General features: G+C 38.0%; 1 long non-coding RNA gene across 1 annotated transcript; it reads right to left on the bottom strand.

The window, feature by feature from the left end:
- Positions 1 to 32,188: 32,188 nt before the first annotated feature.
- LOC104661854 lies at positions 32,189 to 133,398 on the bottom strand. Its single transcript, XR_004058462.1, has 3 exons — positions 133,136 to 133,398; positions 37,971 to 38,098; positions 32,189 to 32,888 (listed from the first exon to the last, which is right to left on the bottom strand). It is a non-coding gene; the product is annotated as an uncharacterized LOC104661854 (long non-coding RNA).
- Positions 133,399 to 144,179: the final 10,781 nt, after the last annotated feature.

Here is a 144,179-nt window from a genome sequence, read left to right as displayed (position 1 = left end):
TTTTTAATCTCAGTGGAGAACACCAAGCCTCTGATAGATGCAGGAGGCATATAAGGGGAGGGTCCCCAGGGAATCTCTGACCTCCCTGCGTACTGGGATAATGGGGTGGAGCTACAGGAAGTTTGTGCTGTGTGCAGTGTGGGGAGGATCCTGGACTCTTCAGTTCCTATGTGTTGCCTAGAATTAATCTGTGAGGTAGAGGGCTGGTTAGCAGGAGTCCCTCTTGCTTTGCTGGGAGTTTTGCTTTTTTTCCCTTCTTTTCCTTTTTTGCCCAATAAATTCTGTCCCCCTCACCCTTCAATGTGTCTGCATTCCTAATTCTTCCTGGTGATGTGAGAAGAACCCAGTTTTAGCTGAGCTAAAGAGCAAAGTTCTACATCACCTCTACACCCTCATAGCTCTTGTATTCTTCTATCCAGCAGAATTAAAACCACGTATACACGAATGCTGCCAAGACCTAGACCTTGCATCCTTTGGAGAAATGACCCAAGTTGTTCCCGGAGTCATGTAAGTGAGGACTAAACTCTGATTTTTTTTTTTTTTTAATCTTGCCCAAACTCCTTTCTAAGTGGTCTGGGGAGTCATGCCCTACAAATCGTAAATTCTCATCAGATGGGTTTTATTTAACCCTGTATATCATTATTTACTTTCTAATCTAACTCTGGCATACAAGAGAAAAAAATCAATATGTTTTATCCCCAAATATATTTTCTTGCCATACCCTGGAATTTCCCTGCAAAGTCTCTTGTGGGAAAAATTTACATTCTATAGAGAATCCCCTTCCCCTTTATTTTCCTTCTTTCCTTTCCTGATCCAGAAGATAATCAACTAAGAGCCAGGCACCCTTTTAAGTCCGATAAGAAACATTTTACAACCTGCTCTCTCTGAAGTCTGCTGAGAGCTTCCTCTGCATGATAAAACTTGGTCTCCACAATTCTTTATCTTAACCTGAACATTTTCTTTCATCCCAGGTCTTCAGATAAACTCAACCAATTGTCAACCAGAAAATGTTTAAATTTACTTTTACCCTGGAAGCCCCTGCTTTGAGTTGTCCCGCCTTTCTGAACCAAACCAATGTACTTCTTAAATGTACTTGATTGATGTCTTATGCCTCCCTACAATATATAAAACCAAGCTGTACCCCAAACACCATGGACATATGTTCTCAGGGCCTCCTGAGGGCTGTGTCATGGGCCATGGTCATAATAAATTTGGCTCATAATAAATTTCTTCAAATATTTTACAGAATTTGACTCTTTTTGTCAATGTAAACCACAGCTGTTCCAGTTAGTGTGGCCAAAATGTGGGGAGCAGAGTTTCAAGGCAGCACAGGGCACTAGCATCTCAATTTGTTCCTTGAAACAGTTTGGTCCTACTAGGCCTCTGGGCCTTCCATGGGAGACGCAACCTCAAAGATTTCTGAAATAACTCTAGGGCCTTTCCTTCATTGTTTTGAGCATTAACACTTAAGTTCCTTTTATCTTTGTTAATCTCTTTAGCAAGTGGTTGCACTGTCACAACCTTGGATTACTCTCCTGAAAATTCTTTTTCATTTTCTACCACATGTCCAGGCTTGGAATATGCCAAATCCTAATAAATTATAACTTTAGATTATGCCTGTGCTCCTAAATCTTAACTATTTGAAGTTAAAAATAAAAAATCAGCTGTCTGAATGATTTTCTGCTTAGAAATTTGTTCTGCCAAATATTCATCACTCTTAAATTGGCCTTCCACCAAGTCCTAGGCCATGGATAATGCAGCCAAGTTCTTTGGTAAGGTATAAAAAGTGTGACTTTTGCTCAGGTGTCCAATAATTTTCTCCTTATTTCCATTTGAGTCCTTGTCAAAATGGCTTTCACTGTCTATACTCCTAACAGCATTTTGGTCACATTCCCTTAATAATTATCTAAGAAGTCCCAGTTCATCTTCTAAGCCCCTAACAGAATCTCCATTAGTGCTCTATTCACTGCAATATAGGATTTTTCCACCCTGCTCTTCCAAATTCATTCAGCTACTACTTGTCACTCAATCCAAAGCCACTTCCACATTTTCAGATATCTGTGTAGGTATACTCCACTCCTCAGTACTAGCTTTCGTATTCCACTTTGTGTTGCTGTCACAGACTAGTTAGTTAGGGTGGGATATTTTATAAGAAAAAAAGGTTTATTTGGCTCACAATTCTGGTAGCTGAAAAGTCCAAGATTGTGCAGCTGCATCTTTCTTGGTCAGGGCCTCAGACTGCTTTCCTTCATGACAGAAAACAGAACAGGAGCAGATGTATGCAAAGGGATCACATGGTGAAAGAGCAAAGAATAGAATTAGGGAGCCATATTCTTTTAATTCCCATTCTTTTGGGAATTAAACCATTTCTGTGAGAGGAAGAACTTAACCCCACAGAAGGATATTGATCTATTCATGTGGAATCTGCCCCCATGACTCAAACTTCTCTCACTAGGTCTCACTTCCCAACACTGCCATATTGGAGATTGAAATCCAGAATAATTTTTGGTGAGGGGAAACCATATCTAAACCATATCAATTCCTAAGTAAGTTTTTTTTTTTTTTTTTTCTTTTCCAAATGAGAATGGAATTGCTCTGGTAGCCTTTTTTTTGGATTCTTTATTGTTAATGTAAAGAAATTCCACTGACATTTGTTTAATGATTTTATAGCCTGCAACTCTGCTGATTTGGTAAATGAATTCTGACACATTTTATGTGTGCCCACAACCTTTAGAGTGTTCTACTGAATTCTGACAGATTTTATGTGTGTTCACAACTGTTACAGTGTTCTACAAATAAGATTTGTTATTCATTAAAAGAGATCATGTTACCTCTTTTTTATATATAAGATGATTTGTTATGTCTAATTGCTCTTACTAGAATTTTCAAAGCTTTGTTAGAAGTGGCAAAAGCAAGCATCTTTGTCTTATTTCTGATCTCAAAGAAGAAACTATTTTTTAAATTTTACCATTAAGTATAATGTTAGCTGTGGGGTTTTCCTATTTGAATTTTATTATTTTGAGGTAGTTTTCTTCTATTCTTAGTTTGTTGAGTGCTTTTATCATGAAATGGTTTTGAATTTTGTCAAATGTTTTTCTACACTGATTGAGGTAATCACGTGTTTCTTTTCTTTTAACACTATCCATGTGGATAGTGAGCATTAACACTTAAGTTCCTTTTATCTTTGTTAATCTCTTTAGCAAGTGGTTGTACTGTCACAACCTTGGATTACTCTCCTGAAAATTCTCTTTCATTTTCATTCTTTTTAACATTTTCTAATGTTAAAAGTGACTAAGATTCTATTTTGCGATTTTTTATTGTTTAACAATTTTTGCATCCCAGAAATAAATACCAATTAATCATGCTGCATATATTTTCCATATGCTGCTGAATTAGGTTTGTTAGTATTTTGTTGAGGATTTCTGTATCAACATTTATAAAGACTATTAGTCTGGAGATTTTTATCTTGTAGTATTTTTATCTTACTTTGCTGTGAGAGCAATCCTGGCTTCCTAGAATGAGTTAGAAAATGTTGCCTCCTCTTCACATTGTTGAAAGAGTTTGAGAAAGATTGATGTTATTTCTTTAAACATCAAATAGAATTGACCAGTAAAGACATCTGGTTCAAGAATTTTCCTTGGTGGAACTTTTTTTTTTTTTTTTTTTTTTTTTTTTTTGAGACAGAGTCTTGCTCTGTCACCCAGGCTGGAATGGAGTGGCACGATCTCGGCTCACTGCAATTTCCGGCTCCCGGGTTCATGCCATTCTCCTGTCTCAGCCTCCCGAATAGCTGGGACTACAGGCACCCGCTACCACGCCCAGCTACTTTTTTTGTATTTTTAATAGAGACAGAGTTTCACTGCGTTAGACAGGATGGTCTCGATCGCATGACCTCGTGATCCGTCCACCTTGGCCTCCCAAAGTGCTGGGATTACAGGCATGAGCCACTGCACCTGGCCCCTTGGTGGAGTTTTAAATAAATAATTCAATCTCTATTGGTTATAGGTCTATTAAGATTTCCGATTTTTTCTAAGTTAGCTAATGTAATTTGTGTGCTTCTAGGAATTTGTCCATTTCATTTAGATTATCCAGTTTATTGCTGGACAATTCTTCATAGTGATACCTTATAATCCTTTATATTCCTGTAAAATTGGTTATAAAGTCTCCCCCTTCATCTATGATTCTAGCAGTTTTATTCCTCTCCACATTTTCTTCATTTTCTTAATCTAGCTAAAGATCTGTCAAGTTTGTTATCTTTTGGAAGAATGAACTTTTGGTTTCATTGATTTTTCTCTATTGCTTTTTCATTCTTGATTTTAATTTCCTCTGCTTTAGTATTTATTATTTCCATCCTACTAGCTTTCAATTTAGTTTGTTTTATTTCTTATTTGCTTAACATGTACATTTGGACTATAGATTGGAGATCTTTTTTCTTTTTAAATGTGTTTACAGCTAAAAATTTTCTTCTAATACAGTTTCACCAATGCACCACAATGTAGCAGTCTCTTGTTCTGAGCTATCACCTGAAGTTTTTTGTCTCAGGACCAAGAGAGTTAAGGATTGTGGACACAAAGTGTAAGGTTGGAGCAAAAGTTTAATAAGCTAAAGGAAAAAGCTCTCTGCTGCAGAGAGGACCCAGAAGAGGGTTGTCATTCTTACAGCTGAATGCAAAGACTTTTATAAGAAACCAATGAGGGTTGGGCATCTCATTTGCATAAGGTGCAAATTTCTGGTAGCTCTACCCCATCCTCCTAGTGCATATGCAGGCCCTCAGCTTGAGTTACTCCATACTGCTTTTTTCCCATTACTGAGCATGTGTTAGGGAACAAAATTTTCCATTGTGGGCATGTCTGACCAAGTCACCTGTGTAGCCTTTCTTATCTGTGCAGCTGTGGACATGTCTTAGACAAGACTCCCTGTGCAAGTTCTCTCATCTGTGCCTGCAGGCTGTTCTTTTGTTTGAAAGAATTCAACCAAAGACCCACCCTAACTGCCTTCCTAACTGGTTTCTTCCTTTCTCCTATCTCATTAACACTTTTGCCACTTTATCTTATATTTGTGTCTTTTTAGTTTTATCCATTTCAAGGTATTTTAAAATTTCCCTTGAAATTTCTTCTTTGGCACATTGCTAGTTTCAAAGTGTATTCCTCATATATGTGACTTTTCCAGTTTTTCTTCTGCTATTGATTTCTAGTTTCATTACATTGTCATCAGGAAAGATAATTTGCATTATTTCAATATTTTAAAATATATTAAGACTTTTCATGTGGCCTAACATAATTTATCCCAAAGAATGTTTTATGTGCACTTGAGAAAAATATGTTTTCTGTAGTAAAGTGAAGCATTTTCTGTATGTCCTTTAGGTTTAATTGGTTCATAATGTTATTTAAGTCTTGCATTTTCTCATGGTTCTTCTTTCAGGTTTTTCTATCCATTATTGCAAGTGAGATGCTGGAGAGTCTTGCTACTGTTGTAGAGCTCTCTACTTTGCCCTTTGATTCTGTCTCTTTTTGCTTCATACATTTTTGGAGCTTTGATGTTTTGTGCATGTATATGTCTAATTGTTTTACCACCAATATATAATGCCCTTATTTGTGTCCTATAACATATGTTGACTAAGATTCTGTTTTGCCTGACATTAGTATAACCAATCCTGTTCTCCTTAGGTAACTATTTGCATGAAATATTCTTATTCATTCTTTCACTTTTAACCTATGTATGTCCTTACTACTAAAGTGAGTCTCATGTAGACAACATGAGATAGCTAGATCAAGTGTTTTTAAAAGCCCATTTATAATCTCTGAAACTTTTAAATATTTAATTGTTATATATTTGTACATATTTATGGGACACATGTAATATTCTGGTACACACATAAAGTGAGCAATTATCAAGTCAGGGTATTTAGAATATTATTTCACCTCAACTGTTTGTCATTTCTATGTTTTGGAAACATTTCAAGTTTTTTTCTTACAACTATTTTAAGAGATACAGTACATTGCTATTAATTATAGTTGTGCTAATCTGCTATCAAACATTAAGATTTATTCCATCTATCCAACTCTATTTACCCATTAACCAAACTCTTTACATATCCCCCTCAAATACAGCAATCCCAGCCTCTGGTAATAATCATTTCCTCTAACTCCATGAGGTCAACTTTTGTAGCTCCCACATATGAGTGAGTATGTGTGATTTTTTTTTTTTTTTTTCCCTCTGCCTGGCTTATTTCACTTCACATAATGACTTCCAATTCAATCCATGTTGCTGCAAATGACAGAATTTTATTCTTTGTTATGCACAAATAGTATTACATAGTGTATACATAGTATATTTTCTTTATCCATTTATCTGTGAATGGACCCAGATTGATTTCTTATCTTTGTTGTTGTAAATAGTGCTACAATAATCATAGAAGTGATAATATCTCTTGATGTACTGATTTATTTTCCTTTGGAAAACTACTCAGTAGTAGGATTGCTAGATTATATGGTAGCTCAATTTTTACTTGTTTGAGAAATATCCAAACTCTTTGCCATATTGGCTGTACTAATTTACTTTCCTACCAACAGTGTACAAGGATTCCCCTTTCTTGGGTTGGGCGCAGTGGCTCACGCCTGTAATCCCAGAGCTTTGGGAGACTGAGGTGGGTGGATCACGAGGTCAGGAGATCGAGACCATCCTGGCTAACATGGTGAAATCCCATCTCTACTAAAAATACAAAATATTAGCCAGGCTTTGTGGCGTGCATCTGTGGTCCCAGCTACTCAGGAGGCTGAGACAGCAGAATTGCTTGAACCCGGGAGGTAGAGGTTGCAGTGAGCCGAGATTGAGCCACTGCATTCTAGCCTGGGTGACAGAGTGAGACTCCATCAAAAAAAAAATAAAAATAAAAATAAAAATTCCCCTTTCTCTGCATCTTTAGCAGCGTCTGTTATTTTATTTTATTTTTATTTTTGACACGGAGTCTCGCTCTATCACCCAGGCTGGAGTGCAGTGGTGCGATCTTGGCTCACTGCAAGCTCCGCCTCCTGGGTTCACACCATTCTCCTGCCTCAGCCTCCCGAGTAGCCTGGACTACAGGCACCCGCCACCATGCCCGGCTAATTTTTTTTTTTTTTTTTTTTTTTTTTTTTTTTTGCATTTTTAGTAGAGACTGGGTTTTGCCGTGCTAGCCAGGATTGTCGTGATCTCCTGACCTCGTGATCTGCCCGCCTCAGCTTCCGAAAGTGCTGGGATTACAGGCATGAGCCACTGCGCCTGGCCTTGCAGCATCTGTTATTTTTATTTTTATAGTAGCCATTATAATTGGGATAAGATGATATCTCATTCCGGTTTTGCTATGCATTTTTCTGCTGATTAGTGATGTTGAGCATTTTTCCAGTATCTGGAAGTGGCCAGACTTTCTAATGAGTTTATTTGATTTCTTGCGTTGAGTTGTTCCTTGTGTATTCTGGATATTAGTCCCTTGTCAGATAAATAAATTTCAAATATTTTCTTCCACTTATCAGGTTATCTGTTAACTCTCTTGTTTTCTTAGTTGTACAAAGTTTTTCAGTTTAGTTCAATTTTCTATTTGCATTTTTTGTTGCTGGTGCTTTTGCAGTCTAAGCTATAAAATCTTTATGTGGATTCATGTTCTAGTGTGTTTTCCCTGTGTTCTTTTTAGTAGTTTTATAATCATAAGTTTTATGTTTAAGTCTTGAATGCATTTTGAATAGTTTTTTTTAACATAATGAGAGATGGGGTCTGCCAGGCCTCTGAGTCCAAGCCAAGCCATCGTATCCCCGGTGACTTGCACGTATATGCCCAGATGGCCTGAAGTAACTGAAGAATCACAAAAGAAGTGCAAATGCCCTGCCTCGTCTTAACCGATGACATTCCACCACAAAAGAAGTGAAAATGGCCGGTCCTTGCCTTAAGCGATGATATTATCTTGTGAAATTCCTTTTCCTGGCCCATCCTAGCTCAAAAAGCTTCCGCACTGAGCACCTTGTGACCCCCACTCCTGCTCGCCAGAGAACAATCCCCCTTTGACTGTAATTTTCCTTTACCTACCCAAATCCTATAAAACGGCCCCACCCTTTTCTCCCTTCACTGACTCTCTTTTCGGACTCAGCCCGCCTGCACCCAGGTGAAATAAACAGCCATGTTGCTCACACAAAGCCTGTTTGGTGGTCTCTTCACACGGACACGTGTGACATTTTGGTGCTGTGACTCGGATCAGGGGACCTCCCTTGGGAGATCAATCCCCTGTCCTCCTGCTCTTTGCTCAGTGAGAAAGATCCACCTACGACCTCGGGTTCTCAGACCCACCAGCCCAAGGAACATCTCACCAATTTAAAGCGGGTAAGCGGCCCCATTTTTACTCTCTTCTCCAACCTCTCTCACTATTCCTCAACCTCTTTCTCCTTTTAATCTTGGCACCACCCTTCAATCTCTCCTTTCTCTTAATTTCAATTCCTTTCATTTTCTGGTAGAGACAAAGGAGACACGTTTTATCTGTGGACCCAAAATGCTGGCGCCGGTCACGGACTGGGGAAGGCAGCCTTCCCTTGGTGTTTAATCATTGCAGGGACGCCTGTCTGATCACTCATCCACGTTTCAGGGGTGTCTGACCACACTGCAGGGACGCCTGCCTTGGTCTTTCACCCTAAGCTGCAAGTCCCGCTTTTCTGCGGGAGGGGCAAGCACCCCAACCCCTACCCTCCCTGTCTCGACCCCTTCTCTGCTTTTCTCTTATTTTTGTGCCCTCTCTTATTTTTGTGCCCTGATCTCTTATTTTTGCACCCCAATACCTTAGTTCCACGCCGCAACCCCTTTCCTGCTTTTCTGGAGGGCAAGAACCCCCGAACTCCTTATCTCTGTGTCTCTACTCTCTCTTTTCTCTGGGCTTGCCTCCTTCACTATGGGCAACCTTCCGAAACCCTCCATTCTTCCTTCTCTGTAGCCTGTGTTCTCAAGAACTTAAAACCTCTTCAACTCACACCTGATCTAAAACCTAAATGCCTTATTTTCTTCTACAATGCCGCTTGACCCCAAAACAAACTCAACAGTATTTCCAAATAGCCAGAAAATGGCACTTTTGATTTTTCCATCCTACAAAATCTAAATAATTCTTGTTGTAAAATGGGCAAACGGTCTGAGGTGTCTTTTACACATCGGTCCCTCCCTAGTCTCTGTTCCCAATGCAACTCATCTCAAATCTTCCTTCTTTCCCTCCCGCCTATCCCCTCAGTCCCAACCCCAAGTGTCGCTGAGTCTTTCCAGTCTTCCTTTTCTACAGACCCATCTGACCTCTCCCGTCCTCGCCAGGCCAAGCTAGGTCCCAATTCTTCCTCAGCCTCTGCTCCCCTACCCTATAATCCTTTTATCAGCTCCCCTCCTCACACCCAGTCTGGCTTACAGTTTTGTTCTGTGACTAGCCCTCCCCCACCTGCCCAGCAATTTCCTTTGGCTAGAGCTAAAGGCATAGTCAAGGTTAATGTTCCTTTTTCTTTATCTGATTTCTCCCAAATCAGTTAGTGTTAGGCACCTTTTCATCAAATATGAAAAACCCAGCCCAGTTCATGGCCTATTTAGCAGCAACCCTGAGATGCTTTTCAACCCTAGACCATGAAAGGTCAGAAGGCCATCTTATTCTTAAGTTGCATTTTATTTTATTACCTAATCTGCTCCCGACATTAGATAAAGCTCCAAAAATTAAATTCTGGCCCTCAAACCCCACAACAGGACTTAATGAACCTTGCCTTCAAGGTGAACAATAATAGAGTAGAGGCAGACAAGCAGCAACTAAATTTCTGAGTTGCAATTCCTTGCCTCCACTGTGAGAAAAACCCCAGCCACATCTCCAGCACACAACTCCAAACTCCTGAACCACAGCTGCCAGGGGTTCCTCCAGAACTTCCTCCCCCAGGAGCTTGCTACAAGTGCCGGAAATCTGGCCACCAGGCCAAGGAATGCCCGCAGCCCGGGATTCCTCCTAAGCCGCGTCCCATCTGTGCGGGACCCCACTGGAAATCGGAATTTCCAACCACCCCACCCCCCGCCCCCCCCCACTGGCAGCCACTCCCAGAGCCCCTGGAGCTCTGGCCCAAGGCTCTCTGACTGACTTCTTCCCAGATCTTCTTCTCGGCTTAGCGGCTGAAGATTGACGCTGCCCCATCACCTCAGAAGCCTCCTGGACCATCACAGATGCTTTGGGTAACTCTTACAGTGGAGGGTAAGTCTGACCCCTTCTTAATCAATACGGAGGCTACACACTCCACATTACCTTCTTTTCAAGGGCCTGTTTCCCTTGCCTCCATAACTGTTGTGGGTATTGACAGCCAAGCTTCTAAAACCTCTTAAAACTTCTCAACTCTGGTGCCAACTTGGAAAACATTCTTTTATGCACTCCTTTTTAGTTATCCCCACCTGGCCAGTTCCCTTATTAGGCCAAGACATTTTAACTAAATTATCTGCTTCCCTGACTATTTCTAGGCTACAGCCACATCTCATTGCTGCCTTTTCCCCCAGTTCAAAGCCTCCTTTGCATCCTTCTCCCCTCTTACCCCCCCGACCTTAACCCACAAGTATAGGATACCTCTACCTCTCCTTGGCGACTGATCAGTCACCCCTTACCATCTCATTAAACCCAATCACCCTTACCCCACTTAATGCCAATATCCCATCCCACAGCATGGTTTAAAAGGATTAAAGCTTGTTATCACTTGCCTACTACAGCATGGGCTTTTAAAACCTATAAACTCTCCTTACAATTCCCCCATTTTACCTGTCCTAAAACCAGACAAGGCTTACAAGTTTATTCAAGATCTGTACCTTATCAACCAAATTGTCTTGCCTATCCACCCTGTAGTGCCAAACCCATATACTCTCCTATCCTCAATACCTCCCTCCACAACCCATTATTCTGTTCTGGATCTCAAACATACTTTCTTTACTATTCCTTTACACCCTTCATCCCAGCCTCTCTTTTGCTTTCACTTAGACTGACCCTAACACCCATCAGGCTCAGCAAATTACCTAGGCTCTACTGCCACAAGGCTTCACAGACAGCCCCCATTACTTCAGTCAAGCCGAAATTTCTTCCTCATTTGCTCTCCCTGCTGATCATGTTCAGCTGGCTAATCTCCCAAACCCCAATCCCTTCTACAAAACAACAACTCCTTTCCTTTCTAAGCATGTTTAGTGCAGTCAGAATTCTTTCACAAGAGCTGGGACTGCGTCCTATAGCCTTTCTGTCCAAATGACCTTACTGTTTTAGCCGATCCCTCATGTCGTCTGCATGCAGCGGCTGCCACTGCTTTAATACTTTTAGAGGCCCTAAAAATCACAAACAATGCTCAACTCTCTACAGTTCTCATAACTTCTGAAATCTATTTTCTTCCCCCAACCACCACTCAGGACAATGCTTATGCTGATAAGTTAGCTAAAAAAGCAGTTAGCATTCCAACTTCTATCCCTCACGGCAGTTTTCCTCCTTCACATCAGCCACTCCCACCTACTCCCCGACTAAAACTTCCACCTATCAATCTCTTCACACACAAGGCAAATGGTTCTTAGACCAAGGAAAATGTCTCCTTCCAGCCTCACATGCCCATTCTATTCTGTCGTCATTTCATAACCTCTTCCATGTAGGTTACAAGCCGCTAGCCTGCCTCTTAGAACTCTCATTTCCTTTCCATCCTAGAAATCTATCCTCAAGATCACTTCTTAGTGTTCCATCTGCTATTCTACTGCCCCTCAGGGATTGTTCAGCGCCCCTCCCTTTCCTATACATCAAGCTCGGGGATTTGCCCCTGGCCAGGACTGGCAATTTGACTTTACTTAGGTGTCAGAAAACTAAAATACCTCTTGGTCTAGGTAGACACTTTCACTGAATAAGTAGAGGCCATTCCCACAGGGTCTGAGAAGGCCACCACGGTCATTTCTTCCCTTCTGTCAGACACAATTCCTCAGTTTAGCCTTCCTACCTCTATACAGTCTGATAACAGACCAGCCTTTAATAGCCAAATGACCCGAGCTTTCTTAGGCTCTTAGTGTTCAGTGAAACCTTTATATCCTTTACCATCCTCAATCTTCAGGAAAGGTAGAACAGACTAGTAGTCTTTTAAAAACACACCAAGCTCAGTCACTGGCTTAAAAAGGACTAGACAATACTTTTACCACTTTCGTTTCTCAGAATTCAGGCCTGTCCTCAGAATGCTACAGGTTACAGCCCATTTGAGCTCCTGTGTGGACACTCCTTTTTGTTAGGTCCCAGTCTCATTCCAGACACCAGACCAACTTATACTGCACCCCAGAAAACTTTCATCCCTACTGTCTTCTGTAGTCATACTCCTATTCACTGTTCTCAACTACTCATAAATGCTCTACTCGTGTTTACACTGCTAGTTTATACTGTTTCTCCAAGCCATCACAGCTGATATCTCCTAGTGCTATCCCAAACCGCCACTCTAAATTCCCTCTTAAAGTAAATAAATAATCTTTGCTAGCAAGGCTATGCTGAGCCTCCTTAAGCATTCTCTAATTAGATGTCCTAGGTCCTCCCAATTCTTAGTCCTTCAATACCTGTTTTTTCTCCTTCTCTTACTTTGTGTCTTCCGTTTAGTTTTTCAATTCATACAAAACCGCATCCAGGCCATCACCAATCATTCGATATGACAAATGTTTCTTCTAATGACCCCACAATATCACCCCCTACCACAAAATCTTCCTTCAGCTTAATTTCTCCCACTCTAGGTTCCCACGCCACCCCTAATCCCACTTGAAGCAGCCCTGAGAAACATCGCCCATTCTCTCTCCATACTACCCCCCCAAAATTTTTGTTGCCCCAACACTTGAACACTTTTGTTTTATTTTTCTTATTAATATAAGAAGGCAGGAATGTCAGGCCTCTGAGCCCAAGCCAAGCCATCGCATCCCCAGTGACTTACACGTATATGCCCAGATGGCCTGAAGTAACTGAAGAATCACAAAAGAAGTGCAAATGCTCTGCCTTGCCTTAACTGATGACATTCCACCACAAAAGAAGTGAAAATGGCCGGTCCTTGCCTTAAGCGATGATATTATCTTGTGAAATTTCTTTTCCTGGTTCATCCTGGCTCATCCTGGCTCAAAAAGCTCCCTCACTGAGCACCTTGTGACCCTCACTCCAGCCTGCCAGAGAACAACAAACCCCCTTTGACTGTAATTTTCCTTTACCTCCCCAAATCCTATAAAATGGCCCCACCCTTATCTCCCTTCACTGACTCTCTTTTCAGACTCAGCCCGCCTGCACCTAGGTGAAATAAACAGCCATGTTGTTCACACAAAGCCTGTTTGGTAGTCTCTTCACAGGGACACATATGACAGGGTCTAGTTTCATTCTTCTGCATATGGACATCCAGTTTCTTCAGCACAGTTTACTGAAAAGGGTGTTCTTTCCTTAGTTTTGGTTCTTGGCACCTTCTTCAAAAGTTAGTTGGCTGTATATACATAGATGCATTTCTGGGTCATCTATTCTGATCCACTGGTCAATATGTCTGTTTTTATACCAATACCATGGTGTTTAAGTACTATAACTGTTTTAGGTTGTGCTGCTATAAAGGAGTGTCTGAGGCTGGATGGTTTCTAAAGCAAATAGGTTTATTTAGCAGAGGTCTGTGGGTTACACACTAAACATAGAGTCAGCATTTGCTTCTGTTAAGAGCCTCAGGCTGCTTCCACTTGAGGTGGAAAGCAAAAAAAGAGCCAGTGTGTGGAGATCAAATGATGACAAAGAAGGAAAGAGAGAGTGGGGGGAGGTGCCATGCTCTTTTTAACAAACAGTTCTTGGGAGAACTCTTTAGAAAGCAAGAACATTCTCATTACAGTGAGTATAAAACCAAATCCTTCATGAGGCATATACCCTCATTATCCAAACACCTTCAATTAGGCACCATCTCCAACATTTGGGATTAATTTTCAACCTGATATGTGGATGGATCAAATATCCAAACCACAGAAATAGCCTTGTCATATATTTGAAGTCAGGCAGTGTGACTTCTTCAGCTTTGCTCCTTTTTTTCAAGATTGCTTTGGCTATTCTAGCTCTTTTTCTTATTACATATACATTTAAAAATTTAAAAATAAATTAAAAAATTTTTCTTTTTCTGTGACAAACGTCATCAGTATTTTGATGAGAATTGCATTGAATCTGAAGACTGCTTTAAGAAATATGGCTATTTAACAATATTACTTATTCTGATCCATGAGGATGGGATGGCTTTCTAATCATTTGTGTTCTCTTCCATTTTTTAAATCACTGTTCCATAGTTTTTGCTGTAGGGGAATTTTACCTCCTTGAATAAATTTATTCCCGAGTACTATAACAAACAAAAAAATTATTCAAAGCTCCCCATCCAACTGAATGGACCCCTTCTCTAAGCCAAAGTCTTTCTCAGGTAAACCTGAAACACTAGCCATAATAAGAATGGGTGGTCAGACATGCCTTATACTTTCCTCCCTTTTTTAATTTAGGCACAGCTGACCGACATTCACATTAAAACAGAGATCTTAAGACCGCCATAACAGACTCTTTAAGTCTGACAAGAAACATTTACAATCTATTGTCTCTGAAGCCTGCTACCTGGAGGCTTCATTTGCATAATAAGCTCTTTGGACTCCACCACTTCTTATCTTAACCAAGACATTACCTTCTACTGATTCTATGTCTTTAGATAAACTCTTTCAACCTATTGCCAATCAGAAAATCTTTGAATCCACCTATGACTTGGAAACCCCAACTTTGAGTAGTTCCACATTTGGAGACCAAACCAATGTCTATCTTTATGTATTGATTGATGTCTTACGTCTCCATAAAATATATAAAACCAAGCTGTAGCTTGACCACCTTGGGCACATATTTTCCTGAGACTGTGTCATAAGCATGTCCTTAACCTTGGCAAAATAGTTGTCTAAATTGATTGAGACTGGTCTTGGATGCTTTTTATTTTACAGTACGTATTTTGTAGCTATTGAAAATGGTATCATCTTCTTGATTTCCTTTTTATAGCTAGTTCATTATTGGTGTATAAAAACACTACTGTTTTTTATATGATGATTTTTATTCTGAAATTTTACTAAATTTATTAATCAGATCAAAGTGTTTTTTATGAAGTCTTTAGGTTTTTCTAAATATAACATTTTGTCATCTACAGAGAGGGACAGTTTAACCTCATCTTTTACAATTGGGAAGGCTTTTATTTCTCTTGCCTGACTGCTTGGGTATAATTGTAGTACTGTGTTGAATAGAATTGGTAAAGTGGGCCTTCTATACCGAGTTTGTTGGGAGTTTTTATCATGAAGGGATGGTTAATTCATTCAAATATTTTTTGTACCTATTGAGATGATTAAATGTTATTTGTCATTCATTCTGTTGAGGTAATTTACCACATTTATTAATTTGTATCATAAACCATCCTTGCCCACCTGAAATAAATTTTATTGGATCATGATGTGTTATCTTTCTAATGTGCTGTTGAATTCCCTTTGCTTGTATTTTGTTGAGGATTTTTTTTTCTATATTTATCAGAGATATTGGCCTATACTTTTTTTTTGTTTATATCTAGTTTTAGTATAAAAGTAATTCTGGCTTCATAGAATCAGTTATGAAGAAACTGCTAATATTTAACTTTTTTTTTTTTTTTTGAGACAGTCTCACTCTGTCCCCAGGCTGGAGTGCAGTGGCGTGATCTCTTCTCACTGCAAACTCTGACTCCATGGTTTATGCCATTCTCCTGCCTCAGCCTTCCGAATAGCTGGGACTACAGGCGTCTGCCACCATGCCCAGCTAATTTTCTGTATTTTTAGTAGAGATGGGGTTTCACCATGTTAGCCAGGATGGTCTCGATCTCCTCATCTCATGAACTGCCTGCCTTGGCCTCCCAAAATGCTGGGATTACAGTTGTGAGCCACTGAGCCTGGCCAATATTTAACATTTTTTAATAATTTGAGGAAAATTGGTGAAATTGGTGTTAGTTTTTTTTTTTTTTTTTTTTTTTTTGATGGAGTCTCCCTCTTGTGCTCTTGTCACCCAGGCTGGAGTGCAGTGGCATGTTCTCGGCCCACTGCAACCTCCGCCTCCCGGGCTCAAGTGAGCCTCCTGAGTAGCTGGGATTGTAGGTGCCCACGACCAAGCCTGGCTAATTTTTGTACTTTTTTTTCTTTTCCTTTCCTTTTTTTTTTTTTTTTTTTTTTTTTAGTAGAGACTGGGTTTCGCCACGTCGGCCAGGCTGATCTCGAACTCCTGACCTCAGGTGATCCACTCGCCTCAGCCTCTCAAAGTGTTAGTATTACAGGCATGAGTCACCATGCCTGGCCATTTATTTTTTATGAGTGTGGTAGAATTTGGCATCAAAGCCATACAGTCCAGGGCTTTTCTTTATTGAAAGTCTTTCTAATACTGATTCAAACTTGTGACTCACCATTTGTCTGTTCACATTTTCTATTTTTTCCTCATTCAGTCTTGTGGATTGTATCTCTCCAGGAATTTACACGTTTTCTGTTTGTTATTATGTAGTTGTTCATAATAGTCTCCAGTGCTGATGAAAAGAGCCAAATTTTGTAAAACATTTAAACAGATTTATTCTGTTTTAAATGGCCCATGATATAGTCTTTAGGAGATCCTGAGAACGTGTGCCCAAGGCAGTTGGGGTGCAGCTTGATTTTATACATTTTAGGGAGACATGAAACTTCAATCAAATACATTTAAGAATGTATTTATTGGTATGTATTTATTGGTTAGGTCCAGAAAGGCAGGACAACTAAAAGTGGGGACTTCCATGTTATAGGTGGATTTAAACTTTTTCTAATTAGCCATTGATTGAAAGAATTATCAATAGAAAGGGATGTCTGGATTGCAATAAGATATTGTAGAGACCAAAAGTTTAGCCTGTAGATAAAGCTTCCAGCTAGCAGGCTTCAGAGAGAATAGATTGTAAATGTTACTTATCAGACTTAAGATCTGTGTTGATGTTAATGAGGGAGAGGTATAATGAGGCAGGTCTGACCCCCACTTCCTGTCATGGCTTGAACCAGTGTTTCATGGTAGAGTGCCCTAGCCAAGGAAGAAGACTATTTAGATGGTTGGGAGGGGGAGTTCAGAATTTTATTTTTGTTTACACTGATGATATTTCATATGTTGTGACATCAATTGTGATTTATGGTTTTATTTGGTGATTTTCTCTTTCTTGGTTGGTGTAGGCAGTGATTTGTCAATTTGATTTATTTTATTTTTTTTTCCAAAAAAGCAGCTATTCATTTCATTGAATCTTTATATTGTATTTTTAGTTTCTACCTTCAATTAGTCTGCTCTGATTTTATTTCTTTCCTTCTACTAATTTGGGGTTGGGTCTGTTCGTTCTTTTCTAGCTCCTTGAGTTACATGATGAAATTGTTTATTTGAAATTATTCAATTTTTATGAAATAGGCATTTCTTGCTATAAGCTTTTCTCTTAGCACTGGTTTTTCCGTATCCTTTAGGTTTGGTATGTTGTATTTGCATTTTTATTTGTTTCGAACATCTTTTTGATTTCTGTCTTAGTTTGTTCATTGACCCAATAGTCATTCAGGAGTATAGTGTTTAATTTCCAAAGTTCTTGTTGTAATTGATTTCTAGTTTTAATTCATTCTCATCTGTAAAAATACCTTTTATGACTGAATTTACAAATTTGTTGAGATATGTTTTTTGACCTAATATATGTTCTATCTTGGAGAATGTTCCATGTGTCAAAATAAACAGCAACAGGTGCTGCCGTTGAATAAAATATTCTCTAAATATCAGTTAGTTCTACTTGGCCTAAAGTGTACTTTGAATGCAAAGCATTTTGTTAATTTTCTGTCTAATATGTCTAATGCTGAGAGTGGGGTGGTAAAGTCTCTGACTACTATTTGAGTCTCTATCTCTGCTTAGATATAGTAATATCTGCTTTATGTATCTTGCTGCTCTAGTGTTAGGTGCATATATATACATATAATTGTTATATACTCTTGCAAAATTGTATAAAGACTTTCTTTGTCTCTTTTTACTATTTTGACTTAAAGTCTGCTTTATTTAACATGAAGATAGCTACTACTACTTCCTTTTGGCTTCCATTTGTGTGGAATTTATTTTTCAATTCCTGTACTTTCAGTCTATATGTGTTTTTACAGGTGAAGTGCCTTTCCTATAGGTACTATATAGTTGGGTTATATATATATATATTTCTCAGCCAATATATATCCTTTAATTAAAATTAAATCAATTTAAATTCAAGGTTATTATTGATATAGGTGGACTTATTCTTGTCATTTTGTTAATTGGTTTTTTTCTTTTGAATGACCTTTTTCTCTTAATTTCTCTCTTGTTGTTTATGATTTTGGTTTGGTGGTTTTTGGTAAGTGCTAACATTTGAGTCCTTCCTTTTCTTTATTTGCATGTGCTCTACCAGTGTGTTTTATACTTCAGTGTGTTTTCATGATGATAGATATCCTTTTGCTGCCAGGTGTGGGATTTCATTAAGCATTTCATGTAGGGCCAGTGTAGTGGTAATGAATTCCCTTAATTTTTGCTTGTCTTGGAAGTAATTTATTTCTTCTGAATTTATGAAGGCTTATGAGCCTACTACTCTTGACTAGAAGATTTTTCTTTTCTTTTTCTTTCAGCACTTTATATATGCCATCTCATTTGTTCTTGACCTGCATGGGTTTCTCCTGAAAAATTCACAGTGTATCTGATGAGGATTCCTTTGTATGAGAGTAGATGCATTTATCTTGCTGTTTTTAGAAATCTATATCTTTCACTTTTGATAGTTTGACTATAATGTGACTTGGAAAAAAACTTCTTGAGGTATATCTATTTGGGGATCTCTGAGCTTCCTATATATGGATGTATAAATCTCTTTCTAGACTTAAGAAGTTTTGAGGTATTATTATTTTTTTTTCTTTTTTTTTATTATACTTTAAGTTCTAGGGTACATGTGCATAACGTGCAGGTTTGTTACATATGTATATTAGTGCCATGTTGGTGTGCTGCACCCATCAACTCGTCAGCACCCATCAATTCATCATTTATATCATGTATAACTCCCCAATGCAATCCCTCCCCCCTCCCCCCTCCCCATGATAGGCCCCAGTGTGTGATGTTCCCCTTCCCGAGTCCAAGTGATATCATTGTTCAGTTCCCACCTATGAGTGAGAACATGCGGTGTCTGGTGTTCTCTTCTTGTGACAGTTTGCTAAGAATGATGGTTTCCAGCTGCATCCATGTCCCTACAAAGGACGCAAACTCATCCTTTTTTATGGCTGCATAGTATTCCATGGTGTATATGTGCCACATTTTCTTCATCCAGTCTGTCAGAGATGGACATTTGGGTTGATTCCAAGTCTTTGCTATAGTGAATAGTGCTGCAATAAACATACGTGTGCATGTGTCTTTGTAGTAGAATAATTTATAATCCTTTGGGTATATACCCAGTAGTGGGATGGCTGGGTCATATGGTACATCTAGTTCTAGATCCTTGAGGAATTGCCATACTGTTTTCCATAATGATTGAATTAGTTTACAATCCCACCAACAGTGTAAAAGTGTTCCTATTTCTCCACATCCTCTCCAACAACTGTTGTTTCCTGATATTTTAATGATTGCCATTCTAACTGGTGTGAGATGGTATCTCATTGTGGTTTTGATTTGCATTTCTCTGATGGCGAGTGATGATGAGCATTTTTTCATGTGTCTGTTGGCTGTACGAATGTCTTCTTTTGAGAAATGTCTGTTCATATCCTTTGCCCACTTTTTGATGGGGTTGTTTTTTTTCTTGTATATTTGTTTGAGTTCTTTGTAGATTCTGGATATTAGCCCTTTGTCAGATGAGTAGATTGCAAAAATTTTCTCCCATTCTGTAGGTGGCCTGTTCACTTTGATGGTAGTTTCTTTTGCTGTACAGAAGCTCTTTAGCTTAATTAGATCCCATTTGTCAATTTTTGCTTTTGCTGCTGTTGCTTTTGGTGTTTTAGACATGAAGTCCTTGCCCATGCCTATGTCCTGAATGGTACAACCTAGATTTTCTTCTAGGGTTTTTATGGTATTAGGTCTAACATTTAAGTCTCTAATCCATCTTGAATTAACTTTCATATAAGGAGTAAGGAAAGGATCCAGTTTCAGCTTTCTACTTATGGCTAGCCAATTTTGCCAGCACCATTTATTAAATAGGGAATCCTTTCCCCATTTCTTGTTTCTCGGAGGTTTGTCAAAGATCAGATGGCTGTAGATGTGTGGTATTATTTCTGAGGACTCTGTTCTGTTCCATTGGTCTATATCTCTGTTTTGGTACCAGTACCATGCTGTTTTGGTTACTGTAGCCTTGTAGTATAGTTTGAAGTCAGGTAGGGTGACGCCTCCAGCTTTATCCTTTTGACTTAGGATTGTCTTGGCAATGCGGGCTCCTTTTTGGTTCCATATGAACTTTAAAGCAGTTTTTTCCAATTCTGTGAAGAAACTCATTGGTAGCTTGATGGGGATGGCATTGAATCTATAAATTAACTTGGGCAGTATGGCCATTTTCACGATATTGATTCTTCCTATCCATGAGCATGGTATGTTCTTCCATTTGTTTGTGTCCTCTTTTATTTCACTGAGCAGTGGTTTGTAGTTGTCCTTGAAGAGGTCCTTTACATCACTTGTAAGTTGGATTCCTAGGTATTTTATTCTCTTTGAAGCAATTGTGAATGGAATTTCATTCCTGATTTGGCTCTCTGCTTGTCTGTTATTGGTGTATAAGAATGCTTGTGATTTTTGCACATTAATTTTGTATCCTGAGAGTTTGCTGAAGTTGCTTATCAGCTTAAGGAGCTTCTGGGCTGAGACGATGGGGTTTTCTAAATATACAATCATGTCATCTGCAAACAGGGACAATTTGACTTCTTCTTTTCCTAACTGGATACCCTTGATTTCTTTCTCTTGCCTGATTGCCCTAGCCAGAATTCCAACACTATGTTGAATAGGAGTGGTGAGAGAGGGCATCCCTGTCTTGTACCAGTTTTCAAAGGGAATTTTTCCAGTTTTTGCCCATTCAGTATGATATTAGCTGTGGGTTTGTCATAAATAGCTCTTATTATTTTGAGGGACGTTCCATCAATACCGAATTTATTGAGCGTTTTAGGCATGAAGGGCTGTTGAATTTTGTCAAAAGCCTTTTCTGCATCTATTGAGAGAATCATGTGGTTCTTGACTTTGGTTCTGTTTATATGCTGGATTACGTTTATTGATTTGCGAATGTTGAACCAGCCTTGCATCCCAGGGATGAAGCCAACTTGATCATGGTGGATAAGCTTTTTGATGTGCTGCTGAATCCGGTTTGCCAGTATTTTTTGAGGATTTTTGCATGGATGTTCATCAGGGATATTGGTCTAAAATTCTCTTTTTTTGTTGTGTCTCTGCCAGGCTTTGGTATCAGGATGATGTTGGCCTCATAAAATGAGTTAGGGAGGATTCCCTCTTTTTCTATTGATTGGAATAGTTTCAGAAGGAATGGTACCAGCTCCTCCTTGTACCTCTGGTAGAATTCAGCTGTGAATCCATCTGGTCCTGGACTTTTTTTGGTGGGTAGGCTATTAATTGTTGCCTCAATTTCAGAGCCTGCTATTGGTCTATTCAGGGATTCAACTTCTTCCTGGTTTAGTCTTGGGAGAGTGTAAGTGTCCAGGAAATGATCCATTTCTTCTAGATTTTCTAGTTGATTTGTGTAGAGGTGTTTATAGTATTCTCTAATGGTAGTTTGTATTTCTGTGGGGTCGGTGGTGATATCCCCTTTATCATTTTTTATGGCATTTATTTGATTCCTCTCTCTTTTATTCTTTATTAGTCTTGCTAGTAGTCTGTCAATTTTGTTGATCTTTTCAAAAAACCAACTCCTGGATTCATTGATTTTTTTGGAGTGTTTTTTGTGTCTCTATCTCCTTCAGTTCTGCTCTGATCTTAGTTATTTCTTGCTTTCTGCTAGCTTTTGAATGTGTTTGCTCTTGCCTCTCTAGTTCTTTTAATTGTGATGTTAGAGTGTCCATTTTAGATCTTTCCTGCTTTCTCTTGTGGGCATTTAGTGCTATAAATTTCCCTCTACACACTGCTTTAAATGTGTCCCAGAGATACTGGTATGTTGTATCTTTGTTCTCATTGGTTTCAAAGAACATCTTTATTTCTACCTTCATTTCGTTATGTACCCAGTAGTCATTCAGGAGCAGGTTGTTCAGTTTCCATGTAGTTGAGCGGTTTTGATTGTGTTTCTTAGTCCTGAGTTCTAGTTTGATTGAACGGTGGTCTGAGAGACAGTTTGTTATAATTTCTGTTCTTTTACATTTGCTGAGGAGTGCTTTACTTCCAATTATGTGGTCAATTTTGGAATAAGTGCGATGTGGTGCTGAGAAGAATGTATATTCTGTTGATTTGGGGTGGAGAGTTCTATAGATGTCTATTAGGTCCGCTTGGTGCAGAGATGAGTTCAATTCCTGGATATCCTTGTTAACTTTCTCTCTCGTTGATCTGTCTAATGTTGACAGTGGAGTGTTGAAGTCTCCCATTATTATTGTATGGGAGTCTAAGTCTCCTTGTAAGTCTCTAAGGACTTGCTTTATGAATCTGGGTGCTCCTGTATTGGGTGCATATATATTTAGGAGAGTTAGCTCTTCCTGTTGAATTGATCCCTTTACCATTATGTAATGGCCTTCTTTGTCTCTTTTGATCTTTGATGGTTTAAAGTCTGTTTTATCAGAGACTAGGATTGCAACCCCTGCTTTTTTTGTTCTCCATTTGCTTGGTAGATCTTCCTCCATCCCTTTATTTTGAGTCTATATATGTCTCTGCATGTGAGATAGGTCTCCTGAATACAGCAGACTGATGGGTCTTGACTCTTTATCCAGTTTGCCAGTCTGTGTCTTTTAATTGGAGCATTTAGTCCATTTACATTTAAGGTTAATATTGTTATGTGTGAACTTGATCCTGCCATTATGATATTAACTGGTTATTTTGCTTGTTAGTTGCTGCAGTTTCTTCCTAGCCTCGATGGTCTTTACATTTTGGCATGTTTTTGCAATGGCTGTTACCGGTTGTTCCTTTCCATGTTTAGGGCTTCCTTCAGGGTCTCTTGTAAGGCAGGCCTGGTGGTGACAAAATCTCTAAGCATTTGCTTCTCTGTAAAGGATTTTATTTCTCCTTCACTTATGAAACTTAGTTTGGCTGGATATGAAATTCTGGGTTGAAAATTCTTTTCTTTAAGAACGTTGAATATTGGCCCCCACTCTCTTCTGGCTTGTACAGTTTCTGCCGAGAGATCTGCTGTTAGTCTGATGGGCTTCCCTTTGTGGGTAACCCAACCTTTCTCTCTGGCTGCCCATAAGAGTTTTTTCTTCATTTCAACTTTGGTGAATCTGGCAATTATGTGTCTTGGAGTTGCTCTTCTTGAGGAGTATCTTTGTGGTGTTCTCTGTATTTCCTGAATTTGAATGTTGGCCTGCCCTACTAGGTTGGGGAAGTTCTCCTGGATGATATCCTGAAGAGTGTTTTCCAACTTGGTTCCATTTTCCCCCTTACTTTCAGGCACCCGAATCAGACGTAGATTTGTTCTTTTTACATAATCCCATACTTCTTGCAGGCTTTGTTCATTTCTTTTTCTTCTTTTTTCTTTTGGTTTCTCTTCTCGCTTCATTTCATTCATTTGATCCTCAATCGCTGATACTCTTTCTTCCAGTTGATCGAGTCGGTTACTGAAGCTTGTGCATTTGTCACGTATTTCTCGTGTCATGGTTTTCATCTCTGTCATTTCGTTTATGAACTTCTCTGCATTAATTAGTCTAGCTGTCAGTTCTTCCACTCTTTTTTCAAGATTTTTAGTTTCTTTGCGCTGGGTACATAATTCCTCCTTTAGCTCTGAGAAGTTTGATAGACTGAAGCCTTCTTCTCTCATCTCGTCAAAGTCATTCTCTGACCAGCTTCAATCCGTTGCTGGCGATGGGCTGTGCTCCTTTGCAGGGGGAGATGCGCTCTTATTTTTTGAATTTCCAGCTTTTCTGCCCTGCTTCTTCCCCATCTTTGTGGTTTTATCTGTCTCTGGTCTTTGATGATGGTGACGTACTGATGGCATTTTGGTATAGGTGTCCTTCCTGTTTGATAGTTTTCCTTCTGACAGTCAGGACCCTCAGCTGTAGGTCTGTTGGAGATTGCTTGAGGTCCACTCCAGACCCTGTTTGCCTGGGTATCAGCAGCAGAGGTTGCAGAAGATAGAATATTGCCGAACAGCGAGTGTACCTGTCTGATTCTTACTTTGGAAGCTTCCTCTCAGGGGTGTACTCCACCGTGTGAGGTGTGGGGTGTCAGTCTGCCCCTAGTGGGGGATGTCTCCCAGTTAGGCTACTCAGGGGTCAGTGACCCACTTGAGCAGGCAGTCTGTCCCTTCTCAGATCTCAACCTCCGTGTTGGGAGATCCGCTGCTCTCTTCAAAGCTGTCAGACAGTGTCGTTAGCATCTGCTTGGGCCTCTCCTGCTTCCCCTGTTGTTTTTTTAGCTGAGCCCTGCCCCCAGAGGTGGAGTCTATAGAGATAGGCAGGTTTCCTTGAGCTGCTGTGAGCTCCACCCAGTTCGAGCTTCCCAGCGGCTTTGTTTACCTACTTATGCCTCAGCAATGGTAGGCGCCCCTCCCCCAGCCTCTGCTGCTGCCTGGCAGTTAGTTCGCTGCAGACTGCTGTGTTAACAATGAGGGAGGCTCCGTGGGCGTGGGACCCTCCCGGCCAGGTGAGGGATATATTCTTCTGGTGTGACTGTTTGCTTAAAGCGCGGTATTGGGGTGGGAGTTACCCGATTTTCCAGTTGTTGTGTGTCTCAGTTCCCCTGGCTAGGAAAAGGGATTCCCTTCCCCCTTGCACTTCCCAGGTGAGGCGATGCCTCTCCCTGCTTCAGCTCTCGCTGGTCAGGCTGCAGCAGCTGACCAGCACCGATTGTCCGGCACTCCCTAGTGAGATGTCCCCAATACCTCAGTTGAAAATGCAGAAATCACCGGTCTTCTGTGTCACTCGCGCTGGGAATTGGAGACTGGAGCTGTTCCTATTCAGCCATCTTGCTCCGCCCCTATTGAGGTATTATTTTGTTAAACAGACTTTCTATGCCTTTGATTTTCTCGTCACCTGTGGAACACTCAAAATTTGCATATTTGATTACTTTATGGTGCTCCATATGTCAAATATGGTATTTTCAAATTATTATTTTTATTCATTTTTTTTTCGTTTGTTTGTGTGTAATTTCAAAAGATCTGTCTTCAGGTTCTATAATTCATTCTTCTGGTTGATTTAGTCTAATTTTGAATCCATCAAATGTATATTTTGCTTTTACTGAATTCTTTAATTCCAGGGTTTCTGTTTACTTATTTTAAATTTATAATATTTATCCCTTTGTTGAATTTCGCGTTCATATCCTGAATTGATTTTCAATTTTTTGTATTGTTAATACGTCTTCTCTTTTATCTCACTGAGCTTTTAAATATCATTTTGAATTATTTTGACATTTCATAAATTTCTTTTTTTACTGAAACTTGTTATTCCAGAATTAATTCTCTCAAAAGTGTCATGAGTTTGAATTTTTATTAGAGAGTTGAATCATTTGACATTTAAAGAAGTGTTAATTTGCTATTTGTTTCTTGTATGTCTTATGCTTTTTGCTTAATTTTCTATTGCAGCCTTCTTTCTTGTTAATAAAATTTTGTAGTGATGTCTTGATTCCTTTTTAATTTTTTTATAAATATTCTGTCTATATATTTGTCATAGGAATTACATATAATATCTTAATGTTATAACAATCCTCTTAAATTAATATAAACTAATTACATATAAAAACTCTTCTCTTTAACAGCTCCTTACTCTTCCTGGTTTATGTTTTAGATGTCAACAAATTACATACTTATGTATAGTGTACCTATCAATGCATTAATAATTTTCTGCATGTTTCTTTTAAATTTCTACCAAAAAAGTGGGGTCCAACCCAAAATTACAATACTACATAGATAAATGGATATTAGTTATATATCCTATATATAGACTTTATGAATATAATGTGTATGTTACATATGTGTTTGCACATGCACATTTGCCCATGTATTTGCCTTTACAAAGCTATATCCTCATATATATTTTAGTTACTCTCTAGCATCTTTTAATTAGAACCTGAAGAATTCTGTTTAGAATTTCTTGTAGGACACCTCTAGTGGCTCTTTCTTGGTTTTGTTTGTTTGAAAATATCTCATGTCTTTCTCAGTTTATATAGATTTCTTTCTCCAATTTTATTCATCAGTGTTTTATAGTTTTGAGTATACAAATATTTCACAGCTTTTGTAAAATTTATTCCTAAGTATTTTATTTTTATGCTAATATAAATGATATTGTATTCTTTTTTTTTTTTTTTCTTTTTTTTCCCTTCAGATGGAGTTTCGCTCTTGTTGCCCAGGCTGGAGTTCAATGGTGTGATCTTGGCTCACCACAACCTCTGCCTCCGGAGTAGCTGGGATTACAGGCATGCACCACCATGCCCGCTAATTTTGTATTTTTGGTAGAGACCAGGTTTCTCCATGTTGACTAGGTTGGTCTTGAGCTCCCGACCTCAGATGACTGGCCCGCCTCGGCCTGCCAAAGTGCTGGAATTACAGGTGTGAGCCACTGCACCTGGCTTAGAATTGTATTCTTAACTTCCTTTTCAGATTCTTTTTTTTTTTTTTATTTTTTTTATTTTTTTGAGGCAGAGTCTCACTCTGTCGCCGGGGCTGGAGTGCAGTGGCCGGATCTCGGCTCACTGCAAGCTCCGCCTCCCGGGTTTACGCCATTCTCCTGCCCCAGCCTCCCGAGTAGCTGGGACTACAGGCGCCCGCCACTTCGCCCGGCTAGTTTTTGTATTTTTAGTAGAGACGGGGTTTCACCGTGTTAGCCAGGATGGTCTCGATCTCCTGACCTCGTGATCCGCCCATCTCGGCCTCCCAAAGTGCTGGGATTACAGGCTTGAGCCACCGCGCCCGGCCCCTTTTCAGATTCTTAATCATCACTGTATGAAAATGCTACAGGCCAGGTGTGGTGGCTCTCACCTGTAATCTGAGCACTTTGGGAGGCAGTCGCAGGCAGTTCATGAGGTCAAGAAATCGAGACCATCCTGGCCAACATGGTGAAACCCCATCTCTACTAAAAATACAAAAATTAGCTGGGTGTGGTGGTGCGTGCCTATAGTCCCAGGTACTCGGGAGGCTGAGGCAGTAGAATCCCTTGAACCTGGGAGGTGGAGGTTGCAGTGAGCTGAGATCCTGCCACTGCACTCCAGCCTGGCAACAGAGCGAGACTCCAGTCTCAAAAAATAAAAAAAAAAGCTATGGATTTTGCATGCTGATTTGTATCCTGTAAATTTACTCAATCTGTTTATTATTTCCAATGGATTTTTGATGGAGCCTTTAGGATTTTCTCTCTCTATAATCATGTCATCAGCAAACAAGGAAAATTTAACTTTGTCCTTACCAATTTTGATGCCTTTTATTCATTTATTTTGCCTAACTGCTCTGGCTAGTACTTCAACTACTATTGTAAATAGAAGTACTGTAGAAGTGCTGATTAGATTTCCTTGTCCTGTTCCTGATTTTAAGAAAAACTCAACTTTTCATTATTGAGTATGATGTTAGCTGTGGGTTGTCATATATGGCCTTTATTGCGTTGAGTTACATTCATTCTGTACCTAATTTGTTGAGAAGTCTTATTATGAAAAGATGTAAAATTTTGTCAACATTCTGTAAATGACTGCTAAGTCCATTTGCTCTAAAACAGTTCAAGTACAGTGGCTCCTTTTTCATTTTGTGTTTCAGTAATCTACCTATTGTTACAAGTGTGATATTCAACTATCCTACGATTATTGCGTTGCAATTTCTCTCTCCCTTCAGATCTACTAATATTTGCTTTACATATTTATGTGCTGTGAAATCGGTTGCATCTGTATTAAAAGTTGTTACATCACCTTGATTGACTTTTTATTTATATTGACCTTTTTACGTTTTTACAGTTATTTACTTAAAGCGTATTTTGTCTGATATAAGTAGCTAACACTACTCTCTTTGGTTTCAAAGTCCATGAAATGTATTTTTTCATCACTTAACTTGTAGTCTGTGTGTGCCCTTAAACCTCTTGTAAGCAACATATAGTTGGGTGTTTTATTGTTTAATCCATTCAGGCCATGGGAAAATTTATTTATATTCAAGGTAATTATTGATAGTAAGAACTTACTGCTGCCATTCTATTCTTTTCTGGCTGTTTTGTAGATCCTTTGTTTCCTATTTCCTCTCTTAATGTCTTCCTTTGTGATTTGATGGTTTTCTGTAATATTATGCTTTAATTCCTTTATCTTTTTCTCTTGTATGTCTAATATACATTTTTGCTTTGTAGCTACCACGAAGGTGATGTAAAACATCTTATAACAAGATTGGCTATACTTATATCAGACCTTAGTATTGTCACTTGAATGATCCTTGTTGGCAAGACCTGTGGGAGATCTTCAGTGTCTGTGAGGGGTGTCAGTAAACTCATCTGTGGCTTTCTGCCCAATAACCAGGCTCTAGCGCTGGCAATCATGAAGGCTGTAGCCAATGATGTGTTTCAGGGCAGAAGCTAGTTGTAATCATGAGTGTTCTAGCACAGGCCACCTAGTGGTGAGGGCTGGGTTCAGAGGTATGAGTTGAGGCTGAGTAAGAGTGCACATGTGGCAGTGCTTGCTGTCAGCTTGCACATGAATGATTGTATGGCCATCTGAGGTTCAGCGGTAAGATGAAGTCATCTGTGTATGCATGGGCAGCTCAGGAATAAGCTGTAAGTGTGCACACATGTGCAGCTGCAGAAGCCAGCTGTGTGTGTAGGCAGTATTTTGGAGGCAGGAGACAAGAGGCATGGCAAGGTGCTTGTTCAAGCCCAACTGTGGGGCTGGGCTGGCAGTGTGCAACAGCCCAGCTTCAGTGGCCAGTCTTGGGTGTGCAAGATGGTGGGGCTAGAGCCTTCAGCAGGGGCCCTGGGACTATTTGTGGGCACAAGCACAGTAGCTGCACTGGGTCTCTGAGACAAAGCACCTGCAGAGGCAGCAGCTGGGGTGACTACACAAAGGAAGTCATGGTTTAGTCTCCTGGAAAATGCCAATGGATACTGTAGTGAGTCACCTAGTTGGGTTAACTACTGTGAGAGCAGCTCAGGTGGTTCTACAGAGAGGAGAAGAGGGAAGAGAAAGAAAGAGAGAGAGAGAGAGAGAGAGAACATCATCTGGTCAGGTATCTGGTGACTGTCAATGTTGCTTGATGAGTCCCTGGGCCCAGGTGTCTGCAGCAGCAGCAGTTGTGACTCTGGGTGACTCCAGGAATAGGGAGTGTCTAAGGTACATGGAGATTGTGAAGAAAAAATACTGCAGGGCCTTTGGTGGCAAAAACTACAGAGGGTTTTCTGCTCTCTTGTTGGCAGTTTTCCTCAGTGGTGAAAGCCACTAGGCTCCTCTGTAGAGCAAGTCAATGATGTTAGTAATCAAGAACATGCAGTAGTTCTGGGCAATGGAGTAGTTCTGCAGGGGCTACACATCCATCAGGAGAGTTGTTGAGGTCCTCAGTGGAGATGTCTGCTAGAATCCTGTGCTGAGCAGACCACTAGGGTTCGCTCTGAGACTATTCACACGGCTGATACTGATTGAGCCTGTCCCCCTTCTTTTTCTCTGCCATCTCCAGGTGTCTCAGCCATACCAGTTCTCCCACTGATCTGTGTAGAATGAAACTAAAGCTGGTCATTTGGGCAACATTCCAAAAGCCTGAGGAAGCTGGTTGTATATCCTCCTCTTATTTTCCATGCAAGGTGGGCAGGCATGCCAGAGAGGTCCCACTCCATGCTGAGAAGTGCCAGCTTGAGGAATGGGTTAATGCAGGTGAAATAATTCTTTTTATACTTTTTGTGGTTCTTTTTTTGTGTGTGGTTTTTTTTTTTTTTTTTTTTTTTTACTGTATTTCAGAGGCTCCTAAGTGTACCCCTAAGCTATTCCATTTAGTTTTATTCACAACAAATTGTTGCTCTTTGTGGGAACAGTAAGGCTTGATCGCAGATTCCACCATATGATGATGTAATTATTTTCATAAATTTTTAATTACAAAAAAGATATAATTTTTTTGAACATAAACTCTGATATGCCATCTGCAATGGAAATATTTAGTCTGCCTTTAAGAGGCTTTCATGTATTCAATGATTGACATAAGTCAATAGGCAATTACAATACAAATGTGAGTATACAGTGCTATGCAAACACATGAAAGGGACATTTATCATATTCCAATGGATAAGAAAAGGCTTACCTTAAGAAATGACATCTAACCTGTGAGTAAATGGGAAATGAAGGAAAATCGTTTAGGCAGAAAGAGCACCATGTTTCAAGATCCCTAAGACCAAATGTGGTAAGACCATGGGGATTTCCAGGAATTGAAGTAGTTAAGGATTGTTTTGAGAAGTAAGACTAGATAAGTACCTCTTAATCAGATAGTGAAAGGCCTTGGCTAGAATTTTAGAATTTGGAATTTATTCTGACAGTGATGGGAGCTCATTGATAGGTTTTAAACAATTAGACACAAATATTTATTGAGCACATACAATATGTAAGTATTATAATAATTGCTGTGTGAGAATGCAAAGGAACTCTATTATCAAGTAAGTTAAAGATAAAAGAGAAACATGGAAAATAACAAGTAGGTGCTAAAATGTGTGTCTTGTTGCTAACCATAAGTGCAAAAGAAGCTTAAAAAAAAAAAAGTCATCACTGGGGCCAGTATCAGTCAAAATTTTATTTTTATTTTTATTTTTAGAGACGGAGTCTGGCTCTGTCGCCCAGGCTGGAGTACAGTGGCGTGATCTTGGCTCACTGCAACCTCCACCTCCTGGATTCACACCATTCTCCTGCCTCAGCCTCTCGAGTACCTGGGACTACAGGTGCCCACCACCACGCCCGACTAATTTTTTTTTTTTTTTTTTTTTGTATTTTTAGTAGAAACGGGGTTTCACCGTGTTCGCCAGGATGGTCTCGATCTCCTGACCTTGTGATCTGCCCGCCTCGGCCTCCCAAAGTGCTGGGATTACAGGCGTGAGCCACCGTGCCCGGCCTAGTCAAAATTTTATAACTGTCTTTTTTTTTTCTAACCTAGTGAACTTTTTGGGAAACATTATTTTCATAGATTTTTAGGCTTACGGTCTGACAATCAGTCATCCACAGAGTCTTTCATGATTAGGTACTTCACCACAAGGTGGGAATCTCAAAGGCTTCTTTTATACAGCCAGGGGCTTGGCCTTGGGGCTCTTTTGGAAAAACAGTCATAATGATCTCTCATGATTTATGACTACTACGTGTATTTATTTATTTATTTTTTTTGAGACGGAGTCTTGCTCTGTCACCCAGGCTGGAGTTCTGTGGCCGGATCTCAGCTCACTGCAAGCTCCGCCTCCCGGCTTCACGCCATTCTCCTGCCTCAGCCTCCCGGGTAGCTGGGACTACAGGCGCTGCCACCTCGCCCGGCTAGTTTTTTTTTTTTTTTTTTGTAGTTTTTAGTAGAGACAGGGTTTCACCGTGTTAGCCAGCATGGTCTCGATCTCCTGACCTCGTGATCCGCCCGTCTCGGCCTCCCAAAGTGCTGGGATTACAGGCTTGAGCCACCGCGCCCGGCCTACTATGTGTATTTTTTTATGCAGACTTTGGTATTTCATCCTTGTACTAGGTAGAAAATCTTAAATTTTTCCAATTGCCTTTATGTTTATTGGTAACAATCAGTATGATCTACTATACTATGGTGTACTAAACTCACATTCCTGGGAGTCCATATTTTGAAGATCATTTTTTCCTGTTCAAGTTCCATGGGATAAAACACAAATGTATGTCCTTCAATAAAATAATTTTACTTTAAGATATTTATATTGAAGTAAAACTTTTGCACAGGTGCAAAAAGAAATATATTCTAAAATGCTTATTGAATACTGTTTGTGGTAGCACAAAATGACAAAAACTAAAGTAAAATGGATTAAATAATTATTTTCATAAAATGGAATATTTATACCTCAGTCAGAATTGAATAAAGTAGTTTGATCTGTTAGAATGAAAGGGAGAAAAGAACAGAACAGAAGCAGCTCAATGGCAACACAGATTTATTGGGAGAAAGACCTGCGGAGAGAGGGTACCAGCTAGTGCCAGAGCCCCCTTCCCACTTACAGGCTGGACCAGTTATAGGTCCGGGCAGGAGAGGTCTGGGATTGTTGTGAAAATGGGGTGGGGGCGGTGTGTTTGGATGCTGATAATGAAGGAATTTAGTGCAGTCAGGGGTTAGGCCTGGGACCTCTCTGACAGGATGTTTCTCACAGCTCAGGCCCTGGTGGAATTTTCCACTCTGACCAGTTTGTAAAATGGTGGGGGTCTGCAAAATAGTGCAGCTTGGGCTAACATTCTTATTTCTTACTTTAGTATAAAAAGGAAAAAGGGCGTCGTTGATCATCTGGCTGCTTCCTGCTGGATAGGGGCACCGTGATTAGGGCCTGGGTTCTGGAGCTTCCGAATGGCTTCCTTGTAGGCTCTGGTATTAGATGTAGCAAAGGTGAAGGATATTATCAATGTGTTTTTGCATGCTTGCCTGAATAAAAGAATTCAGTCTTTGGGAAATGAAGCGGGATACAAGGTTAAATATGCATGACCCAATCATTAGTAACAGGAAGAGGAAGATCAGGGGTTCTAGGAAGGGGGCAACCCAGGGTACCCATCTTGGAAGGGATGATCCTTGCCACCAGGAGTAAGCGACGACGTCAAAGCTCTGCAGCCCTGTCACGAAACCTGTGAACTGCGATATGAACAACGCCAGATTCATTAACACAGAAAGAGCATTCTTCCTGGAAGTATATGCAAGTACCCCCTTTCTCAGTGGTTAGTAGGTCCAGGGCTCTCCAGTTTTGAAGGATGACTCCCACGAGGAAGTCTAATTGTCGTTGGAGACTGATAATGGAAGTGTGCATATCTTCTAGGGTGTTAGAAAGGGTTGTGAATAGCATTTGGTATGAGGTGATTGAGGTGGTTATGCCTGCTATTCCAGTGCCAAGTGCAGCAGTGATGCCTAATCCTGTTAGCAGGGTGATGAGGTGTAGAGCCCATTTATTTCTTATGGGTGAAAAGGAGATAGAGGCTTCTAAAGAAATTAGAACACTTTTGTTAGGGGGTAGGATGTTGATGGTTGGAGCTTGAAAGACCAGGGTGCAAGTTCCTGACCAGTTGGCTGGTAGGCAAAGATATCAGTTTGTATCATACAAAAAGAAGAGATGGGGTGGACAGGCAGAAGTTGTAGGTGAAGGTAGGTAGCCATGAAAAGGTGTTTTCGTTCTGCCAAATTGAGTAACTGCCAGTCAGAGCGGCACCTGTAAGGGCCTGATAGGGAGCCTTGGCTGGGGAGTTGATGAAGGCTGTTTGGTTTTGGAGAGAGAAAGAAATTGTCTTTGTCAACCGCTAGCCATTGCTGCCCTGGTGTGGTGGCTGTAAGGTACCAGTTGCAGGTGAGGGAATTGTTAAATTTTTTTTCCAGGGGGCACCTTTAAACTGGAGACATAGAGAGCAGAGTTGACAGGGGGGAAGCCGGGAATTGGACGGTAGGAAAGAAGAGAGGATCCAGTGGTGAGGTGCAGGGATGTGTGGATGGTAGGTGAGCCAGAAAAGCATAACACCTTCTGCCAGGCAGAGGTGGACCTGATTTTGTAATTAGGGTGTAGAATTGATGGTCTACAGGGAGTGCAATGGTAAGAATAAGACCACATAGGGACTGGGGAACCTGTCCCATCATTGTGGCATGGGCTGGATTAGGGTAGGTTCGGCTGAGACATAAGGCGGGTGGGGATATGAAGGAAGTTTGAGTAGAAATGGTACCCTCACATTGGTGGTTTAGATGATGTTGTGTTGGTTTGTGTGGATGTTAGTCCAGAAACTATTAGGTGAAGGAGGGCAACAGCCCTACCTGAAACCATGCTGAGAGAGCTGAGTTTGGAGGAAAGGTGTTCAGTTGAGTTTCCAGGTTATGAACTGGCTTCAGGGATGAATCAGCCAAGAATGGTATAGCCGAGTAAAAAATGTGTAAGCTCATGTTGGTCTGTGTCCACGTAAATAGGTCGGCCGGAAGAGCCGTGAATCACTGGGTGTGTGTAGAAAGACAAATCCAACATTTAGAGGAGAGGGGAGATTGTGACTGACTTAACAGGTGGTGTGTGAGGCTGATGAAGGGGGCCCAGCTCTCAGTGACTGGGGGTGGGGACTCAGAATATCCCATAAGCAGAGAAGGCAAAAGGAGAAAAAGGAGATTTGTGTAGGTGTGAAATCCTGGAAGGTGCCTTGCAGCCATAGCTCCTCAATTAGCATGAGGAATTGAGATGGATTATCTAAGGGCGTGGGGAAGGGGTACCAGGAGAGATCTGAGACAAGGTATGAAGTAAAAGATTTAAGATTGGAAGTAGAGAGTGTCATGGGCCAGTGCCTTTTGGATGGGTGACCTCTGGAATTCTTGTTAGGCACGGCGAGGTTGGTCCTGTGGGAAAGGAAGAATATTTCTGGGGTGAGGAGACTTCGGGGTGGGTAGGGTGCCTTTTTAAATTTGGAATGGTGTAGACAATAGGGAAAGGATGTTAACTTTGCAGCAGCGGGGATGGTGAATATAACCTGACAGGGACCCTTCCATTTTGTTGGAGAGGGGAGGAGAGGTCTGCTACCCAGACCCAGTCTCCTGGCTGTAAGGGTAAGAAAGTGAGTTGGGAAGAATCCTCAGGTTTGGGGAGGTGAGTGTCAGCATACTGTTGGACTAAGTGTTGAGTGAGGTGCAGTGCTGGCCAGGTGTCCTATAAGGGAGGGGATGGAGCAAAGTTCTGTAGGATGAAAGAATGTCCATATGTAAGTTCAAAAGGACTTAGATTTAGAGGTTTTTGGGGGAGGGCCCTGAGGCACATGAGGGCCAAGAGAAGAAGTGATAATTAGTTTTCATTTTGATCTCTAGGAAAAGTTTCGTTAACTGTTGTTTTAAGAGGGCATTCGCCTGTTCAAATTTACCTGAGGATTGGGGGTGATGGAGACTGTGAAAAACCCATATGATGTTTAAAGCCTTAGAAACCTGTTGAGTGACTTGGGAAATAAATGCTGGTCAATCATCCAATTGTATAGAGGGGAGGCTGAATCAAGGGATGATGTGTGTGATGAAGGTATAGGCCTTTTCAGTGGTAGTAAGAAAGGCTTCTATCCACCTGAAAAGGTATCTACCATAGTGAGGAGATATCAGACTTTCTTTATGGGGTAGCATATGAGTGAAGTCAATTTGCTAATCCTGTCCCAGCAACTGGCCTTTGGGTCTGAAGGGAGGGAAAAGGAGGTGGTCTAAGGGTCCCTGAGGAGTAGTCTGACTGCAGGCAGAGCAACGTTTAGTGAGGCGATCCAAGCTGACGGCCATCGTAAGGGAATGTATACAGGTTTTTAGAAATTGGGCAAGGGGAGATAACCCACATGGAATTGTTTATGGATGTGGGTGAGAACAGAAAGTTTTTGGGTCTTGGGTAGGATGAGTTTGTAGTCTAAGTAAAATCAGCTTTCCTTATGAACAGCCCTGGAGCCAGCAAGGCACCTTTTTCTTCTTGGGTGTATTCTAGGGAAAATGGGCAATAACAATGGTGTTCTAAGGGCTGACTTCCAGGCTGCCGCATCTGCTAAAAAGTTTCCCTTGGTTATGGCATCTGTAGCCTTTTAGTGTCCCTTGCAATGGATAATGGCAGTCTCTAGTGGCAGTTTAGCTGCCTCCATCAGCTTGTGTATGAGTTTGCCATTTATTATGGCGGTTCTTTTGGTAGTTAGAAAATCCCCTTTCCGGGCAGATTACAGCGTGAGACTGTAGGATGTGGTATGCATATTTGGAATTAGTGTAAATGTTGACCCTCTTTCCCTTTGCTAGAGTGAGGGTCCTGGTTAGGGCAAGTAGTTCCGCTTATTGTGAGGTGATATGGGGTGAGAGAGCAATGGATTCTAGCAGTTTGTTTTCGGCAATGATGGCATAGCCGGCTGCAAGATATGGTTCCTTAAAAGAGCTTCTGTCCATGAACCATGTGGGTTCCTTCCACAAAGGGGCTTCTGAAATGTGCTGGAAAGGGGAGAAGAGGGAGGCTAAGAGGTCCAGGCAAGAGTGGGGGATTCAGAATTGGAAGTACTTATAGGGAGGAGGGTGGTTGGATTTAGAATTTTACATCTCTGGAAGGTGTTAGAGGGTTGTTGTAAGCTGGATGGCGGGAGGAAAAGAAGAGATCGATGGCTCATGAGGTCCCATAAGTTATGGGAAGATGTAATAGTGATGTGCTAGTAGAGGGTGAGTTTTTGTGCGTCTGAGGACAGCAATGTAGCTGCACCCAGAACTTTCAAGCATGGAGGCCAGCCTTGGATGACAGAGTCCAGTTATTTTCAGAAGTATGCAATGGCTTGTGGAGTGTTGCCATGGGTTTGGCAGAGAAGTCCACGGGCAAGGCCTTAATTACAATGAACATATAGGGTAAAGAGTTTAGTGGGGTTGGGCAGTCCTAGTGCTGGGACATTAAAAGGACATCTTTCAGTTTTTACAAGTGGGAGTTAATGGGCAAGCTGAGTCCAAATGTTCTAGGATGGACCCACATGATGCCATGCAGAGTGGTTTGGTCAACTGGCCAAAGTTAATGATCCGTAGCTGGAAGTACCCCACAAGGCCCTAAAAGGAAGGGTCCTTCTTGGTGTGGTGAAGGGGCATATCCTGTATTAGTTCCTTCCATTGGGATAGCATGGCTCAAGAATTAGGGGTTAGGGTGAGTCCAAGGTAAGTGACTTGGGTTTGGGCTACTTGAACCTTTGTAGGTAAAACCTGATATCCCTGGCCATGGAGGAAATTTAGAAGTTGGGTGATGTGTTGATGGATAGATCAAAGGAGGGACAACATAGAAAGAGGTCATCAATGTATTGAAGGAGGTTGCTAGGAGCAAGGGGAAGCTCAGTTAGATCCTCAGTGAGAGCCTGCTCAAATAGGAGGGGGCTATCCCAGAAATACTGTGGGAGTACGAACTGTTGGTTAGGTAGATGTGTGAGTATCTGGGTCTGACTAGGTGAAAGCAAAAAGACTTTGGGAAGCCAGAGCCAAGGGAATAGTTAAAAAAAAAAAAAAAAAAAAAAAAAAAAAGTCCCTTAGATCCAATACAGAGAAGTGTGTGGTAGATGGGGGCATATGGGAGAGTAGAGTATAGGGGTTGTGGACCACTGGATAGGTTGGTACCTCCACTTGGTAAATGACATGGAGATCCTGGACCAAGTGGCAAAATCTGTCTGTTTTTTTGACAGCCAAAACAAGGGTGTTGTGGGGAGAGCTAACAGGTTTGAGAATCTGAGCTTGTAAAAGCTTACAGATAACAGGATTGAGGCCCCTGAGGCTGGCTGGGCAAAGGGGATATTGAGGCTGATGAAGGAAAATGGAGGAGTCTTGGTAGGTTATTTTGACTGGGATGTGATGTGTGGCTATTGTGGGTTTAGAAACGTTCCACACTTCAGGATTGACAGAAGGTAACATATGGATAGCGAAGATGAGGGGGAGGAGAGGGAAGCATCTGGGCAGCAGAGTAAAGCAAAAGGGGTAGAATTGGAGGAGGCTAGTTGTATGGAGGCTTGGAATTTACTCAGTATGTTCCACCCCAAGATAGGGGTAGGACACTAAGGGATAACTAGGAAGGAGTGGATGAAGGGGGTATTGAATAGGTTGCATAATAGGGGACCAATCTGTGCCTAGAGGGGATTCCATTGACTCTCACAATAGAGATAGAAGAACTGAGGAGGGGTCAAGAATATTCTGATAAAACTGAGTAACTAGTTCCCAGATCTAAAAGGAAGAGCATGGGCTTACCAGAGACTGACAGCGTTACCCTGGGTTCTGAGGTGGTGAAGGCGGTGGGGGCAGCAGACCCTGGACCCCGTCAGTCTTCAGCAGCCAGGTCTAGAATGCTTGCCAGACTGGAACCTGGGTTGTGGGACCTGTTTGCGCAAGCAGGGTGAAGAGTCTTGTTGAGCGCAATCTGACTTCCACTGTCCTTTGATATCACAGATGGGGCAAGGTTTTGAGGGCAGTATGAGATTGGGGCAGACTCTTGCCCAGGGACCCTGTTGGCTACACTTAAAACAGGCTCCTGATGGGGACTGTCATGAGGTTAAGGATTTTTGTATGCATTGGGGAATCCTGTTGTATGGCAGCTGCCAGCATCTGGTATTTAGCCTGGTCTCTTTTAAACTTTGGGGTTTTATTTCTTCCTCTCTATTAAAGACCTTGAAGGCTACTGTGATTAAGTCTTTTTGGGAGGTTTGAGGTTTGAGAAACTCCAGTCTTCGGAGTTTCTTTTGGATGTCGGGGGCTGACTGGGAAATGAAGTGTAAGTGGAGGTAGATTCTGTCCTCAACAGTGTCAGGGCTTAAGGTGGTATATTTAATCATGGTCTCTGAAAGGTGGAAGAAAAAAGGAGCAGGGTTTTTGTCAGGGGCGTTGAGTGATTTCTTTATCTTTTCATACATGATAGCCTTAAGGGCAGTTTTATTCATGCCAGTTAGGAGGCATGTTATCATATGGCCTAGTTTCTGTCTGTCTGCAGAAGCCACCTGATAATCCCAATTGGGGTCAGCTCTGGGAATAGCTAGGGTCGTGATTGGGTTATAGGCAGCATCTTGTCAGTGGAGGGTGTCTGCTTGGGCCTGATCCAGAATTGTTCCCTGTTCTTCAGGGTGAGGGAGGAGGAGAGGATGACATAAATGTCATGCTAGGTAAGGTTGTAAGATTGAGTGATATACAGAAATTCCTTGTGGAAGGATGTGGGGTCTGTGGAAAAGGAGCAAAGTTTCTTTTCAATCTGAGAGACATCAGCTACGGAGAAGGGAACATGAACTCAGACTATGCCTTCAGTCTCCATAACTTCTCACAAGAGGAGGACGTTAGAGGGCCTCTGGGCCTGTGCCTGATTTTCAGCAGCAGAAGGAGGCTGGGAATGAGATCAGTTATGGTGGGGAAAGGGTAGAGATGAGAGATAGGAATAAGTGGGTGGTGGAGCCGAAGAGGAAGGAGGAGGAGATGGTGGTGGGAGTGGGGCTGGGGGGCAGGTAGGGATTCGTCAGCTGGATAAAAATCGGAGGAGGAGGAGGAGGGCTTGTCTGGAAGGGGAGGCATTTTGGCAGATTTCTTGTTTAAGAGCAGCAGCTGGTAAGGTGAACAGGGCTGACAGAGGGAACTGGCAAAAACCTGGATATAGGGCATCTCGGACCACTTGCCATTGTTCTGGAGGAAATTTTCTAAATCATGTTGAATTTGAAAGTCAAAAGTCCCATTTGGTCCAGCAGCCATCATTGTCCAGCTTATACTGGGGCCAGGCCACATTACAAAGGAAAATAAGGCATTAGTTTTAATGGAGTCTGCCAATCCCAGTGTTCAGAGGTTCCAGATGAGACATCTGACAGGGGTGTCTTGAGGGGATTTCCAGGAGCCCTGTCCCATGTGAGTGGCTGGGACGGTGAAAAATCTGAAGTAGGGGAGTGAGTATCCCAATTCCAACCATGAGAAGGGATGGAGAAGAGCCAGGGTGCCCCTCGCAGCTCTTCATGTTCCCCCAGAAACCAGAGTGGTCAGACCATGAGCATTCTGAGGGTATCCCCTGAGAAGGCAGGCCAGAGTCACCCAGCGGTGACCGGGGAATCCTCTTACCTGGCACTGGGGTTTTCTAGCTAACAGGTAGAAATAAGAGAGGAATCCAGAGGGTGGAAAAGGAAACTCACCCACCATTGGAGGCTGGTGTTGGATGCAATGGGAGTGGTCCTTGCCAGTGCCACAGAGAGGAAAGAGGGGGAAGGAGAAAGCGGTGGGAAGATGGGGCCAAGAGAAAAGATTCCTCCATAGAAAGACAAAAATGGACAGGGCTTGGAACCGGAGGCCAATCAGGATTTGGGGATTAGCCCAATGCGAGCTGCCGCTGCCTCTTCCTTCCCAGGTTGCAAGGAAGTACCTCTCCGTTGTGGGATCCAGACCCCATCCCAGGTTTTGGCACCAAATGTTAGAACGACAGGGAGAAAGGAATGGAGTAGAGGCGGCTCAAGGGCAACACAGGTTTATTGGGAGAAAGGCCTGCAGCCAGCATCGGAGCCCCAGTCCTTCTTACAGGTTGGGGCAGTTCTAGGCCTGGGCAGGAGAGGTTGGGGATGGTTGAGAAAATGGGGCGGGGGCGGTGTGTTCGGCTGTTGATAAAGGAAGGAATTTACTGCAGTCAGGGTTAGACGTGGAACCTGACAGGATGAATTTATTGCCGTCAGGGTTTAGGTCTGGGACCTTTCCAACAGGATGTTTCTCACAGCTCAGGCCCCGGTGGAATTTTCCACTCTGACCGGAGTTGTAAAATGGTGGCAGTCTGCAAAATGGTGTGATAGGCTAACACGATCAACATGCATCAATTTCACAGACAAAATATTGGGCGGAACACCCCAGGATAATATAAAAAATGAAATTGTTTTGGTAAATACTGAAAACTTCAAAACAACATAAATGTTATTTTTATATACTAAAATATGTACTAGGATCTTAATAATATACATGGAAAGATAAACATAAGAAGGAGAGGGAAATGGGATCACATTATAGCACAAAACATGTTTTAATTTCATTTGTAATGAATTATTTGTTTAAAGAGAAGCTAAAGCAAGTATAAAAATGTTAGAATTTAATAGTTGGATGGTATGCATTTAGGAATTTATGTTAATCCCTTTACTATTGTGCCTGTTTGAAATATTTCATTATTAATGTTAAATATTATTTTGCAAAGATAAAAAGGTGTATTAATAAATTAATAGTGATATAAATACATAAATATGATAAATAATCAATTATAGTAAAATGTTAATCTTAGAAGGTTGGTTGTGAATATTTGGATGTTCAAAACCTAATTCTTTCAATATTTCTGAACATTTAAATATTTTATAATAAAATGTTTGAGTAAAATAATAACGGATCAATTTCTGAAATGAAATGAGCAAATGATACAACAAAGTGAATATTTATTTCTAACAACCCAGCAGTTGTCTGTGTTATCTATAAATCAATGGTAGGGTGAAATAAAACCTCTCGGATTGGAAGAACAAATATGTGTGGTAAAATTTTGACACTAGCTTGCAATTCATTTAAATGAAAAAGAAACAAGGAAAATATTTATCCCAATGTTGCCAATACAAAGAAATAAAAATGAAAAATAATTAAAAATTGGACAAGCACTAAAAGCAGTATTTCAAAAAGTCTATTTTAAAAACAATATAGAAGATGAGTCTAAGAAATATACACATACTTTATTTTCCTCAAGATTAATGACTAGAGGTTTTTCCAACATGCCTAATCCATTTAGACGAGCAAAAATAGCGGTTCTTCTCTGAAAATTATACAACAAGGAACACATCAGTTAAGCAGAAAAATGAAAAAAAAATTCTGAATCTGGGAAACAGAAGGAGGGCATGAAGTTCTCTTGGCTGGGACCAGCTAAATACTGGGTACGAATCCCCAGTATGGGAGAGCATGAATGAATGGTTCTCTGCAGTCCACTTTTCCACTGGGGAATGGTGAAATCCAGGCCACAGGAGAGCACCTTAACTCTGAATCCCTAGCTCTAACTTGGGTAATGGCTGGGAGACTAAAAGAAGGAACTTCTCTGGAAAGTGTTCCATGTACTTCTCCAGACTTGGGTACCTAAAGAAAAATGACAGTCTAGATTTTAGCTCTTAGTAAGCTCTGTGGGGTCAAGGGAGCTTGCAGCAGTGGCAGTCTTTGGCATTACCGAGATTTTCACTGGGGCATGGACAACTAGGGCTGAAAGGGGAGGAGCTCCCACAGTCAGAACAGAGATAGGAGTGTAGTGTGGACTCCAGCTACTGGTACCAGAACTGAGTTTCTCTTCTAAGACCAGAGCAGGAGGAGAATTGCCTGGGAGGCATGGTATTGACCAAGTCAGTGACTTCTAATACTAGGGATTTTGTTGGAAAGTAGAAGCAAATTGCAGTGACTAGCCAAATATCCAAACTGCCTACCACAATTGGTACAGGAGAGTGAATGATGTCAGGTCTGGGGTGTGAGGGGGAAACACATTTCACTTCCACTGGCTAAGAATGTGCTTTAATCCACCATTGAGGAAAATAAGTGTAGGCTTCCCATGCCTGGTTCCACTTAGTTTCAACTCCAACCCAAGGCATAACATGAGATTCATGCCCCTGAACATTCCATAGTATAATGCACCACCTGGGCCACTTGAGCAATTTTCTCAGATAAAGAGGTTGGGCATAAACACTTCTGCTACCACTTTAGCTGGCTCTAACCTGCAGGCACCAACTACTGGCATGCAGGTGAACCTGCACAGCCCATTACAATAACAGCTGACATAAGAGCACAACACTCAGGAATGACAAAATGTTTTTATGACCACTGCTACCTGCATAAGCCATGCCACCCCAGCTGTTCAGTTCAGGAAATCATGAACGCATTCACCCATTTAGTATACCTGACATTTGAGAAAGATTGTATTAAGGGTATTTATAAGCAAGGAAATAATACGATCTTTGCCACTGCACACAGCCAAACAGCCTTACACAACATACACCAAAGTCACATCAAGAATAGCCTTCTCCATGAAAGTAAATTCGAAAATAATAAAAGACTGATACTCCAGATATGCAGAGATCAATGTAAAGATACAAGGATCATGAAAAATCAAGGTATTATGACACTTTCAAAGGATCACAATAATTCTCTAGCAATAGATTCTAACAAAAAATCCTCAAAATGCCAAATATGTAAGTCAGAATATTGATTTTTAAAAAGCTCAATGAAATGCAAGAAAATATCTGAAACCAATACAAAGAAATACAAAATCAATTCAGAATATAAACAATCAACTTATCAAGAATATAAAAATCTTTAAGAAATCATGCCAAATTTTTCAACAATGTATCAGAACAAGCAAAATAAAGAATCTCAGAACTTGAAGACATGTGTGTTGAAATAGTCCATGAAGACAAATACTTTTAAAAAGAATAAAACAGAATGAGAAAGGCCTTCAAGACTCATAGGACTAAGAGCTACCAAACTTTCAAATTGTTTGTATTCCCAAAAAGGAATAAAAAATTTTTAAATGATAGAAAACCTATTTAAAGAAATAATTGATGAAAGCTTCCAGATTATGCAAAGAAATGTAGACATACACATACGGGGGGACCAACAATCTCTTGGAAAATACATTATAAAAAGGAATTAGCATACGCTCATCAGACTGTCTAAAAAAGTGTGAAAAAAGAATTGTAAAATTATCAAGAGAAAAGTGTCTACTGACCCACAAGGAAACCCTATCAGACTAAGTGAAGACATACTAGCAGAAAACTTAAAAGTCAGAACAGAATGGGATAGTATTATCAAATGCTTAAGAAAAAGCTGCAATCAACAATTTTATATCCAGTTAGATTAAGCTTCAAAGAAGGAGAAATAATTTCCAGAGAAGCAAATGCTGAAGAAATTCATCACCACTGCACTAACTTACGAGAAATGTCCAAAGGAATCCTAAACATGGAAATTAAAAGTCAATATTCACCATCACAAAAACACCCAGAAAAACATACCTCACAGGTATTATAAAACCATCACACAAAGGATGAAGAGAAATAAATCAAATGGTGATTCAATAGAATATCACCAAAGACTAATAGAGAAAAATAAATAATTTATAAAACAGCTGGATAATACTTTTATACATTTTTATTTTTTAACAATATGACAGTAACTAAATGTAACATATCATTATTAACCCTAAATATAAATGGATTCAATGCTCCACTTAAAAGACAGATTAACAAAATGGATTTAGAAAATCATGATCCAACCATATCAAGCTTACAAGAAACTCAGTTTACCTGTAAAGATACATTTAGACTGAAAGTAAGGTGTGAAAAAATATTATGTGCAAATAGAAACAGAAAGCAGGAGTCACTATATTTATATCAGATAAAACAGTCTTTAAATCAGAAACAGTAAAAAAAGACAATCATATTACAAAAGATATGACCAAGTAATCAATTCAGTAAGAGGATATAACAATTCTAAATTTATAAGCACCCAACACCAAAGCTCCCACATTCATAAACAAATATTAGTAGACCTAAAGAAAAGATATACAGCAATTCATTAATAATGGGGGACTTCAGTGTCCCACTTACCGCACTAGACCGATCAATGAGACAAAAAATATCAACAAGGAAACTTTGGATTTATGTTGAATTTTAGACCAAATGGACCTAACAGGCATTTATACAAAATTCTACCCAACAACTGCAGAATATACATTCATTCTTCTCATTGCACATGGAACTTTCTCCAAGACAGGTCATATGTTAGGCCACAAAACAAGTCTTAACACATTTTTAAAAACTGTAATCATATCAAGTATCTCCTCAGATCACAGTGGAAAAAACAGAAATACCGAGAGGAAACACTGAAAATATACAAATGCATGGGAATTAAACAACACACTACTGAATATTTAGGTCAATAAAGTTAAGAGAGAAATTTAAGAAAATCTTTGAAATGAATAAATATGGAAATATATACCAGAACTTCTGGGATATAGCAAAGCCAGTGCTATGAAGAAAGTTTATAGCAGTAAATGCCTACATCAACGAAGTAGAACAATCAAAAAATAACAACCTAATGTCACACCTCAAGGAACCACCAATCCAAGAACAAACCCAAAATTAGCAGAAGAAAATAAACAAACAAACAAATAAATAAATAAATAAATCAGGGCAGAACTAAATAAACTACATCAAAAACCAAACCAATACAAAGGAATCAATAAAACAAAAAACTGGTTCTTCAAAACAAAAAAGGAACTGATAAACCACTAGCTAGATTAACTACTACAATTCATAACACACACATAAAAATGATCATCAGATACTATTTTGAACAACAAATGCTCACAAACTTAACAACCTAAAGACAATAGATACATTTTGGGACACAACAAACCTCACAGAAACTGTAACAGAAATTAATAGAAATCCAGAACAGACCAACAATGAAGAAGGAGATTGGAACAGTAATAATAACAAAAAAAAAAAAAAAAAAACTCAAAACAAAAAAATCCATACCCATACAGATTCACAACTGAATTCTACCAAACCTACAAAGAAGAATTAATACCAATACTCCTGAAATTGTTCCAAAAATGTGAGGAGGAGAGAAGTTCCCTTACTTAAATCTATGAAGCCAGTATCATCCTGATATAAAAACCAAACAAGGACACAGAAAATAGAAACCAGAAAAAGTACAGACCAATAACACTGATGAACACTGAAGCAAAAATCTTCAACAAAATACTAGTGAACCAAATCCAACATCACAGCACAGAGATACTACACAATGATCAAGTGGGTTTTATAACATAGATGAAAGGATGGTTCAATATACAAACATCAATGCATGTGATACATTATATAAAAATAATTGAGACTAAAAATCATATGATCATCTCAATATACACAGAGAAAACTTTTCATAAAATTCAGCATCCCTTCATGATAAAATCCTCAATAAACTATAAAAAGAACATAACTCAAAATGACAAAGACCATATACAAGAACTGCAAAACCAACATCATAGTCAATAGAGAAAAGTTGAAAGCTTTTCCTCTAAGAACTTAAATAAGTCAAGAATGCAACTTTCACCACTCATATGAAATATAGAACTAAAAGTCCTAGCCAGATCATTCAGGAAAGAGAAAGAACTCAAAGCCATCTAAGTTGGACAAGAGGAAGTAATATTATTGCTATTTGCAGATGTTATGCTTATATATCTATAAAATCCTAAAGATTCAAACAAAAATCTCCTAGACTTGATATATGAGTTCAATACAGATTTAGGATACAAAAGAAAGGTATAAAAATCAGTATCCTATTTATACAACAATAATCTTAGCTGAGAACCAACTCAAGAAGGAAATTCCATTCACAATATCTACAATAAATACTCAGGAATATATTTAACCAAGAAGGTGAAAGAAAAACTGCAAAACACTGACAAAATAAATTATAGATAATACAAATGGAAAAACATCTCATGCTCATGAATTGGAAAAAATAATATAGTTAAAATGACCATACTGACCCAAACAATCTAGAGATTAAATCCAATCATGTCAAAATATAAATGTTATTCTTTCACAGAATTAGTAAAACAATAGTGAAATTCACACAAAACCAGAAAAGTGTGTAAATGGCCAAAGGAATCCTAAGTGAAAAGAACAAAGGTGGAAGCATCACATTGCCTGACTTTAAATTATGCTACAAGGCTATAGTAACCAAACAGCATGAAACTGGTATGGAAATAGACACATATGTTAATGGATCAGAATAGAGGACCCAGAAATAAAGCCACATGTCTATAGCCAACTGATCTCTGACAAAGTTGACAAGAACATACATTGAAGAATGACACTCCTTTCAATCAATGGTGATGGAAGAATTAGATTGTCATATTTAGATGAATGAAACTGGAGTCCAATCTCTCACTATATACAAAAATCAACTCAGGGTGGATTAAATACTTAAATATAATTGGGTGCAGTGGTTCATGCCTGTAATCCTAGCACTTTGGGAGGCTGAGGGGAGAAGATTGCTTGAGTCCAGGAGTTTGAGACCAGCCTGGGCAACATGGCAAAACTCCATTTCTACCAAAAAGATACAAACATTAGCCAGGCATGTTGGTGCACGCCTGTAGTCCTAGTTACTTGGGAGGCTGGGGTGGGAGGATTACATAAGTCCATGATGTCAAGGTTGCAGTGAGCCAAAATTGCTGCACTCCAGCATGGGCAACAGACTGAGACTCTGTCTCAAAAAAAAAAAAAAAAAAAAAAAAAAAGACTTAAATATGAGACATGAATGAAACGATTAAATACTAGAAGGGAATCCAGGAAAATCTCTTCTGGATATTAGTTTAGGCAAATGATTAATGATTAAGACATCAATAGGATGGGCAACAAAATCAGAAAGAGACAAATGGCACTTAAACTAAAAAGCTTCTGCACAGGTTTCCTTGCCCTGCCAGTGTGCAGGAGTGCAGTATGACCCCCTCCACTCACCAAACACCATTGTAAATAGAGCCTTGGCAGACACAGAGCCAGCCACTCCCACCCCTGCCAGTAACTTACTCTTGCACTAACATTGAACAGAAAACAGTGGATACTTCCCTGCCCTGAGCAGCCACTCCTGATTGTGGAGCACTGAGAAGGCACCCAGACTTGTGCCTGCCAGAAGCCCACCCTTGAGCCAGCACCATCTCTAGCATGACCACGTGCCCCATGAACTAACATCTGAGCCAACAACATTGCCAGCATGACCACGGCCACCATCAGGCGCTGCCTGTACCTCCCTCCCACCCTGCGTTGCCTTCACCACTGTGGTAAATATTTGCAGGGAGGCAGGCACCCTGGGACCACCTTACCACACTGCTGCAGCTGCTGCTACTGCTGCTGCTGGCATGTGTGAATGAGGAAGAATCTGGCTGTAAACATACTATAAAAAGGTTTGGCTGACACTACCCATTGGAGTGTAGTGAACAGCAGTCTAGGAGCACGTTGGCCCTCATTATGCAGTAAATTCCTAAATTCAAGGAGGCAGGGAACAAAGTTGAGAATGAATACAAGTTCCCCACAGTTAGAGAATGCAGTCCAAAAGTTGGGAGGTAAGCGCTGGCCACCTAAAATCTTTCAGAAATGAAGCCAGTTGGCTGTAAGGACTAAGATCTGGTTTTTTTCTTAATCTTGTCCAAATTCCTATGTAAGGGATCTGAGGAGTCATACCCTACATAAATTATCATCTGATGGGCTTTATTTAACCCTATATATCGTGACTTACTTTCCAATCTGACTCTCACATAACCTTATGTGACAAAGAAGAAAATCAGAATATTTTACCCCAAAATGCTTCTTTGTCATATTTTGAAATGGCCCTTCAAAGCCATCCTTTATGGTGGAAATTTGAATATGTAAAAACTCTCTAATAATACAGCTAGATCTTTTTCTTCCAGGCCCTCCCAATCCTGAAGATATTAACTGAGATTCTAGCACCTTTTAAAGATCTGAATAGGGAATATTTGTCATCTATTGTCTCTAAGGGCAGCCACTATGAGACTTCAGAAACCCTGTTCTCCATAATCTTTTATCTTAACCTGAACATTTCCTTTCTACTAATCCCAGGTCTTTACACAAACTCGACCAATAGTAAACAAGAAAATGTTTAAATTTACCTATAGCCTGGAAGCCCCTTCTTCGAATTTTCCTGTCTTTCTTGACCAAACCACAGTATTTCTCAAATGTATTTGATTGATGTTTCATGCCTCCCTAAAATGTATAAAACCAAGCTGCACCCCAACCACCTTGGACACATGTTCTCAGGACCTCCTGAGAGCTGTATCACAGGCCATGGTCACTCATATTGGGCTCAGGACAAATCTCTTCAAATATTTTATGGAGTTTGACTCTTTTAATCAACAGCTGCATCCAACTTATACCACAATCAAGCCCTCAAAGTAATTAGATAGGATAAAATAAAGAGAGCAACAGCAAAGATTGTAGGAAGATAAGCACAGAAAGAAGAGAAAGAATCAACCCAAGAATCCTGACAACTCAAAAAGCCTGGGTACCTTCTGTCCTCCAAATGACCACATCACCTCTCCTGCAAGAATTCTGAACCAGGTTGAGATGGCTGAAAGGGCAAAAATATAATTCAGAATATGAATAGGAATGAAGATCATTGAGCTACAGGAGTACACTGAAACCCAATCCAAGGAAGCTAAAGATCATAATAAAACAATTAAGAAGTTGACAGACAAAATAGCCAGTATAGGAAATAACATTACTGTCCTGATAGAGCTGAAAAACACATTATGAGAACTTCACAATGCAATCATAAGTATCAGTGGCAGAATAGACCAAGTGGAAAGAAAGAATCTCAGAGCATGAAGCCTATCTTTTTGGAATAAGACAGGCAAACAAGAACATACAAATATAGAATGCAAAGGAATGAACAAAACCTTTGGGAAGTATGGGATTACGTAAAGAGACCAAATCTATGATGCAATGAAAGAGATAGGGAGAATGGAATCACTTGGAAAACATATTTCAGGATATCATCCATAAGAACTTCCTTAACCTAGATAGAAAGACAAACATTTAAATTCAGGAAATGCAGAGAACCAGTTAGATACTTTACAAGAAGATCATCCCCAAGAAACATAATCATTGAATTCTCCAAGGTCAAAAAAAAAAAAAAAATGTTAATGGCAGCTAGAGAGAAAGGTCAGGTCACCTACAAAAAGAAGTCTATTAGACTAACAGCAGACTTCTCAGCAGAAACCCTACAAACAAGAAGAGATTGAGGACCAATATTCAACATTCTTAAAAAAAATTCCAAACCCAGAATTTCATATCCATCCAAACTATGCTTCATAAGTGAAGGAGAAATAAAATCCTTTTCAGACAAGCAAATGCAGAGGGAGTTTGTTATCAGCCGACCTGCCTTATAAGAGCTCCTGAAGGAAGCACTAAATGTAGAAAAGAAAATCAGTTACCAGTCACAAAAAAAAGACACTGATGTAAAAACACACCAGTGACACTATAAGCAAGTGACACATAAATAAGTCTGCAAAATAACCAGCTAATATTATGATGACAGAATCAAATCCACACATGAATACTAACTTTGAATGTAAATATGCTAAATGCCCCAATTAAAAGTCACAGAGTGGCAAGGTAAATAAAGAAACAAGACCTAAGACTATGCTGTCTTCAAGAGGCCCAGGAAGTAAGACACAGGAAGACAGACACCTCATGTTCTCACTTATAAGCAGGAGATAAATGACATGTAAACACGGACTTAGAGTGTAGAATAATACACAGTGTACACTCAAGGTTGGGGATTTAGAAGATGAAACATTAATTAATGGATAAAATGTACATTATTCTGGTGATGGATATACTAAAAGCCCTGACTTCACCAGTATACAACATATCCATGTAATATTATTACACTGGTACCCCATAAGTTTATACAAATAAAATAAAATGAATGCAGTCATACAGCCTACTGGTATGCATGTACAATGTGAAATATATTAGAGTATATTATTTTTCTCTTTTCTATTATTGATATGTAACATAGATTTTACTATTTTAAAATGTGAACTTCAGCAGTTTTCAGTATATTCACAATGTTGTGCAACTATTACCACAATCTAATTAGAGAATATTTCCATACTCTCATGTTCATTAACATATACTCTCAATAATCTTCATCTCTAAGTCGTTGGCAAACATTTATCTACTTTCTGTCTCCATGAAATTGCCTACTCTTGACATCCTTTTTCTTCCAGGGAGCATCTTTTCAACATTCATCCATTTTGGAGCACATAGCAGTAATTAATTTAATTTTATGGCCCAATATATTATTGTTTTGCTATATCACATTTTGTTTAACCATTGATAGACATATTTTTTGTGTACAAGATTTTGTTTGAACATATGGTTTCAATTCTTATGGTTATAGAGTTAGGATTAGAATTGATAGGTCACATTGGCATCCTACAGTGAATTATTTTATAAACTGTGAAAGTATTTTCCATAGCAGCTGCACTATTTTACATTCCCTCCTTCAATATATGAGGATTCAAATTTTGCCAAATCACCAATGCCATTTATTTCCTTATTAAAATATTTCTAGCCATCCCAATAGATATAAGAGCATCTTATTGGTTTGCATTTCCCTATATGATTAATGATGTTGAACATATTTTTGTGTGTTCATTTGTCTCATATATATATGTCTTCTTTGGAGAAGCATCTATTCAAATAATTTGGTTATTCTTTAATTGACTAAATTATTTTTGTTTTTCTCTTTTTATTGTTGTTTTAAGTGTTCATTATATGTTATGTTCACTAGACTCTAATCAGATATATTGATGGTTTGAAAATATTTTCTCTAATTCTGTGGATTGTCTTTTCATGATAGTGTCCTTCAATGTACAAAATAAATTTTTAAGTCAAAGTTATCTATTTTGTCATTTCTTGCTTGATCTTTGTGTCATACTTTAAAAAGGTGCCTAGGGTACATGTGCACAACGTGCAGGTTTGTTACATATGTATCCATGTGTCATGTTGGTGTGTTGCAACCATTAACTCATCATTTACATTAGGTATATCTCCTAATGCTATCCCTCCCCCCTCCCCCCATCCCACAACAGGCCCCGGTGTGTGATATTCCCCTTCCTGTATCCAAGTGTTCTCATTGTTCAATTCCCACCTATGAGTGACATAAAATATAATTTAAAAAAATAAAAAAAATATATTTTTTCCTATACTACCTCCACCTTAAAAAAAAGTTAATGTAAGTTATTTCGCTTTTGGGAATCTTTTATAAATTTTTATAAATGGAAATACAAACAGTTTGATGTGTATCATTGTTCATCAAAACACTATGATAGGAAAATTTTCAAAAATTTCTAAATGCCCAATAATAGGGAAATGATTAAATAATTTATATTAAGAGGAAGGACTAGTATACTGTCATTAAAATAATATTTTAAAATAATATTTAATGGTAGGACAAAATGATTACTGCATAATTGAAAATAACATAGTTTAGAAAAAAATGTGCCTAATCAAATGTCATTAAAATTTTCACTTTTAATCTAAAAATTTTATACTTTTATTTCTCACATTCAAGTCTTTGATCTACTTTTAGTTAATTTCTATACATTTGAAATATGAGTGCAACTCCATTATTTTTTATGTGCATATCCATTTGATCCAGGACTATTTGTTGAAAAGGCTATTCCTTCCCCATTAAATGGTCCTGGCAAATCCTTTCTAAGATCAATTGAACATTAATGTATGGGTTAATTTCTGGACTCTGAATTCTATTATATTACCTTATATAGGTCTACCCTTATGACAGTAGCACTTTGTATTAATTACTATAGCTTTGTAGTAATTTGTGAAAACAGGAAGTGTGGTTCTCCAAATTTCCTCTGCTCTGTCTAGATTGTTTTGGCAATACTGAGCCCCACTTTTCCAATTTTATGATCAGCTTCCATGTTTCTGCAAAGAAAAGACTGTTGTGGTTTTGAAAGGGATTTCAGAGAAACTTAGAGGAAAAGAAAAACTTTTTTTCCCTCTATGCTCACCTAACACAGCACAGAACACTGCACATCTACTATTAATAGGTGAGGATTATTTCTGCACACACCAAGCAATTCTTCAGTGGACACAAACTGGGTATTCTATTATTCAATTCAATTCTGAGAGTATTTAGTTGGGCTAGATAGTGTCAGATCTTATGAGATAGCACAAGATCATATCTCACAAGATCTAGTGTGCTAAATCTTGTGAGATGGAGCCCTCACAGGTTGAGGCCTCTATCTCACAGGAATCTCCCTGCTTTAACCTGTACTTCTGAGTGTCCAGCTATGTATCAGAATTCTCATAGCTCCCAACTTAGGTTTAATTGGGCAGGACAGCTTGTGGAACTCAGGAAACATGTACATTTACTAATATAGTATTTTTTTTTAATGGAATGGATTTTTACTTTCTAGAATTTTTTAAAATTATACTTTAAGTTCTAGGGTACATGTGCACAACGTGCAGGTTTGTTACATATGTATACATGTGCCATATTGGTGTGCTGCACCCATTAACTCATTTACATCAGGTATATCTCCTAATGCTATCCCTCCCCCCGCCCCCCACCCCATGACAGGCCACGGTGTGTGATGTTCCCCTTCCCGTGTCCAAGTATTCTCATCGTTCAATCCCCACCTATGAGTGAGAACATGCGGTGTTTGGTTTTTTGTCCTTGCGATAGTTTGCTGAGAATGATGGTTTCCAGCTTCATACATGTCCCCACAAAGGACATGAACTCATCCCTTTTTATGGCTGCATAGTATTCCATGGTGTATATGTGCCACATTTTCTTAAACCAGTCTATCATTGATGGACACTTGGGCTGGTTCCAAGTCTTTGCTATTGTGAATAGTGACGCAATAAACATACATGTGCATGTGTCTTTATAGCAGCATGATTTATAATCCTTTGGGTATATGCCCAGTAATGGGATGGCTGGGCCAAATGCTATTTCTAGTTCTAGATCCTTGAGGAATCGCCACACTGTCTTCCACAATGGTTGAACTAGTTTACGGTTCCATCAACAGTGTAAAAGTGTTCCTATTTCTCCACATCCTCTGCAGCACCTGTTGATTCCTGACTCTTTAATGATTGCCATTCTAACTGGTGTGAGATGGTATCTCATTGTGGTTTTGATTTGCATTTCTCTGATGTCTAGTGATGATGAGCATTTTTTCATGTGTCTGTTGGCTGCAAAAATGTCTTCTTTTGAGAAGTGTCTGTTCAAATCCTTCACCTACATTTTGATCGGGTTGTTTTTTTCTTGTAAATTTGTTTGAATTATTTGTAGAATCTGGATATTAGCCCTTTGTCAGATAAGTAGATTACAAAACTTTTCTCCCATTCTGTAGGTTGACTGTTCAGTCTGATGGTAGTTTCTTTTGCCATACAGAAGCTCTTTAGTTTAATTAGATCCCATTTGTCAATTTCAGCTTTTGTTGACATTGCTTTTGGTGTTAAATATGAAGCCCTTGCCCATGCCTATGTTCTGAATGGTATTACCTAGGTTTTCTTCTAGGGTTTTTATGGTTTTAGGTCTAACATTTAAGTCTCTAATCCATCTTGAATTAATTTTTGTATAAGGTGTAAGGAAGGGATCCAGATTCAGTTTTCTACATATGGCTAGCCAGTTGTCCCATCACCACTTGTTAAATAGTTAATCCTTTCCCTATTTCTTGTTTTTGTCAGGTTTGTCACAGATCAGATGGTTGTAGATGTGTGGTATTATTTCTGAGGGCTCTGTTCTGTTCCATTGCTCTGTATCTCTGTTTTGCTATCAGTACCATGCTGTTTTGGTTACTGTAGACTTGTAGTACAGTTTGAAGTCAGGAAGCATGATGCCTCCAGCTTTGTTCTTTTGGCTTAGGATTGTCTTCGCAATGTGGGCTCTTTTTTGGTTCCATATGAACTTTAAAATAGTTTTTTTTCCAATTCTGTGAAGAAAGTCATTGGTAGCTTGATGGGGATGGCATTGAATCTATAAATTACTTTGGGCAGTATTGCCATTTTCACGATTTTGATTCTTCCTATCCATGAGCATGGAATGTTCTTCCATTGAGCAGTGGTTTGTAGTTCTTCTTGAAGAGGTCCTTCACATCCCTTGTAAGTTGGATTCCTAGGTGTTTTATTCTCTTTGAATGGGAGTTCACTCATGATTTGGCTCCCTGTTTGTCTGTTATTGGTGTATAGGAATGCTTGTGAATTTTGCACATTGATTTTGTATCCTGAGACTTTGCTAAAGTTGCCTATCAGCTTAAGGAGATTTTGAGCTGAGACGATGGGCTTTTCTGAATATACAATCATGTTATCTGCAAACAGGGACAATTTGACTTCTTCTTTTCCTAATTGAATGGGTATTATTTCTTTCCCCTGCCTAACTGCCCTGGCCAGATCTTCCAACACTATGTTGAATAGGAGTGGTGAGAGGGGGCATTCCTGTCTTGTGCCAGTTTTCAAGTTGAATGTTTCCAGTTTTTGCCCATTCAGTATGGTATTGGCTGTGGGTTTGTCATAAATAGCTCTTATTATTTTGAGATACATTCCATCAATACCGAATTTATTGAGACTTTTTAGCATGAAGGGCTGTTGAATGAAGGCCTTTTCTGCATCTATTGAGATAATCATGTGGTTTTTGCCTTTGGTTCTGTTTATACGATGGATTATGTTTACTGATTTGTGTATGTTGAACTAACCTTGCATCCCACGGATGAAGCCAACTTGATCGTGGTGAATAAGCTTTTTGATGTGCTGCTGGATCGGGTTTGCCAGTATTTTATTGAGGATTTTTGCATCGATGGTCATCAGGGTTATTAGTGTAAAATTCTCTTTTTTGTGTGTGTCTCTGCCAGGCTTTGGTATCAGGATGATGTTGCCCTCATAAAATGAGTTAGGGAGGATTCCCTCTTTTTCCATTGATTGGAATCGTTTCAGAAGGAATGGTACCAGTTCCTCTTTGTACCTCTGGTATAATTTGCCTATGAATCCTTCTGGTCTTGGACTTTTTCTGTTGGTAGGCTATTAATTATTGCCTCAATTTCAGAGCCTGCTATTGGTCTATTCGGGGATTCAACTTCTTCCTGGCTTAGTCTTGGGAGGCTGTATGTGTCCAGGAATTTATCCATTTCTTTTAGATTTTCTAGTTTATTTGCATAGAGGTATTTATAGTATTCTCTGATGGTAGTTTTTATTTCTGTGGGATGGGCTGTGATATCCCCTTTTTCATTTTTTATCACATCTATTTGATTCTTCTCTCTTTTCTTCTTTATTAGTCATGCTAGTGGTCTATCAATTTTGGTGATCTTTTCAAAAAACCAGCTCCTGGATTCATCGATTTTTTTAAGGGATTTTTGTGTCTCTATCTCCTTCAGTTCTGCTCTGATCTTAGTTATTTCTTGCCTTCTGCTAGCTTTTAAATGTGTTTGCTCTTGCTGTTCTAGTTCTTTTAATTGTGATGTTAGGGTGTCAATTTTAGATCTTTCCTGCTTTCTCTTGTGGGCATTTAGTGCTGTAAATTTCCCTCTGCACACTGCTTTAAATGTGTCCCAGAGATTCTGATATGTTCTGTGTTTGTTCTCATTAGTTTTAAAGAACATCTTTATTTCTGCCTTAATTTTGTTATGTACTCAGTAGTCAATCAGGAGCAGGTTGTTCAGTTTCCATGTAGTTGAACGGTTTTGAATGGTTTCTTAAACCTGAGTTATAGTTTGATTGCATTGTGGTCTGAGAGACAGTTTGTTATAATTTCTATTCTTTTACATTTGGTAAGGAGTGCTTTACTTCCAACTATGTGGTCAATTTTGGAAAAAGTGTGATGCAGTGCTGCTGAAATGAATGTATATTCTGTTGATTTGGAGTGCAGACTTCTGTAGATGTCTCTTAGGTCTGCTTGGTGCAGAGTTGAGTTCAATTCCTGAGATATCCTTGTTAACTTTCTGTCTCATTGATCTGTCTAATGTTGACAGTGGAGTGTTAAAGTCTCTCATTATTATTGTGTGGGAGTCTAAGACTCCTTGTAAGTCTCTAAGGACTTGCTTTATGACTCTGGGTGCTCCTGTATTGGGTGCATATATGTTTAGGATAGTTAGCTCTTCTTGTTGTATTGATTCCTTTACTATTATGTAATGGTCTTGTCTCTTTTTGATCTTGGTTGGTTTAGAGTCTGTTTTATTAGAGACTAGGATTGCAACCCCTGTCTTTTTTTGTTTTCCATTTGCTTGGTAGATCTTCCTCCATCCCTTTATTTTGAGCCTATGTGGGTCTCTGCATGTTAGATGGGTCTCCTGAATACAGCACACTGATGGGTCTTGACTCTTTATCCAATTTACCAGTCTGTGTCTTTTAATTGGAGCATTTAGTGCATTTACATTTAAGGCTAATACTGTTATGTGAGAATTTGATCCTGTCATTATGATGTTAGCTGGTTATTTTGCTCATCAGTTGATGCAGTTTCTTCCTAGCATCAATGGTCTTTATAATTTGGCATGTTTTTGCATTGGCTGGTACCAGTTGTTCCTTTCCATGTTTAGTGCTTCCTTCACGAGCTCTTGTAGGGCAGGCTTGGTGGTGACAAAATCTCTAAGCATTTGCTTGTCTGTAAAGGATTTTATTTCTCCTTCACTTATGAAACTTAGTTTGGCTGGATATGAAATTCTGGGTTGAAAATTCATTTCTTTAAGAATGTTGAATATTGTCCCCCACCCTCTTCTGGCTTGTAGAGTTTGTGCTGAGACATCAGCTGTTAGTTTGGTGAGCTTCCCATTGTGGGTAACCCGACCTTTCTCTCTCTGGCTGCTCTTTACATTTTTTCCTTCATTTCAACTTTGGTGAATCTGACAGTTATGTATCTTGGAGTTGTTCTTCTTAAGGATTATCTTTGTGGCATTCTCTGTTTTTCCTGAATTTGAATGTTGGCCTGCCTTGTGCCAGGTTGGGGGATTTCCCCTGGATAATATCCTGCAGAGTGCTTTCAGGTACCACTTTCAGGTACACCAATCAGACTTAGATTTGGCCTTCTCACATAGTCCCATATTTCTTGGAGGCTTTGTTGATTTCTTTTCACTCTTTTTTCTCTAAACTTCTCTTCTTGTTTCATTTCATCCATTTGATCTTTAATCACTGATACCCTTTCTTCCAGTCAATCGACTCTGTTACTGAAGCTTGTGCATTCGTCACATAGTTCTTGTGCCATCATTTTCAGCTCTATCAGGTCACTTAAGGACTTGTCTACATTGGTTATTCTAATTAGCCATTCATCTAATCTTTTTTCAAGGTTTTTACCTTCTTTGCGATGGGTTTGAACATCCTCCTTTAGCTCGGAGAAGTTTGATCGTCTGAAGCCTTCTTCTCTCAATGCATTAAAGTCATTCTCCATCCAGCTTTTTTCCATTGCTGGCAAGGAGCTGCATTCCTTTGGACAGAGAGAGACACTCTGATTTTTAGAATTTTCACCTTTTCTGCTCTGTTTTTTCCCCATCTTTGTGGCTTTATCTACCTTTGGTCTTTGATGATGGTGATGTACAGATGGGGTTTTGGTGTATGTCCCTTCTGTTTGTTAGTTTTCCTTCTAACAGTCAGGACCCTTAGCTTCAGATCTGTTGGCATTTGCTGGAGGTCCACTCCAGAGGTTGTTTTCCTGGGTATCAGCAGCAGAGGCTGCAGAAGAGTGAATATTGCTGAACAGCAAATGTTGCTGCCTGATCGTTCCTCCGGAAGCTTCATCTCAGAGGGTTATCTGTCTGTGTGAGTTGTCAGTCTGCCCCCAGTGGGGGGTGCCTACTAGTTAGGCTACTTGGGGGTCAGGGACCCACTTGAGAAGGCAGTCTGTGTGTTCTCAGATTTCAAACTCCATGCTGGGAGAACCACTACTCTCTTCAAAGCTGTCAGACAGGGACACTTAAATCTGCAGAAGTTTCTGTTGCCTTTTGTTTGGCTATGTCCTACCCTCAGAGGTGTAGTCTACAGAGGCTGGCAGGCCTTCTTGTGCTGCGGTGGGCTCCACCCAGTTCAAGCTTCCTAGCCAGTTTGTTTACCTACTCAAGCCTCAGCAATGGTGGGCACCCCTCCCTCAGCCTCACTGCCACCTTGCAATTAGATATCAGACTGCTGTGCTAGCAATGAGGGATGCTCCGTGTGTGTGGGACCCTCTGAGCCAGGCACAGAATACAATCTCCTGGTGTGCCATTTGCTAAGACCCTTGGAAAAGTGCAGTATTAGGGTGGGAGTGACCCGATTTTCCAGGTGCTGTGTGTCATGGTTTCCCTTGGCTAGGAAGGGGAATTCCCTTACCCCTTGTGCTTCCTGGGTGAGGTGATGCCTCGCCCTGCTTCAGCTCTCGCTCAGTGGGCTGCACCCACTGTCCTGCACCCACTGTCCGACATGCCCCAGTGAGATGAATCTAGTACCTCAGTTGGAAATGCAGAAATCACTTGTCTTCTGCATCATTCATGCTGGGAGCTGTAGCCTAGAGCTGTTCCTATTCGGCCATCTTGGAACCACCCCAATAAGACCTTTTAAAGCCAAGCCCAACCATATGTTTGTATACTCAAGTACCTGCGAGTGGGTAATCCTCACCTCCTAATTTCCCAAGATAAACTTGGAGCTGCTAGGCCTGTTAGAAAGTGACATTTGTTACTGACCACAGGTCAGGAAGCCTGTACAGGGAATATGTTAGGCAAGGGCATGAGGCCAGTTTCTCCCACAGGGCTTTTACCCACTCTGCAAGTCGAGATTGACTCCTTAAAGGGAAGCATATGATTCCAATTAAAGCCTTGGTAAAATAACCAGTTTCTTCAATTGTGTGCTGTTGCAAAAGAAAAATGGATTCTTATTGCACTGATGCAAACAACTCTATTACCATAAGTTAAGAATACTTACAGATAATTTCCCAATTATAGAAGAATCAGGCAGAGAAAAACATGCTCTAAATTTTGTTCACAGGAGTATACCTTATTCAATTATTAAAGGTCATATATAGTTCAAAATAATTTTCCTCAACTCTGAAAAACTAAACAAGGATCAGCAATATTCCAAGCAAAAGTTAAAAATGTTTGGTTCAGCTTCCTGAGTTCAGTCTACTTAGTTAAATCTCATTTTGCTTGATATCTGTGAACATTTCAGGTCTTAATGAGTGCTCTACATTTTCCTTTACTCCAATGTCACAATCTCAAAAGATATCAGAAACCGGTATTTGAGAGCACCTGTCAATCTTGTCACTTATTATAAACCATCTTTTGAAAAAGATTAAAACAAGACAATTGTCTGTGTATAACACAATGTCCAGTGTAATTACAGTTAGAAACACAATTGACAAAGTAGTTTGGTTATATCAGTGGTTTACAATTACTTAACAACTTTAATTATGGTTGATAGCAGATACTTAGACATTGGAATTTTAGAAATTCCATACAATTTTGGAACATATATTAGTATTATTCAACAAAATATAACAGAAAGGATATTGAACACCATTTTGCCATTCCCATGTACCTAAACATGTTAAATAATCCTGTTTACCCCTCTTTTCTGAACACTGCAGTGGCCCTTCTAGAGCTTCCAAAAAGCCAAGTGTCAGGAAAGACAGTTTTGAAAATGAAGTTTGATTTTGGGAAGCCTGTTAAATATGTTAGAGGATTAAAACACTTGATGTTATGAAATAAAATTACAGATTACAATAAATTATTTATTTTGCCAAAATGCCTTGGAAATTTTAAATAAGCAAATAACCTTTTGTTTTAATGCTCAATTTACATAAAAACCATATAATACTGTTTTGAATTTATTCAATATGCTCACACACAGAATTTTTCAACATTAATTTTTATAATCCTTCCATCACTTGTTTGAGCTTTTAGCTTTTTTCTTTCTAATTCAAAACAATTCTTCAACCCTAGGCAAAAAATTTACATTTGTATGCCTTCTTATAATCTTTAACTAAAGAATACATCTTACTGTTCTTACAAACCTTGCATATAAATCTATTTCCAGTAGTCTTAATTACATGTCATAATGGTAAGTCCTAGCAATTTTTATCTGTAATCTAAAACCTGGTAAGTTGTTTTAATTGTCTGCTAGGTGCAGTCAAGGTTTTACTCCTTCCAGCATAATTAAGAGCATAGTTAGTTTCATATGTCCCCAGGCCTTACCAGTTGTGAAGCAGGCAAGTTAAATAGTTCTTAAAATCCAAAGGGAAGTTTATAACCTGAAAACATTTAGGAAGTCTAGTACCTAACCTGCATAATTTAGTCCATCTATTTATATTTGGATGGCATCTGCTTTTTACCAATAATATTTAAGGTTGTTTTTATTTCTCAAAGATTACAGTCATGTGAACTGAAAGCTACTACAGCTTCTACCTTCCCTTTAAGAAATATTTGATGTAAGTGCTTGCCTTCCTTTAGGCCTAATTAGGGCTCTTTTTATAGAAATTACACACACAAGACATCTATAACTACATAAACAGGCAGGAGAAAACCCAACCCTCCATAAGATCCTTTTACACAACCAAAACTTTACAGAGAATATAAACAGTGATTCTTATCATTCCTAGCCTAGTAAAACATCTTCCAGGGGGAAAAAACCCCACTTATTTAAAAGTTAACTGCTGACAATGTGGAGAAGAAAAAAGGATGCCTGGGGGAAGAACCTCTTATCCTTATGCAACCGGTTCCTCCACCAGGAAGAAAAGCTTAACTGTTGTGGGATGGAGTTAGACTCCCTGGCTGGGAGATTGGGAGACTTTATAGGCATGTCACAGGGAATGCCAGCAAGCCACCTGGAGTGCTTTGGGCCATGTGCCCCAGCCCCATCAAGGAGGGGATGGTGGTGAGGAGACACTGCTTGCCTGTCTGTCATGAAAAAGGAAGGAAATATCCATGGAAAGGCCCCTGACCCCTTGAAGCAACGGGGTGGGTGGCAGTTTGCCTTACCCTCAGATGTCTGAGGATGAAAAGGCTTAGAAATGAGAGGGAAAGAGATATCTTGGTTTGCATCTCCCCTTCTCAAGCCCCACATTGGGCACCAAAGCTGTTGTAGAGCTTTCTCTTTAGTTCAGCTAAAAGCTGGGTCCTTGTCACATGACCATGAGAGATTAGGCTGGAAGACACTTTGAAAAGTGAGAAAAATGAAATTTATTGGGCAAAAAGAGAAACAGGAACTTTCAGCAGAGTGAGATTCCTGCTAGTATATGCTTCCCACTTTGCAGATTGAATCCCAGGTTCCTCCCAGGAAGAGGAGGGGCCAGGCTCCTCCCTGCTGCAAATGGTGCAAACTTCCTGAGGCTCCAACCCAGTGTGCATTCCTTCCAGTGCATAGGGTGATCAAAGGTTCTCTGGGGACCCTTTTATACTTCCCTGTCTCACTTTAACATAAGAAAAATATTATAATTTAAATTCTTTGCATTTCATAAGTTTTTAGATTGTTTTCCTCAGTGAGTCTTATTTTCAGGTTCAAGAAATTAAATATTCTTTAAAATTATTTGAGTCTTTGTTGCAGACAAGATTGCATGGACTCCTTTCTTGCCACTTCTCTCCCAAATGTATATTGAGAAACTTTTGCATTAATATGAGCAACAACAACAAAAACAAAAACAAAACAAAAACAAAAAACAAAAACCTCTGAGAGGTGTAAAGAGGAAGGTGAACTGGTTAGGGACCCAAGTACTGAAATTGCAACACAATTGGGTGTTTTAGAACCTCCAACCAAAAGAAGGTGACTCAAGACTAGCATTTTCTGACATCTCAATAAGCAATAGAAGGTTGCAATCTGAGGAGGCTCAACTCTCCACCTGATAAAGCAAATTACCAGCTGACAACAATAGTAATAGCAATAGGAATGGCAAAAAAAAAAAAAAAAAAAGCCATGAAAACCACCACTGAGAATAAGTAGTCAGTGGAATTGTTCTCTCCACCTGGGACTGAAACTCCCTCCCTCTCTAATATGCACCTGGTAGACAGGTGTTATGAGCAAAGAGGACCCTGCCACAACAAGTAACCTGGACTGAAAAGCCTCTTGTCACAGGCGAGAGATTCCCTTCTCACATCAAGAGAAAGTTGGCAACAAGGCTGATTTGGAAAAGGGAATACTGGGCCTATAAGTGGCCTAGTGTAGGAAATCTCTTTATCCCCCCAAACCAGAGACTCTTTTCCTCCACCTAGAGATACCAGACAGCCTGAACTGTAGTAGCAAACCAATTTATAAAAGTATGCCAGAATCTGTATGATACACCTTAACAGAATCACATACTGGTAAAATTAAAGATCTAAATGTGACCACATGTTTCCTATCACAATATCCCAAATGTCTATAACAAAATTGAATATTACCCATCACACCAAATAGCAGAAAAACAACAACTTGAATGACAAAAAACAATCAACACACTCCAACACTGAGAGAAATTGGATGCTAGAATTAATTGGCAAGGACTTTAAATCAGCCTTTATAAAAAATGTTTTAAAAAGCAATTACAAGTTATTTTGTGAGAACAAAAAATTAAAATACTTCAGCAAATAAATAGATGTTAAAAAGAATCAAATGTAAACTATGGAACTGAAAAATACAATAAGAGAAATAAAAATAAACTTTATTGGACAGACAAAAAGGAAGAGGGAGAATGATAAAAGATAGAAACAGTGATCTTGAAGAAAGATCAACAAAGTAGATTTTTTTTTTTTTTTTTTTTTTTTTTTTTTTTTTTGAAACAGGGTATTCCTCTGTTGTCCAGGCTGAAATGTCATGGTGCAATCTCAGCTCACTGCCAACCTTTGCCTCTCAGGTTCAAGTGATCCTCTCACCTTTGCCCCCCAAGAAGCTAGTACTACAGGCATGAGCCACCATGTCTGGCTATTTTTTGTAGAGGAAGAATTTCACAATGTTGCCCAGGCTGGTCTTGAATTCCTGAGGTTAAGTGACTCACCCACCTCAGACTTCCAACATACTAGGGTTACAGGCATGAGCCACCACACCTGGCCACATATATAAAATCTTAAAAACAGAGGCCAAGGTGGGTGGATCACTTGAGGTCAGCAGTTCGAGACGAGCGTGGCCAACATGGTGAAACCCCATCTCTACTAAAAATACAAAAATTAGCCAGGAGTGGTTGTGGGCATCTGTGATCCCAGCTACTTGGCAGGCTGAGGCAGGAGAATTGCTTGAACCTGGGAGGCAGAGGTTGCAGTGAGCCAAAATCACGCCACTGCACTTCAGCTGGGTGATAAGAGTGAAACTCCGTCTCAAAAACACAAAAGGAAAAACAAAACAAAACACACACACACACATGCACGCACACATGTGTGTGCGCGCACACACACACACACACACACACACAAACCCAGAAACAAATATAATAATAAGAGAAACTCAAGACCTCTGGGGAAATAACAAAGACACAATATTTAAACCATCAGTGGCCCAAAAAGAGAGGAAAAACATTGGGGTTGAAAAAATATTGAAAGAAAGAACGGCTGAAAACTCCACAACTTCGAGAAGACACAAACTTACAGATACAAGAAAGTGAGAGAACCCTACAGAAGTAAAAGTAAGCTGAAGGAAATTCTCACAAAAACATACCATAATTAAACTCCTAAAAAGTAAAGGCAAAAAAAAAAAAAAAATCTTCAAAATAATTCAAAAAAGTGATAGAACTATGAAATGGTAAACCTGTAAAAATGTAGAAAATCTGAATAAAGCATTTTTTTCTACACAAATTTTTAAAAGGTTTTCTGTCTCCAAGCTGAGTAAGTCTACATGCACATTAAGTAAGAAACAGCATACAAGAAAAAATCTAAGCATAAAAGTGCTTTCCAAACTTTCAAAATCCTTGGATTCTCTACCTTAAAATTTTATTCAGATTTTGTTCCAAAACAATAAAAATGGCTTGAATGTTGACTCTATAAATGTTTACAACCTCTGAAAACTGTTTTAAAAGACTGAAATAGCAATGACTTAACCCTTACAGAATAGCCATGGATTTTGAACAGACATTCAATGTTTACTATGTAACAGTTCCTTTCCCCATCACCCTTTTCTTGCAACAAATAAACAACTTCCTTCTGGTTTTAGCAGAATGCATGCATTATCTCTTTCCACAATGAAACTAACATAGTTATATAAAGATTACAGATGTACATAAATCAACAACTCATGCATAATCTTAAAAACTCTAAATTTCAACACAACAATGAAGATATAAAATATCATCTAAGGTCCTATCTTATCTCTCTAGCCAAGTAGTGTTGCTTTAATAAAATTGAATTTATTTATGGGCACATTTTTACTTATTTTCCAGGAAAACATTCTTAACATGGACAAACTTGAGCACTGCAATATGCTTCAATGTTAATTTTTAAATAATCAATATACTCTTCTAAAATTGAAAGGTCTTACAAATAGGTCCCTTTATCCTTCATCAATACTGAATTTTTAAATATCAGATTAGAGGTAGAGGTAATTAGCAAAACTGCCATTTTTTTCAGTACCTTAGAGATATGATGGGCTTAGTTTCAGACCATTACAATAAAGGGAATATCACAATAAAGTGAGTTACACAAGGTTTCCCAGTGCATATAAACATTTTGTTTACATTATACCATAGTATATTAAGAGTGCAAAAGCATTATATCTAAAAAACAATGTATACACTGTAATTTAAAAATACTTTGTTGCTAATGATTAAGCCTTCTTTTTGCTGGTGGAGAGTCTTACACTGATGTTGATGGCTGCTGACTGATCAGCATGGTGGCTATTGAAAATTAGAGTGTCTGTGAGTAGAAATTAAAGAAAGAAAAATAAAATTAAAAAGAAAAATAAATAAGCTTTCCTGCATTAGGCTGACTTATCCCAGGGGTGGCAACAGGCACAGCCCAGACCCGAGAAAAGCCTCGATAAACACTATCTGAGAAGCTAAGACACAAAAGAATGTGCTCTAGAGACTCCCAGCATTCCCTCTATATAAGGAAGAAAAAAACCAAATTTTCCTTTCTCTTATAGTATGAGTTTATAGATTCCTGATATCTATCACTATTGACTTAAAGTATTCTGTTTTATCTAAGCAGTACAATGAATGTCATGAGCCGTCTGAGCAGGCCTGAGCTACAGCCATCTGGGCATCATAATGAAGGTTATGAGATAAGCCAGTGCCAGGCTCTTTTGAGCAATCCTAGATGACAGCCATCTAGGCTGCATAGCAATAGTCATGTGTAATCCTGAGTTCTGCAGATATCACAATTTAATTAACTGCCTTTGCTCTGCCTCTGTATCCTTGCTTTTGTGCCAGTACACTTTGAGCCACTGTAAGCTTATTTCAGTCTAGCCCACCCCGTTTTTGAGGTGTGTATAAAGGTCATGTGCTGTCTTTGTTCTAAGGCCCAGTCCCAAGATGTTAATCCAGTAGGTCTGAGTGCACTCCATAAATCCTCCTGCTTTACCCTGAGGTCTCTCTAGTCCTCCTGATTCCCACAATATCTGTGGCAATTTCCAAAATAAGACACCAATAAAATTTGCCACATCAACTGACTCTTCCTTTCATGAAATGTATCTCCATAGAAAGTGATATTGTTTGATAGCACTGTACCCACAGCAGAACTTCTTTCAAAATTGGAGTCAGTCCTCTCAAAACCTGCCCCTGCTTTATCGACCAAGTTTATGTAATATTCTAAATAATTTGTTGTCACCTCAACAATGTCTGCAGAATCTTCACCAGAAGTAAATTCCGAATCAAGAAACCACTTTATGTGCTCATCCATAAGAAACAATTTCTCATTCATCAAAGTTTTATCATGAGATTGCAGTAATTCAGTCATATCTTCAGGCTCCACTTCTAATTACAGTTACCTTGCTATTGCTACTACACCTTCAGTTACTTCTTGCAGTGAAGTCTGGAACTCCTCAAAATCATCTATGAGGGTTGAAATCAGCATCTTCCAAACTCCTTTTAATGTTGATATTTTGATCTCCTCCCTTGAATCAAGAATGTCCTTAATGGGCTGGGTGTGGTGGCTCACATCTGTAATCCTAGCAGTTTGGGAGGCTGAGGAAGGTGGATCACCTGAGGTCTGGGGTTCATATGTTCTTCTCGACATATGAAAAGGCTCAGGCAACCACACAATAATAGTGGAAGACTTAAATAGCCCACTGGCAGTGTTAGACAGATCATTGAGGCAGAAAATTTACAAAGAAATACTGGACTTTTACTCAATATATGACCTATTGAACCCAACAGACATCAACAAATACTGCACCCACTAAATGCAAATTACACATTTTTCTCAACTGTACACAGAAGATATTCTATAACCAGCCACATGCTTGGCCACAGAGCACATCTCAATAAATTAAAAAAATGAAATCATACCAAATACTTTCAGACTAGAGTGAAAAAAAAAAAAAATAGAAAGCAATACCAAGATCCTGCAAAACTACATAAGTACATAGAAATTTAAAAAATTCTAAATTGAGGTAAAAATTAAAAATTATTTGAAATGACTGAAAATGGAGACACAATATACGAAAATGGTTGGAATGTAGCTAAAGCAGAGTGAAGAGGAAAGTTAATAGTGCTAAATACAAACATCAAGAAGTTAGAAAGGTCTTATGAACAATCTAGTATCACACCTAGAGGAAATTAAAAGGAAAAAAACAAACAAAATTACCCCAAAGCTATCATAAAGAAGAAATAACTATAATCTGACAAGAACAGAATGAAATCAAGGTGTAAAAAGCTATGCAAAAAATCAATAAAAACAATATTTGGTTCTTTGAAAGAGTAAGTAAGATTGATAGACTGCTAGCTAGATTAACAAAAAATAAATTAATAAATAAAACATCCAAATAAGCACAATCAGGAATGACAAAGATGACACTCTAATCCCACAGAAATATAAAAGATCCTTAGAGACTATTATGAACACCTAAATGCACACAAACTAAAATATCTTGAGGAAATGGATAAAAATTCCTCAAAACAAACAACCTCCCAAACATGAACCAGGAAGAAAGTGAAAACCTGAAGAGACCAATAATGACTTCCAAAATTGAATCAGAAAAACAATCAAACAAACAAACAAAACAATGAGAACAACAACAACAACAAAAACAGGTGTCAATTAAAAAAAAAGGTCTGGAACAGATGGATTCACAGCAGAGTTCTAGCAGTCATACAAAGAACTGTTATCAGTTTTACTGAAACTATTCCAAAAAATTGAGGAGGAACTCCTCCTTAGCTCTTTCTATGAATACAGCATCATCCTGATACCAAAATTTTGCAAAGACACAGAGAAAAATAAAAACTTTAAGCCAACATTCTCAATGAACATAGATGCAAAAATTCTCAATAAAATGTTAACAAAATGTTAACCAAATCCTTCAGCACATCAAAAAGTGAATTCACTGTGATCAAGTAGGCTTTATTCCTGGGATGCAATGTTGGTTCGACATATGCAAATCAATAAATGTGATTCAATGCATAAATGGAATTAAATACAAAAACCATATGATCATCTCAATAGACGTAGAAAAAGCATTCAATAAACTCCAACATTCTTTGTGATAAAAGCCCTTAATAAATAAAGAAACATATCTGAAAATTATAAGAGCCATATAGGATAAACCCACAGCCAATATTATACTAAATGGGCAAAAGCTGAAATCATACCCCTTGAAAGCTGGAAAAAGACAAAACTGGGATAAGATGCTTACTCCCACCACTCCTATTCAACATAGTACTGGAAGTCCTTGACAGAGCAATCAAGCGAGAGAAAGAAAGAAAGGGCATCCAAATAGGAAAATAAGTTAAACTCTCTCTTTGCTGACAATATGATTATATACCTTGAAAATCCTAAAGACTCTGCCAAAAGGCTCCAAGAACCACAAAATGACTTCAGTGGAGTATCAGGATACAAAATTAAAGCATAAAAATCAGTACCATTACTATGCACTAACAGTACCTTAGCTGAAAGTCAATTCAAGAAAGTCAATTCAATCCCATTTACAATAGCCACAAAGAAAATGAAATACCCGGGGTGGGGGGTGGGGGGGTTCCCAAGATGGCCGAATAGGAATAGCTCTGGTCTGCAACCCCCAGTGTGATCAATGCAGAAGATGGGGGATTTATGCATTTCCAGTTGAGGCACCAGGTTCATCACACTAGGACTGGTTGGACTGTGGGTGTATCACACGGAGGGCAAGCTGTAGCAGGGAGGGGCATCGCCTCAGCTGGGAAGCACAAGAGGTGAGGGGATTTCCCTTTCCTAGCCAAGGGGAGCCATGACAGACTATTTGGAAAAACGGGACACTCCCCACCCAAATACTACACTTTTCCCAAGGTATTAGCAATCAGCAGACAAAGTGATTCTCTCCCATGCCTGGCTCGGCAGGTTCCATGTCCATGGAACCTTGCTCACTGCTAGCACAGCAGTCTGAGATCTATCTGCGAGATGGCAGCCTGGCTGGGGGAGGGGCGTCTGCCATTGCTGAGGCTTGAGTAGGTAAACAGAGCAGCTGGGAAGATCGCACTGGGTGGAGCCCACCAAAGCTCAACAAGGCCTACTGCTTCTAGACTCCACCTCTGTGGGCAGGGCATAGCTGAACAAAAGGCAGCAGACAACTTCAGCGACTTAAACATAACTGTCTGACATCTCTGAAGAGAGCAGTGTTCTCCCAGCACGGTGTTTGAGCTCTGAGAATGGACAGACTACCTCCTCAAGTGGGTTCCTGACCCCCGTGTAGCCTAACTGGGAGACACATCCCAGTAGGGGCTGATGGACACCTCACATAGGCAGCTGCTCCTCTGGGACAAAGCTTCCAGAGGAAGGATCTGGCAGCAATATTTGCTGTTCTGCAGCCTCTGCTGGTGATACCCAGACAAACAGAGTCTGGAGTGGAACTCCAGCAAATTCCAACAGACCTGAAGCTGAGGGAACTGACTCTTAGAAGGAAAGCTAAGAAACAGAAAGGAATAGCATCAACATCAACAAAAAGGTCATTTATACAAAAACCCCATCTGTAGGTCACTAACATCAAAGACCAAAGGTAGATACAAACACAAAGATAGGGAGAAACCAGAGCAGAAAAGCTGAAAACTCTAAAAATCAGAGTGCCACTTCTCCTCTAAAGGATTGCAGCTCCTTGTCAGCAACGGAACAAAGCTGGATGGAGAATGACTTTGATGAGTTGACAGAAGTAGGCTTCAGAAAGTCGGTAATAACAAAATTCTCCAAGCTAAAGGATGATGTTCCAACCCTTTGCAAGGAAGCTAAAAAACCTTGAAAAAAAGATTAGATGAATATCTAACTAGAATAAACAGTGTAGAGAAGATCTTAAATAACCTGATGGAGCTGGAAACCATGGCATGAGTATTTAATGATGCATGCACAAGCTTCAACAGCCAATTCAATCAAGTGGAAGAAAGGGTATCAATGATTGAAGATCAAATTAATAAAATAAAGTGAGAAGACAAGGTTAGAGAAAAAAAGAATAAAAAGTAATGAACAAAGTCACCAAGAAATAGGGGACTATGTGAAAAGAACAAATCTACGTTTGATTGGCGTACCTGAAAGTAATGGGGAGAATAGAACCAAGTTGGAAAACACTGTGCAGGATATTATCCAGGAGAACTTCCCCAACCTAGCAAGATGGGCTAACATTCAAATTCAGGAAATACAGAGAACAACACAAAGATACTCCTCGAGAAGAACAACCCCAAGACACATAATTGTCAGATTTACCAAAGCTGAAATGAAGGAAAAAGCGTTAAGGGCAGCCAGAGAGAAAGGTCAGGTTATCCACAAAGGGAAGCCCATCAGACTGACAGCAGATATCTCAGCAGAAACCCTACAAGCCAGAAGAGAGTGGGGGCCAATATTCAACATTCTTAAAGAAAAGAATTTTCAATCCAGAATTTCATATCCAGCCAAAGTAAACTCCAAAAGTGAAGGAGAAATAAAATCATTTACAGACAAGAAAATGCTGAGGGATTTTGTCACAACCAGACCTGCCTTACAAGAGCTCTTGAAGGAAGCATTAAACATGGAAAGAAACAACCAGTACCAGTCACTGCAAAAACATGCCAAATTGTAAAGATCATTGATGCTGTGAAGAATCTGCATCAATTAACAGGCAAAATAACCAGTGAAAATCATAATGACAGGATCAAATTCACACATTACTAACCTTAAATATAAATAAGGTAAATGCCCCAATTAAAAGACACAGACTGGCAAGTTGGATAAAGAGTCAAGATCCACCAGGGTGCTGTATTAAGGAGACGCATCTCACATTGAAAGATGCACGTAGGCTCAAAATAAAGGGATGGAGGAAGATCTACCAAGCAAATGGAAAACAAACAAACAAGCAAAAAAAAAAAAAAAAAAAAAAAAAAAAAAAAAAAAAAAAAAAAAAAAAAAAACGGGGTTGTAATCCTAGTCTCTGATAACAAAGACTCTAAATGAACAACGATCAAAAGAGACAAAGAAGACCATTACATAATGGTAAAGGAATCAATTCAACAAGAAGAGCTAACTACCCTAAATATATATACACCCAATACAGGAGCACCCAGATTCATAAAGCAAGAACTTAGAGACCTACAAAGAGACTTAGACTCCCACACAATAATAATGGGAGACTTTAACACCCCACTGTTAATATTAGACAGATCAAGACAGAAGGTTAATAAGGATATCCAGGACCTGTACTCACCTCGGCAACAAGCAGACCTAATACACATCTACAGAACCCTCCACACCAAATCAACAGAATATACGTTCTTCTCAGCACCACATTGCACTTATTCCAAACCACATAGTTCGAAGTAAAGCACTCCTCAGCAAATGTAAAAGAACAGAAATCACAAAAAACTCTCTCTCAGACCACAGTGCAATCAAATTAGAACTCAAGACTAAGAAACTCACTTAAAACTGAACAACTGCATGGAAACCTAACAACTTGCTCCTGCGTGACTACTGGGTACATAACAAAATGAAGGCAATAATAAAGATGTTCTTTGAAACCAATGAGAACAAAGACAGAACATACCAGAATCTCTGGGACACATTTAAAGCAGTGTGTAGAGCAAAATTTACAGCACTAATGCCTACAAGAGAAAGGAGGAAAGATCTAAAATCGACACCCTAACATCACAATTAAAATAATTAGAGAAGCAAGAGCAAACAAATTCAAAAGCTAGCAGAAGGCAAGAAATAAGTAAGATCAGAGCAGAACTGAAGAGACAGAGACACAAAAAATCCTTCAAAAAATCAATGAATCCAGGAGCTGGTTTTTTGAAAAGACCAACAAAATTGATATACCAGTAGGAAAAGTAAAGAAGAAGAAAAGAGAGAAGAATGAAATAGATGCAACAAAAAATTATAAAGGGGATATCACCACTGATCACACAGAAACATGAACTACCATCAGGGAATACTATAAACACCTCTATGCAAATAAACTAGAAAATCTAGAAGAAATGGATAAATTCCTGGGCACATACACTCTCCCAGGACTAAACCAGAAGAAGTTGAATCTCTAAATAGACCAACAGCAGGCTCTAAAATTGAGACAGTAAATAATAGTCTACCAACCAAAAAAAGTCCAGGACCACATGGATTCACAGCAGAATTCTACAAGACGTGCAAAGAGGAGTTGGTACCATTCCTTCTAAAACTCTTCCAATCAATAGAAAAAGAGGGAGTCCTCCCTAACTCATTTTAAGAGGCTGACATCATCCTGATAACAAAACTTGGAAGAGACACAACAAAAAAGATTTTTAAACCAATATCCCTGATGAACATCGATGTGAAAATCCTCAATAAAATACTGGCAAGCTGAATCCAGCAGCACATCAAAAACTTATCTACCATGATCAAGTCAGCTTCATCCCTGGGATGTAAGGCTGGTTCAACAAATGCAAATAAATAAATGTAATCCATCACATAAATATAACCAATAAAAAAAAAAAACCCACATGATTATTTCAATAGATGCAGAAAAGACCTTTGACAAAATTCAACAGCCCTTCATGCCAAAAACTCTCAATAAACTAGATATTGATGGAACATATGTCAAAATAATAAGAGCTATTCATGAAAAACGCACAGCCAGTATCATACTGAAAGGAAAAAAATTGGAAGCATTGCTTTTGAAAACCGGCACAAGACAAGAAAGCCCTCTCTCACCACTCCTATTCAACATAATGTTGGAAGCTCTGGCCAGGGCAATCAGGCAAGGGAAGAAATAGAGGGTATTCAATTAGGAAATAAAGAAGTCAAATTGTCCCTGTTTGCATATGACATGATTGTATATTTAGAAAACCCCATCATTGCAGCCCAAAATCTCCTTAAGCTGATAAGCAACTTCAGCAAAGTGTCAGGATACAAAACCAATGTGCAAAAATCACAAGCATTCCTACACACCATTAAGAGACAGAGAGCCAAATCATGTGTGAACTCCCATTTACAATTGCTACAAAGAGCATAAAATACCTAGGAATCCAACTTACAAGGGATGTGAAGAACCTCTTCAAGGAGAACTACAAACCACTGCTCAATGAAATAAAAGAGGACACAAACAAATGGAAGAATATTCCATGCCCATGGATAGGAAGAATCAATTGTCATGAAAATGGCCATACTGCCCAAAGCAATTTATAGATTCAATGTCATCTCCATCAAGCTACCAATGACTTTCTTTACAGAATTGGAAAAAAACTACTTTAAATTAAATATGGATCCAAAAAAGAGCTCCATTGCCAAGACAATCCTAAGGAAAAAGAACAAAGCTGGAGCCATCATGCTACTGGACTTCAAACTATACTATAAGGCTACAGTAACTAAAACAGCATGGTACTGGTACCCAAACAGATATATAGACCCATGGAACAGAACAGAGTCCTCAGAAATAATGCCACACTACAACCATCTGATCTTTGATAAACCTAACAAAAATAAGAAATGGGGAGAGGATTCCCTATTTAATAAATGGTGCTGGGAAAACCGGCTACCCATACGCAGAAAGCTGAAACGGAATCCCTTCCTTACAGCTTATACAAAAATTAATTCAAGATGGATTAAAGACTTAAATGTTAGACTTAAAACCATAAAAACCCTAGAAGAAAACCAAGGCAATACCATTCAGGACATAAATATGGACAAGGACTTCATGACTAAAACACCAAAAACAATGGCAACAAAAGCCAAAATAGACAAATGGGATCTAATTAAACTAAAGAGCTTCTGCACAGGAAAAGAAACTACCATTGCAGTGAACAGGCAACCTACACAATGAGAGAAAATTTTTGCAATCTACCCATCTGACAAAGGGCTAATATCCAAAATCTACAAAGAACTCAAACAAACTTACAAGAAAAAAACAAACAACCCATCAAAAATTGGGCAAAGGATATGAACAGACACTTTTCAAAAGAAGACATTTATGCAGCCAACAGACACATGAAAAAATGCTCATCATCACTGGCCATCAGAAAAATGCAAATCAAAACCACAATGAGATACCATCTCATGCCAGTTAGAATGGTAATCATTAAAATGTCAGGAAACAACAGATGCTACAGAGGATGAGGAGAAATAGGAATGCTTTTACACTGTTGGTGGGAGTGTAAATTGGTTCAACCATTGTAGAGGACAGTGTGGAGATTCCTCAAGGATCTAGATCTAGAAATACCATTTACCCAGCCATCCCATTAATGAGTGTATACCCAATGGATTATAAATTATGCTACTATAAAGACACAAGCACTTGTATATTTATTGTGGCATTACTCAAAATAGCAAAGACTTGGAAGCAACCCAAATGTCCATCAATGATAGACAGGATTAATAAAATGTGGCACATGGCCGGGCGTGGTGGCTCATGCCTGTAATCCCAGCACTTTGGGAGGCCGAGGCGGGCGGATCACAAGGTCAGGAGATTGAGACCATCCTGGCTAACATGGTGAAACCCTGTCTCTACTAAAAAATACAAAAAAATAGCCGGGTGACGTGGCGGGCGCCTGCAGTCCCAGCTACTCGGGAGGCTGAGGCAGGAGAATGGCATAAACCCGGGAGGTGGAGCTTGCAGTGAGCTGAGATCTGATCACTGCACTCCAGCCTGGGCGGCAGAGCGAGACTCCATCTCAAAAAAAAAAAAAAAAAAAAAAAAAGAAAATGTGACACATATACACTATGGAATAGTATGCAGCCATAAAAAAGGATGAGTTCGGGGGCGGAGCAAGATGGCTGAATAGGAACAGCTCCAGTCTCCAACTCTCAGCGCGAGCGACACAGAAGACCGGTGATTTCTGCATTTTCAACTGAGGTACTGGGGTCATCTCACTAGGGAGTGCCGGACAATCGGTGCTGGTCAGCTGCTGCAGCCTGACCAGCGAGAGCTGAAGCAGGGCGAGGCATCGCCTCACCTGGAAGCACAAGGGGGAAGGGGATCCGTTTTCCTAGCCAGGGGAACTGAGACACACAACACCTGGAAAATTGGGTAACTCCCACCCCAACACTGCGCTGTAAGCATACAGGCACACCAGGAGAACATATCCCACACCTGGCCGGGAGGGTCCCACGCCCACAAAGCCTCCCTCACTGCTAACACAGCAGTCTGCCGCGATCTATCCGCAAGGCAGCAGCGAGGCTGGGGGAGGGGCGCCCGCCATTGCTGAGGCTTAAGTAGGTAAACAAAGCCGCTGGGAAGCTCGAACTGGGTGGAGCTCACAGCAGCTCAAGGAAGCCTGCCTGTCTCTGTAGTCTCCACCTCTGGGGACAGCGCACAGCTGAAGACCAACAGGGGAAGTAGCAGGAGCCAGTGCAGACGCGAACGACTCTGTCTGACAGCTTTGGGGAGAGCCGTGGATCTCCCAACGCGGAGGTTGAGATCTGAGAACGGACAGACTGCCTGCTCAGGTGTGTCCCTGACCCCTGAGTAGCCTAGCTGGGAGAAATCCCCCACTAGGGGCAGTCGGACACCCCACACCTCACAGGGTGGAGTACACCCCTGAGAGGAAACTTCCAAAGGAAGAATCAGACAGGTACACTCGCTGTTCAGCAATATTCTATGTTCGGCAACCTCTGCTGCTGATACCCAGGCAAACAGGGTCTGGAGTGGACCTCAAGCAATCTCCAACAGACCAACAGACAGTCCTTCCGACTGTCAGAAGGAAAATTATCAAACAGGAAGGACACCTATACCAAAACCCCATCAGTACGTCACCACCATCAAAGACCAGAGACAGATAAAACCACAAAGATGGGGAAGAAGCAGGGCAGAAAAGCTGGAAATTCAAAAAATAAGAGTGCATCTCCCCCTGCAAAGGAGCGCAGCCCATCGCCAACAACGAATCAAAGCTGGTCAGAGAATGACTTGGATGAGAGGAGAGAAGAAGGCTTCAGTCCATCAAACTTATCAGAGCTAAAGGAGGAATTACGTACCCAGCGCAAAGAAACTAAAAGTCTTGAAAAAAGAGTGGAAGAATTGACAGCTAGACTAATTAATGCAGAGAAGATCATAAACGAAATGACAGAGATGAAAACCATGACACGAGAAATACGTGACAAATGCACAAGCTTCAGTAACCGACTCGATCAACTGGAAGAAAGAGTATCAGCGATTGAAGATCAAATGAATGAAATGAAGCGAGAAGAGAAACCAAAAGAAAAAAGAAGAAAAAGAAATGAGCAAAGCCTGCAAGAAGTATGGGATTACGTAAAAAGACCAAATCTACGTCTGATTGGGGTGCCTGAAAGTGAGGGGGAAAATGGAACCAAGTTGGAAAACACTCTTCAGGATATCATCCAGGAGAACTTCCCCAACCTAGTAGGGCAGGCCAACATTCAAATTCAGGAAATACAGAGAACGCCACAAAGATACTCCTCCAGAAGAGAAACTCCAAGACACATAATTGCCAGATTCACCAAAGTTGAAATGAAGGAAAAAATCTTAAGGGCAGCCAGAGAGAAAGGTCGGGTTACCCACAAAGGGAAGCCCATCAGACTAACAGCAGATCTCTCGGCAGAAACTCTAAAAGCCAGAAGAGAGTGGGGGCCAATATTCAACCTTCTTAAAGAAAAGAATTTTCAACCCAGAATTTCATATCCAGCCAAACTAAGTTTCATAAGTGAAGGAGAAATAAAATCCTTTACAGATAAGCAAATGCTTAGAGATTTTGTCACCACCAGGCCTGCCTTACAAGAGACCCTGAAGGAAGCCCTAAACATGGAAAAGAACAACCGGTACCAGCCATCGCAAAAACATGCCAAAATGTAAAGACCATCGAGGCTAGGAAGAAACTGCATCAACTAACGAGCAAAATAACCAGTTAATATCATAATGGCAGGATCAAGTTCACACATAACAATATTAACCTTAAATGTAAATGGACTAAATGCTCCAATTAAAAGACACAGACTGGCAAACTGGATAAAGAGTCAAGACCCATCAGTCTGCTGTATTCAGGAGACCCATCTCACATGCAGAGACATACATAGGCTCAAAATAAAGGGATGGAGGAAGATCTACCAAGCAAATGCAGAACAAAAAAAAGCAGGGGTTGCAATCCTTGTCTCTGATAAAACAGACTTTAAACCATCAAAGATCAAAAGAGACAAAGAAGGCCATTACATAATGGTAAAGGGATCAATTCAACAGGAAGAGCTAACTCTCCTAAATATATATGCACCCAATACAGGATCACCCAGATTCATAAAGCAAGTCCTTAGAGACTTACAAAGAGACTTAGACTCCCATACAATAATAATGGGAGACTTCAACACTCCGCTGTCAACATTAGACAGATCAACGAGACAGAAAGTTAACAAGGATATCCAGGAATTGAACTCATCTCTGCACCAAGCGGACCTAATAGACATCTATAGAACTCTCCACCCCAAATCAACAGAATATACATTCTTCTCAGCACCACATCGCACTTATTCCAAAATTGACCACATAATTGGAAGTAAAGCACTCCTCAGCAAATGTAAAAGAACAGAAATTATAACAAACTGTCTCTCAGACCACAGTGCAATCAAACTAGAACTCAGGACTAAGAAACTCAATCAAAACCGCTCAACTACATGGAAACTGAACAACCTGCTCCTGAATGACTACTGGGTACATAACGAAATGAAAGCGGAAATAAAGATGTTCTTTGAAACCAATGAGAACAAAGATACAACATACCAGAATCTCTGGGACACATTTAAAGCAGTGTGTAGAGGGAAATTTATAGCACTAAATGCCCACAAGAGAAAGCAGGAAAGATCTAAAATTGACACTCTAACATCACAATTAAAAGAACTAGAGAGGTAAGAGCAAACACATTCAAAAGCTAGCAGAAGGCAAGAAATAACTAAGATCAGAGCCGAACTGAAGGAGATAGAGACACAAAAAACCCTCCAAAAAATCAATGAATCCAGGAGTTGGTTTTTTGAAAAGATCAACAAAATTGACAGACCGCTAGCAAGGCTAATAAAGAAGAAAAGAGAGAGGAATCAAATAGACGCAATAAAAAATGATAAAGGGGATATCACCACTGACCCCACAGAAATACAAACTACCATCAGAGAATACTATAAACGCCTCTACGCAAATCAACTAGAAAATCTAGAAGAAATGGATAATTTCCTGGACACTTACACTCTCCCAAGGCTAAACCAGGAAGAAGTTGAATCCCTGAATAGACCAATAGCAGGCTCTGAAATTGAGGCAACAATTAATAGCCTACCCACCGAAAAAAGTCCAGGACCAGATGGATTCACAGCTGAATTCTACCAGAGGTACAAGGAGGAGCTGGTACCATTCCTTCTGAAACTATTCCAATCCATAGAAAAAGAGGGAATCCTCCCTAACTCATTTTATGAGGCCAACATCATCCTGATACCAAAGCCTGGCAGAGACACAACAAAAAAAGAGAATTTTAGACCAATATCCCTGATGAACATTGATGCAAAAATCCTCAATAAAATACTGGCAAACCGGATTCAGCAGCACATCAAAAAGCTTATCCACCATGATCAAGTGGCCTTCATCCCTGGGATGCAAGGCTGGTTCAACATTCGCAAATCAATAAACGTAATCCAGCATATAAACAGAACCAAAGACAAAAACCGCATGATTGTCTCAATAGATGCAGAAAAGGCTTTTGACAAAATTCAACAGCCCTTCATGCTAAAAACCCTCAATAAATTCGGTATTGATGGAACGTACCTCAAAATAATAAGAGCTATTTATGACAAACCCACAGCCAATATCATACTGAATGGGCAAAAACTGGAAAAATTCCCTTTGAAAACTGGCACAAGACAGGGATGCCCTCTCTCACCACTCCTATTCAACATAGTGTTGGAAGTTCTGGCCAGGGCAATCAGGCAAGAGAAAGAAATCAAGGGTATCCAGTTAGGAAAAGAAGAAGTCAAATTGTCCCTGTTTGCAGATGACATGATTGTATATTTAGAAAACCCCATCGTCTCAGCCCTAAATCTCCTTAAGCTGATAAGCAACTTCAGCAAAGTCTCAGGATACAAAATTAATGTGCAAAAATCACAAGCATTCTTATACACCAGTAACAGACAAGCAGAGAGCCAAATCAGGAATGAACTTCCATTCACAATTGCTTCAAAGAGAATAAAATACCTAGGAATCCAGCTTACAAGGGATGTAAAGGACCTCTTCAAGGACAACTACAAACCACTGCTCAGTGAAGTAAAAGAGAACACAAACAAATGGAAGAACATACCATGCTCATGGATAGGAAGAATCAATATCGTGAAAATGGCCATACTCCCCAAGGTTATTTATAGATTCAATGCCATCCTCATCAAGCTACCAATGAGTTTCTTCACAGAATTGGAAAAAACTGCTTTAAAGTTCATATGGAACCAAAAAAGAGCCCGCATTGCCAAGACAATCCTAAGTCAAAAGGACAAAGCTGGAGGCGTCATGCTACCTGACTTCAAACTATACTACAAGGCTACAGTAACCAAAACAGCATGGTACTGGTACCAAAACAGAGATATAGACCAATGGAACAGAACAGAGTCCTCAGAAATAATACCGCACATCTACAGCCATCTGATCTTTGACAAACCTGAGAGAAACAAGAAATGGGGAAAGGATTCCCTATTTAATAAAGGGTGCTGGGAAAATTGGCTAGCCATAAGTAGAAAGCTGAAACTGGATCCTTTCCTTACCCCTTATACGAAGATTAATTCAAGATGGAGTAGAGACTTAAATGTTAGACCTAATACCATAAAAACCCTAGAAGAACATCTAGGTAGTACCATTCAGGACATAGGCATGGGCAAGGACTTCATGTCTAAAACACCAAAAGCAATGGCAGCAAAAGCAAAAATTGACAAATGGGATCTAATTAAAATAAAGAGCTTTTGCACAGCAAAAGAAACTACCATCAGAGTGAACAGGCAACCTACAGAATGGGAGAAAATTTTTGCAACCTACTCATCTGACAAAGGGCTAATATCCAGAATCTACAAAGAACTCAAACAAATTTACAAGAAAAAAACAAAGAACCCCATCAAAAAGTGGGCAAAGGATATGAACAGACATTTCTCAAAAGAAGATATTCATACAGCCAACAGACACATGAAAAAATGCTCATCATCACTCGCCATCAGAGAAATGCAAATCAAAACCACAATGAGATACCATCTCACACCACTTAGAATGGCAATCATTAAGAAGTCAGGAAACAACAGGTGTTGGAGAGGATGTGGAGAAATAGGAACACTTTTACACTGTTGGTGGGATTGTAAACTAGTTCAACCATTATGGAAAACAGTATGGCAATTCCTCAAGGATCTAGAAGTAGATGTACCACATGACCCAGCCATCCCACTACTGGGTATATACCCAAAGGATTATAAATTATTCTACTACAAGACACATGTACACGTATGTTTATTGCGGCACTATTCACAATAGCAAAGACTTGGAATCAACCCAAATGTCCATCTGTGACAGACTGGATTAAGAAAATGTGGCACATATACACCATGGAATACTATGCAGCCATAAAAAAGGATGAGTTTGTGTCCTTTGTAGGGACATGGATGCAGCTGGAAACCATCATTCTTAGCAAACTATCACAAGAAGAGAAAACCAAACACCGCATGTTCTCACTCATAGGTGGGAACTGAACAATGAGATCACTTGGACTCGGGAAGGGGAACATCACGCACTGGGGCCTATCATGGGGAGGGGGGAGGGGGGAGGAGGGAGGGATTGCATTGGGGAGTTATACATGATATAAATGATGAATTGATGGGTGCTGACGAGTTGATGGGTGCAGCACACCAACATGGCATAAGTATACATATGTAACAAACCTGCACGTTATGCACATGTACCCTAGAACTTAAAGTATAATAAAAAAAAAAAAAAAAAAAAAAAAAGGATGAGTTCATATCCTTTGTAGGGACATGGATGAAGCTGGAAACCATCATTCTCAGCAAACTATCACAAGGACAGAAAACCAAATACTGCATGTTCTCACTCATAGGTTGGGATTGAACAATGAGATCACTTGGACACAGGGCAGGAAACATCACACACTGGGGCCTGTCGGGGGTGGGGGTGGTGCTGGGGGAGGGAGAGTATTAGGAAAAATACCTAATGTAAATGATGAGTTGATGGGTGCAGCAAAGCAACATGGCACATATATAACTATGTATCAAAAATGCACATTGTGCTCATGTACCCTAGAATGGAAAGTATAATAGAAAAAATAAAAAGAATTATTTCTAAAAATCCAAACAAACAACAAAACAAGAAATACCTAGGAATACAGTTACCCAAGGAGGTGAACAATTGCTACAAAAAGAATTACAAAACACTGTTGAAATAAATTAGAGATGATATAAATAAATAAACATTCCATGATCATGTTCAGAAGATTTAATATTGTTAAAATGGCCATAGCTCCTAAAGCAATTGACAGATTCAATGCTATTCCTATTAAACTACCAATATCATTTTTCACAGAATTAGAACAAAAGACTTCTAAAATTCATATGGAACCAAAAAAAGAATCTGGATAACCAAAGCAACTGTAAGCAAAAAAAAAAAAAAAAAAAAAAAAAAAAAAAAAGCTGGAGGCAGCACTTTTTCTGACTTCAAACTATACTACAAGGCTACAGTAATGAAAACAGCATTGTACAAGTACAAAAAAACAAAAACAGAAAAGACACATATATCAAGGGAAGAGAAAATGGAACCCAGAAGTAAAGGTGCACATCTACCACCATCTAATCTTCAATAAACTTAAGAAAAACAAGAAATAGGAAAAAGACTCCCTATTCAATAAATTGTGCTGTGAGAACTGGCTATCCATATGCAGAAGAATGAGACTGGACCATTGCCTGCCACCATATACAAAAATTAGTGTGAGAAGGATTAAGGACTTAAATGTAAGACCTCAACCTATGAAAATTCTGAAAGAAAACCTAAAAAATGCCCTTCTTGATATTGGCCTTGGCAACAAATTTATGGCTAAGTCCTCAAAATAAATTGCAACAAAAATAAAAATTGATTAAATAAGACAATTAATCTAAAGAGCTTCCACATAGCAAAAGAAACTATCAAGGAAGTAAACAGACAACTTATAGAAGGAGAGAAAATATTCACAAACTATGCAGCCAACAAAGGTCTAATATGCAGAATCTATAAGGAATTTAAACAAATCAATAAGCAAAAAACCACTCCATTTAAAATTGGGCAAAGGACATGAACAGACACTTCTGAAAAGAAGACATGCAAGTGGCCAACAAACATATGAAAATATGTCATCATTAATCATAAGAGAATTGCAAATCAAACCATAATGATATGCCATCTCAAACCAGTCAGAATTTCTTTTGTGGAAAACTAAAAACATAATATGTTGGCAAGGCTGTGGAGAAAGGGGGACACATACCTTTTTGGTGTGAATGTAAATTAATTTAGCCATTGAGTAGAGCATTTTGGAGACTTCTCAAACAACCAAGATTTGAACTACCATTCCACTCAGCAATCGCAGTATTGGGTATATAACCAAAGGAAAATAAATCATTTTACCCAAAGGATGAGTGCACCTGTATGTTGATCACAGCTCTGTCCACAATAGCAGAAATACTATTCAACCCAGGTGCTCATCAATGGTGGATTGTATAAGGAAAATGTAATACTACACCATGAAATATTACACAGTCATAAAAAAGAATGAAATCATTTCCTTTGCAGCAACATGGATGCAACTGGTGGCCATTATCCTAAGCAAACTAATGCAGAAACAGAAAACTAAGTACCACGTGTTATTACTTATAAGTGAGAGCTAAACACTGGGTACACACGAACATAAAGATGGGAACAATAAACACTGGGGACTACTAGGGTGTGAGAGAAGGGGGAGGGGGAGGGCTGAACAACTGACTTTTGGGTAGTATGCTCTACCTTGGTGACGGGTTCAGTCATATCCCAAACCTCAGCATCACACAATAAACCTTTGTAATAAACCTGCACATGTTCCCACTGGTTCTAAAATAAAAGTTGAAAAAAATGATAATTATCCTCCTTTTTGTATTAAGATTATATTGATTTCAAATGACAGGAAACCCAATCACAAATGATCTAAGTAAAAAGATTTTTTTTTTAAATTTTTTTATTTTTTTTTATTTTTTTTTTAGACAAAGTCTTGGCCTGTTGCCCAGGCTGGAGTGCAGTGGCATGATCTGAGCTCACTGCAACCTCTACCTCCTAAGGTCAAGCAGTTCTCATGCCTCAACCTCCCAAGTTGTTGGGAGTACAGGCACATGCTACCATGTCTGGCTAATTTTTGTATTTTTAGTTGAGACAGGATTTCGCCATGTTGGCCAGGCTGGTCTTGAACTCCTGACCTCAAGTGATCCACCTGCCTCAGCCTCCCAAAGTGCTGGTATTGCAGGCGTGAGCCCCCTAGCCTGGCCAAAAAGATCGAATTTTGTCTCCCTTAACTGCAAAGTCCCAGGGAAGACTTGCCTCTGGCATGGCTTGATCAAAGAGATAAAGTGATTACACTCAAACCAAATTGAGAATAAGATTAGCAGTTACAGTACAAGTTTGAAATTTTATCTCACATATATGAGATCTTGGGTCTCCAATGATTTGCCCTTTACTCACATAGGGAACTCTGGACATTCTTACTGTTCCGTGGAATCTTATCTGCAGGCCAAAGTCAGTTAATTATTACCTTGTATGGTTCACATCTTGTTTACTGCAAATATCTCACAAATCTATCTTATCATGCCCTCTTTACAAATTGGGATTGGCAGAAATGCAGATAAATATCCTCATTCTGAGTGAACACACTATGGCTGTCCAGTTGAACAAATGATCCTTGTAGCCAATTTGAACAAGGTGCAATCTCTCTGAGGTATGCTAACTTTCTGATATAATAATATTTTTGGATAAGAAAAATTTCAAATCAAACTGACATTTTTTTTTTTTTTTTTTTTTTTTTTTTGAGACAGAGTTTCACTCTTGTTGCCCAGGCTGGAGTGCAATGGTGTGACCTCAGCTCACCATAACTCCGCCTATGGGGTGCAAGTGATTCTCCTGCCTCAGCCTCCCGAGTAGCTGAGATTACAGGCATGTGCCACCACGCCTAGCTAATTTTTGTATTTTTAGTAGAGACGGGGTTTCTCCATGTTGGTCAGGCTGGTTTCGAACTCCCTACCTCAGGTGATTCGCCTGCCTTGGCCTCTCAAAGTGCTGGGATTACAGGCATGAGCCACCACGCCCAGCCGGCATTTGCTTTTTTTTTTTTTTGAGAATAAAATTTTGACAATTGGAAAAAGAATTTTCAATTATGCTAAAATTTGCAGAGGAAACAGATATGGTTGTGGTGCAAGCAGTACCCATGGGTCCAGACTCCTGTATCATCCTTATCAAACTTCCCCAGTCACTCAGATTCTTTTCTGAATTCTATGACGAGCACTGCACTCAAGAGGAACACTGTGTTAATTAGCAATGGATCTTAATTGTAGGAGTCGGAAAGCACCTTATTTGTGGCTATAAGACAGACAGACTGTCCACTAACTGATGAAAGTGGTGAGGAGAAAAATGAAATCAGATACATAGTTTATGACTTTATAATGTATGATTTAGTTACAGTGGCATAACTTCAGCTAACAGCATAAAAATAAATGTTTTTCTCCGGTTTGCCCTAGATTCAATAATTAGAATACATTTAACAATTGTACCTTTAATGAAAAACATTGCATTTTTTGCCTTTATACTTGGCCAAACTAGAGATATTTCATTTCCAGTTGACACTGACAGAACAAGGTTAATAAATTACATTAATAGGACAAAGATATAAAATTCTTAGAGGATTATGAAACACCATAGAAAATTGAATATTAATTTGAAATGTTATTTGATATGGTGTTGTGATGTCATCACAGCAGCTGCGTGGCATTTAGAATCTGTGCATCTGGGGGAGGGAGAGCGCACTGATTGTGGAACTTTCCATTGGAACTCAGTGCTGTCCTGTCCCAGCAGAAAGTAACACCAGGCAGAACTCACATTGTGTCCACAGAGAAAGCAATTAGATCAGCTCTAGAAATCACGAATCCCAGCAGTAGGAAACTGAGTTCCAGCAAGCCTCTCACCATGGGATAAAATCCTCTTGAACCCTAAATAAACTGGAAAGGCAGTTTAGGCAATAATAATTGTGATTCTTGGGCAAGTTCTGGTTCTGTGCTTGGCTCAGAGCCAGTGGACTTGAGGGGAATATGACCTAGTGAGACACCACTTGAGTTGCAAAAGGAGTGCTTGTTCCACCCCTTCCCTAATCCCAGGAAGCACAAATAGCAACTCCAGGAGAAACTCCTTCCCTCTGCTTGAGGGGAGAGGGAAGAGTAAAGACGACTTTGTCTTGCAACTTGGATACCACCTCAGCCACAGTAGGACAGGGCACCATGTAGAGTCCTGAAGCACCTGTCTCAGGCCAAAGGGGAGTCCACTGCCCTGAATGGAGAATTACAGGCCTGGCAGCATTCATCACAAGCTGAAGGCAGAGCCTTTGGGCCTTTTTGGTGCCAGTTCAGCTGCAGTAGAAAGAGCACTGGCTAGATTCCTCAGATTTCTGACTGTAGAACCTGGCTCCCTGATGGCATCTCTGGACCCGACTGGGGCTGCGGGAAACTTGCCATCCTAAATGGAAAGACACAAACCTAGCTGGCTTTGCCACCTTCTGATTGCAGAGGCCTAGGACCTTGTGCGAACAAGGCAGTGGTTACCCGAGGCCTTGAGCGAGACCAAGTACCATGCTGGCTTCAGGTCTGACCCATCACAGTCCCAGTGGTGGGGACCACAGTAGTGCTCGTGTCACCCCTCATCCAGCTCCAGGTGGCTAATCACAGAGGGAAAGAGAGAGAGAGAGGCTCTATTTGTTTGGGAGATAGGAAGGGAAGAGAACACGAGTCCATGCTTGGTAATCCAGAGAATTATTCCGAATCTTATCTAAGACTACCAAGGCAATACCTCTTCAAGTCTATAAGAGCCAGAGCTTAACTGGGCTTGTGGTGTCTCCTAATGTAGATACGGCTGCAGAAAACAAAAACTTAGATAACAACACCCAAGTCCCTTTGAATACCTGAAAAGCCTTCCCAAGAAGGATGAGTATGAACACGCCCAGACTGTACAGACTACAATAAATACTTAACTCTTTAATGTCCAGACACGGATGAACATCCAAAAAAACCATCCAGGAAAACACGACCTCACCAAATGAACTAAATAAAAGACCAGGAACTAATCCTGGAGAGACAGAGATAGGTTACCTTTCAGGGATTTCAAAATAGCTGTTTTGAAGATTCTCAACTAAATCCAAAATAACATAGAGAAGAAATTAAGAATCCTAATAGATAAATTTAAGAGAGATTAAAATAATTAAAAAGAATTAAGAAGAATTTTGAATTGAAAAAATGCAATTGACATACTGAAGAATACATCAGAGTCTCTCACCAGCAGAACTGATCAAGGAGAAAGAAAAATTTAGTGAGCTTCAAGATAGGCTACTTGAAAATATAGTCAGGGGAGACAAGAACAGAATGAAGCACACCTATGAGATCTATAAAATAGCCTCAAAAAAGCATTTCTAAGAGGTACTGGCCTTAAAGAGGTCATAGAGAAAGAGATAAGGGGTAGAAAATTTACAGAAATAGATAATAAGAGATAACTTCCCCAAACTAGAGAAAGATATCAATATACAAGTGCAAAAAGGTTATAGGACACCAAGCAGATTTAATGCAAAGACTACATCAAGGCATTTAATAATCTAACTCTCAAAAATCAAGGATAAAAAATGATTCTAAAAGCAACAAGATAAAAGAAACAAGTAATATACAAAAACGAATAATATACAATGCAGCTCCAATACGTCTGGCAGTAGACTTTTCAGTGGAAACCTTATAGGCCAAGGGAGAGTGGCATGCCATATATAATGTGCTGAAGAAAAACAAACAAACAAAAAACTCTTTTTATCCAAAAATATTTTATCCACCGAGAATATCCATTAAACATGAAGGAGAAATACTGTCCCAGCCATCGAAAGTAGAAGGATTTCATTAACACCAAGCTTGTCCTACAAGAAATGCTAAAGAGTTTTTCATTCTGAAAGAGAACAAAACTAATGAGCAATCAGAAATCACCTGACAGTGTAAAAAATCACTGGTAATAGTAAGTACACAGGAAAATAAAGAATATTGTAACACTGTAATTATGGTATGTAAGCTACTTACATCTTAGTAGAAAGACAAAAAAATCAAAAGTAATAAACAACAACTTTTTAAGAGAGGCAGTACAGCAAAATATAAATGGAAACAACACAAAGTTAACAAGTGAAAAAAAAGGTTAAAGGGTAGAGTTTTTATTAATTTTATTTTTGCTTGTTTGCTTGTTTGTTTATGCAATCAGTATTGAGTTGTCATCAGTTTAAAGTAACAGTTTATAAGACACTATTACCACAAGGTAACCTCAAATTTAAAAACATATGATACATAAAAAAATAGAGCAAGAAATTAAAATGAATCACCAAAGAAAATCACCTTCACTAAAGACAGACAGGAAGGAAGGAAAGAAGGTAAAGAAGACCACAAAACAACCAGAAAACAAATAACAAAATGGCAAGGGTAAGTCTTTACTTGTCAACAACAATGTTGAATGTAAATGTGCTCACCTCTCCAATCAAAATACATAAAGTGGCTAAATGGATAAATAAACAAGACCCAACGATCCCTTGCCTACAAGAAACACACTTTACATATAAACAACACACAGAGACTGAAAATAAAGGGATGAAAAAATATTCCATGGCAATGGAAACCGAAAAAGAGGACAAACCGCCATACTCATATCAGACCAAAAAAAAAAAAAAAAAAAAAAAAAAAAAAAAAAAAAAAAAAAAAAAAAAAAAAAAAAAAACTGTAAGAGACAAAGAATGTCACTCTACAATGAGAAAAGGGTCAATTAATTCAGTAAGAGGATATAAGAAGTATAAATATGCATGCACCCAACACAGGAGCACGTGCTTATATAAAGAAAATATTATTACGCCTAGAGATAGACTCTAATACAATAGCTGGAGATTTCAACAGCTTATTTTCAGCAGTCTGTCATAAAGACAGAAAATCAAAGAAACATTGGACTTAATCTGCACTACAGACTAAATAGACATAATAGATATTTATAGAACATTGGATTCATGGGTACAGAAAGCACATTCCTCTCCTCAGCACATGTATCATTCTCACAGAGAGAACATACATTAGGTTGCAAAACAATTCTTAAAGTATTAAAAAAATTGAAATTATATCAAGTATCTTCTCTGACCATCATGAAATAAAACCAGAAATCAATACCAAGAGGAATTTTGGAAACTATAAAAACACATGGAAATTAAACAATATGTTCCTGAAAGACTGGTGGGTCAATGAAGAAATTAAGAAGAAAAATGAACAATTTCTTGAAACCAGTGATAATGATAACACAAGATATCAAAACTTATGGGATACAGTGAAAACAGTACAAAGAAGAAAATATATAGCTATAAGTGCCTTTACCAAAAAAGTAGAAAAATTGTAAATAACCTAATGAGGTGTCTTAAGGAACTAGGAAAGCAAGAACAATGAAAACTCAAAATTAGTAGAAGAAAAAAAAGGAAATAATAAGGATCAGAGCAGAAACATAATTGAAATTAATAAAAGATCAATCAAATGAAAATTTGGTTTCTAGAAATATAAACAAAATGGATAAATCTTTACCCAGACCCAGAAAAAAAGAGAGAGAAGGTCCAAATAAATAAAATCAGTGATGAAAAAAAGACATTAAAATTGATACTGCAGAAATCAAAGAATTATTAGAGGTCCCTCTGAGCAATAAATTGGAAAACTCAGAAGAAATGGATAAATTCCAAAATGCTTATAACCTACAAATACTGAACCATGAAGAAATCCAAAATGTGAGCCGATCACTAAGAAGCAACAAGATAGAAGCCAAAATAAATAGTCTCTCAGCAAAGAAAAGACCAGGACCTGATGGCTTCACTGCTCAATTTTACCAAGCACTTAAAGAGTTAATACCAATCTTATTCAAACTGTTCTGAAACAATGAGGAGTGAATACTTCCAAACTTTCTATGAGACCAGTATTACCCTGCTATCAGAAACAGAAAAAGACACATCAAAGAAAGAAAACCACAGGCCAATATATGATAAACATTAATGCAAAAATCCTCGACGAAATACTAGCACATCAAATTCAGCAACATATTAAAAACATTATTCATCATGACCAAGTGAGATTCATTCCAGGGCTGGAAGGATGTATCTACATATGTTAGTCAATCATTGTGTTACATCATATGAACAGAATAAAGGAAAAATATGATCATTTCAATTGATGCAGAAAAAAAACATTTGACAACATTCAACATGCCTTCATGATAAAAACTCTCAAAAAATAGGCATAGAAGGAACATACCTCAAGGCAATAAAAGCCTTAAATGACAGACTGATAGCTATTATTGTGCTGCATGGGGAAAAACTGAAAGCCTTTCCCCTAAAATCTGGAACATGAGGATGCCAAATTGTATCACTCTTATTCAACATAATATTGAAAGTCCTAGCTAGAACAATCAGAAAAAAGAAAGAGCTAAAGGGTATCCAAGTTGAAAATAAATAAATCAAATCATCCTCCTTTGCAAATAATATGATCTTGCATTTGGCAAAACCTAAAGACTCGACAGAAAATTGTTGGAACTAATAAACAAATTCAGTAAAGTTCCAGAATACAACATCAACATACAAAAATCAGTAACATCTCCTATTGCAAACAGTGAACAATGTGAAAAAGAAACCAAGAAAGTAATCCCATGTGCAACAGCAACAAATATAATCTAAAACATTGAAATAAACTTACCTGAAGAAGTGAAAGATCTCTACAATGTAAACTATAAAACTTTGATAAAAGAAGTGAAGAGTATACAGAAAAGGAAATATACTCAATGTTCATGGATTGAAAGAATCAATATTGTTAAAAAGTCTACACTACCAGAAGCCATTTATATATTCAATGTAATCTCTATCAAAATACCAAGGACATTATTCATAGAAATAGAAGAAACAACCCTAAAATTTATATGGAACCAGCAACAACCCAGAATATTAAAAACTGTTTTGAGCAAAAAGAACAAAACTGAAGGAATCACATTACCTGACTTCAAATTATACTACAGAGCCATAGTAACCAAAACAGCGTGGTAATGACATAAGAACAGACATATAAATTAATGGAACAGAACAAGGACCTGGAAACAAATCCAGACATCTGCAGTGAACTCATTTTCAACAAAGGTGCCAAGAACACATGTTATGGAAAGAACAGTCTGTTCAGTAAACGTCACTGGCAAAACCGTGCACCCATATGCAGAAGAATGAAACTTGATTCCTATCACTCACTATATGCAAAATTCAAATGAATATGTATTAAATACTTAAATCTAAGACCTCATACTATGAAACTACTGAAAGAAAACCTTGGAGAAACTATCCAGTACATTGGAATAGGCAAAGATTTCTTGAGTAATACCCTATAAGCACAGGCAACAAAACCAAAAATGGACAAATGGGATCATGTTAAAATTAAAAAGCTTGGCTGGGCACGGTGACTCAAGTCTGTAATCCTAGCACTTTGGGAGGCCGAGGTGGGTGGATCAGGAGATTGAGACCATCCTGGCTAACACTGTGAAACCCCGTCTCTACTAAAAATATGAAAAAATTAGCCAGGCGTGGTGGCGGGTGCCTGTAGTCCCAGCTACTAGGGAGGCTGAGGCAGGAGAATGGTGTGAACCTGGGAGGTGGAGCTTGTAGTGAGCCAAGATCACGCCACTGCACTCCAGCCTGGGAGACAGAGTGAGACTCCGTCTCAAAAAAAAAAAAAAAAAAAAAAAAAAAAAAAAAATATTTAAAAGCTTCTGCAGAGCAAAGGAAACAATGAGGAAAGGGAAGAGATAATCCAGGTTGGGAAAAAAAAAATATTTGCGATCTCTCCACCTGACAGGGGATTAATAATTAAAATATCTAAGGTGCTCAAACAGCTCTATTGGGAAAAATCTAATAATCTCATTAAAAAATGGGCAAAAGATCTGAATTTTTCAAAAGAAGACATACAAATGGTAGGAGGTATATGAAAAGTTACTCATCATAAATGCTTATCAGAGAAATGCAAATCAAAACTACAATGAGATATTATCTTACACCAGTTAAAATGACTTATAGCCAAAAGACAAGCAATAACAAATGCTGGTGAGGATGTGGAGAAGAGGGAACCCTCATACACTGCTGGTGGGAATATAAATTGGTACAGTACTATGGAGAACAATTTGGAGTTTTCTCAAAATACTAAAAAAAAAAGCTACCATATGATCCGTCAATCCTGTTGTAAGGTATATACTCAAAAGAATAGGAATCAGTATATTGAAAAAAATACCTGCATTCTCATGCTTATTGTACCATTATTCAGAATAGCCAAGATTTGAAAGCAATCTACATGTCCATCAACAGATGAATATATAAAGAAAATGTGGTAAATATACACAATGGAACACTATTGAGCCATAAAAAGATTGAGATTCTGTCCTTTGCAATAACTTAGGTAGAATTGGACATCATTATGTTAAGTGAAGTAAGCCAGGCAGAGAAAGACAAACTTCTTATGTTCTCACTTACTTGTAGGAGCTAAAAATTAAACAATTGAACTCACGGAGATAGAGAGTAAAACAATGGTTACCACAGGCCAGAAAGAATAGTGCAGTTGGAAAGTTAATGGTTATAAAAATAAAGCTAGATAAAACGAGTAAGAACTAGTATTGGATGTCACATCATGGTAACTATGGTCTACAATAATTTCTTGTACAATGACTTTCTTCACAGGATTGGAAAAAACTACTTTAAAGTTTGTATGGAACCAAAAAAGATCCCACATTGCCAAGACAGTCCTAAGCCAAAAGAGCAAAGCTGGAGGCATCACGCTACCTGACTTCAAACTATACTACAAGACTACAGTAACCAAAACAGCATGGTACTGGTACCAAAACAGAGAATACAGACCAATGGAACAGAACAGAGTCCTCAGAAATAATACCACACATCTACAGCCATCTGATCTTTGACAAACCTGACAAAAACAAGAAATGGGGAAAGGATTTCCTGTTTAATAAATGGTGCTGGGAAAATTGGCTAGCCATAAGTAGAAAGCTGAAACTGGATCCTTTCCTTGCTCCTTATACGAAAATTAATTCAAGATGGATTAGAGACTTCAATGTTAGACCTAATACCATAAAAACCCTAGAAGAAAACCTGGGTAATACCATTCAGGACTTAGGCATGGGCAAGGACTTCATGTCTATAACACCAAAAGCAATGGCAACAAAAGACAAAATTGACAAATGGGATCTAATTAAACTAAAGAGCTTCTGCACAGCAAAAGAAACTACCACCAGAGTGAACAGGCAACCTACAGAATGGGAGAAAACTTTTGCAATCTACTCATCTGGCAGAGGGCTAATACCCAGAACCTACAAAGAACTCAAACAAATTTACAAGAAAACAAACAAACAATGCCATCAAAATGTGGGCAAAGGATATGAACAGACACTTCTCAAAAGAAGACATTTATGCAGCCAACAGACACATGAAAAAATCCTCATCATCACTCTCCATCAGAGAAATGCAAATCAAAACCACAATGAGATACCATCTCACACCAGTTAGAATGGCAATCATTAAAAAGTCAGGAAACAACAGTTGTTGGAGAGGATGTGGAGAAACAGGAACACTTTTACACTGCAGGTGGGACTGTAAACTAGTTCAACTGTTGTGGAAGACAGTGTGGCGATTCCTCAAGGATCTAGAACTAGAAATACCATTTGACCCAGCCATCCCATTACTGGGTATATACCCAAAGGATTATAAATCATGCTGCTATAAAGACACATGCACATGTATGTTTATTGTGGCACTATTCACAATAGCAAAGACTAGGAACCAACCCAAATGTTCATTAATGACAGACTGGATTAAGAAAATGTGGCACATATACACCATGAAATACTATGCAGCCATAAAAAAGGATGAGTTCATGTCCTTTGTAGGGACATGGATGCAGCTTGAAACCATCATTCTTAGCAAACTATTGCAAGAACAGAAAACCAAGCACCACATGTTCTCATTTGTAGGTGGGAATTGAACAATGAGAACACTTGGACACAGGAAGGGGAACATCACACACTGGGGCCTGTCATGGAGTGGGGGGAGAGGGGAGGGATAGTATTAAGAGATATACCTAATGTAAATGATGAGTTAATGGGTGCAGCACACCAACAAGGCACATGTATACGTATGTAACAAACCTGCCACATGGAACTGTAAGTCCAATTAAACTTCTTTCTTTTGTAATAAATAACAATAAAAATAAAAAATAAAAATAAAAGATTATAATTGGATTGTTTGTAACACAAAGAAAATATAAATGCTTAAATGATTCATATCCCATTTACCCTGCTGTGATTATTAGGCAGTGTTTGCTTGTATCAAAATATCTCATGTTCTGCAGAAATACATTCACCTACTAAGTATACACAAACATAAAATAAAAAAAACAGTAAATAAAAAATGGGACAAGGACGTGAAGAGACATTTCTTAAATGAAGAAATATAAATGGCCAACTTGCATATGGAAAAAATGTTCTAAATCACTAGTCCTCAGAGAAGTGCAAATTAAAACCACAATGACATATGACCTCACATTTTTTTAGAATGTCTTTTATCAAAAAGGTAAAAGAATTGTTGACAAGGATGTGGAGAAAAAAGAACCCCTGCACACTGTTGGTGGAGATGTAAATTAGTACAGCCGTTATGGAAATCAATATGGAGGTTCCTCAATAAATTAAAAATAAAACTACTTTATGATCCAGAAGTCTCGTTTCTAGGTATATCCAAAGGAAATGAAATAAATATTTCAAAAGGATGTCTGTACTCCCATGATCATTGCAGCATTATTCATAATAGCCAAGAGATGGAATCAATCTAAGTATCTATTGATGAATGAAGAATATATTATATATATTAGAATGTATTTTATATTTATACACACACACACAGTGAAATACTATTCAGTTTTAAAAAGAGGGAAATTTTGTCTTTTGCGATAACATGGATCAACCTAGATAACACTAGGTAAAGTGAAATAAGGCAGGCACAGAAAGACAAATACTGCATTATCTTGTATGTGGAATCCAAAAGAGTTGAGTGCATATAGGTAGTGAGTAGAATGATGGTTACCTGAGACTTGGAATGGTTACCGGGACGGGGTGTTAGAGGAATTTTTTTCAAAGGATACAAGATTTCAACTAGATAGGGAGAATAAGTTTAAGAGATCTATTATATAAAGTAGTTAATATAGCTTTAATGTTTTGAAAATTGTTAAAACAGTAGATTTACAGTGTTCTCACAAAAAAGTAGGATATATATATATATATATATATATATATATGCATGGTCAATTGAGCCATTCCACTATGTACACATATTTCAAGAGTTCGTGTTGCATACTATAAATATATTCAATTTTTACTTGTCAATGAAAAAATAAAAACTTCATAAATTTATCTGCTGCTATGGAGGTAAAGGTCTTAGAAAATTTTAAAAGAAGAGATTGGGTAAAATTTTCTTGCTCTAGCTGAAAGAGCATGGCTTGAGGTGTAAAGAGTTGGGAGAAATACTCTCAATTAGTGAAGAGAAAATGTGAGGTAACTAATGTTTATTTCCATCTTTTACCAAATACTTTAAACAAGGATGCACTTCCAATTACATAATAACTAAATTTTTTATTTACATAATAACAAATTTAAAATATTTGTAAAAATTTACATTATTTCATAAAAGCTAAATAGATAATAGCTAAATTTGTTGTACCAAAATGTGTTTTATAATTCACCTTTCGAGGAACTTTATTCTTATCTATACCCAGGATATACTGTGAGGTATCCTCAAAAATAAGTTTTTAAAAATTATTATTATTATTACTATTTGAGACAGAGTCTCGCTCTGTGGCTCAGGTTGGAGTGCCGTGGTGGGATCTCAGCTCACTGCAACCTCTGCCTCCCAGGTCCAAGCGATTCTCCTGCCTCAGCCTCCCAAGTAGCTGAGACTACAGGTGCCCACCACCTCGCCCAGCTAATTTTTGTATTTTTAGTAGAGATGGTGTTTCTCCATATTGGCCAGGCTGGTCTTGAGCTCCTGACTTTGTGATCCACCTGCCTCAGCCTCCCAAAGTGCTGGGATTACAGGCATGAGTCTGGCCTAAAAATTACGCCTGGCCTAAAAATTATTTTTTTAAAAACTGAAGCTACTTTAACATCCTTACTCTTTATTCTCATATTTTCCTCTTTCTCTATCACAATTTATTACATATATTGAGACAATGTTAAAGTTTTTTTATTCTTTCTTTCTTAACTTAGTGCCTTTTCGTAAAGACAAATTGAAGTTGGAGAGAGAGTAAGACTCTTCAGATTAGATAACAGTATTACAGTATTCACACAACTTAGGTTTAGATACATTTTATTACACATAAACTGTTATGCTTGTATTTTTGATTAATTTTAAAATGTAAACAGTAATAAAAATCACTGATAATCTTTACATATTCAAGATATTTAAGATTGAAAATATTTAGAAGAATAAATTTTGTTTTCAAAGAGATTAAATAAGCCTAAAAAAATATATTTCCAGAAGTTTTGAAGAATTATATTAGATAATATATTTCTACAGTTAAGCCACTTTCAAAGAATATCTCAGAGACTCTGGGATAATTTAAATAGTAACTAAAAGGGCTATGTATTACTTTTCTATGGCTGCTCTAACAACTTATCACAAACTCAGTGACTTAAACAATGCACATTTATTCTCCTACAGTTTTGAAGGTTAGAAGTCTGAAATCAGCTTCACGGGAGGGAAATCAAAATGTAGGCAGAACCACACTTTCCCTAGAGGCTTTAGGGGATAAAAGACATTGCCTTTGCAGCTTCTAGAGCTGCATTCCTTGCATTCCTTAGCTAGTCACCCCTTCCTTTGTCTTCAAAGCCAACAAAATAACATCTTGCTTCACTGGTAGCATGCTGTCTTCTGTCTCAAATCTGCCTCTGCCTTCTTCTTATAAGGACACTTATAATTTCATTCAAGGCCCACCCAGATAATTCAGAATAATCTCAACAAATCAAGATCCTTTAATTAATCACATCTGCAAGGTCTCAGTTACCTTATAGGGTAACATGCATGGGATTCCAGGGATTAGGTCCTGGATATCTTTGGAAGCCATTATTTGTCCTACCACAAGCTAAAATCAATTTCTGAAACTCATGTAAAATCTGTTGAAGGCACAGCATGTCTCTGAATGTAAGTGATTATTTTAATAGTCTTATAAAATTTTATTTTATTTTTTATTTATTTTTATTTTTTATTTTTTATTTTCTGAAAGAATTTAATAGCTTTAATGAATTATACATTGAGAATACTGTGGCTTAGGATGAGTGTAGATCTTCAATTATTTAACAGGTCAAGTAAAGTGACAGACATTTTAATTTCTATATAACTCTGAGAAAGTCCTCCAGCTTCCTGATTACAATACAGAAAAATTATAGAACTTGATATAAGCAGCCATATTATTGAGAAGCTTCAAATCTTAAAGGATGTTTTCAGAAATCTTCAACTAAGAATTGATTATGGAGATTGGTGGTTTAAAGAAAGTCTATGGTGAAATTTTAGTTGGATGAATGATTATTTTTTGTTAATAATTGCCTTATTCATTGTAGTTCACCTTTATCATGAATTATTCTGAGGGGAAATAATTGGGTTTACCTTGTTGATATAGGTGTGCATCTACATATAATTACTGACTTTAAAAATACATTTCTGAATCAAATCTTAATAGAGCAGTAAGATAAATAACGTATAATAGAGGGAAGCAGAGAAAGATGAGAAAGACTTGACACGTCACTAATATTGGTGTTATTTTGGGACATGTAATATTTACTATAAACACACTGTTTCTAGTCTACACTAAAACCAATGATCAAAAGGCATATTTCCAAATCAAAATCAATTAAGAGCTTGGTTTCAAAATAAGGCTTCCGGCCCAGCAAAGTACAAAGAAGCAACACTTAAGGCAAATATGTGCAACAATTCATTCATCAAATTTGCAATGCTCTTTTATGCTCCCAAGATGAAAGGATTTCAAAAAACACTCTTCACTCATCCTCTCCTCCACCCTCAATGACATTTCCTCTGGTCAGAACCAATACACATGATAATATTTGTGGTAGTGAATGCATCCACATTTATAGTAACTTTCTTCTGTCAGAGAGGCATTAAATAATTTCCAATTGACATCACTAAACTGATATATGAAGGGGTTTCTCTAGAAGTGACAACATTGGTAAAATTTCTAGATATATCTTATAAAATATAAAAACTTGAGCTCAATTTTTGCTTATTGCTTCTAAGAAATTATTTAAGTCATTATCAGTTAAATAATCCCTGACATATCAGTAACTTAAACATGTCTTGTGTAACACTTCACAGTTTGCAAGTTATTTCTTTATATTCTTTATCTTAATAATCTATTATTTGTTAACTGTCCATACAAATACTATACAAATAAGAAAGTTAAAACTGTAAGGAAAAGAGATGAAAAAATACCAAGACAGAAAAATACTAAGAAATACCAGTCACTTGGGGACAAAATGTTTGCTATAAATCATCTAAGTTAACTGGAACTCAGCTAGCTTGTTCATTCATTCATCCAACAAATATTTACTGAGGTAGTTACTAAACAACCAGCTCACTTATTTTTGTATCCACAGAGCCTAACATAGGCCTGGGTCATATTAGGTGCTAAATAAATATTTCTGGAGAGGCTTCTAGCATGTACTGAAGTAAATGATGAAAAGTCACATTCCTGTATTATTTTTCTTTTCTTTTCTCATTTTCATTTTTTTCTTTTTTTTTTTTAGACAACGTGTCGCTCTGTCGCCAGGCTGCAGTCCAGTGGCATGATCTCGGCTTACTGCAACCTCTGTCTCCCGGGTTGAAGTGCTTCTCCTGCCCCAGCCTCCCAAGTAGCTGGGAATACAGGCATGCACCACCACGCCCAGCTAATTTTTGTATTTTTGGTAGAGATGGGGTTTCATCATGTTGGCCAGGATGGTCTCCACCTCTTGACCTTGTGATCCGCCAGCCTCAGTCTCCCAAAGAGCTGGGATTACAGGCGTGAGCCACTATGCCCAGCTATTTTTCTTGTTAATCATCACCATTATTATAAATCATGTTCTCTGCCATCTGAAAATTTATTTCTATTTGTAAATCATGGACAAATATAAAATAAAATTGTATTTTAAACACTAATAATTGCAATCTGCCTATTTTTGTGTATAAAAATATTCTTTTCTCCTGAAACTTGCATTTGAAAGATACCTTTTTTGTTTTAGAGGGAGGGGCAAGTCTTACTCCATCACCCAAGCTGGAGATCAGTGGCACCATCTCGGCTCCTTGCAACTTCCGCCTACCGGGTTCAAGTGATTCTCCTGCCTCAGACTCCCACATAGCTGGGGTTACAGGCACATGCCACCACATCTGGCTAAGTTTTGTATTTTTAGTAGAGATGGGGTTTCACTCTGTTGGCCAGGCTGGTCTTGAAGTCCTGACCTCAGGTAATTCACCAGCCTCAGCCTCCCAAAGCGCTGGGATTACAGGTGTGAGCCACCACACCCAGCCTGAAAGATACTTTTATATATGTTAAAATACACAGTTAATTATTCTGTGAATATTTAAAATTAAATTGTGACTACTAGTTTTAAAAACAAGATGGAAAAAGCTGAAATTATGCATCACATACAAGAAATGAATCCTTACTCTCACAGCCCTTCCATAACTGATGTTAGACTCTTACTTTAGTTTTTTTTTTCTTCCCCTTGATAATTTTCTCTAATCTCCTTTACTATTTAAATTTTCTCAAAACCTGCTTCACTCTAATGCCATTATTCCTGTAGATGTTTGTCCTCTGACTACCTTTCCATTATTACTTCCTTTCCTATTTTTTTTCGTACCTTGCTTTATCCTCATGGAAAACATGTAAATCATTTCAACAAACAATGATTGAGCTGTAACTTTATGCAACTGCCTATCCTAGGGACTTCTTAGGCATAGTAAGGAATAAGAAATAGCCCTTAAAGAGCTCATGCTGTCTCAGAAAGGGAATAAGACAGGTGGAGTCAAAGACTAGAGCAAGCTCTATATAATGCAGGCAAACTCTGGAAGACCTATGATCCTATTGGGAGGATTATGTTTAATTCAATGTTCATAATCAAATAATTTGTCAGGAGTGGGAATGGAGAGAAACAAAACACAGTAACACCAAGTGTCACTATTCTTTGCATAAATCCTGCCCACCATCTGCTCATCAATATGCTTCTACCTACAGAAGAAAAGTGAGCACTTTTGTAGAAGAATATGAGCCCTTTCAAATTATCAGACTCAGAGAGGCATTCAAGTAAGACAACAATCACATCCTACTCCCCACTTTTGAGTCATTTATTCATCTATTAAAACTGCTTGGTAGCTATGAAGTAGCTATGAATTAACCTAATAATGTGGCGCTGGACACTATATCCCATACGCTATAGCTTAGCAATGTATAGCCAATCACTAATCAATGTTATTTCTGTAAACGAATGAGAATTCCTGACAAACAACTTTGTATCAGCCAACTCCACGCGCCTCTTCTTTGCCTTTAGAAACCTGCTTGTAACAAAGGCCCAATGGAGTTCCTATCCTAGGTTACTTGGCTCTGAGTTTTCCCAGCAGCTACTCTTACTTTGTCTGAAATAAACTTTCAATCATATTTTGTCCTTCACTCTCCTTCTTTTAGGGTGACATATCTGGTGCTGTGAGCAGGATTCAGAGGAACACACCCCTGACCATCTGACATTCCTCCTTGACTCAGCATTTGGTCAGCTCTGAACCTCTTGATTTATTTTGACTCTTGGAGAAATTATTGAATGTGAAGTGCTGAGGCCTAATGAAATCTGGTCCTTCCCACTTTTTGGTTGAAGGTTTAGACTCTGCTTGAGGTGTTTTTTTCCAAACCTTACTTTCCAAACCTCAAAATTGAGGTTTTCTATCTTTACCCTAAAGGTCAGATATCTGGGTTACAAGCAAAACATAAACAAAACTGACTCTTCTGCCTCTGACTCATGACAGGAGGTCTGGGTCACAGTCAGGCAAAGATCTCCCCAGAGAACTTCAGCATTTTCTACCTCTGTCCCACAGAAGTAAGATCTGGGTCAAGGTATTGGAAATTAGGCACTGGTAGTTTCATTTTAATAGTACGCTTTTTAATATTGCAGCTGTCGCTTAGAAATTCAGACCTACCTTTTCATTTGTGACAAATTCCTGTTAGTTCCTAACCGAAAAATGCAGAGGATGAGTTCTCTTACCCCAAAGAAAAGAGGTGATTTGCTTCCTCTGGCCCATTTGGGTGCTGTAGGTGACTGGAGACTACACCAAACTGTCAGGGTCATTAACCATGATGCAACATGAAGTAGCCTCATGGGCCCCTCTCCCGAGAAGAACATCTTTATGAACTCCCTTTTCTGCTCTTCCATTAGGACATAATATGAGGAGCTGGTCCCCTATGTGTTGAGTACCCTGCTGCCACCCGGCAGTTAGAAAGAGTCTAGGATACACAAGAGAGCTATATATATATATTTTTTAATACTTTAAATTCTAGGGTACATGTGCATAACATGCAGGTTTGTTACATATGTATACTTGTTCCATGTTGGTGTGCTGCACCCATCAACTCGCCAGCACCCATCAACTCATCACTTACATCAGGTATAACTCCCAATGCAATCCTTCCCCCCTCCCCCCTCCCCATAATAGCCCCCGGTGTGTGATGTTCCCCTTCCCGAGTCCAAGTGATCTCATTGTTCAGTTCCCACCTATGAGTGAGAACATGCGGTGTTTGGTTTTCTGTTCTTGCGACAGTTTGCTGAGAATGATGGTTTCCAGCTGCATCCATGTCCCTACAAAGGACACAAACTCATCCTTTTTTATGGCTGCATAGTATTCCATGGTGTATATGTGCCACATGTTCTTAATTCAGTCTGTCACAGATGGACATTCGGGTTGATTCCAAGTCTTTGCTATTGTGAATAGTGCCGCAATGAACATACGTGTGCATGTGTCTTTATAGCAGCATGATTTATAATCCTTTGGGTATATACCCAGTAATGGGATGGCTGGGTCATATGGTGCATCTAGTTCTAGATCCTTGAGGAATCGCCATGATGGATTAGAGACTTAAATGTTAGATCTAATACCATAAAAACTCTAGAAGAAAACCTAGGTAATACCATTCAGGACATAGGCATGGGCAAGGACTTCATGTCTAAAATACCAAAAGCAACGGCAACAAAAGCCACAATTGACAAATGGGATCTAATTAAACTAAAGAGCTTCTGCACAGCAAAAGAAACTACCATCAGAGTGAACAGGCAACCTACAGAATGGGAGAAAATTTTTGCAATTTGCTCATCTGACAAAGGGCTAATATCCAGAACCTACAAAGAACTCAAACAAATTTACAATAAAAAAACAAACAACTCCATCAAAAAGTGGGCAAAGGATACGAACAGACATTTCTCAAAAGAAGACATGCATACAGCCAACAGACACATGAAAAAATGCTCGTCATCACTGGCCATCAGAGAAATGCAAATCAAAACCACAATGAGATACCATCTCACACCAGTTAGAATGGTAATCATTAAAAAGTCAGGAAACAACAGGTGCTGGAGAGGATGTGGAGAAATAGGAACACTTTTACACTGTTGGTGGGATTGTAAACTAGTTCAACCATTATGGAAAACATAAGAGAGCTATTCTTGACTCTTGGGTGACATCTAGAGGAGTGATGTTCATAAGAAGCATACTTCAAACACAAAACATATTCATGACCTTGCTCACTTTTGAAAAGCTCCTAAATTATGGGAAATCAAGCTTCAAACTCTGAATACTCTTTTAAGAAACAACTGCCATTAGAAACACGTTTTCAATTTCAACTCTAACTTTTCCTTCTTCTCCCACCCCTGCATCTTCATCTTCTCCTTTATCTGAACCTTTCTGTCCTGCTTTACTTCTTCTTCTTTACTTCTTCTTCTAGCACCAGCACCTGAGGAAACTTTCCATGTCTCTGATCCCCTCCCTGAAACTTCTATTCTGGCAGCCTTTTCCAAGGTGTGATGTACAGGAAGAGGTGGGTCTAACACCCCTCGGGCAAAAACTGAATTTAAGAGTGTTATCAAAGCCTTCCTTGACCTGATCCAAGATTCTATACGGTTTTGAAAGAATTTGAACTGACACTTTGAACTTATGAGCCTGGATATTCTGACCTATATCAATTAATTCATATGTTGGTTTCAGAAGGCAAGGCCATTGGGTTGTTAAAAAAGGCAAACTGAAATAATCCTTTAGAGGATTTTCAAAAACAGACTGAAGCAGACCATGAAGGGGCCTGCATTTTATCCAAGTCTCTCCATGATGCCATTCCCCAGGTCTTTCCTTTAAAAAAAAAAATGTATATTGGAGGGGAGTTGAGCAATGTACTCAAAAGCCCAGATGAATGTGTAGTTATTTGGAATGGTAATGAGATAAGCTTTAAACAATATTCCAAAATGGTTGACACTAGCCTCCAAGATTACCAGAACAATTTTCTCATAAACTCTACTTTCTTCAATTGCTTAAATGAGGACTTGGTTACCTTAGTTAAAAGACACCAGCTTCTTAACTGGATTAATATACAAACCCATGAATTAGTAAGCTTTCAGACCAAAATGATTCAGAAAAAAGACAGAACTAATGGCTTAAAGATTATTAATTTGCACCTCAACAACTGGCTAGTCAAACCAGGCCTTTTAAGAAAAGACAAATGCCTCCTTCTAATAATAAAAGAGGTGTCTGTTTCTATTTCAAAAAGCCTGGCCATTTTGGAAAGGATTGTAGAAAACGTAAATAATAGCAGGAACAACAAAAGCACAGGATGCCATAAGATGAACAGGGTTGCTCTGAGGATCAAAATGGGATTTTCCCATTAGGAGAAGTGGAAATGTTCATAAATGGAGAACAGACATGCACCCTCATAGTCACTTTATGTCCTCAACCCTACACCCCTTAAATTGTCCCCTTCCTCAGAGTAATAAACTATATAAACTGTAGGGGTATCTAATCAACCTATGACTGTATATAAGTCCAAACCCTTAGAATTCCATGAAGGCTCATTGAGTAACCTTCATTCCTTTCTGCATGGTCCCTTGGCTCCTATACAACTCTCAGAGAGATATTTTTTTGGAATTTCACAATACATACATTCCCCTCTCTCAGAAAGGGGAAATGTTAAATTTAGAATAGAAGGAGCTAATGGAACAATTACAGAATGAGAATTAAACCAATGAGATTATAAAACTACAGATCTGACTTTTTTTTTCTAAACCAAGAATAGGAAATGACACTAATGATTTATTGCATATTTTGCTGGACCACTTATGGTCCCAATCTTCCATTAACGTTAAGATATATTCAACTACTGGTCAGGCACGGTGGCTCATGCCTGTAATCCCAGCACTTTGGGAGGCCGAGGAGGGCTGATAACGAGGTCAGGAGATCGAGTCCATCCTGGCTAACACGGTGAAACCCCATCTCTACTAAAAATACAAAAAGTTAGCCGGGCGTGGTGGCGGGCGCCTGTAGTCCCAGCTACTCGGGAGGCTCAGACAGGAGAATGGCATGAACCCGGGAGGCAGAACTTGCAGTGAGCCGAGATCACGTCACTGCACTCAAGCCTAGGCAAAAGAATAAGACTCCGTCTCAAAAACAAAAACAAAAACAAAAACAAAAACAAAAAATAAAGAAAAGAAAAAAATATATTCAATACCCCCATTAAAGTGAAAGTAAATCTGCTTAAGATTTACCCAATATCAGACAATACCCAGTAGGGCCCAAAGCAATGAAAGGAACCAGACCTATAATAAGGTCTAATTATTCCTTGCACCAGCCCATATAACATTCTGACCCTTTCCATAGGAAGCTGGACAGGAAGGGCTGGCATTTTCTGTAAGATTTGAGAGCTGTCAACAACGCTGTGGTCCCAAGACATCCGACGGTACAAAACCCCCATATTCTTTTGGCAGCAGTCCCTCCTGAAAGTGAGAAATTTACTGTGGCTGATTTATGCAGTGCTTTTTTTTATTTTATTTTTTTTTTTTTTCTAAAAAGCATTCCAGTAGAGCCAGAGAGTCAATATTTATTTGCCTTTACTTACGACAACTGCCAGTATTCCCAGACCATTATGCCCCAAGATTATACTGAGAGTGCTACCAATTTTTTTCAATTATTGAAATCTGACTTGGCCAATGTATATTTCTCAGAGGGATCTATGCTTGTCCAATATATGGATAATCTTTTCCTTTGCTCTCCAAATATGCAAGCTTCTAAGGATGATAGCATGCATTTCTTAAAATAATTGGCATCCAAGGGACATAAAGTTTCTAAAAGCAACTCCAATTTTGCCAGACACAGGTAAAATACTTAGGATATTTTATTTCTAAGGAAGGATTGTTCATAAACCCAGACAGGATTAAATTCCTTGCTGAGATGTCTCCTTTCCTTCCCTCTACCTAGCATGGAATGAGATTACCAGCGAATGTGCTTTCCCAATGAGAGCACAAAAAAATTCCACTTAGATTGCCTAATAACTGTGCTGATGTTAACACTGAAGCCCAGATACCTCCTTACTCTATCAGTTGCAATCTCGACACTGGGACTTTGAAAGAACTATCCAGGAATGAGCTTTTCCAGCAGTGAGGGAAATCTTGACACACAGATTTTGATCATCAATGTTTTCAAGAAGAAAGATTTTTTGTCAAAAAAGGGAAACGAGTAAAGAAAAGAACTTCTATCTAAGGAATGTGAGCCCTTTCAAATTATCAGGCCCAGAAAGGCATTCAAATGAAATAACAATCACATCCTACTTCCCCCCACTTTGAGCTATGTATTTAGCTAGAAAAACTGCAAACTTTTGCCACAAGTAGCTACAAATTAATCTAATAATGATACACTGGACACGATATCCAACACCCTATACCATAAAAATATATAGCCAATTAATAATCAATGTAATTTCTGTAAACCAGTGAAAATTCCTGACAAACAACTTTGTGACAGCCGACTGCCTGTCCTTTTTTGCCTTTAAAAACCTGCTTGTAACAAAGGCCAAATGGAGCTCATATCCAGGGTTACTTGGGTCTGAGTCTTCCAGGCAGCTTTCCTTACTTTGGCTCAGGTAAACTCTTTCAATCATATTTTGTGCTTCAGCCTCTTCTTTGGGGATTGACACCATGCAGATGTTTCTGAGACACAGAAACAATGTCTCATAGAATCTCATATCTCTGAAGGTTTCTTCCATTTTTTACTTATTTCAGTAAAATTTTCAGAAGGTTTTTGGAGAAAATAATTGAGGAGTTTCACTGGAAAACAATGCTTTCCCCAGAGAGCACAAAATAACATCCAGCAACATCTGGAAGTTTTGGCTATATCTCAATGAGCTTTACTTTGGCATGGCCTCAAGGAAAAACAAATAAAAAGCATTACTGAGACAACTGCTTAAGCTCAGAGCATTCCACATGGCAGAGCAAGCCATGATCTGGCCTCTGCGGAATGATATCTGAAAGGAAGAGAGTGATGTGTGTGAGTTCAAGGTGGACTGTCAGCATAATGGCATAGATACACTATCAAGTAAAGTGTGCCAAAGATCCATTCCAATAAAAGCATTCACTATTGCCTCGATACACCTCAATGCAAACATCCATGCCTCTTAGTATCAGTAGCAGAGGTAGAATTTCCTTTCTACTTTTCCCACTTTTGTTTAAGACACAGTAATTCCATGTCTTTAGGCCTGGATTTGATTCCTTCCTCTTCTTCAACTCTCACATTCAATAAAGTATATTGGAAATTCCTGATTTAAAATACTTTGACTTGTGCTCCCTCTCTTGTGGCCAAAATTCCACTTAGATTGCCTAATAACTGTGCTGATATTAACACTGAAGCCCAGATACCTCCTTACTCTATCAGTTGCAATCACTGACAAGCCTGTCTGCAACTACAGTGACTCAGCTAACTACTATAGAAATGGGAGAGCAAGAGATCAGGGAAGAAGACATTGTCTTGGAAACTGCCTCTCTCCAAATATGTATATATATATAAAATTGCAAATAACAATTCAAGCAGAAATCTCTAATTATGAATTCAGTCCAAAGATTCTTGAACAATGAATTGCTCCAAGGCATTGTCATTCCCAGTTTCACTGAATTAATATTTAAGTATTCTGAGTTGATATAGCTCATACGGAATATTTATCTGGAAGAAACATAAGCAGCTTTTTCACACTAATTAATTTTATATGTTTAATAATCATCTGTAAATGAATATAGATGTTTTATTTAATTTTCATTTTTTTATTATCAATTTTGATATTTGATTGTGTTAAATGGGTTTCTAGGAATTTTATGTCAAAATATTACTTAGTCCTTCAGGAAATAAGCATCTGAGTTAAGGATTGACTTGAAATCATTGTCAAAGAAATGACTGAGGCTTAAATTAGGAGACACCTCTAGTGTAAAGAAGCCTGGAAAGAGCCAGGAGTTCTGGATTCTAGTTCCTTCTGTGAGGCTAAAAACTGTGTGATCCTGGCCATGTTCCTCAACAGTTTTGGGCCTCAATTTTTCTAAGCATGAAATGAGCATTTAGATTGTATTATTTTTAAAGTTCAGGTGGAGTTTTTCTCTTTTCTACATTCCTCAGTACTTATTTATTACATGCATTAGCATTCAATTTATTGCTGTCTCTAAGTGCTTAAACTTCCCAACTAGAATATAAATTCCCTGAGGCAGAAGATTTGTACTTCCAGAACACCCTCAGTGTTTAGCAGTATTGGACGTATAGTATGTATGGCATGCAGTCACCCAAGATAAGTAAATTTAACTGGGTTGGCTTAACTACACAACTACTGCTTCTCTAGTTTTGTCCTCAGCTTTGCACTGTAAAACAAAACAAAACAAAACAAAACAAGACAAAACAACAACAAAAAAACACCTTCCTGTGTTTTAGTTCAAGCTATTGTGATCAAACCCCAAATATATTCATGTATACCCTATCCACAAAGCTAATTTACAAACTGGAATCTCAGTTTATTCTTTTAACATGACCATTGTAAGTTCCAAGGGAACATTTTTTGCTAATTATAGCATACAATGGGATGTTTCCTTAAAATGGTTGGCACAACAGGATATCTGAATATCAGAGAGCAGCACTAAGCAATAGGGGCTGCTAGAGCAACAGGAAAGAACTTAAAAAAAATTGTTTTGCTGAGAGACGGTAGTTATCAGAGAACATATCAAAATTATTTTTCCTCTATGGAAATCAAAGAAATGTAAGATGAAAAAAGAATAGTATATCCTGTTTTAGCTGGTTTTGCTAAGTGTAGATCAAGACATACACAGCAGAATTCAGTAGAACTTAGACTCTTTGACAGTTGAGAATAACAATGAATTTGACAATGTTTTCTAGACCAAGTATATATTTTTGTACTAATGAATAAATTTTCCAAATCATATTATGCAATAATTTAAAAACAATTGCCCTGATTATTTGCAAACATGGTCATATTCACCTCGGCACATGCCCATTTGAGGGATATTCCCTAATTTAAAAAGAGAAAAAAGCCAAACAAATGTAATTTGAATTGACTATAAAAATATCTAGAGAGAAACAGCAGCTACATTAATATCAATTCTAAATTTAGAACAAACTAAACATTTAATCCAGATTTCATTAGTGGTGAGTGGCTTTTAATCTGAATATTACTTTTGGGTATCTATATCATAAATATCTTCAGGAACATTTAATCAGTGCCTCAAGTCCAAAAAGATCAAGCTGCTTTCCTTCTTTTTTGTGAAAAACTGCACTACAAAACAGTATATAGAAAATTTGGTGTAGTTTCCAATAGTGTGAAAGACTTTAAAGATAAAACTAAGGGGACAAAGAGTCTTTTAAAAACAGTATCACCATTCTGGACAGTCAAGAAAAAAAGGCAGTGTTTTTTATGTATGCAAGACAAGGGTAAGAAAAGAACCTTTTCAAAACAGTAGGACCTTACCTGGGAGCAAAGGAAAGCATATAATATTAGATAGGAACTTTTGCTCATGCTAACACTTTTCAATCGGTTTCTGTGGGAGCACAGAAGCTTTCTTCTTCCATTTGCCTGTCTCTACAGTCTCTTTCCAACACAACTCATTTTCTAGCAAATTTCAGCTGAATTTTCTTCCATACCTGAAATAATTAAAGACACTGACATTATAACTTAATATATGGTAACTAAAGACATGGATATTGACATTGGCAAATCCTGCAGTGATTCTGCTCTACGTTGATTTAAGCAATAAATTGTGGCTCCCATGATGACCTTCATTACTCCATCATGTTATTCCATAAGATCCATGCAACTCAGAATGATGGAATGAAGAGAAGAAGGGATAGGAAAAAATACATTGCAATACTAGGTATTTTTGCTTTGTTCGCCATCAGCCTTAGTGCTGTCACTAGTGTTTAATTAAGAATAATAAGAGAAACATTCTTAAGTCTGCATTACTCTCACTTAGTAAGAGTGCTCATAATAATAACCTAAAAAGTTTACTCTGTAAAAGATGTTATGCTACTACATTGGTCTCTTCTCAACAATATTTTCTTTCTACCTCATGAAATACTATGAAGGATGTATGGTCAAATTTCACCTTGTTTAATGGGAATCTTCCTCATATCATCAGATTCCTTTCTAAATCCTCTTTAAGGTGCATATGCTTCCATTACATATCAGGAAACAGCTGCTAATTCTAGCTCAAAGGAATCCATTTAGAGTTATGTGAAAACAAAATGTATGAAGATTAAGTTTCCTCTGTATTAAATCTTGAGTGAACAAAAGCAAATATACTCTATTTTGCTAACACTCGCCATCCCTAAGTTCCAGACTCCCAAAGAAGAGATAGAGAATTTTAGGAGGAAACACACCATCACACACTTTTAATCCTAAATGTTGGCACAGTATGTGGAGAACAAGGAGAATGTGTATCCAAAACCTCTAGCCCCTGGGCCATCTGTTTCCCTGCATGAGAGGGCAAGGGCCCCACCAGATGGAGTACAGCAGCCACATACCACTGCAATCAGGACACAAGGCTCTGTTACAGTGAGTGCCCCCATTTTAACTGAAGCACAGTGGCAGCTTGCATTCAATCGTTTAGGAAGAGATGTGGATCCAGGGAAGGAGGGAGTCAATCACTTTTACATATTTTAGGTGCTCATGCTAACAGTAAATTCAAGTAATTTAAAGCATTCATATTTTACCTACAGGCAAGCATGCCTAACATCTGCTGTTACTGGGTAATCTCAAAAAAAAAGCTTCTTAGCAAAAATTGGCATTCCATATGTATGTTTAACTCTTACAAATACACAATTACACATACATTTTAAACATTTCATTAACAATTATAATGATCAGGAATTCTAAAATAACCTCAAGAAATTAGTCACAGGGGAAAAAAAAACAGAGGTTTTAGACAGGGGCAAACTATCCTTTTTTTTTTTTTTTTTTTCCAAGAAAAATAGACAGATTTATTTCTTGTTTTCCAGGGTCCCAGAATGGTTTTATAGGCTTTTGATGTTATTGTGTTTGCTGGAACCACGACAATATTCAATAATAATAATGGTGGTATTATCATCCTTGTACAGTTCCCGATTTAAATGAACTTGGTTCTAGAGATTCACTCTTTTTTTTTTTTTTTTTTTTTTTTTTTTTTTTAATTTGGGATTTCTCTCTTTTATTTATTTATTTATTTTTTAATTATACTTTAAGTTCTAGGGTACATGTGCATAACGTGCAGGTTTGTTACATATGTATACTTGTGCCATGTTGGTGTGCTGCACCCATCAACTCGTCAGCACCCATCAATTCATCATTTATATAAGGTATAACTCCCAATGCAATCCCTCCCCCCTCCCCCCTCCACATGATAGGCCCCAGTGTGTGATGTTCCCCTTCCCGAGTCCAAGTGATCTCATTGTTCAGTTCCCACCTATGAGTGAGAACATGCGGTGTTTGCTTTTCTCTTCTTGTGATAGTTTGCTAAAAATGATGGTTTTCAGCTGCATCCATGTCCCTACAAAGGACACAAACTCATCCTTTTTTATGGCTGCATAGTATTCCATGGTGTATATGCACCACATTTTCTTAATCCAGTCTGTCACAGAGGGACATTTGGGTTGATTCCAAGTCTTTGCTATTGTGAATAGTGCCGCAATTAACATACGTGTGCATGTGTCTTTATAGCAGCATGATTTATAATCCTTTGGGTATATACCCAGTAGTGGGATGGCTGGGTCATATGGTACATCTAGTTCTTGATCCTGGAGAAATCGCCATACTGTTTTCCATAATGGTTGAACTAGTTTACAATCCCACCAACAGTGTAAAAGTGTTCCTATTTCTCCACATCCTCTCCAACAGCTGTTGTTTTCTGACTTTTTAATGATTGCCATTCTAACTGGTGTGAGATGGTATCTCATTGTGGTTTTGATTTGCATTTCTCTGATGGCGAGTGATGATGAGCATTTTTTCATGTGTCTGTTGGCTGTATGAATGTCTTCTTTTGAGAAATGTCTGTTCATATACTTTGCCCACTTTTTGATGGGGTTGTTTGTTTTTTCTTGTATATTTGTTTGAGTTCTTTGTAGGTTCTGGATACTAGCCCTTTGTCAGATGAGTAGATTGCAAAAATTTTCTCCCATTCTGTAGGTTGCCCGTTCACTCTGATGGTAGTTTCTTTTGCTGTGCAGAAGCTCTTTAGTTTAATCAGATCCCATTTGTCAACTTTGGCTTTTGCTGCCGTTGCTTTTGGTGTTTTAGACATGAAGTCCTTGCCCATGCCTATGTCCTGAATGGTACTACCTAGGTTTTCTTCTAGGGTTTTTATGGTATTAGGTCTAACATTTAAGTCTCTAATCCATCTTGAATTAATCTTCGTAAAAGGAGTAAGGAAAGCATCCAGTTTCAGCTTTCTACTTATGGCTAGCCAATTTTCCCAGCACCATTCATGAAATAGGGAATCCTTTCCCCATTTCTTGTTTCTCTCAGGTTTGTCAAGGATCAGATGGCTGTAGATGTGTGGTATTATTTCTGAGGACTCTGTTCTGTTCCATTGGTCTATATCTCTGTTTTGGTACCAGTACCATGCTGTTTTGGTTACTGTAGCCTTGTAGTATAGTTTGAAGTCAGGTAGCGTGACGCCTCCAGCTTTGTCCTTTTGACTTAGGATTGACTTGGCAATGCGGGCTCTTTTTTGGTTCCATATGAACTTTAAAGCAGTTTTTTCCAATTCTGTGAAGAAACTCATTGGTAGCTTGATGGGGATGGCATTGAATCTATAAATAACCTTGGGCAGTATGGCCATTTTCATGATATTGATTCTTCCTATCTATCAGCATGGTATGTTCTTCCATTTGTTTGTGTCCTCTTTTATTTCACTGAGCAGTGGTTTGTAGTTCTCCTTGAAGAGGTCCTTGACATCCCTTGTAAGTTGGATTCCTAGGTATTTTATTCTCTTTGAAGCAATTGTGAATGGAAGTTCATTCATGATTTGGCGCTCTGTTTGTCTGTTACTGGTGTATAAGAATGCTTGTGATTTTTGCACATTGATTTTGTATCCTGAGACTTTGCTGAAGTTCCTTATCAGCTTTCGGAGATTTTGGGCTGAGACAATGGGGTTTTCTAAATATACAATCATGTCATCTGCAAACAGGGACAATTTGACTTCTTCTTTTCCTAACTGAATACCCTTGATTTCTTTCTCTTGCCTGATTGCCCTAGCCAGATCTTCCAACACTATGTTGAATAGGAGTGATGAGAGAGGGCATCCCTGTCTTGTGCCAGATTTCAAAGGGAATTTTTCCAGTTTTTGCCCATTCAGTATGATATTGGCTGTGGGTTTGTCATAAAGAGCTCTTATTATTTTGAGGTACGTTCCATCAATACCGAATTTATTGAGCGTTTTTAGCATGAAGGGCTGTTGAATTTTGTCAAAAGCCTTTTCTGCATCTATTGAGATAATCATGTGGTTCTTGTCTTTGGTTCTGTTTATATGCTGGATTACGTTTATTGATTTGCGAATGTTGAACCAGCCTTGCATCCCAGGGATGAAGCCAACTTGATCATGGTGGATAAGCTTTTTGATGTGCTGCTGAATCCGCTTTGCCAGTATTTTATTGAGGATTTTTGCATCGATGTTCATCAGGGATATTGGTCTAAAATTCTCTTTTTTTGTTGTGTCTCTGCCAGGCTTTGGTATCAGGATGATGTTGGCCTCATAAAATGAGTTAGGGAGGATTCCCTCTTTTTCTATTGATTGGAATAGTTTCAGAAGGAATGGTACCAGCTCCTCCTTGTACCTCTGGTAGAATTCAGCTGTGAATCCATCTGGTCCTGGACTTTTTTTGGTTGGTAGGCTATTGATTATTGCCTCAATTTCAGAGCCTGCTATTGGTCTATTCAGGGATTCAACTTCTTCCTGGTTTAGTCTTGGGAGAGTGTAAGTGTTGAGGAAATTATCCATTTCTTCTAGATTTTCTAGTCTATTTGGGTAGAAGTTTTTATAGTATTCTCTGATGGTAGTTTGTATTTCTGTGGGGTCAGAGGTGATATCCCCTTTATCATTTTTTACTGCATCTATTTCATTCTTCTCTCTCTTCTTCTTTATTAATCTTGTAATAAAGATAGAGTGGTCTATCAATTTTCTTGATCTTTTAAAAAAACCAGCTCCTGGATTCATTGATTTTTGGAGGGTTTTTTGTGTCCCTGTCTGCTTCAGTTCTGCTTTGATCTTAATTATTTCTTGCCTTCTCCTAGCTTTTGAATGTGTTTGCTCTTGCTTCTCAAGTTCTCTTAATTGTGATGTTAGAGAGTCAATTTTAGATCTTTCCTGCTTTCCCTTGTGGGCATTTAGTGCTATAAATTTTCCCTCTACATGATGCTTTAAATGTGTCCCAGAAATTCTGGTATGTTGTATCTTTGTTCTCATTGGTTTCAAATAACATCTTCATTTCTACCTTCATTTCATTATGTACCCAGTAGTCATTCAGGAGCAGGTTGTTCAGTTTCCCTGTAGTTGAGCGGCTTTGATTGAGTTTCTTAGTCCTGAGTTCTAGTTTGATTGCACTGTGGTCTGAGAGACAGTTTGTTATAATTTCTGTTCTTTTACATTTGCTGAGGAGTGCTTTACTTCCAATTATGTGGTCAATTTTGGAGTAAGTGCGATGTGGTGCTGAGAAGAATGTATATTCTGTTGATTTGGGGTGGACAGTTCTGTAGATGTCTATTAGGCCCACTTGTTGCAGAGTTGAGTTCCATTCTGGGATATCCTTGTTAACTTTCTGTCTCATTGATCTGTCTAATGTGGACAGTGGGGTGTTGAAGTCTCCCATTATTATTGTATGGGAGTCTAAGTCTCTTTGAAAGTCTCTAAGGACTTGCTTAATGAATCTGGGTGCTCCTGTATTGGGTGCATATATATTTAGGATAGTTAGGTCTTCCTGTTGAATTGATCCCTTTACCATTATGTAATGGCCTTCTTTGTCTCTTTTGATCTTTGATGGTTTAAAATCTGTTTTATCAGAGACTAGTATTGCAACCCCTGCTTTTTTTTGTTCTCCATTTGCTTGGTAGATCTTCCTCCATCCCTTTATATTGAGCTATGTGTGTCTCTGCATGTGAGATAGGTCTCCTGAATACAGCAAACTGATGGGTCTTGACTCTTTATCCAGTTTGCCAGTCTGTCTCTTTCAATTGGACCTTTTAGTCTATTTACATTTAAGGTTAATATTGTTATGTGTGAACTTGATCCTGCCATTATGATATTAACTGGTTATTTTGCTCATTAGTTGATGCAGTTTCTTCCTATCCTCGATGGTCTTTACATTTTGGCATGTTTTTGCAATGGCTGGTACCGGTTTTTCCTTTCCATGTTTAGGGCTTCCTTCAGGGTCTCTTGTAAGGCAGGCCTGGTGGTGACAAAATCTCTAAGCATTTGCTTATCTGTAAAGGATTTTATTTCTCCTTCACTTATGAAACTTAATTTCGCTGGATATGAAATTCTGGTTTAAAAATTCTTTTCTGTAAGAATGTTGAATATTGTCCCCTACTCTCTTCTGACTTGGAGAGTTTCTGCCGAGAAACCTGCTGTTAGTCTGATGGCTTCCCTTTGTGGGTAATCCGACCTTTCTCTCTGGCTGCCCTTAAGATTTTTTCCTTCATTTCAACTTTGGTGAATTTTACAATTATGTGTCTTGGAGTTGCTCTTCTCGAGGAGTATCTTTGTGGCGTTCTCTGTATTTCCTGAATTTGAATGTTGGCCTGCCTTACTCTGTTGGGGAAGTTCTCCTGGATGATATCCTGAAGAGTGTTTTCCAACTTGGTTCCATTTTCCCCCTCACTTTCAGGCACCCCAATCAGATGTAGATTTGGTCTTTTTACATAATCCCATACTTCTTGAAGGCTTTGTTCATTTCTTTTTCCTCTTTTTTCTTTAGACTTCTCGTCTCACTTCATTTCATTCATTTGATCCTCAATCATTGATACTCTTCCTTCCAGTTGATCAAGTCAGTTACTGAAGCTTGTGCATTTGTCATGTATTTCTCCTGTCATTGTTTTTATCTCTGTCAGTTCGTTTATGGCCTTCTCTGCATTGATTATTCTAGTTATCCATTCTTCTATTCTTTTTTCAAGATTTTTAGTTTCTTTGCACTCTGTGTGTAATTCCTCCTTTAGCTCTGAGAAGTTTGATGGACTGAAGCCTTCTTCTCTCAACTTGTCAGAGTCATTCTCCATCCAGCTTTGATCCATTGCTGGCAACAAGCTGCGTTCCTTTGGAGGGGGAGATGCGCTCTTATTTTTTGAATTTCCAGCTTTCTGCCCTGCTTTTTCCCCATCTTTGTCATTTTATCTGCCTTTGGTCTTTGATGATGGTGACGGACTGGTTGGGTTTTGGTGTGGGTATTCTTCCTTTTTGTTAGTTTTCCTTCTAACTGTCAGGACACTCAGCTGTAGGTCTGTTGGAGATTTCTTGAGGTCCACTCCAGACCCTGTTTGCCTGGGTATCAGCAGCAGAGGCTGCAGAAGATAGAATATTGCTGAACAGTGAGTATACCTGTCTGATTCTTGCTTTGGAAGCTTCGTCTCAGGGTCGTACCCTGCCATGTGAGGTGTGCGGTGTCAGTCTTCCCCTAGTGGGGGATGTCTCCCAGTTGGGCTACTCAGGGGTTAGGGACCCACTTGAGCAGGCAGTCTGTCTGTTCTCAGATCTCATCCTATGTGTTGGGAGATCCACTGCTCTCTTTAAAGCTGTCAGACAGGGTCGTTTGCATCTGCAGAAGTTTCTGCTGCTTTTTGTTGTTGTTGTTTAGCTGTGCCCTGTCCCCAGACGTGCAGTCTACAGAGACAGGCAGGCCTCCTTGAGCTGCTGTGGGTTCCACCCAGTTCGAGCTTCCCAGCGGCTCTGCTTACCTACTTAAGCCTCGCAATGGCTGCCGCCCCTCCCCTATCCTCGCTGCTACCTTGCCATCAGATAGCAGACTGCTGTGCTAGCAATGAGGGAGGCTCCGTGGACGTGGGACCCTCCTGGCCAGGTGTGGGATATAATCTCCTGGTGTGCCATTTGCTAAGATCCTTGGTAAAGCGCAGTATTGGGGTAGGAGCTACCCAATTTTCCAGGTGTTGTGTGTCTCAGTTCCCCTGGCTAAGAAAAGGGATTCCCTTCCTCCTTGTGCTTCCCAGGTGAGGCAATGCCTCGCCCTGCTTCAGCTCTCACTGGTCGGGCTGCAGCAGCTGACCAGCACTGATTGTCTGACACTCCCTAGTGAGTTGAACCCAGTACCTCAGTTGAAAATGCAGAAATCACCAGTCTTTTGTGTCACTCGTACTGGGAGCTGGAGACTGGAGCTTTTCCTATTTGGCCATGTTGCCACAAACATATATTTTTTAAAAATCTCAACATCACAGATCATTAGAGAAATGCAAATCAAAACCACAATGAGATACCATCTCACCTCAGTGAGAATGGTGTTTATTGAAAAGCCAAGAAACAACAATTGCTGGTGAGGTTGCAGAGAAATAGGAATGCTTTTCATTGTTCGTGGGGATGTAAATTAATTCAATCATTGTGGAAGATGGTGTGGCAATTCCTCAAAGATCTATAACTGGAAATACTATTTGACCCAGCAATCCCATTACTGGGTACATACCCAAAGGAATATAAATCATTCTATTGCATAGATATATGCCCATGTATGCTCATTGCAGCACTATTCACAATATCAAAGACATGGAATCAATTCAAATGCCCATCAATGATAGACTGGATAAAGAAAATGTGGTACATACACATCATGGAATAGTATGTTATGCAGCCATTATAAGGAACAAGAACATGTCCTTTGCAGGGACATGGTTGGAGCTGGAAGCCATTATCCTCTGCATACTAACGCCGGAACAGAATATCAAATACCACATGTTCTTACTTATAAGTGGGAGCTGAACAAGGAGAACACATGGATACAGGGAGGGGAACAACACACACTGAAGCCTGCCAGAGGGTGGGGTGGGGCAGGAAGTCCATTCGGAAAAATAGCTAATGCATGCTGGACTTAATACCTAGGTGATGGATTGATACATGCTGTAAACCACCATGGCACATGTTTTACCTATGTACCAAACCTGCACATCCTGTACATGTACCCCAGAATTAAAAACAAAAATAAAACATTAATCCACCACAATTAGGTAGGCTTTATCCCCGGAATGCATGATTGGATGAACATATGTAAATCCATAAATGTGGTTCACAGCACATACAGAACTAAAAACAAAAACAACATGATTATCTCAATAGATACAGAAAAAGATTTCAATAAAATCCAACATCCTTCATGTTAAAAACCCTCAATAATAAACAAAAAAAGGCATTGAAGAAAAATGTTTCAAAATAATAAGAGCCATCTATGAAAAACTCACAGTCAAAGTCATAATGAATGGGCAAAAGCTGGAAACATTCCCCTTGAGAACTAGAAAAAGGCAAGGATGCCCTCTCTCACCAGTCATACTTAACACAGTACTGGAAGTCCTAGGCAGAGCAATCAGTCAAGAGAAAGAAATAGAAGGCATCCAAATAGGAATAGAGGGAGTCAAACTAACCCTGTTAGCAAACACTATGATTCTATTCCTAGAAATCTTTATAGTCTGTGGCCCAACGCTCCTTGATCTGATACACAAGGTTAGCAAAGTTTCACGGTACAAAAACAATGTGCAAAAATTAGTAGAATTCCTACACATCGACAACATCTAAGCAGACAGCCAAATCAAGAATGTAATTCCATTCACAATAGCCACAAAAAGAATAAAATATCTAGAAATTCCACTAACCAAGGTGGCAAAAGACTTCTACAATGAGAATTACAAAACACTACTCAAAGAAATAAGAGATGTCAAAAAAAAAAAAAAAAAAGGAAAAACATTCCATGCTCATGGAAAGGAATAATCAATATTGTCAAAATGGCCATACTGTCCAAACCAATTTACAGAGTCAATGTTTTCACTGTCAAACTACCAATGACATTGTTCACAGAATTAAATCAAAGTATTTTAAAATACATATGGAACAACAACAACAAAAAAGAGCTTGAATGCCAAGGCAATCCTAAGCAAAAAGAACAAGGCTGGCGGCATCACATTACCTGACTTCAAAGTATACTACAAGGCTACAGTAATGAAAACATCATGGCATTGGTACAAAAACCGACACATAGATCAATGGAACAGAATAGAGAGCCCCAAAATATTGCCATGCGCCTACAATTATCTGATCTTTGAGAAAATACACAAGCATGACAAATGTGGAAAGGACTCCATATTCAATAAATGTTGCTGGGAAAACTGTGTAGCCACATGCAGAAGATTTAAACTGGACTCCTTAACTCAAGATGGATTAAAAACCTAAATGTATAGCCAAATAGTAGAAAAACTATGAAAGATAACCTAGGAAGTACCATTCTGGACATTCTCAACATAGCACCTAGCAAAGCCTTTATGACAAAGGCACCAAAAGCAATTGTAACAAAAACAAAAAATGTTAAGATACCTAACTAAGTTAAAGAGTTTGTGCACAGCAAAATAAACTATCAACATAGTAAATAACCTACAGAATAGGAGAAAATATTTGCAAAGTATACTTTCCAGCATCTATATCCAGCATCTATAACAACATACAGCATCTATAAGAAACTTAAACAAATTTGCAAAAAAACAAACAACTTTAATAAACTGGGTAAAGTACATGAACAGACACTTTACAAAAGAAGATATTCATGTGGCTAACAAGCTATGGAAAAAATGCTCAATATCACTAATCATTAGGAAAATGCAAATCAAAACCACAAATAGACACCAGTCAGAATGGCTATCATTATATGTCAAAAAATAGAAGATGCTGGTAAGGTTGTGGATAAAAGGGAACACTTATCCACTCCGCTACTGGGAATATAAACTAGTTCAGCTAGTGTGGAAAGCAGTTTGGCAATTTCTCAAAGAACTTAAAACAGAATCAGCATTTGACCCAGCAATCACCATTATTGGGTATATTTCCCCCAAAAGTATAATTCACTCTACCAGAAAGACACATGCATGCATATGTTCACTGCAGCACTATTCACAATGGCAAAGACATGGAATCAACCTAAATTCCCATTAGTAGTAGACTGGATAAAGAAAATGTGGTATATGTACACCACGGAATACTATGCAGCCATATAAAAGAATGAGATCATATCCTTTGCAGGAACATGGATGGATCTGAAGGCTGTTTTCCTAAGCAAGGTACCACAGGAACAAGAAACCAAATATCACATGCTCTCACTTATAAGTAGGAGCTAATCACTGAGTAGATATGTATACAAAGAAGGGAACAATAGACACTGGGGCCTACTTGTGGGTGGAGGGTGAGAAGAGGGTAAGGATTGAAACACTACCTATTGGGTACCATGTTTATTATCTGGGTGACAAAATAATTTGTACATCTAACCCCTGAGACATGCAATTTACTTGTATAGCAAACCTGCACATGTGCTCTCAAACCTAAAGTAAAATTTAAAAATACGTTCTTCTTTCTCATAAATGCATGATGAAGAATGTTCAGATGAAGAAAATTCTACATTTTCCCAAAAGGGAAGGCCATATATATGTTCAGAAAATCTGTGGGTGGATTAGCCAAGATTAAACCAGATTAACAATGTGAATCTGGTGAGTAGTATCCCATGATAAGCATATTCATTGATGACTGGGATAACCTGTTAAGAATATTCTTTGTATTATTCCTTTTGGCTTTTCTGTAAATTTGAAATACTTCAAAACGAAACAAATTTAAAAAACAAGGTCCCTGCTCTTAACATTGTGTTTCTTGAGTAATTATTCTTTTTCTCAAACTCCATTAAATAGATATTAATACACAGGAATAGTTGTAGTTCAGAGATAAATAGGAGATAAAAACATCCGTATATTTTGAAAAATGGTTGAATTATCATATCAATTTTACTGATCTGAATAATGATTATTACTAATTACTCAATAATTATGATATCATGTTAAACCAGTCTATGAAATTTATAGTCAAAATTCATTTGATTTGTGTTTTCCTAATATACAGTTCATTTTGAAATAATACATTGTAAAATTATCTGGAATGATTTTTATTATTAATATATATTCATGTATATTAAGGCATACGTACTTACAAGATTGAGTATGTTTCAAAATTATTATAATGTGGCAAAATCATTGCAGTATATATTGTGTTAATATTCCCAATTATTTGTTACCTCTCCCCATAAGAGGATTATAGTTTCTTGCCCTGTGGATGTCAAGCTTGATATTGACATATGTCATGTTTATGTTTTAAGAGGCATTGCATGAGTCCATCATTCTTCTTTTCATTCTACAAATAGCTTGTCTCAGATTGGGGGGCTCCTCCAAACTAGATCCTGGAACAAAAATGATATAGGGAACACCTCCAGAGCTAACAAGTAATGTGTAAAAGAAGCAAATCTTTGTTGTAGTAAGTCACTGAGCTGTTAGGGCTGTTTGTTCTCAAAGCACAAAATAACAAAAACTAATAATACCATAATACTAATCATAGTAACACCTGTTTTAGAATATATTTAGAAACTATACATTACATTCATGTTGAGAACTGAAAGAAATTCCAGACTGTTCAAGTTTAGATTTAAAATTAAAATTCTCTGCTTGATGTATGGGACCTGAGGGGGATTGTAAACTCACATTTCAGGTTCAGATCACTAGGAAAAGACTTGTTACCAAACTACACTTTTTAAAAATTATACTTTAAGTTCTGGGATACATGTACAGATACATGTGCAGATCCAGGTTTGTTACATAGCTATGCATGTGCCATGGTGGTTTGTTGCACCCATAAACCTGTCACCTACATTAGGTATTTTTCCTAATGCTATACCTTCCCTAGCCCTCAACTCCCTGACAGACCCCGTGTGTGATGTTTCCTTCCCTGAGTCCATGCGTTCCCATTGTTAAACTCCCACTTATGAGTGAGAATATGCAGTGTGTGGTCTTCTGTTTCGGTATTAGCTTGCTGACAATGATGGTTTCCAGCTTCATCAATTTCCCTGCAAAGGACATGAACTCATCCTTTTTAATGTCTGTATAGTATGCCATGGTGTATATGTGCCACATTTTCTTCATCCAGTCTATCATTGATGGGCATTTGGGTTGATTCCAAGTCTTTGCTATTGTGAATAGTGCTTCAATAGACATACATATGCATGTGTCTTTATAGGAGAATGATATATAATCCTTTGGTTATATACCCAGTAACGCGATTGCTAGGTCAAATGGTATTTCTGGTTCTAGATCCTTGAGGAATCACCACACTGTCTTCCACAGTGGTTGAACTAATTTACACTCCCACCAACAGTGTAAAAGTGTTTCTATTTCTCCACATACTCTCCAGCATCTGTTTTTTCCTGACTTTTTAATGATCGCCATTCTAAATGGCGTGAGAGACTATCTCATTGTGGTTTTGATTTGCATTTCTCTGATGACCAGTGATGATGAGCTTTTTTTTCATATGTTTATTGGCTGCATAAATGTCTTCTTTTGAGAAGTATCTGTTCTTATCTTTTGCCCACTTTTTGATGGGGTTGTTTTTTTCTTGTAAATTTGTTTAAGTTCCTTGTAGATTCTGTATGTTAGCCCTTTGTCAGATGGATAGATTGCAAAACTTTTCTGCCAGTCTGTAGGTTGCCTGTTCACTATGATAATATCTTCTGTGCAGAAGCTCTTTAGTTTAATTACATCCCATTTGTCAATTCTGGGTTTTGATGCCATTGCTTTTGGTGTTTTAGTCATGAAGTATTTGCCCATGCTATGTCCTGAATGGTATTGCCTAGGTTTTCTGGGGTTTTCATGGTTTTAGGTCTTACGTTTAATTCTTTAATCCTTCTTGAGTTTATTTTTGTATAAGGTGTAAGGAAGGTGTCCAGTTTCAGTTTTCTGCATATGGCTAGCCAGTTTTCCCAACACCATTCATTAAATTGAGAACCCTTTCTCCATTGCTTTTGTCAGGTTTGTCAAAGATCAGATAGTTGCAGATGACTGACATTATTTCTGAGGCCTCTGTTATTTTCCATTCATCTATGTATCTGTTTTGGTACAAGTACTATGCTGTTTTGGTTACTGTAGCCTTGTAGTATATTTTGAAGTCAAGTAGTGTGATGCCTCCAGCTTTGTTCTTTTTGTTTGAGATTGTCTTGTCTATACGGGCTCCTCTTTTGGTTTCCTATGAAATTTAAAGTAGGTTTTTCTAATTCTGTGAAGAAAGGCATTGGTAGCTTGATGGGGATAGCATCGAATCTATAAATTACTTTGAGCAGTATGGCCATTTTCATGATATTGATTTCTCCTATCCATGAGTATGCAATGTTTTTCCATTTGTTTGTGTCCTCTCTTATTTCCTTGAGCAGTGGTTTGTAGTTCTCCTTTAAGAGGTCCTTCACATCCCTTCTAAATTGTATTCCTAGATATTTTATTCTCTTTGTAGCAATTGTGAATGAGAGTTCACTCATAATTTGTCTCTCTGTTTATCTATTATTGGTGTATAGGAATGCTTGTGATTTTTGTACATTGATTTTGTATCCTGAGAATTTGCTGAAGTTGCTTATCAGCTTAAGGAGATTTGGGCTGAGACGATGGGGTTTTCTAAATATACAATCATGTCATCTGCAAACAGAGGCAATTTGACTTCCTCTCTTCCTATTTGAATACCCTTTATTTCTTTCTCTTGCCTGATTGCCCTGGCCAGAACTTCCAATACTATGTTGAATAGGTGAGAGAGGGGATCCTTGTCTAGTACCAGTTTTCAAAGGGAATGCTTCCAGCTTTTGCCCATTCACTATGATATTGGCTGTGGGTTTGATATAAATAGCTGTTTTATTTTGAGATACATTCCATGAATACCTACTTTATCGAGAGTTTTTAGCATGAAGGATGTTAATATTTCTTGAAGGCCTGTTCTGCATCTGTTGAAATAATCATGTGGTTATTGTCATTTGTTCTGTTTATGTGATTAAGTTTATTGATTTGCATATGTTGAACCAGCCTTGTGTCCTAGGGATGAAGCCAACCTGATCGTGGTGGATAAGCTTTTTGATGTGCTTCTAGATTCAGTTTGCCAGTATTTTATTAAGAATTTCGCATCGATGTTCATCAGGGATATTGGCCTGAAATTTTCTTTTTTTGTTGTGTCTCTGCTAGGTTTTGGTATCAGGATGATGCTGGCCTCATAAAATGAGATTGTGAGCAGTCCCTCTTTTTCTATTGCCTGGAATAGTTTCAGAAGGAATGGTACCAGCTCCTCTTTGTACCTCTGCTAGAATTCACCTGTAATTCCATCTGGTCCTGGGTTGTTTTTTGGGTGGTAGGCTATTAATTACTGCCTGAATTTCAGAACTTGATTTGGTCTATTCAGGGATTCGACTTCTTCCTGGTTTAGTGTTGGTAGGGTGTAGGTACACAGGAATTTATCAATTTCTTCTAGATTTTCTAGTTTATTTGCATAGAGGTGTTTAGAGTATTCTCTGATGGTACAAACTACACTTTTGAGGTATATGCTTATGAGGTATGTGGGAGTTATCAACTTGAGAGAAACAGAATAGAGGGAGCTCAAATTTCACAATGAATTATTTGAAAAGGCTTTTAAAAATCTATTCTGTGGGACATATGTAACTTATAAATTGTCCTAATTCCCTATAACTGGAAATGATTTTTTTTTTCCACTTTAATGTGAAAGACTCTAATTTTTTTTTTTTTTTTTTTTTTTTTTTTTTTTTTTTTTTTTTTTTTGAGACGGAGTCTCGATCAAGACCATCCTGGCTAACACGGTGAAACCCCGTCTCTACTAAAAATACAAAAAAATACAAAAAAAATAAAAATAAAAATAAAAAAAAATAACCTAGCCGGGCAAGGTGGCGGGCGCCTGTAGTCCCAGCTACTCCGGAGGCTGAGGCAGGAGAAGACTCTAATTCTCTAATTTTTATGACATCTTTTATCAAATCTTACTTTGAGACAAATGGATTTAAAAGGTTACTATGATAGCAATATGTTGCTATGTTAATAGTATGCTTGGACCATTATGAACAGGCCTAATAGCTATGAAGACTGACAACAATGTGCTGGCTACAAGGACTTCACAATTTGTAAAGGTAGCCTGGACAAAAACACAGTTTCACACTTTATTCTTTCATTGTTAAGTTTCATGGTACATGCCTATAATAAGACGCTAAAAGAACAAATCTTACTTAGAAGGAAATTTAGTGAGTACATTTACATACTCTTAAAAAATGTCTTGCCCAACTTTGAAAAATTGTGTTTTAAATACAAAATAATACATACTATAAAAATCAAATCATACCTAGATATACGAGGGGAAAATGTGAAAGCCTCATTTCAACTTCCTCTGATATGAATCCTATCCCTCAAAGGCAATCACTTTTAAACGTTTGGAACATATTTATCTCTGTCTGCAAATACACACAAATAAATAAGCTTTTTCCTACTTGAGTGCTATCATTTGGTTCTATGATTTGCTTTCTTTACTAGTCAATATAACAGACATCTTTCCATGTCACTACACTACTACTACTCCTCCCTCATTCTCTTGCAACATTGTATAGTATTGCAGTGGGAATACCTCAACAATGTATTTGACCATTTCCGATTGATGGGCACTTAGGCTATGTCAAACATTTTAGCTTCTACCAACCATGCTACAGTGAACATTCTTATACATTATCAATGTAGAATATTATAAAAATATCCCTAAAAAAGGATGAGTTCATGTCCTTTGTAGGGACATGGATGCAGCTGGAAACCATCATTCTCAGCAAACTATCACACGAACAGAAAACCAAACACCGCATGTTCTCACTCATAGGTGGGAATTGAACAATGAGATCACCTGGACACACGAAGGGGAACATCACACACTGGGGCCTATTGTGGGGAGGGGGGAGGGGGAGGGATAGCATTAGGAGATATTCCTAATGTAAATGAAGAGATAATGGGTGCAGCACACCAACATGGCACATGTATACCTATGTAACAAACCTGCACGTTGTGCACATGTACCCTAGAACTTAAAGTATAATAAAAAAAAAAAATCTATCTCCTATAAGTAATGACTATTAAATCCTCAATGAGGTCCAGATAATTTGGTTTCCTTGCTTGAAAGGGACAAATATGCAGAGATGCCTTCACGAGCACTATTAAGTAGCATATTTATGATGATGATGATGGTAATGAGGATGATAATGGTAACTAATATTTACTGAATACCCACGTCTGGCACTTTGCATTTATAAACTTATTTACTTGTCACAAAAAAGCCTGTGAGGATGGCACTGCCATATTTCCTAAATTCTAAGATTCACATCTTTTGAGATTTTTGGATTGGGGTGCTGAATTGGTAAGTATAATGCAAATATTCCAAAATTCGGAAAAAAAAATCTAAAACCCAAACACTTCTTGTCCCAATCATTTCAGATAAGGGATATTCAGCCTCTAGTTACTGGTTGTGGCAGCATACAGTATTGCTCTCATTTCATAAATGAGGAAACTGAGATTCAGAGAACTTAAGTGCTCTATTCAACATCAGACATTTAGTAAATGACAATAATGGGACACTCACCCAGGGAATCTGACTTGAGTTTGTACTTTTAACTCCTTTTCCTGAAGTGCATGAAGTTATAGTAAGAAGGTAGAAAAAATGTTGAGTACCAATCCCCCATGCATACACCACACACATCAAAATGTAACACTGATTATAAATACCTAGATGATTTACAGATGGTGTTTAGTTTTATTCTTCTGCAATTTTCCAGTTTTCTATACTGAATAGTTTTTTTTTAACATATTGTAGGAAGTCTTGAACTCATACAAAACTAGAGACAATAATATTCATGAACTCCCCCATATACCCATTACTGAGCTTCAACAATTATTAATTCATCTATTCCTGGACCCATTAGCCAACACTTATTATTTCCAAGCAAATTCCATGCTTCAATTACACCATATGTAAATATTTCTGAATTAATCTCTAAAGACAATGATTTTAAAAACCATGATCCTATTACCTCAGGTAAAAATTAATAATTATTTAATATCATAACATATCCAGTGTTCAGATATTCCCAATTGTCTCATGTTTTAATCTTTCAATATTGAGAAAATTTGTCTTAGGTGAAAATTACAAAAAATTTGTAAAAAAAGTACAGAACTTTCTTGAATACTCTTTTCTGCTTCTCCTAATATTACCTGTAGGATCATAATTTAAACTACTACTTAAATCAGGAAATTAAAATTGAAACAGTACTATTAACTGATCAACAGATCTTATCAGAATTTCAGCAGTTTTCCCACTGATTTTCTTTCCATGGTTCAATTGCAAACCGGGATCCCATATTGCTTTCAGTTGTCATACCTCCTTAGTCTCCTCCAGTCAATGACAGCCCCTCAGTCTTTCTATATCTTTCATGACCTTGATACTCTAAAGTAGTATGGTATGCCAAGTAGTTATTTTCACAATGTCTTTGTAAAAATAAATAAACAGTGGTGTTGCCTCATGAGTTAATTTTGGCAAGAACACCACGGAGGTGATGTTATTTCCTTCTCAGTGCATAGTATCAGAAGGCACACAAGGTTCACATGTCTTTTATTGGTGACTGGTGACGATGACTTTAATAATTTGGTTTAAAGTGGTTTCTGCCAGGTTTCTCCATTGTAAAGTTACTATATTTTCCTTGCAATTAATACGCATCTTGTGGGGAGACAGTCTGAGACTACACAGACATCCTATGTCTCATCTTTGCACGCACTAATTTTAGCATCCATCGATGATTCTTGTCTGTAAAAAATGTTGCTGTGGTTTGTGCTTAATGGTAGCTATTTCCATCACTTTTGTACATTTTTTTTTTTTTTTTTTTTTTTTTTTTTTTTTTTTTTTTTTTTGAGACGGAATCTCGCTCTGTCACTCAGGCTGGAGTGCAGTGGCGCGATCTTGGCTCACTGCAAGCTCTGCCTCCCGGGTTCATGCCATTCTCCTGCCTCAGCCTCCCAAGTAGCTGGGACTACAGGTGCCCGCCGCCACACCCGGCTAATTTTTTGCATTTTTATTAGAGACGGGGTTTCACCGTGTTAGCCAGGATGGTCTCGATCTCCTGACCTCGTGATCCACCCACCTCGGCCTCCCAAAGTGCTGGGATTACAGGCGTGAGCCACCACACCCGGCCACTTTTGTACATTTTAATTGAAATTCATCTGCAAGAAGAGCTGTTTCCCAAATCTTAACTTTATTATTCATTTATTTATTTATATGACTATAGATTTATGGGTATCTATTGTATTATATTATAATCCAAGACTATTACTATTTACTTTTTTGTTCAGATTATCACAGATTTGTTGACTGGGAGATCCTTCAAGCTTTGTCCGTGTCTTTTCAATATGCCCCCATCATTTATTGATCCTTCCTCACGTTTTGGCAACATAAGATGTTTCTGGCTACTCTTGTTTTGTTCCCTACCCCAGGCTTGAAATCAACTGTGACTCCAAAAAGCCCTAATTATTTTTATTGAAAAAAAAATTTAGAAATCACAATCCAGGCATTAAGTATGATCACAGCTAATGTTTTGTCATTGTTTCTAGGTCCTCTCAGTTAACAAAGCTAGGAAATATATGTATGTATACACCCACACAAATATCCACATCTACATTTATTTCTATATCTATCCTTATGTGTGCACGTATGTATACTAATATATACATATTTACATATTGATAATGTTCTTACATTTATATTTATATATACATATATACAACATATACATATATACACACAGTTATACTGATATCTCTGATTCTAATTCACATAGTTCATTTCAGCCTTCTCCCTTTCCCTTGTTTGTAACTCCTTTTACGAAACCTCTTGTTACTCACAACATTTGTGAGTATATACCCATTAAGTAATTATAAAATTGTTAACACACACCATTGTAAAAAACAACTTTCTTCACTAGAGTACAACTGCTGTGTACATTTATTTTTGTCTTTAGCCTTACAGTATGCATTTTTAATAGTACTTTCCATAGTTACTTTGGTTAGCTTACTTTTTTTCTTCCCCACTCCCTTCAGTGTGGTTATATTACTCATTTGTAATATAGCTAGGTTCACCTGTAATGAATTGCATTGAACTTTTGTTTCTTGCAAAATCATGGTTAATTTTAATTATTTGTTTATTTTTGGAGGGTATGTGAAGCAGTCTCATGGCTCTAAGTGTTACGGCTACACAAAAAAGTATATTCACAGAACTGTTGCTCCCCCCTCATTTCTACCATCCCCTTCTCATTCTCTCATTCTTTGCATCCCATACACACTAACTACTGGTAGCCTCTCATTAAGTCTCTGGCTTCCTGCATTTCTTTTGCATAATTAAGCAGATATATGTGTATATTTTACACCTCCTTCATCACATGAAGGGTAACATATTACAGATATTCTTTTGCCTTTAACACTTTTAATTTATGATATGTTCCAGAAATCACTCTGTATTAGCTCATAATGATCTTCCATTTTCTTTTTTACAGTTTCATGCTGCCACACTGTATGAATGTGTCACAGTGTATATGGGTATTTATGTTGTTTTCAACATTTTGCAAATATAAATAATGTTGCATATTCACTGTGCATATTCACTTTTGTATTGTATTGTTGAAAGTGTATCTACAGGGAAAACTTCTAGAAATGGGATTGGTAAGCCAAACGATAAAGCCGTATCATTTGTTAGGTATAGATAGGATACATATAAAAATAAATGTAGATGTGGTTATTTGCGTGGGTGTATACATGCATATATTTCCTAGTTTTGTTCTCTGAGAGGACCTAGAAGCAATGCTTTCAAAAGCATTATACTAGCTTGCATTGGTACCAGCAATGTTTTATCTGTCTTTAACAATATGCTTGCTTAAATCAGGATCCTGATAAGCTCTATACATTGCAAGTGGTTGATATGTTTCTTAATTCTTTTTTAATCTGTAGGTGTTCTGGACTACTCCAATCCCTGTCTGTCTTTTTTTATTTAAATGTATTTGTTTTAAAAACCCATATCTGCATTGTAGAGTTTCCCACAGGCTGGATTTTTCTGACTGCATTCAATGATGTCATTTGTCATGTAATTCTGTGCTTTGCATTTCCCATAAATTATTAAATTTAGAGGCTTGATCAGATTTGAGTGAACTTTTCTGGCAAAAATATTTCATAGAAGGTATTGTGTACCTTACTAAAAGGCACCTTGTGACTGGCAACCTAAAAATTTTTTAAATAGTTTATTATGTACCTTAAAGATATATTTTTAAGATGAGGAAAAAATGAAGAAAAACATTTCGTATGTGTGCCACCACATATACGCTACTTCAGAAATAATTTATTATTATATTTCGTCTGGTAATAAAATTGACATATATTCATCTCAAAAAATGGTGAGTAGAACAGTAGATGCTGCTAGACAACAATTAGGATGGCTTCCTGACTCATAAGGAGTACCTAATGGTTATGTCTACGTTATCTAACTTGCCTTCACAGCCACCTGTGACTCAAGCTAGGCAATCAGAATCTCTTCACTGGAAATTTAAAACTTGGAGACACAAAGAGAGAAATCATGTTAATAGCAGCACTTTAGAAAGAAAATACAGAAAATTATTGTTGCTAACATCCTTAAACAAAGAAGGGCCCTATTCCTGCTTGGGTATTCACTCCTTTGATTCTGAGAGCTAATTAGAACTTCCTCTACCTGACACCAAATCTGCCACTACCTTGATCTTGGACTTCCCAACCTCCAGAACTGTGAAAAATAAATTTCTGTTCCTTATAAGTCATTCAGTTTGTGGTATTTAATTATAGCAGCCCAAACAAACTAAGACATCAACAAAACAGAATCTTAGCAACTACAATGATACCAATCATTGATCAGAGGTGAAATAATTTACCCAAGATGCTATGGGATAGTAATGGGAATCAGATCACCTAACACCCACTAAAAGACTGTACACAATAGTTCCTTCATTATCTTAGTTCTGTGGTACCTTGTAATTTTGGAAATATATCTTCTCTGATGCTAACATGGAAGGTAAAGTAAGGGCTCAGAAAACTAAACAATATATGTAGTAAACTAGATCAGCTTCTTCTAATACCACAACTCACTGCACAAAACAATAAAGCCCATAAATAACATCATTGGGTACAGGCTATTTCTTGCCTGTACTTTCTCAAAAAGATCTCTATGCTAGCTATTGAACAGATAGTTGCACTCCCAGGTCTATTGCAGCACTATTTATAATACCAAAGATATGTAATCAACCTAGGTGCTCATCAGTGGATGAATGGATATAGAAAATATGGCATATATACACAATGAAATATTATTGAACCACAAAAAATAATAGAATCCTGTCATTTACAATAGCATATCTGGAACTGGAGGAAATTATGCTAAGTGAAATAAGCTAGGCAAACAGAGACAAATGTCACATGTTCTCACTCATATATGGAAACTAAAATATTCACCTTATGGAGGTAATGAATAGAATGGTGGTTACCAGAGGCTGGGAATTTTAGTTGGGTAGAGGGAATAAAGACAGGTGGTTAACGGGAACAAAAATACAGTTAGATAGAAGGAAGATCTAGTCTAGTGTTCAGTAGTGCAATTGGGCCAGTATAGTTAACAACAATTTATTGTACATTTCAAAATAAGCAGAAGAATAGATTGGAACGCTCCTAATACAAAGAAATAATAGTTGATTGAGGTGATGGGTATCCCAGTTACCCAGATTTGATCATTATTCAATTCATGTTTGTATCAAAATATCACATTTACCTCATAAACACATACAACTATTATGTATACATAAAATTAAAAAATTAAAAATATGTATGCTAGTTATGCTTTTCAGTTTAGGCCAAAGTCATCTCTTTTATGACAGGAAGATGGGAAATGAGTACAATCGTTGAAAGTTAATTTATTTCAAACTCTTTACACACCTTCTTCATTCATGCCTCACAATATCCTGAGAATTAGGTAGCCATTATTCCCATTTTACAACTGATAAAATAGAAGTATTGCTAGGTCTGGCATGGTGGCTCACACCTGTCATACAGCAATTTAGGAGGCCGAGGCAGGTGTATCACTTGAGCTCAGAATTTTGAGACCAGCCTTGGCAACATGGTGAAACCCCGTCTCTACAAAAACATACAAAAATTAGTCAGGCATGGTGGCAGGTGCCTGTAGTCCCAGCTACTCAGGAGGCTGAGGTGAGAGGACTGCTTCAGTCCAGGAGGCAGAGGTTGAAGTGAGCAGAGATTGTGCCACTGCACTTCAGCCTGGGTGACAGAGTGAGACGTTGTCTCAAAAAAAAGTGAAATAACTTTTCCAAAGTAATCCATCAAATAATTCATAGAGCAAGGAAATGCATTACAATGTCCATTAACATAAATACATGTACTAAAAACTGAAATAACCGAAGTGGTCATTCATAAAATGGAAAAATAAATTGTGGTAGAGGTATACATTAGAAACAATACAGTACGGAAAATAAATTAACTGTTAATAAAAGTTATCAACATAAAGCTCACAACCATATTTTGACTAAAAACAAGTTTAGAAGAATATATGCAGTATACCATTTATATTAGACTTTAAAGGAAGTAAAATGATACTTACTATGTATTTCTGAGATATAAATGTACATGTGGTAAAAAATTAAAAAATTATTCATAGAAAAAATAAACACCAAATTCATGATTGGAGTAATGGAATTAAGGAAGGTTACACAGAAGATCTCAGCTGTATTGATCAAATTTTTACTTGTTAAACTGAGCTAAGGCTACAATGGTATTGGTTGAATTTTTCTTTACAATCTTGTGTATTGCTTAATAAGTAATACCTTAAAAAAGAAAGTAAATGGTATTTGGAGTATAAAAATTAATGTTGAAATAAATGTACATGGATCTTTAAGAAAAAAGAAAGAGAGAAAGTTGGGGAAGGACGTTGAGAAGGAAAGCAGAAGAGGGGAGGAAAAACAAATGCTACATTTCCACTACCCAGAGATTTTCATTGCTAGTTGTTTTGTTCATAATTTCTTACAGTATTTTTTCTGTTCACATAGAAGTACGTATTCACATATATTGTAAAGAAACATTTGATAATATTATGATTACTACTAGAAAACCTATTTTGTAACTTATTTCGCAGGCACCAAATCAGTGCCATTTAAAAGGGCTGTATTCTATCCAATCATATTGTTATACCACAATTTATTTTACCAGTTCACTATTGATGGGCACTTAGATTATTTCCAAAGTGTGTTATTACAAATAATGCTGCAATTAACACATTACATATGTATGTGCATGCCTGTGTGTATTTTCAGTGTTGAAAAAAATTTCCCAAGGGTAGAATTTCTAGGTCAAAGACTAAGAAGTTTTCAAGTTTGTTACATATGCCAAATAGCCCAACAATAAATGATTATACTAATTTACACACTTAACAATACTGTAATTGAGTGCCAGTGTCCCCAAACTCTGCACAACACAGGGCATAAACAATCTTTTTATTCCCTTGTCAATCATAATCTGCTATTCCATTTTTTCATGTGCATTTATTAGTGAAGCTGTCACTTTTTAAACGTTTACTCACCATACTTGGAAAACGTCTTCTGATTTTTTGCCATTTGGTTAACGTTTTTGAAGTTTTAATTATTATGGATATATAATAGTTGTACATATTTATGGGGTACATGTGATATTTTGATTATAACATACAACGTGTAATAATCAAATCACAGTAGTTGGTATATCCATCACCTCAAGCATTTATCATTTCTTTGTGTTAGAATCATCTCAATTCCGGTTTTTAGTTATTTTGAAATATATAATAAATTATTGTTAACTATAGTCGTCCTGTTATGCTACCAAACACGAAATCACAAATACCAGGAAAGTTAACAGAGAACTGGATCAGGAGCCAAAATGTTTACATTCGAATTAAGGCTCTGGAGGAATAAAAATGCATAACCAGGAAAAGAAAGAACAAGAATAATGGGGACATAGAGGGTGAGAGAGAAGGAGAAAAACGAGAAGAAAAAGCCATGTAAGGAAACGGAATTTGCGCCTCAGGGTCCCCCTCCCCCTCTGTCCTGTTCCAGACACCTATTCTCATGCCCGCACTCCCACTCCTGCACCCCTGGCGTCCTGCTAGCTGGTCTGGCTTCCTTCCCTCTGGAAAAAGGCAAATTATACAATAAAGGGAGGATGAGTCCTAGCTCATCCCCACTTCTTGTCTCCTGCCAGGTATTCAAATACAACTTACCACGCAGTCACCACCATCCAACTGCATGTCACTCTCCACTTCGCCAGGTCTGACCTCTTGGCCACAAGATCTAAGCTTTCCGGATGCCCCAGCCAGTTCAGGCTGCCGGTCTCTTGTCCTTAAGCCTTTGCCGAGGCAGTCCGCTTACCTGATGCCAGCACACCAGGCTCCCCACCACCCACTGGAAGCACAGGCCCCAGCTCAGGTCAGGTTCTGGCACCTAGAGACCTCAGGTTCTCACGTGACTTAGTTTCCCAGGCAATAGCGCTTTCCTCCCGGATGTAGCAGTCAGCTGAAAAGGAGAGAGTGCTTCTTAAAGTTAACCCTCAAACCACCATGGTCAGTGAATGCAGAATAAGCCCGCTGAGAGTTTCATCTATTTCTATGACATTATGCAGGAAATTATGAAGAAAAGGGATGAAAAAAACTGAAGACTTTTCACCACCAACAACACACAGATCTGTATTATTAGGATTCTTAAAATGAGTATGCGTTGTTTTTATAATTAAACTAACAAAAGGAAAATAAATAATGATGAATAATTAAAGAGAGATTATGTATACAACAAAACCATATGATTACAACAGCACCTTATGTAGCTTTGAAAATAGGTAATGCTTCATGAGAGAGGTTATAGCAGTGTGCAAATATCAATTCAGACTTTAAACAAGAAGAATACACACACCAAAAGAGTTTTTTTTAAACAAAATCTATGCCGTATGTGCTCTATGATTGTCACAGGGCTTAGGAAAACCTGATATTCTGCTATGCGTTCCTGTCAGAAAGACAGAGCATGTTGCAGCCATGTCAAAACCAACCAAGCTCAAGAATTTCTTGTGACCAATCATAAAGTCCCTGAAGCAAGAAACAGAGAAACCCATGCCGATAAGAAATAAAGAGACTCAGACCCTGCAGAAAGATTAAGAATAGCAATCGAAGACGTTAAATCTGTCTCTGCCCTTTACAAAGTTATGCGACCTTTTTCATCTGTTAATTGCTTGTTGTAAGATTAAATTAAGCAAGTCAATGTGTATAAGGCATTTAAAACAATGTCTGGCAATGAGAAGATCTGTTTGATAAACAAATACAATATGGGACACAGACATTGCAGCATAAGAATCCCTCAATCAGGAATCCTAGGTCTCCAAGAACACTGGTGATACTAATTTAGCTGTACAAGAAGGAGGTGTCCTTTGTGGCTGACATAAATATTTCAGGGTTTGGAGAGAAACATTCCTACATTTCTTATTTAAGAAAACAACACACCAAGGTTGTTTAGAAAGGCAAAGTGGACTCTGACTCTGGATCCACGCAGCCTAGATTTGGATCCTAGCTCTGCTATCTATTATCTGCGTTATTAGCTCAAGTTATTTAAGCCTTCTGTGCCTCAGTTTCCCCATAGGTAAAATAGAGATAATAGTACTAATTTCATAGGTTTGTGGTGAGAAAGTAACATATTAAATAAACTTACAACAATGACTGGCACATAAGTACTACATAAATATTGATTGAAACTAGTAATAAGAGACAAAAAATATTGGAGAATTAAAAGGTAAACCCACACGGAACTACTGTCTCAGTCTGAAGTAAATAAAATACATGACCACTGCTAGAGACTTCATCAAGGTATTTCAGATAAGAAAATCTTGTCCAATGATGGTGTTGTGAAGCTGATAAGATTGTAATGTCCTCGGAAAACAAGAGTAAGCCCCTCAGAAATCTAGAACAAGTATGCTTACAACATAAAGTGTAATCCAACCTGACTAAGATAGGGAAATGATAACCTGAGGTACTAGAGTTGGAGCTGGGGCCAGTGAACTACAACTCAAGGGCCAAAGCTTGTCTACTATCTGTTTTTGTTTGATCAGAGAGCAAATAATTATTTTTACATATATAAGTGGTTAAAAAAATTAAGAAACAAGTATTTCATGACATGTACAAATTATATAAAATTTAAATTTCAATTTTCAAAAATAAAGTTTTATTGGAACACAAACACACTCATTGATATATGTTACATTTACACACTCTCTGGCTACATTTACACTACAATGACAGGGTTCAGTACTTAAATTAGACATTAGAGCAACAACATAAAAGGATTTTAGGTCTCTGTTACCATGGAATTATCACACCAACCATAGACGAATTATCCTCAGACTGTCACATATTTTTTTGAGTATTTTTATAGCAGTCTAATTAATCTGTATTCTTACCTGTACAGAGTACAGGCAAGTTTACACAATTGATTTGGCTTTCTAGATGAATGGGTTTAGATGATATTTATTTAAAACTTTACAAGATTCTGCTCAAACCAATTCAGCCCAAATTCATAAACTACAAATTAGTCATTTTAAAAATCATTTTCGTGAGTTTTGTTCCAAAAGTGATAAAAATGACTAATCACCTAAAATACCCCAGAATTACTAAATTATTCTCTACCTCGTGTTGTTTTATATACAAGATTAATTTGCAAAACCTTAGCCATCAAAATTTTCAGTGAGAAACACATCTAATATTAACATAATGAAAAAGTTACCACTGTTATATTTAACAATTTGTAAAACAATCCCGAGTTTGTTTAAATCTATAATGGTTTCTGCAAAGAAAGACTCCAAGGCAGTCACTAAGGCATGTAGTAGGTGTTAACTAAGGACTTGACCAACCTGATTTCCTGGTGGTGTAATCATTTCTACAATAAGTAGGTACTGGTGGTCCTAAAGCAGAATGTTTGCCTATTATACCTAGATAGCTATCCATGTGTGACTGATAACCAGATGGTCGAGGGAAGATAATTATCCCCCTTCTGAAAGGCGTATGAAAGATTCACTAAGCTAGTAATCAGATAAAAATTAAAACCAGAAAAATGTAATGTATCCACATACTACATTTTTTAGCTAGATCTAACAAAAGAATTGGGATTGTAATAGTCTTGTAGATTTAATTTTTTTAAAATTTTACTTTAAGTTATGGGATACATGTGTAGAATGTGCAGGTTTGTTACATAGGTATATATGTGCCATGGTGGTTTGCTGAATCTATCAACCTATCATCTAGGTTTTAAGCCCCACATGCATTAGGTATTTGTCCTAATGTTCTCCCTCCCATTTGCCCCCACCCCCTGGCAGGCCCTGGTGTGTGATGTTCCCTTCCCTGTGTCCATGTGTTCTCATTGTTCAACTCCCACTTACGAGTGAGAACATGCGGTGTTTGGTTTTCTGTTCCCGTGTTAGTTTGCTGGTAATGATGGCTTCCAGCTTCATCAGTGTTCCTGCAAAGGACACGAACTAATCCTTTTATGGCTGCATAGTATTCTGTGGTGTATATGTGCCACATTATATTTATCCAGTCTATCATTGATGAGCATTTGGGTTGGTTCCAAGTCTTTGCTACGGTAAATAGTGCTGCAATAAATATATGTATGCTTGTGTCTTTATAGTAGAATGATTTATAATCCTTCGGTTATATACCCAGTAATGGGATTGCTGGGTCGAATGGTATTTCTAGTTCTAGATTCTTGAGGAATCCCCACACTGTCTTCCACAATGGTTGAACTAATTTACACTCCCACTAACAGTGTAAAAGTGTTTCTATTTCTCCACATGCTCTCCAGCATCTGTTGTTTCCTGACTTTTTAATGATCACCATTCTAACTGGCGTGAGATGGTGTCTCCTTGTGGTTTTGATTTGCATTTCTCTAATGACCAGTTACAATGAGCTTTTCTTTCATGTGTTTGTTGGCTGCATAAATGCCTTCTTTTGAGAAGTGCCTGTTCATATCCTTTGCCTACTTTTTGATGGGGTTGTTTTTTCTTGTAAATTTGTTTAAGTTCTTTGTCGATTGTGGATATTAGCCCTTTGTTAGATGGATAGATTGCAAAAATTTTCTCCCATTCTATAGGTTGCCTGTTCACTCTGATGATAGTTTCTTTTCCTGTGCAGAAGCTCTTTAGTTTAATTATATCCCATTTGTCAATTTTGACTTCTGTTGCCATTGCTTTTGGAGTTTTAGTTATGAACTCTTTTCCCATGCCTATGTTCTGAATGATATTGCCTAGGTTTTCTTCTAGGGCTTTTATGGTTTTAGGTTTTATGTTTAAGTCTTTAAGCCATCTTGAGTTTGTTTCCATATAAGTTGTAAGGAAGGGGCCCAGTTTCAGTTTTCTGCATATAGCTAGTCAGTTTTCCCAGCACCATTTATTAAATAGGAAATCCTTTTCCCATTGCTTGTTTTTGTTAGGTTTGTCGAAGATCAGATGGTTGTAGATCCACATACTACATATTTTTTAAGACAAACGTTATTAAAAACCTCTACTGTAGAAGAATCACACCAGCAAAATGGTAGAGTAGCTTTAAGTTTGTATCTGCCCACAAAATCACTGAAAAATAATTAGGAACTGTCAGAACCAACTTTGTAAAAACTCTGGGAAATAGTCAAAGTTTTACAGCCACCAAGTAAATGTTGAAGTAAAAATGATAAAAATCAAAGCGACAGGAAGATTTGTGGCATTTTTACTTGCTCTTTCCACCTTCTTCCGTGGCAGAGTAGCAGTCTTGAAGAGGGAAGTCCACATGCCCAGACTAAGACCCTGATCCCTGGTTCCAGAAGGAGCAGTAAATACTTTGTTTGCAAACTATTTTGTTTTAACTTGTCTGGAGGCTAACTTAAGGATTAAAACACGGTGTTCATCTTTGCCTTTACTAACCTGGAACTCAGGCCAGAAAAGCAGTGGGCAATGCTTAAAACACCACCAACTGAACACAAAGGCTCCTGAAACAAAGATTATAGTTGAGACATGCACTATATCATCTACAGCCTGAAAACAAAACCTAGAAAGAGTTTCTTTGTAAAATATTTGAAAACAATAACATTTACAAGTAATTTAAAAGACTATGCGCATGTCCCAGGCGAGAGACATATGCAGAAAACATCAGAGAAGCTTTCACATTGGGCTGATCCCTGGGCTAAGTGCAAACCTGGCTAAGTGTTAAAGAAGTGCTCAGGCATAGAGCTAATCTACAAAGATTGGTGGTGGGGGTTTGTTTGTTTTTTAGCTCCTCGCATTCAAGGAGAGTTCTATCATTACACTAGCTGAACCCAAGCAAAGAAACAGAGACTTCAGTGACTGCACAAATCAAGGAATATAGTCCTTACAAAAAAAAAAAAAAAAAAGGCCGGGCGCGGTGGCTCAAGCCTGTAATCCCAGCACTTTGGGAGGCCGAGACGGCCTGATCACAAGGTCAGGAGATCGAGACCATCCTGGCTAACACAGTGAAACCCCGTCTATACTAAAAAATACAAAAAAAACTAGCCGGGCGAGGTGGCGGGCGCCTGTAGTCCAAGCTACGCGGGAGGCTGAGGCAGGAGAATGGCGTGAACCCGGGAGGCGGAGCTTGCAGTGAGCCGAGATCGCGCCACTGCACTCCAGCCTGGGCGACAGAGCGAGACTCCGCCTCAAAAAAAAAAAAAAAAAAAAAAAAAAAACTCAGAAAATCACTAATCAAATGATGGCCACAATCTTCAACAATCAGAAAAATAGCAAACCCTAGGAAAGGGGGGATTCTGATTTGCAGAGATACAACATTATAATATTCAAGTGACCAGTTTTAAACAAGAAAAGACAAGGCATACAAAGGAACAGCAAAGTTTGGCCCATTCAAGGGAACATAATAAATTGAGAGAATTTATTTTTGAGGCAGCCAACATAGATCTACTAGAAAAAAATTTTAAAATAACTCTCTTAAATATGCATAAAAAGCTAAATAAAAACATGGAAAAATAACCACATTAAATTATAGAAATAATGTATGACCCAAATGAGAATATCAATGATGTGATAGATACTATAAAAACAAATAAAAATTGTGAAACAGAAAAACAAGAAAAGTTATTAAAAGTAGATTTAAATGAACAGAATCAGTGAACCTAAAATAGGACAACTGAAATTGAGTTTGAGGAGCAGATAGAAAAAAATGAAGAAAAGTGAATAGAACCTAAGAGGCTTGCAGGATGTCATCAAGCAGACCATCATATGCATCATGAGAATCATAATAAGAGAAGAGGGAGATAGGGTAAAAGAATATTTGAAGAAATAGCCAAAAACTTACCAAATTTGATGAAAGACATGAATCTATGAATTTACGAACCTCAAAAAATCCAAATAAGATAAACTCAAATAAACACCACAAGACATATTATAATCAAACATGTAAAGTCAATAACAGAAAGGAACAATATAGAAGAGACTCATCATGTAAATGAATCTTAAATAAGATAATCAGCTCATTTCTCTGCAGAAATCTGGAAGCTGAGAAGACAGTGGAATGATATATTTAGTGTGCTGAAAGAAAAACAAATGCTCGACTAAGTATTCTATGTTCAGTAAAACTATCCTTCAAAAAATTAGAGAAATTAAGACATTTCCAGAAAAACAAAAGCTGGACTGGTTCATTACCATTGCATTTGCCCTACATAAAATGCTGATGAGAGTCCTTCAGATTGAAATGAAATAACTCTAGATAATAAATCAAATTCATATGAAAACATAAAATTTTCTAGTAAAGACAAATATATGAGTAAATATAAAAGCCAATATTGTATTTTTGCTTTGTAACTTCAGTTTTAAATTTTTAAACTTTTTTTCTACAGAATTTTAAGGACAGATGGATATACAATAAAAATAAATGTATGTTATTGGGTGCATAATGTATAAAGATATAATTTATAACAATCACAACATAAAAAAGGGGTAGAATGAAAATTTCAGGAACGTAGTTTGTATATTCTCTGGAAATTCAGTGAGTGACAATTTGAACTAGATTGTTATAAATTTAGGATGTTAAATGTCATTTATACGCCAACCACAAAATTGTTAGATTTAAAAATTATGTGCAGAAGAATGGGAAGAAAATCAAAATAGTTTACTACAAAAAACAAGTAAACAAACAGAAGTCAATAATGGAAAAATAAAGACCAAAAAATGTATAAGACAAACTTAGACCCAATATCTAATGTGGATATAAGTTCTTTCTTATTAGTAACTACTTTAAATGGAAATTAATTAAAATTTTCAATCAAAAGGCAGACAAAGGCAAAATGGGTTTACATTTAAAAATGATCAAACTATATCCTCTCTACAAGAAACTCACTTTAGATCCAAGGATACATTTAAGTTGAAAGGAAAAAGATAGAAAAATACACGCCTTTCAAGCAGTAACAAAAACAGATCTGTGGTCACTATGTTAATGTTAGACAAAACAGAATTCAAGTGAAAAATTGTTATGTGAGGAAAAGAAGGACAATATACATTCATAAAGTGGTCAATTCATGAAGGTATAACAACTATAATCATACAAGAACTAAATAACACACTCCCAAAGTATATGACACCCTCACATTGACAGAATTGCAGGTGCAAATAGACAGTTGTACAGTAAGAAATTAATAGCGAAAGAAGATTTGAATAGCAGTATAAATCAACTAGCCCTAAAAGACATATGCAGAGTTTAGTAAAACTCCAAAACAGCAGCACACACATTTGTCTCAAGTGCACGAGAAGAATTCTCCAGGAAGAACCATATGTTAGGCCAAAAAATAAATACCATTAAGTTTTGAAATGTTGAAGTCACACAAAGTGTGTTTATCAACAACAGTGAAAATTTACAAATTTGTGGAGATTAAACAATACACCCTTAGATCATCAAAGTATTAAAAGATAAATAACCAGAGTAATTTACATATATATAGAAAAGAATTAAAATGAAAACATACCATACCAAAACTTTAGGGATGTGACCAAAGTAGTGCTCAGAGGAACTTTTGTACTTTAAATAACTACATTAAGAAAGAAGAAAAATGTCATGTTAACAATCTAACTTTACACCTTGAGGCACTAAAAGTAGGGAGGCTTAGTAGTGAGAAAACTTGAGGTCAGGAGATTGAGACCAGCCTGGCCAACATGGTGAAACCCCCATCTCTACCAAAAATACAAAAATTAGCCAGGCATAGTGGTGGGCACCTGTAATCCCAGGTACTCAGAAGGCTGAGGCAGGAAAATTGATTGAACCTGGGAGGTGGAGGTTGCGGTGAACCATTGCACTCCAGCCTGGGAAACAAGGTGAGACTCCAACTAAAAAAAAAAAAAGAAAAAAAGATCAGAGCTAATTGTTGGTTCTTTAAAAAGATCAAAATTGACAACACGTTATAGACCATAGAAAGATAAAATTGATTATACGGGAAAACTAAAAACAATTGAATGCCAACAAATCAGATAATGTAGATAAAATTGACAAATTCCTGGAAAAACACAAGTTGCTGAATCTGACTCAAGAAGTATGGAATTTGAATATACCTGTAAGAGATAGAGATTGAATCAGTATTCAAAACTTTTCCATAAAGAAAAACCCAGTTTATGATTGCATCTCTGGTGAATTCTACCAAACACTTAAACAATTAATAGAAAATCTTTACAAAATTGGCCAAAATTTGAAAGAGAAGGGAAGACTTCTGTATTACACATATACCAAAACAAATCAGACATTACATGAAATGTTCAAATGTATATCCCACCTAAATACAGATGCACAAATCATTAGCTTAATACTTACAAACTGAGTCCAACAGCATATTAAATGCCAAATGAAATTCTTCTTAGGAAGGCAAGATTGGCTTAACATTTGATAATCAATTAATGTAATGCATCTTATCAGTAGAATAACAAAAAACCCAAATGTGCCTCAATGGATGTAGGCAAAACCTTTAATAATATCCAAACTCTTTCATTACAAAGTTAGCCAACATAGTAGAAATAAAAAGGACTATTGTCATCCTGCTAAATGACACATACAAAGAACCCATGGCTAACATCATAACTAATGATAAAAAATTGAATGTTTTTCTCTGAATTCAGGAACAGGACAAGGATGTCTGCTTTCATTATTTCTACTTTACATTGTACTAGCATCTCTAATAAGATAAATTTGTAGAAATATGAAATAAAAGGCATGTAAAATGGAAAGGAAGAAATAAAACTATATCTCCCCTAATTTATAATGACATGATCTGTTATGCAGAAAATCATAAAAAATTGACTAGAGAGCTCTTAGATATGACAAATGAGTTTTTCAATGTTGCAGGATGTAAGTTCAATACAAAATATTCTATTGTATGCCTATACAGTTGCAATGAACAATCCAGAAACAGAATTAAGGAAAGCAATTCCATTTACAATACAATCAAAATAAATAAAATACTTAGGAATAAATTTAACAAAAGAACTGAAAAACCAATCATCTGGAAGCCACAAAATAATGTTTACAGGAATAAAAATATCTAAACAAATGAAAAGACATTTTATATTCATTTACTGAAAAATGAAAAGACATTTTGTATTCATTTATTGAAAGAATTAATATTTCCAATGTGATGATTCACCCTAAAAGGATATACACACTGGACACAATCCCTAACAAAATTTCACATTGCTTCTTTGCAGAAATTGGCAAGCTGATTCTAAAATTTATATGGAATTGTAAGGGTCCCAAAATACAAAAATAAGCTTAATAAAGAACAAAGTTTGAGTACCTACCCAATATGCTGATTTCAAAACTATTTCAAAGCTACAATAACAAAGACAAGATTTAATTTAAGTCAATGGAATAGAATTGAGTGTCCAAATATAAGCCTTCATATTTCAGTCAATTTATATCTAAATGCTCTGAAAACAAGTTAGTGGGGGGAAAAGAGGTTTTATAAAATGGTGATAGAGAAACTAGATATGTATATGCAAATGAATGAAGTTGAGCTCTTACCTCATACCATATATATGCTTTTAGTAAAAATGGAACATGGACATGTATATAAGGATTAAAACTATAAAACTCTCAAATTATCAAAGTTGTAAATTTTGGGTCTTTGATTAAGGAATGAGTTTATAGACAAGGTGCTAAAAGCCAATAAAAGAGAAACTCTAAAGACAATTAGATGTATCTAATTTCACAAAAATTAATAACTTGTGTCCATCAAAGGGAATGATCACAAAAGTAAAATGGCACACCATAGAATGAAAGAAAACATTTGCAAATTATATATGTATATATGTGTGTATATATATATATATATATATATATATATATATATATATATATTTGTGTTTGTATAATATGTTATATGTGGACTTGTGTCAGGAATATATAAAAATGGTTAGAACTCAATGATTAAAATATAAACTACCAAATACTTAAATGTGCAGAAATCCAAATAGACATATCTCCAAAGAAGATATAAAAATGTTCAAAAGCAAAAGAAAAAATCTCAAAATCTTTGTAAAACAAAGAAATACAAATGAAAATCACAATGTTATACCACTTTACACTCATTAGGATGGCTATAATCAAAAAGAAATATAATACCCAGTGATAAGATGGATGGGAAGAAAGTAGAACCCACTTGCACTGCTGGTAGCAATGTAAAATGTTGTAGTCAGTTTAGACAACTGTTGGACAGTTCTTTAAAAATTTAAACATATCGTTTCAGTATCTCCTTAAATTTCACCCTTGGGTATATACCCAATAGGTATGAAATCGTATGTTCCCACAAAAACTTGTACACAAATATTAATATCAGGATTATTTATGGTGGCCAAAAAGTGTCCATCAACTGATGAATGCATAAATAAAATGTAGTAAAACAAAAATATTCGGTAATCAGTAAAGATGAATTTATCACTGATACAACTTGTTTGAACCTTAAAAACCTTATGTTAAATAAAGGAAGGAAATAAAAAGTACACATGGTGTATGATTCTACCTGTATAAAATATCTAGAAAAACCAAATATGTAGACAGAGAAATGATATTAGTCATTGCCTAGGGCTTGATTGGTGGTAAGCGTGCGAGTGTTGAAGGAGAAATAGAGTGTGACTCTGAGTGGATGTAAGGTTTCTTTTATGGGGAACTGAAATATTATAAAATCAGGCTACAGTATTGATTGTACAATCCTGTGACTGTACTTAATACAAAACGGTATTGTATACTTTAAATAGAT

The sequence above is a fragment of the Rhinopithecus roxellana genome, chromosome 7, assembly GCF_007565055.1.
Source record: "Rhinopithecus roxellana isolate Shanxi Qingling chromosome 7, ASM756505v1, whole genome shotgun sequence".
Taxonomy (NCBI): Eukaryota; Metazoa; Chordata; class Mammalia; order Primates; family Cercopithecidae; genus Rhinopithecus; species Rhinopithecus roxellana.
Note: the sequence above shows the minus strand (reverse complement) of the source record. Positions and strands in the feature narration are given on the sequence as shown.